This window comes from Nelumbo lutea, chromosome 1, assembly GCF_056320005.1.
Source record: "Nelumbo lutea isolate HS-2025 chromosome 1, American lotus-T2T, whole genome shotgun sequence".
Classification (NCBI taxonomy): Eukaryota; Viridiplantae; Streptophyta; class Magnoliopsida; order Proteales; family Nelumbonaceae; genus Nelumbo; species Nelumbo lutea.
In genome coordinates this window covers 115476102-115598050 of record NC_142684.1, presented here as the reverse complement: position 1 = coordinate 115598050, position 121949 = coordinate 115476102, and the positions used below count along the sequence as shown (strand labels likewise).

General features: G+C 40.5%; 4 protein-coding genes, 1 non-coding gene and 2 pseudogenes across 9 annotated transcripts; 6 read left to right on the top strand and 1 right to left on the bottom strand.

Annotated features, from left to right (window-relative positions):
• The first annotated feature begins 5314 nt into the window (after positions 1 to 5314).
• Positions 5315 to 30295, top strand: LOC148876948 (transmembrane family 220 helix protein). The gene is made up of 3 exons (XM_088965268.1): positions 5315 to 5529; positions 5609 to 5935; positions 30081 to 30295. Exons 1-3 carry the CDS (start codon positions 5406 to 5408, stop codon positions 30158 to 30160), a joined length of 531 nt encoding a protein of 176 aa, XP_088821394.1. The 5' UTR covers positions 5315 to 5405; the 3' UTR covers positions 30161 to 30295.
• Positions 30296 to 34087: 3792 nt separating this feature from the next.
• Positions 34088 to 34161, top strand: TRNAE-UUC (transfer RNA glutamic acid (anticodon UUC)). Its single transcript has one exon. It is a non-coding gene; the product is annotated as a tRNA-Glu (tRNA).
• On the top strand, positions 34115 to 36541 carry LOC148876946 (S-adenosyl-L-methionine-dependent methyltransferases superfamily protein). Of its 2 annotated transcripts, XM_088979019.1 has the most exons (7): positions 34115 to 34417; positions 34510 to 34606; positions 34690 to 34828; positions 35469 to 35551; positions 35691 to 35825; positions 36002 to 36106; positions 36269 to 36541. In XM_088979019.1, the coding sequence occupies exons 1-7, from the start codon at positions 34323 to 34325 to the stop codon at positions 36395 to 36397; spliced, it is 783 nt and encodes a 260-aa protein (XP_088835145.1). In that variant the 5' UTR covers positions 34115 to 34322; the 3' UTR covers positions 36398 to 36541. The 2 variants fall into 2 exon arrangements, with proteins under 2 accessions (XP_088835145.1, XP_088835154.1); XM_088979028.1 differs by lacking the exon at positions 34510 to 34606 and having other exon boundaries at positions 34229 to 34417; positions 34683 to 34828.
• Positions 36542 to 38456: 1915 nt separating this feature from the next.
• On the top strand, positions 38457 to 41526 carry LOC148876945 (small ribosomal subunit protein uS9c-like). Its single transcript, XM_088979006.1, has 2 exons — positions 38457 to 38895; positions 41015 to 41526. Exons 1-2 carry the CDS (start codon positions 38551 to 38553, stop codon positions 41300 to 41302), a joined length of 633 nt encoding a protein of 210 aa, XP_088835132.1. The 5' UTR covers positions 38457 to 38550; the 3' UTR covers positions 41303 to 41526.
• Positions 41527 to 60362: 18836 nt separating this feature from the next.
• Positions 60363 to 78207, top strand: LOC148876944 (putative E3 ubiquitin-protein ligase ARI1; annotated as a pseudogene). The gene is made up of 7 exons (XR_016110103.1): positions 60363 to 60783; positions 66296 to 66328; positions 66454 to 66727; positions 67677 to 68157; positions 76920 to 77468; positions 77551 to 77723; positions 77922 to 78207. The product of XR_016110103.1 is annotated as a putative E3 ubiquitin-protein ligase ARI1 (transcript).
• Positions 78208 to 78615: 408 nt separating this feature from the next.
• Positions 78616 to 117381, bottom strand: SUVR5 (histone-lysine N-methyltransferase SUVR5). 3 transcript variants are annotated; one of them, XM_088978967.1, is made up of 12 exons: positions 117002 to 117381; positions 114041 to 114596; positions 112571 to 112873; positions 112380 to 112490; positions 104347 to 104457; positions 95754 to 98594; positions 92499 to 92660; positions 91826 to 91942; positions 91655 to 91758; positions 91428 to 91565; positions 90203 to 90290; positions 78616 to 79069 (listed from the first exon to the last, which is right to left on the bottom strand). In XM_088978967.1, the coding sequence occupies exons 2-12, from the start codon at positions 114524 to 114526 to the stop codon at positions 78965 to 78967; spliced, it is 4566 nt and encodes a 1521-aa protein (XP_088835093.1). In that variant the 5' UTR covers positions 114527 to 114596; positions 117002 to 117381; the 3' UTR covers positions 78616 to 78964. The 3 variants fall into 3 exon arrangements, with proteins under 3 accessions (XP_088835093.1, XP_088835101.1, XP_088835108.1); XM_088978975.1 differs by lacking the exon at positions 117002 to 117381 and adding an exon at positions 116496 to 116702; XM_088978982.1 differs by lacking the exon at positions 112571 to 112873 and having other exon boundaries at positions 117002 to 117342.
• Positions 93143 to 93901, top strand: LOC148876943 (early nodulin-like protein 15; annotated as a pseudogene).
• Positions 117382 to 121949: the final 4568 nt, after the last annotated feature.

Genomic DNA, 121949 nt, shown 5'->3' with positions numbered 1-121949 from the left:
TCAACATGACATCGGATTGGATGAATGACTCTTTTTTTTTTGGTAAATAGACAGATGATTTTGTTGAGAAGCTAACAAATAGTAAAAATCATTATTGATAAGATCTTAATTGTTCACCACTAAGCCCCATAATTATTTGTCTTTTTTTTCTAAGGCTCCATTAGACAGATTCCAAACTTTTAAAACTTGATCGAGAAATGGAACCACCACACTGGCCACTGGTTTCCAGGTCAATGGTTTAGTTGTCCAACAGCCATGACATTTTAAAATAAAAATTGATCTAAAAATCATCCATTGGGTTGAATTGTTTAATGGTTGAACGATCCGAGTTAGCACTTCACTAACTAAGTCAATGGTTTTTGAAAATCACGCGAAGTGCAAAATACAACCATAGATGACCAATTCTCAGGTCAAATAATTCAATTACCTAGATCAACAACTGTTTTACAACAATGATTGGTTCCAATTTGGAAGAGCAAAGATTTTTTTTTTTTTTTTTTACTCCAAGATTGTACAACACAACCTAAGTAAGAAGTCCCAAGCCTGTCCTTTATAGTGCGTTTGATTTCCGACAAATGGATGGGAGGGGAAGCATCTTTGGGGAATATTTGGTTTTGTGTGTATTTGTTTCAAAGGAAAACCTAGGAAAGAAAGGGAAACACTAGGGATGTGTTCCCAAAAATCAATAAGCGGGGTGCACTAAAATGGTGAGACCCTGCTAAGAAAAGAAAAAATAGGCAAGCGGTGAGAAAATATTGTCGAGAGCCACTCTCACAGACATCGTCTCCTTCCTTCAAGTTGTCCAATGTTAACATCTCCAACGTCATCTCCAGTGTTCTCGTTGAATGTTAAGCTTAGATCCAGCACTATCTCGGCATTTTCGTTCATTTTTATACCATTCTTGACCTGTTCTATTGGATAGGTTCCCCTTGAAATCTCACTGCAGGCTCCCTTCGTCCTTGGTTATCCAGATCTAGCTCCTGGCATGTTTTGATCTAGATCTAGCTTCTATACTGACACCCATTTGAGTTTGTTCGCCCCGAGCTCCAAATCTAGCTTTTGGAATATGTTTGTTCTAAATCTGGAGTTCCTCTTATCACCAAATTTGATATTTTTGTGTCGAGCTTTTGTTTCAAACCTTTTTTTTAGTTCGGTTGATCTTAGATATGATATTTTTGTGTCCAACTTTTGATTCAAACCTTTTTTTTTTTTTTGTTCAGTTGATCTCAAGTCATCACAAACAACAAACTTGGTTTAATATGTTTCCTCTTAAATTTTCTTAGAAAACAAACACAGGAAAATAAATTTTGATCATACTATTTCTTAAGAAACAAATACTTAATACAGAAATGGGAAAAATATATATTCCTTTCTCATCCCATCCTTTATCGGAATCCAAACGAACCATTAAGGCTCAATATGAAAAGAGTACAAATATAAATATATACAATATAAATACATACAAAATAATACAAATATAAGATTTTGCATTCTACATATTTATATTTATACTCCTTTTAGTTAAATAAGAATACAAATACAAAATACAAATATATATAATACAAATAAGGTTTAAGAATACAAAATATTTAATTTCCCAAACTAAACCTAAAGAATGATATTACAATGAAGGGATATATAACTAACCAAATAAAATATAGCCATAGGCTTTATGATTATTTTATTTGAAAAATTGAAGGCGACCGACCAAATCCATAACCTAGGCTTTTATATGTCCACCGAAGGTACTGAGACTTCACTATGTATCTGTAGATATACCCAAAATGGATAAAGAACTATATTGTCAATGGTCTGGATCGACCAGACAGGCCTTTCCCATCAAACCTATCTTGTTACAACAAGGTGGACAGGTCCCAGTTTCGTTGGATCAATTCTTTGAAATTGGACTTGACTATGACTATTGACTGGGTTAGTACTGGGTCTACCCAAATCCGGACTTATAAAAGACGAATACATGCATACATAAATAGTATCTCAAATAAAAGATTGATATATAGTTATATACTACCACTCTCAATAATGTTGGTTTTGTTGGTTCAAACCCCAAGCCGGATCCAACTCATCCCCACACCCAATTAGAATCACTATATGCAAGTTTATTAAGGCTGCAAGTTGTGCTGGATTGGCCTCAACCCAATCCTAATTTAATTTGAAAAAGTCAGGTTGGGTTGGTTGGGTTGATGCTCGGGTTAGGGTTAATTTCTCAGATAATCCAATTCAATTCGAATCTGACTTTATATTATATATCATATATAAATATATTATATATATATCATATATTGATTTGTTTATATGCATGATAATTATATAGCCCCCTATCATTTATTTTTTTTAAGATAATCACTTCACTTTATTCTAATTAGAAATACTAAAACCATAATAACATATTTTACGTTTTTGAATATTTTCCTCCTCTCTGCTGTTTTACCACCCATAGGTTGCTGCCCATGAAAGTTATATTATAAGTCATAATTCATAATAAACTATAGTCATTTCAAAAACTTTTTTTTTTCTGAATTTTGCACTTAAGGAACCAATAAAAACATCAACAAACAAATACTAATAAAACATAGGATTAATATATATATATATATATAGTGAAAGTTGAGTTAAGATATGAGATTAAGAAGTTCTACAAGATTATAAGGGATGGGAAAAAGATTGGGTTGGGCCCAACCCAAAGTTAACTTCGGATTGAATTGAATTAGATTAGAATTGAAGGAATTTAATTAGAGTTAGAATTAGAGTTGGATAGATCAAGTTAAATTAGGATTAAGGTTGAGTTAGGGTTGGCCTCAACCCGACCTAACCCGACCTGAGCCCTAAAAAGTTTATGCTTCTTAAGTTCTTATGCTCCACTCAAAAGGATACATGAAGTCAATCCCGTGTTTAAGAGTTAAAAGAAGCAAATTAAGTGACCGTTTGGGAGGCTGAATCACACAGTTCCTATATGAACAGCCTTTAAGCAAATTTGATGAAAAATCCGGATAGCCCTAATTGGCTTTCAACGTTTTCGGACTGGCCACTAAAAGGCAGCTGAGCCAGCTTAGCTGAATGAATGTCCACTTAAGCCTTTTCAAACGGACACTAAGGTTGAGACTGGACAAAATAAGCAATAATTAGTATGTTTACAGTTGACGCCTGTCCCTAAATATCTTGTAGCCCACTTTATATACATTTGTGAACAGGCCACATTGTCAATAAAATTATGTTGTGCTTTTTTCTGAGTGACTGAGTGTGCCTACCGGATCCGGTTCATAAAGGTCCATTATATTGACCCCAGCTTTATGGGGTCTTAACGTCCTGTGAAGGTTGAACTGGATTCAGAAATGGCCACTCTCCTTGAAATGCATTAGAAGAAGCAGGGTAAATCAGCCTAGCTAATACCTCAAAGGTTCAAATATTGTCTTAGTTATTTGGGCTTTAAACCAAGGTTTTTAAAATCGACAAACTGGTCAGGGGTCTGGTTTCTGGGTTGAATGATCCAACTGTTTGAACCGATTTATCAGCCTGTTCTTAAAAATAATTAAAAAATTTTTAAAATAAAAATAGTCAAAACCACCCGGGTCAGCCATTCACTGACCAAATCAATATTTTTTTGGTAAAAATCCAGTTTTGGGAAAAATGGAACCAACCATCTAATTGGTTTCCAGTTTTTCCGGTCTAACCGTCCAGTCCGATTTAATTTTGAAAACCATGCTTTAAACCATAATTTTGAAAGACCCAAAAACCAATCATGAGTTCAGGCCAGGTTTTGAATCGTAAAACCGTCTGACCTAGAATTGGGCTAAATGGTCAAACAGTTTGACTCAGGATCAGTTTCCAAAATGGTTCCATTTTCGATCCAATTTCTAAAAACCATGCTTTAAATAATAGCTAAAGAGTCCAAGATATTAAGAAGACTCCATTTCTAAATTTAATTCCTCTACCGGAGCCCATTCGTGATGATAAATTTGGTTTAGGCAGACAAAGACAAAGGAGCCGTAGTAAGTTAAAAGGTATTCCCTCATCAAATTTTCAAGTATTAAGTATTAAAACTTATGAGTTTAATCCAAAGTGGGCATGATATATAATATTTCTTTGACTCGTCAACAACATGTTGGCCAAGTAATGCCCATTAACTTATTACTCAGTGGAAAAAATAAATGAAAAAAGAAAAGAAAAGAAAAGAAAAGTAATCTTCTCGCCCAACTCTTTAAGGTTCTATCTGTTTTACATATCCAGGATTCCAGGAAATGGAGAGTCCATTTTCCATATCCGACATGGGTATCCCCTGTGATATGCTTATATCATGCATGTATGTCTAGTTTCAAAACTAAATATAATTTTTCAAAGACTTACATAATTATATTTCATGAAACTAAATTGAATTTTTAATATATACATATCTTGTTTTATAGTAGAATTTGTTAAAACATACTATTTTACATATTTTAAAATTATTGACAAAAAAATTACATCTGAAAGTATCTCATCCATATGATATTATATCGGAGAAAATTATCCGTGAACCCAAATGGGTCCAAGTCGATCCATTAAAGAAAGAACGTGCATTTACAACTTTATGGTTGGTTGGGTGTATGGGGCAGTGCGATAATGGCACGAAGCAATGTATCTCATTAATAGTCCAAACTGATGAAGCAAATAAATAAATAAAAAGTCAAAACTGGCCTTCTCAACTGGAATAATAGCTATACCAACATCATGTCATTCACCCTTTTTCAATAAAATTATAGAGGTAGACGGTCTGCACTCAACACTTGTCCGTGGGTGAGATTGCAAAAGCTGCAGGTTGAAACAAAGTAGTGGGTAGAGTTGAGTTTTTCTTTGTTTATTATTTTATTCGATAAGCTTGTAATGGGTAGAGTTGAGACCGTTCTCTGCTTTCCCATCTGATGATCTGATCTGTAGCAATTCCGACAAAATCAGATATACATTCAAATGGGCCTGATTCTAAAGTAAAGGCATACACAATAGGATCCATATATGAAGCACAATTTGCTGCTATAAAGATCCGGCTCATTTAAATGAGGATCCTTTGTTATAATGTTTACAAGTATTTGCATTTTTATTATGTATACATGGTAGATACATAATTAGTTTAAAACTATGCTGGTTCATGCCTCAGGCCGTCGAGCTGGCCTTCTGGGCCTCAAGCTTTCAGATTGGATACCCTGATCCAATGGTTAAAGCCCATTGAGAATAGCCTGTTGACCTTGTGTGTGCGCCCTTGCACTGATCTCTCTCTCTCTCTCTCTCTCACACGTTGAAAAGCTTTTTAAAACTTTCGGCTGGAAAACAAACAACACCTAATATATGTATATATAAACAAAATTACTAGTAGTTGGTTGCCGAAAAGGTTGACTGTTATATGACTGGATGAGATGCCTCGCCAAGCTCCCAACTCCGGGAAGAAAATGGGTAGACCTGCAAGGCTGTTCGCTTCATGCTCCCTGTTATTGGCTTCTCTTTTCGCTTACTCGGCATCAGTTCAACTGGACGACCCAGGTAACCTTCCACTTTGCCTTTGCCTTTGCCTAGATGTTCCTAATTAGTAATTCTTTCTCATTGTTTTTGGTCTCTCTAGATTGGTATTTGTGGCTTCCTCTTTATGCCTGTGCTTCAGTTGTTAATTTGGTTAGCGCCACCTTCAAATCCAAAACAATCAGTCGTCGAATAGCCAAATTTGCTTTCTGCCTTGGAGTATCGTTGCTGTTGAAGGTTGTGATGGAAGCTTATTTACACGGATTAGCTGGATTTTGGTCCTTGGATCTGAGGAAGAGGGTTGTGAGAGAAAAAATGGGGAGCTTTTTTGTTGTAGTTTCCATGTTCCTGCAGTTGGAAGCTTTATCAATTCAGAAAAAAGATCCACTACCAGCAGACAAAGTGGTGGTTCCGACGCATGTTGACTTTGGTGAGTCCTTTTTTTTTCTTTATTTGTACTGTACACACACACATACGTTGCACTTGTGCCCATCCCCATAAATTGTTAGGCTAGTTGAAGCCTAAGCACTTGTCTCCAGTCTCCTTTGATGTTGTGAATTGAACATTAATCTGGTAATAGTAAACAAAATAGTAAAGCCAACACCAAATTTGACTCTCTAGCTCCCCTATTTTGGTAAATATAGGGGAGCAAACCCCAAGTCAATTTCATTCAACAAAAGTATGTTTGATTTATTTGCACTTTTATCCATTAAATAAAACCTTGATTTAGATAAACCAATGCATACATATATGTACCTTCTAAGATAACCCCCCCCTACTTTCAGTATTTACTTTGGCCCAGGCCTACACACATATAAAATATTAATACATACAATATTTTCTATATACGTAATACATGCATAAAAATCATTTTATACATTTGTAACATAAAATATTATATATAAGTTTTGATGAAGGAAAATTTGGCCCGACCTTTTTATTATGAGACACGTGGCAGGAACGACAGCTCAGCAAAAGGGGTCAAGCCTAGGCAGCAACAAGGGCACACTCCGCCGAACTACCATCTTGTAACAGCTCGGGGTAGACTTCGTCGAACTGCCACCTTGTAACAGCTCGGGGTAGACTTCGCCGAACTGACCGCCTTGTAACAGCTCACGATAGACTTCGCCGAACTACCTTGTAACAGCTCGGGGTAGACTTCGCCGAACTGCCACCTTGTAACAGCTCAAGGTAGACTTCGCCGAACTGCCACCATGTAACAGCTCGGGGTAGACTTCGCCGGACTGACCCACCTTGTTACAGTTCGGGATACCTCCGAGCTCAAGACCGCCTCGCTCAGCACTTCGCATCATCTTTCAGGCACCAAAGCCAAACAAGTCGTACCATGCCTGACACTAGGGAATTCCGTGCCCGAGGGCGCCACGCCTGCCTGACTTGGGATCTGACGTTTTGGCAGCAGCACTCTAAACGGCCACCTGCCACCGCCACTGATGCTGCCATTTCCAGTTAGACGGTTAGGCAGTGACGGTTCTGTCTCACCAGAAGGGACGACGGCCGAGTTGACAAGCACCAGAGTAATCATACCCGATCTGACAAGGGCCTCGGGACGAGTACGCGAAGCGACTATAAGAGCCCCCTGCCCCCCAATAAGAGAGGTATGCAAAAACTTTGCGCTATCTGGTATTACCTTGCTTTTGAAAGATTCTAACTTGAGCTTCGGAGCCTCTACACCGGGTTCCCCCCGGAGCTTTCCCATCTCTCCCGTCTCAGGATCCCTGCTACCTCGTTCGAAAGCAAGGCAGCGGACATCTAAGACCAGCCGGATCGCGCACCATCAATTGGCGTCGTCTGTGGGAACACGCTTCGAAAAACCTCCCTCCAAACTTCGATATCCCCTTTCTTCTTTAAAAATCCCAATACTCATGGCCTCCTCCAGCAACACCGGACGCGGCACGGAGACAAACGCCCCCGGGGAGCAACTTCAGGTCCCTATAGTGTGCGTTGGACAGTTCACCATCCCCCTTTCGGCAGATGGGATCCCCATCCTGAACACGCCACAAGCAGTGGCACCCGTAAACCCTCCTACCACAAACGTACCCTTTCATCTCCCCATTGAGACAACTTTCACTGAACCAACTGTCATCCCCCTAGCAGCTAGCCAAGACCGGTTGGAGGACCTGGTGAAGTGCATGCGGGCAATGCAAGCCCAAATGCAACAGTTCCAGCAACACCAGCTTCACCAGCACCAAGTGTTGCACAACATCTCCCAGTATCACTACCAACAGCAGTTCCCCCAACTGCCACTGAACCAACCACTACTTCCACCTCGCCACCCCGCCCCGAGGCCGGTCAAGGCCTCCCCGCAGGATGGGCGCCCCCGCCAGGCGAAGGCCTCCCGGCCCCAAAACCACCCAAACAGCCAGGCCTCGTCCCCAGGCCAAAGAGAGAGAAATGTCATCCCCGCCTCGCAACCCGCGAGTGGGTCGGGAACCTTGCCCGCAAGGTCGGCACCCCGGCGCTCCAAGCCCGAGCTCCCGCTCACCGAAAATCGATTCAGCGCCCTAGCGGCGGACTACCAACACTCCGGGCCCATCGAGGTCGGTAACACGGAGGCCAGCAGCGCCAGCACAAGGCCCGCTCAACGGCGAAGGCGCCGGCGAAGCCACCAGACCGCCACCCGCGCCTTGTCGGAAGTCAGACGCAAAGCCACGAGCTCGAACGAGGTAGGGGCTACCCCGGCTCTCTCCGTTCCTTCCCCCCTTGCATCGGAACTCCTAGCGGTCCCCTTACCCAGAGACTTCAAACTCCCACCTCTGGACAAGTACGACGGGTCCTTCGACCCCAACGACCACGGTGACGCCTTTCAGTCGCAAATGCACCTCGCCAGGGCTAACGAATCATGCATGTGCATGGCCTTTACCACCACCCTCAAGGGGGTAGCCCGCACTTGGTACAAGAACCTGGCCCCCGGGTCAATAAAGTGCTGGGCCCAGTTCGTGCAAGTCTTCACCACGCACTTCATCACCAGCCGACGGTGCCCCAGAACAGAGGAAAGCATCTTCGGAGTGGTCCAAAGAGAAGGAGAGTCTATTCGGGGCTACATCAAGCGGTTCAACGAGGCATGCTTGCAAATACCACGGTTGGACCCCGCAGTGCAGCCCGCAGCGGACAAAAGAGGGGTGACGCACAAAGAGTTCAAATGGCACATGGTGGCCAACCAGCCCGCGACCGTGGCCGAATTCCTCAAACTCGCGGATAAGTTCATGAGGACTGAGGAAGAGATCAACCAACGAACAGAAGGCGGGAACGAGAAAAGAAAGAGAGAAGGCGAGCTCCCCAACCTGGTGAGTAGAAAAAACCCGATCCAGGAGCCGAAGCCGAACCAGTCCTTCCGGGCCCCCTTAGCAGTTCGGACGGACTACACGCCATTGAACACGAGGCGGACAGAGATCTTAATGACGATCAAAGACGCTCCGTACGTTAGGTGGCCACCTCGCCTGAAGGGAAATCCGAACGATAGAAACAAGAATTTGTATTGTAGTTTCCATAGAGACCATGGTCATAGCACCGAACAGTGTAATAACCTCCGCGACGAGATAGAGGAACTCATCCGTCGCGGATACTTGAGAAATTTTGTACAGCACAACAATAACAATAAAGCAGGTCGGCAAGGGGAGCAAGAAAAGGATGCACCCGAGTCTAGCAACAGACCTGCCGAACCGTTGCAGAAGCAGCCTCCAGAAGAGAGGCCAATTCGGGGAACCATCCATGTAATAGTGGGAGGATCCGTAGTAGTGGGGTGTACCTCGGCAGCAGCCCGGACTTCAGTTCGCGAAGTGGCCCTCGAAGAAAGGAACCCCCCAAAGAGGCCAAAGACCGAAGAGCCAATCTTTTTCACGGAGGATGACGCGCGAGGAGTCCACTACCCCCATGATGACGTGCTTGTCATTAAGCTAAGGATTAGCGATTTCGAGGTCACACGTGTGCTCGTAGATTCGGGCAGCTCAGCGGACATCCTCTTCAAATCGGCATTTGACCAGCTACAGTTAAAGAAGAGCGAGCTGAAGCCCGCGAACACTCCCCTGGTAGGTTTCAGCGGAGAGGAAGTTAGGCCCCTCGGGAAAATAATTGTCCCTATGGAAGTCGGCACATGGCCTTGTGCGGTCAGACTCAACCATGATTTCCTAGTAGTCGCGACCCCCTCCCCATACAATGCCATAATAGGGCGGCCGATCACGCATGTCCTACGGGCGGCGGTCTCCACCTACTATTTGGCCATGAAGTTCCCTACGGACTTCGGTATAGGGGTAGCGCGGGGTGACCAACTCGAGTCCCGCAAGTGCTACGTTGCCGCCCTAAAGGGAAAAACCAAGATGGCCGACGACCTCGAGCTGGAGCGACCGGTGGAGCAAGGTGAGGAGCGAGCTTCGCCCACGGAGGAAACAGTCGCAATCCAGGCTTCAGCTACGGACCCAGCTCGCACACTAAGCATCGGAGCTTCCATCGAAGATCCCCTATGAGCCGAACTAGTAAGTTTTTTACTCCAAAATTTAGATATTTTTGCCTGGTCCGCGGCCGACATGCCCGGCATTAGCCCCGGACTGATAATTGTCCCTATGGAGGCCAAAGACCCCCCAAAGAGGCCAAAGACCGAAGAGCCAATCTTTTTCACGGAGGATGACGCGCGAGGAGTCCACTACCCCCATGATGACGTGCTTGTCATTAAGCTAAGGATTAGCGATTTCGAGGTCACACGTGTGCTCGTAGATTCGGGCAGCTCAGCGGACATCCTCTTCAAATCGGCATTTGACCAGCTACAGTTAAAGAAGAGCGAGCTGAAGCCCGCGAACACTCCCCTGGTAGGTTTCAGCGGAGAGGAAGTTAGGCCCCTCGGGAAAATAATTGTCCCTATGGAAGTCGGCACATGGCCTTGTGCGGTCAGACTCAACCATGATTTCCTAGTAGTCGCGACCCCCTCCCCATACAATGCCATAATAGGGCGGCCGATCACGCATGTCCTACGGGCGGCGGTCTCCACCTACTATTTGGCCATGAAGTTCCCTACGGACTTCGGTATAGGGGTAGCGCGGGGCGACCAACTCGAGTCCCGCAAGTGCTACGTTGCCGCCCTAAAGGGAAAAACCAAGATGGCCGACGACCTCGAGCTGGAGCGACCGGTGGAGCAAGGTGAGGAGCGAGCTTCGCCCACGGAGGAAACAGTCGCAATCCAGGCTTCAGCTACGGACCCAGCTCGCACACTAAGCATCGGAGCTTCCATCGAAGATCCCCTATGAGCCGAACTGGTAAGTTTTTTACTCCAAAATTTAGATATTTTTGCCTGGTCCGCGGCCGACATGCCCGGCATTAGCCCCGGACTGATAACTCACAAGCTTAATACTGACCCTGTAGTCAGACCCGTTAGACAGAAGAAACGCAACTTAGCCCCAGAACGCTGGAGAGCGGTCGACGAGGAGGTTGAGAAGCTCCTCGCAGCAAACTTCATAAGGGAAGTCCACTACCCGAGCTGGGTGGCCAACCCGGTGTTGGTAAAAAAGGCAAACGGCAAGTGGCGCATGTGCGTCGACTATACCGACCTGAACCGAGCTTGCCCGAAAGATTGCTTCCCCCTCCCCAGAATTGACCGCCTAGTGGACGCGACCTCGGGAAACGAGTTGATAAGCTTCCTGGACGCCTACTCGGGCTACAACCAAGTTAGGATGGACCCATCCGACGAGGAAAAAACCAGCTTCATTACCAAGTTCGGCCTGTATTGCTACAAAGTCATGCCCTTCGGACTAAAAACGCCGGGGCAACTTTCCAAAGACTTCTAAATAAGCTGTTTCGGCCCCTGATTGGAATGAAGATAGAGTGCTATGTAGACGACATGGTCGTCAAAACTCAGTTTTCACAAGAGTTAATACAAGACTTAGATTCTGTTTTCCAAATCCTACGACACTTTAGCATGAAGTTGAATCCCAACAAGTGTGTCTTCGGCGTCACCTCGGGCAAGTTCCTAGGCTACATTGTCAATCGGCGCGGTATTGAGGCCAACCCGGACAAAGTAAAAGTCGTTCTAGATATGAAACCACCTTGGAAAGTAAAAGAGGTCCAGAGGCTAAACGGCCGCATAGCCGCTCTAAGCCGCTTCTTATCTAAGTCAGCAGACCGCTGCCTACCCTTCTTCAAGACAGTCAAAGGCAAAGGGTTCGAATGGACCTAGGACTGCCAGTTCGCGTTCGACGAACTAAAAGGTTACCTCGCTAGTATACCAACCTTAGCCCGGCCCGAGGTGGGCGAGGTCTTACAACTGTACCTCTCGGCGAGCGACGAGGCGGTCAGTTCGGTACTAATAAAGGAAATAGACCGGGTCCAACGACCCATATATTATGTTAGTAAAATTTTGCAGGGAGCAGAGGCAAGGTACCCAGAGATAGAAAAACTAGCATATGCCCTAGTAATAGCAGCTCGGAAGCTCCGCCCGTACTTCCAGGCTCATACAGTCATCGTCCTAACTGACAAACCTCTCAGACAAGTTTTACTCAAACCTGAAGTCTCCGGTCGACTGACGAAATGGGCCATCGAACTCAGCGAGTACGATCTCCAGTACAAACCGAGAACCGCTATCAAGGCCCAAGCTTTGGCAGATTTTATCGCCGAGTGCACTTTCAGCCACGAAGCCCCACAGGTCGAGCCCGAGGTCCCCATTTACGGCGAACTCGAAGCTCCTGAGCCTATAGAGTTCGAACCCCGTGAAGTAGCATCCAGTGTGGCATCTCTCCTGATCAGGCGAAGAGCAAATTGGGATGAGGAGCCCTGGATCCTTCACATGGATGGTTCCTCGAACCGGCAAGGCAGCGGAGCTGGAATAGTCTTGTGCGGCCCGAGCGGCACAAAAGTAGAGTACGCGCTACGCTTTGAGTTCGCGGCATCCAACAACGAGGCAGAGTACGAAGCGCTAATCGCCGGCCTGAACCTAGCACGAAAGTTGAAGGCAAAACACTTGGTCATCTGCAGCGATTCTCAGCTCGTGGTAAACCAAGTTACCGGCGAGTACGAAGCACGCGATCTCTCCATGATCGCATATTTGGCCAAAGTAAAAGAAGCCCTGCTCAACTTCCGGTCACACATCATCAAGCAAATCCCGAGGTCCGAAAACACTGAGGCCAACGCCCAGTCCCGGTTAGCCAGCACGAGTCACAACAATATGAGAACTATGTACATAGAGGACTTACCTCGGCCTAGTATTCTCGGGGGGACAGAGGAGGTCGCTCCCATCTTAGAAGCAGAGCCGAGCTAGATCGATCCACTCGCGAGCTTCCTGATAGACGGAACCCTCCCTGTAAAACGCAATGCCGCCAAAAGAGTGCACCACCAGGCGGCCAAATATGTCATAATAGACAAACGTTTATACCGACGGTCATACACGCTCCCCTATTTGTGGTGCCTGCGACCTACCGAAGCCGAGTTTGTACTCTGCGACACTCATGAAGGCCTGTGCGGCGGACACTTGGGGGGCAGAGCACTCGCCCAAAAGGCACTTCGACAAGGATACTGCTGGCCAACGATGAAGGCAGAAGCTGTCGAGCTCGTCAGAAAATGCGACAAGTGTCAGAAGCACGCTAACATCCACCATTAACCTGCCTCCGACCTCAAATACCTCGCCAGCCCGTGGCCCTTTGCACAATGGGGCATCGACCTCCTCGGGCCATTCCCACCGGCAGCAGGCGGGCGAAAATTCTTAGTTGTTGCGGTAGATTAATTTACGAAGTGGATAGATGCCGAACTTCTGGCAACTGTTACGGCCCGAAACATACAGAACTTCTTTTGGAAGAACATAGTATGTCGCTTCGGATTACCTCGGGCTCTAATTTCCGACAACGGCAAACAGTTCGAGGACATCAAGTTTCAAGAGTGGTGCCAGGACATGGGGATTCGGCAAAATTTCACGTCAGTCGCGCACCCACAGGCAAACGGTCAAACGGAAATAATGAACAGAGCCATCCTGTGCGGACTGAAAGCACGTCTGGATCGAGCTAAGGGATTGTGGGCCGAAGAGCTACCAAGTGTCTTATGGGCTCACCGAACGACCGAAAAAGCAGCCACGGGAGAAACCCCCTTCAACCTCACCTACGGCACTAAAGTTGTGATCCCAGCGGAAATCGAAATACCAACGTTGCGATTAGAAACATACGACGATCGAACGAACGGAGACGAGTTACGCACCAACCTCGACCTACTGGACGAGGTAAGGGACCTCGCGCACATCCGAACAGCGGCATACCAGCAGCAGGTAGCCCGCTACTACAATAGCAGAGTAAAGCGACGAAGCTTCCGAGTCGGCGACCTGGTCCTCCAGAAAATTATGGTGCCCGAACCCGGCGTCGGCAAGCTTGGACCTAATTGGGAAGGTCCCTATAAAGTAAAAACAACGCTCGGGGGCGCATATGAACTCGAAACCTTGGAAGGCAAACGAGTACCCCGAACGTGGAACATCGTGAACTTGAGGTGATACTACCTATAAACCACCTAGCGAAGTGGACGAAGTCAGGCCATGCCACAAGGCAAGCCGAGGAACTTCAGCACATTATCATCTCGGCAAAAAATCAGTTCGCGGCATAAAAGACCACGGAAATCTAAAAACCCGACAAAGAAACAGCTCAGGGAAGATGAGCAAAGGGAAAAAGACACTCCATTGCAAGAAATAGTACATTGGCAAAAAAAAAAATTTACATGCCCGGAGCTACTTCGTCGCCATCGGAAGGCACTTCAACAACACCCGAAGGCCCTGCCTCTCCTTCAGAGTCCGGCTCGCCATCGGCAGCATTGGCCATCTCCTGAGTTATGCGCGAAGTGGTTATGGCACTTACATCGAGGTCGGGGTATGTATTCCGGATCATCCACCGGCTCAACTTGAACCCCCTCCTGTAAGAGTCCACCATCAGATCGTCAAAACGCGGGGAGGCAATATAGTCTTCAACTGCCTTCTTCTTCGCATCTTCAATGCCTTGGGAGAAAATCTGTGTTCTCTCCCTAATGTCCTCCTGAAGATACTCGACTTGATGCTGCAAATCCAACTTCAAGTCCGCCATGTGCTTGACAACTACCCCCATGGCCTCGGCGTCACGCTGAGACCTCGCCTATCTGGCCATCGCGACGCGAGCAGCCTTCTCAGCAGCGTAAGCAGTCGCCTCAGCAGCCCGGGTATTTGCCTCTGCAGCACGGAAGGCTTCTTCATCCGCATGAGCAGCAGCCTCAGCAGCTCGCGCCTATCGCGAGCTCCTCTCCACTTGGGCAGCCAAGGCATGAATTGAAGAATTCACCTACCAAAAGAAACAAGTGAGCATATAACAGTAGAAGCAACAGAATAAAAAAGGAAGACGGAATCTCACTTACCACCATGGCATGTGTTACGGCGCGGCAAGCGACCTGATTCAAGGGAAGATCGGTCCACGCCGCGACCTCCTCGGGGAAAGTAGCATCCCTACTCTTTTGAAGAGCGTAGTTCGGCATCAACACGCTCCTAAACTCTCCTTGAGCTCCCGAGCCTGAGGGCCCAACCCGCATATGAGCAGACCCGGAGTGAGGAGCACTTGAGTACGTAGGAGTGCCCGTATGAGTGGTTTCAGCGAAAGGTGCCCCGGCAGTCTCGTGCACCGGTGGAGTCACTTCGGGCTCCCTGGGCAGATCCTCTGTCGTATGATCCTGGGCTTGGGGCTCCTCATCCAGGGGCAGCTCGGTACGAGTTCGCTTGGCGACCCGCTTCCTCCTCTTCATACCTTGGAACAAACGCCCGCCGCGAGTTCTCTCCGCATCCATCACACCTGCAGAACGAGTTCGACATCAGAAAAAATGAAGGAACAGAGCAAGCAAGAAACCGCATAGCCAGAAACCTACCCGAACTCAGGCCGGCTACAAAAAGCTTAGCCTCCGTTAAGTAGTGGTGGCACTTTAAGCCTTGCCGTGCCCACTGCCGGAGACCCTTCACCGTCTCTTTATCAAGAGTTATGCCCAATTCGGGAGCGGCCTCACCCCACCCGGTCTGAAAGGGCCATCCTTGTGCACTTCGCACGCCGAAATAGTCCCGCTTCCACGCCGGGACCTTGTTAGGGAGATCGTGCAGAAGCTTAAAACCCTGGCGATGAGTAAGGTAATACGCCCGTCTCCCCCCAGGAAGAGGACCCGCCTGTCTTTTGAGCATCAAGATAGAGGAGAATATCTCTAAGTCCAAGGGGAAATTCTGCTCGTAAAAAAAGGATATCGTCCCCACCAGGTTCCGAATAAAGTTCGGATGAAGCTGGTCAATGGTGACACCGAAGTGGTTTATGACTTAGACGAGGAGGGGATGGAAAGGAAGTCGCAACCCTGCGGCGAGCTGCTCTCGAAAAATCACGATCTCGTCGGGACCGTGTTCCCAAGGAAAGCTACCCGAAGGAATGAAATATGCGTACCCCCCAGGAAGATTGTAGGATAGAAGTATGGATTGAAGCCCCTCATGCGTCATGGTCGAAGGACCAAACCTGTCTAGCATCCAACCTTGACGGGAGGTAGACGCCAAACTGCCCGAAGCAACTCAGCCCACTAGTTCATAGTCTTCAAGCTCCACCTCGGGGTCACTGAGGCAGTCTGGGGACACAGCTCGGTTGGTGGAACCTACGTCGGCCCTACTCGAAGAATCGTCTGAGCTATCAAAGCTAGACATTGGGGAAAAGATAGATTCAAGAAAGTACTCACCGGAAAGTTTGAAGAACAAGCTAAAGAACCGTGAAGACTGTATAACCAGCCTTGACGCGAGCTGGAAGAGAGACGCGAGTTGGAAGGTTGGACGCGAACTCGATAGACAACCGCGGAAGTGACAAACCAACCGGGGTCCCCCACTATTTATAGCTACAGTAACCAAGAATCGACCGTGCAGACTGAAGACGATCTGACGGCCCACGTTCTTACCAACCGCGCAACCCTTAAAGTCGAGACGTGATTGGCGCACGTCTTTCCAAAAAAAGCGAAACGTCAGCACGTCTTTTTGAAACCGACATCGCTTCGACACGCGTCTCTTCGAATCTGACGCGTCGCACGTCTCCCTGACAGTCGACGGCATACGTACAGCAGTGGCGTGCCTCTTTGAAATGACCCGCTGTCACGTCCCAGCGGCGCGAGTTGGTTTGAAATTTAAAACGCACGGTCACAACCACCAGCGTTTTTGAGTAAGGCACGTTTCCAGCCTTCTCGAAAACCGAAAAAACCCTAGCAAAAGCGTCTCGTACAGTGAAGGTTTGGAGGACGGGACAAATCTACAACCACCTCGTGAAAACTCCCCGCACCATGGCAAGACCCTCGGCGCAAGGAGTGGGGGGCAATTGATGAAGGAAAATTTGGCCCGACCTCTTTATTATGAGACACGTGGCAAGAACGACAGCTCGGCAAATGGGGTCAAGCCTAGGCGGCAACAAGGGCACACTCCGCCGAACTACCATCTTGTAACAGCTCGGGGTAGACTTCGCCGAACTGACCACCTTGTAACAGCTCGGGATAGACTTCGCCGAACTACCTTGTAACAGCTCGGGGTAGACTTCGCCGAACTGCCACCTTGTAACAGCTCGGGGTAGACTTCGCCGAACTGCCACCTTGTAACAGCTCGGGGTAGACTTCACCGAACTGCCACCTTGTAACAGCTCGGGGTAGACTTCACCGAACTGACCCACCTTGTTATAGTTCGGGATACCTCCGAGCTCAAGATCGCCTCGCTCAGCACTTCGCATCATCTTCCAGGCACCAAAGCCAAACAAGTCGTACCATGCCTGGCACCAGGGAATTCCGTGCCCGAGGGCGCCACGCCTGACTGACTTGGGATCTGACGTTTTGGCAGCAGCACTCTAAACGACCACCTGCCACCGCCACTGACGCCGCCATTTCCAGTTAGACGGTTAGGCAGTGACGGTTCTGTCTCAGCAGAAGGGACGACGGCCGAGTTGACAAGCGCCAGAGTAATCATACCCGATCTGACAAGGGCCTCGGAACGAGTACGTGAAGCGACTATAAGAGCCCTTGCCCCTCGATAATAGAGGTATGCAAAAACTTTGCGCTATCTGGTATTTCCTTGCTTTTGAAAGATTCTAACTTGAGCTTCGGAGCCTCTACACCGGGTTCCCCCCGGAGCTTTCCCATCTCTCCCGTCTCAGGATCCCTGCTACCTCGTTCGAAAGCAAGGCAGCGGACAGCTAAGACCAGCCGGATCACGCTCCATCAAGTTTCATTTATAATATTTTATATATATAAAATATAACACAAATAATACTTATAAATATACATAAATAATATAAATATAAATATATGTCGGTTAGGCTTAAAGTGTTGAGCTCAGGCCCAATCATTGGGTTGGGCCTGAACACACACAAAAAAAAAAAAAACTAGGCTTAAGCCTATAATTCTCAGGCGGTGCTGGGCAGGCTGAAAATGCTCACCTCTTTATACTAGACCGATAAGGTTACCTCCTTTACAACTATCCAACCCATACTGAGTTGGACATAATTAAGGAAGCCCGAAGCCCGTTCAGTGATGATTGCATTTCCCATGGGATGTGTGTATCACAAGAATCCAGATTAACTGCAGTAACTGTTTTTTAACCTCAAACTTTACTTCAGGTGGAAGGTCAATTACCTTATAAAATGTTATTAGCGGGGACCCGTGTGGTGCATGGTATTGCTTAAGCAAAAGCTAAATAATAGGAATGATCATTTATTAAAACACCCCTTATAGTTTCATGGATTTACTAAAATTTATTCTATAGTTTTTATTTTACTAGAACACCACTTATAATTTGCTATGGATTTAACCAATTTTTTATTAGATGACAGTGGAAAATGACAGTATTTACCCCAATGCTCATTTAAATAAATTTTATCAAAAGAAAATAAAAATAAAAATACCATTTTTGCCCCTAATAAGACATGGACAACCACTCTATTGGCTATATTTGGTCAATTTTGTTTTTTGTACAAAAAAGTGATAAGGGTATTTTTGGAATAAAAAATCATCCCTCTAATGGAAAAACAAACACTCCTTAATGAAAGGTTGATTAAGTAAATAAGCTATAAAATATATGAGATATTTTATTAAAATTAAAACTATAAGGTAGGTTTAAGTAAATATGTAAAACTCTAAGGTGTGTTCAACTAAATGACCCTAATAGAAACGCATAAGAGTATACAACTATTTTATATTTTCAATTTTTTAAATAAGTAAAAATTATTCAAATTTTATATACTATTTTTAATAATGTTTTTTTGTAATACAAAAATAACAATAATTAATTTCAGATAAGCTTATTCATTAAATTGATGAAATCGACCAACCCGATCAACTTGACCTAACCATATTGGATCAGTTTTGCTTTGGCCATTTGTGAATCAACCAAAATTGGATGACTTGACCATCGATATATATTAATAATTTATATTTTAAATATAATTTTTAATATAGAAAAGTGGGAAATTTCTCATATTTCTTAGTCTAAAATGTTTTATATCATAAATTTTATTTTTAAATTTATTTTTTAACAATTGCATTGTAATTTTTAAAATTTAAATTTAATTTTCAAGTTTTAAATCTTTTGAACCAACTAACCAAACCAAAAAGTCAACCCAAACTTATGCAACTTGAGTGAGTCGATTTTCACAAATGATCAGTTGGTTTCAACTGACCATATCAATTTGATTGGCAAAACAACCTACAACCGAACCGAACCAACTCAAGAACCTCATAATTTCAGATAAATAAATAGTCTCATCTTTGATAAATAACAATATTTAAATCTCCAATAATTGTTGAAATTTTATAGCAAAAATAAACAATTATTGAAAAATATATTGATAATGAACAAATACAATAATTACAAAAATACAATAAGTACTAAAAATATATTAAATTATTCAATAAATAGTATAATCTCAGATAAAAGTATAATCTCTAATAAATATTAATCAATAAGTTATATAAAAAATACAAAAAGTACAATAAACAAAATTTAAAAATTTCAATAATAGTATTTTAATCTCCAAAAATTATTGAAAGTTTTTTGATAAATAACAAAACAAAAACTAATTTGTACATAATTATTGAAAATAAATTTATCACAAAAAAGAATAAATAATTACAGAAATATAATAAATATTAATATTTGATATATAATTATATAATAAATATAAATTATGAGTTTAAAATTATTATTAATAAATAATATTTTATGAAAGTTATTTTCTCGAATTATTAATTGATATAAATAGAATTAGTTACTTACAATATTATGAAAAAAATTAAATTATTATTAAAGTTATTATTAATAAATATTTAGTTACTTAACTACTTAAATAATCTGTAAAATATTTAAATTTTAAAATATAAATTACTTATTGAATATAATAATCCATAAAATTATAATTTATACTATTATTACATAATTTTATTTTGTAAGATATTGAATTACTATTAACTTCAATATTATGCTATAATTATTTTTCTACTTTTAAGAAACTTTTTAAATTTATTACATAATTTCGTTATTTTAACTATTTAAAATCTAGTAATGTTAAATATTTAGTTATTTAAATGTTTAAATAATATGTAAAAGGTTTATAATTTTTTGTTATTTACTGAATTTAATAATCCATTAAATTATAATTTATACTATTAATACATAATTTCATTGTTAAATTTGTAAGATATTAAATTATTATTAATTTCAATATTATGTTATAATTATTTTTCTACTTTTAAGAATTTATTTAAATTTATTACATATTTTCGTTATTTTGACTATTTAAAATCTAGTTATGTAAAATATTTAAATTTTTTTGTTATTTGAATTTTATTTATTTTAATCTATTACATATTTCTAAATATTTTTTTATATAGTTATTTATATATTTATAATATTTGTTATTTATGAAATTTATTTATTGAAATATTTAAATAAGATTTTCTTTTTTAATGTTAAGTTTTTATTATTTGAATAACATTTAAATTGATAATCCGGAAAAACAGAATTTAAAGTGTTAGTACATAATTTCCTGATATATAATTTTGTTAGAGTATTTAAATAATTCTTAAATTTTTTAATCCAAAATTTCTTTAGATAGATATAGATGAAAAGTTGGGGAGAGGATAAATAGGAATTAGAGATAATTTAGGAGAGAAACTCTCTACTAAATTAGAGATAGTTTTTTAGATAAATAGGAAGTAGATATAATTTAGAAGATAAATAGGAATTAGAGATAATTTTGGAGAAAGTGGGAGATAGTGGGGAGGTAGTTTAGGAAAAATTTTAGGAGAAGAGATTATTTAGGTTATTAGGAAAGTGCATCTCATTGGTTTTTTGAAAAATGACATGGAATAAAAAAAATCAAAAAATCAAAAAAAGGAGAAAATTTCTTGACCGCTTTGGGTTAGATACTCTGAGTTTGAATGTTTGAACTATTACATTCTGTTTGAGCGTTTGAACGCTTGTCATCAAATACTCTGAGTTTGAATGTCAAGGTATCAATGACTATTACGTTCTGTTTGAGCGTTCAAGATTCTGAGGTCTGAATGTCTATTGGCAAATACTCTAGGTCTGAACATCAAGTCATCAATGACTATTGCGTTCTGTCTAAGCATCCAAGAGTTTGAGATATGAGTGTCTGTTGTCAGATACTCTGGATTTGAATGACAAGTCATCAGTGAATTACGTTCTATCCAAGCATCCAAGAGTTCGAGATCTGAATGTCTGTCGTCGAATACTCTAGGTCTAAACATTAAGTCATTAGGGACTGTTATGTTCTGTTTGAGAATCTAAGGATCTGAACGTCTGTTGTTCGATATTCTGGGACTAGACGTCAAGTTGTCGATGACTATTACAACGAAAGGCTAACATCAATTGCAATTTATTGTTTAGGTGGATTAGAATGTGATGAAGGAAGATTTGGCCCGACCTCACTGTTACGCGACACGTGGCAGAAACAATAGCTCGGCAAAAGGGCCAAGCCTAAGGCGTGAACAAGGGGACACCAGCGGAGAGAACTCCCTACGGGGGGCCCGAACTCACCCTTGGCCCAAAACCAGAGTAATCCGAACTGGCCAACCTTGTAATAGCTCAGGATATACCTCGCCAAACTGGCCAACCTTGTAAACAGCTCGGGATATACCTCGCCGAACTGGCCAACCTTGTAACAGCTCGGGATATACCTCGCCGAACTGACCAAGCTTGTAACAGCTCGGGATACACCTCGCCGAACTGACCCACCCTATACATACCTCCGAACTCAAGACTTCGCCTCGCTCACCACTCCGCATCACCTTCTGGGCACCAAAACCAAACAAGTCGTACCATGCCTGACACTGAGGAAGTCCGTGCCCAAGGGCGCCGCACCTGATTGACTTGGGATCTAACGCTTGGCGGCCGCACTCTAAACGGCCACCTGCCACCGCCACTGACACCGCCATCTCCAGTTAGAGAGACGGTTAGGCAGTGACGGTTCTGTCCTAGCAGAAATGATGACGGCCGAATTGACAAGCGCAAGGGTAATCATACCCGACCTGACAAGGGCCTCAGAGCGAGTGCGCGAAGTGATTATAAGAGCCCCCTGCCCCCAACAAAGAAGGTATGCAAACTTTGCGCTATCTGGTGTTATCTTGCTTTTGAAGGATTCTAACTTGAGCTTCAGAACCGCTACTCCGGGTTCCCCCCGGAGCCTCCTCATCTCCTCCGTTTTGGGTTCCCTGCTACCCCGTTCAGAAGCAAGGTCGTTGACAGCTAAGACCGGCCGGATCGCGGTTCATCAATTGGCGCCGTCTGTGGGAACGCTTCAAAAGGCCTCCCTCCAAACTTCCATAACCCCTTTTCTTCAAAAAACCCAACACTCATGGCCTCCTCCAGCAACGCCGGACGTGGCACGGAGACAAACACCACCGGGGAACAACTTCAAGTCCCTGTGGTGTGCATTAGACAGTTCACCATCCCCCTTTCGGTGGATGGGATCCCTAGCTTGAACGCGCCACAAGCAGTGGCGCCCGTAAACCTTCCTACCACAAGCATCCCCTTTCCTCCCCCTATTGAGACCACCTCGGAAAGTAAAAGAAGTTCAGAGGCTAAACGGCCGCATAGCCGCTCTAAGCCGCTTCATGTCCAAATCAGCGGACCGCTGCCTACCTTTCTTCAAAGCAATCAAAGGCAAAGGGTTCGAGTGGACCCAGGACTGCCAGATCGCGTTTGACGAGCTAAAAGGTTACCTCGCTAGTGTGCCGACCTTAGCCTGGCCCAAGGTGGGCGAGGTCTTAGAACTGTACCTCTTGGCAAGCGACGAGGTGGTCAGTTCGGTACTAATAAAAGAAACAGACCGGGTCCAGCGACCCATCTATTATGTTAGTAAAATTTTGCAGGGAGTAGAGACAAGGTACCCACAGATAGAAAAGCTAGCATACGCACTGGTGACAACAGCTCGGAAACTCCGCCCATACTTCCAGGCTCACACCGTCATCGTCTTGATTGACAAACCTCTAAGACAAGTTTTACTCAAACCCGAGGTTTTCGATCGACTAACGAAATGGGCCATCGAACTCAGCGAGTACGACCTCCGGTACAAGCCAAGAACTGCTATTAAGGCCCAAGCTTTGGCAGATTTTATCATCGAGTGCACTTTCAGCCACGAAGCCCTACAGGTCGAGCCCGAGGTCCCCAGTTCGGGCAAACCCGGAACTCCCGAGCCAATAGAGTTTGAACCCCGTGAAGTAGCAGCCAGTGTGGCATCTCTCCTGGTCAGGCGAAACGCGGACTGGGATGAGGAGCCCTGGATCCTTCACGTGGATGGTTCCTTGAACCGGCAAGGCAGCGGAGCTGGAATAGTCTTATGCGGCCCGGGCGGCACAAAATTAGAATACGCACTACGCTTTGAGTTTGCGGCATCCAACAACGAGGCAGAGTACGAAGCAGTGATAGCTGGGCTGGACCTAGCGCGAAAGGTAAAGGCAAAACACTTGGTCATCTGCAGCGATTCCCAGCTCGTGGTCAACCAAGTTACAGGCGAGTATGAAGCACGCGAGCTCTCCATGATCGCATATTTGGCGAAAGTAAAAGAGGCCCTGCTCAACTTCGAGTCACATTTCATCAGACAAATCTCGAGGTCAGAGAACACTGAGGCCGACGCTCTGTCTCGGTTATCCAGCACAAGTCACAACAACATGAGAACTGTGTACATAGAGGACTTACCTCGGCCTAGTATTCTCGGGGGGACAGAGGAGGTCGCTCCCGTCTTGGAAGCAGAGCCGAGCTGGATCGACCCACTCGCGAGCTTCTTGATAGACGGAACCCTCCCTGCAGAACGCAATGTGGCCAAGAGGATGCAACGGCAGGCAGCCAAATACGTCATAATAGACGAACGGTTATACCGACTGTCCTACACGCTCCCCTACTTGCGTTGCCCGCAACCTGCCGAAGCCGAGTTCGTACTCCGCGACACTCATGAAGGCCTATGCGGCGGACACTTGGGGGGCAGAGCACTAGCCCAAAAAGCACTTCGACAAGGATACTACTGGCCAACGATGAAGGCAGAAGTTGTCGAGCTCGTCAGAAAATGTGACAAGTGTCAGAAGCACGCCAATATCCACCGTCAAACTGCCTCCGACCTCAAATACCTCGCCAGCCCGTGGCCCTTTGCACAATGGGGCATCGACCTCCTGGGGCCATTCCCACCAGCAACAGGTGGAAGAAAATTCCTAGTTGTTGTAGTAGATTACTTTACGAAGTGGATAGAAGCCGAACCTCTGGCAACTGTTACGGCCCGAAACATACAAAACTTCTTTTGGAAAAACATAGTATGTCATTTCGGGTTGCCTCGGGTACTAATCTCCGACAACGGCAAGCAGTTCAAGGATATCAAGTTCCAAGAGTGGTGCCAGAACATGGGGATTCGGCAAAACTTCACATCAGTCGCGCACCCGCAGGCAAACGGTCAGACGGAAGTAATGAACAGAGCCATCCTGCGCGGACTGAAAGCACGTCTGGATCGAGCTAAGGGATTGTGGGCCGAAGAGCTACCAAGTGTCTTATGGGCTCACCAAACTACAGAAAAAACTGGCACGGGAGAAACCCCCTTCAACCTCACCTACGGCACTGAAGCAGTGATCCCGACGGAAATCGAAGTACCAACATTGCGACTAGAAACATACGACGATCGGACGAACGGAGATGAGTTACGTACCAACCTTGACCTATTGGACGAGGTAAGGGACCTCGGGCACATCCGAACAGTGGCATACCAGCAGCAGGTAGCTCGCTACTACAATACCAGAGTAAAGCAACGAAGCTTCCGAGTCGGTGACCTGGTCCTTCGTAAGATTATGGTGCCCGAACCCAGCGTGGGCAAACTTGGACCAAACTGGGAAGGGCCCCATAAAGTAAAAAGAGCGCTCGGGGGGGCATACGAACTCGAAACCTTGGAAGGCAAACAAGTACCTCGAGCATGGAACATCATGAACTTAAGGCGATACTACCTATAAACCGCCAAGCGAAGTGGACGAAATCTGGTCCTATGTGCCACAATGCAGAGCCAAGAGGAACCTCGGCGTAAACAAGCAAAGAAGTCGAGCATAATATCAGCTCGGCAAAAAATCAGTTCGCTACAAAAAGCCTTCGCGACAAAACAGGTCGTAGAAGTATAATAACCCGGACAAGAAAGTGGCATATTCAGTTCGACAAAGAATCAGTTCGGGGAAAAGGAACACTTGGGCAAAAAGATTATCTATTATGTTGCAAGAAACAGGAGTACATTGGCCATCAGAAGGGACTTACAAAAAAAAAGGTTGTTACATGCCCGAAGCTACTTCTTCGCCATCAGAAGGCACTTCAACAACACCCGAAGGCCCTGCCTCTCCTTCAGAGTCCGGCTCGCCATCGGCAGCATTGGCCATCTCCTGAGTTATACGCGAAGTGGATATGGCACTAACATCGAAGTCGGGGTACGTATTCCGGATCATCCACCTGCTCAGTTTGAACCCCCTCCTGTAAGAATCCACCATCAGATCGTCAAAACGCGGAGAGGCAATGTAGTCTTCAACGGCCTTCTTCTTGGCGTCTTCAATGCCTTGGGAAAAAATCTGTGTTCTCTCCCTGATGTCCTCCTGAAGATATTCGACTTGATGCTGCAAATCCAACTTCAAATCCGCCATATGCTTGACAACTACCCCCATGGCCTCGGCGTCACGCTGAGACCTTCGGCAGCATAAGCGGCCACCTCAGCAGCCCGGGTATTCGCCTCTGCAGCACAGAAAGCTTCTTTAGCGGCATCTAACTTACCACCATAGCATGTGTTACGGCGCGGCAGGCGACCTGATTCAAGGGAAGATCGGTCCACGCCGCGATCTCCTCAGGGAAAGTCGCCTCCCTACTCTTCTGAAGAGCGTAGTCCGGCGTCAACACGCTCCTGAACTCCCCTTGAGCTCCCGAGCCCGAGGGCCCAACCCGCGTATGAGCGGACCCAGAGTGAACAGGAGCACTTGAGTATGCAGGAACGCCCGTATGAGTGGTCTTAGCGTAAGGCGCCCCGGCAGTTTTGTGCATCAGTGGAGTCACCTCAGGCTCCCTGGGCAGATCCTCCGGCGTGTGGTCTGGAACCTGGGGCTCCTCATCCAAGGGCAGCTCGGTACGAGTTCGCTTGGCGACCCACTTCCTCCTCTTCATACCTTGGAACAGACGCCCCCCACGAGTTCTCTCTGCGTCCATCACACCTGCAAAAACGAGTTCGACATCAGAAAAAATGAAAGAACAAAGCAAGCAAGAAACCGCATAGCTAGAAACCTACCCGAACTCAGGCCGGCCGCAATAAGCTTGGCCTCCGTTAAGTAGTGATGGCACTTTAAACCTTGTCGTGCCCATTGTCGGAGGCCCTTCACCGTCTCTTTATCAAGAGTAACACCTAAATCAGGAGCGACCTCACCCCACCCGATCCGAAAGGGCCATCCTTGTGCACTTCGCACACCGAAATAGTCCCGCTTCCACGCCGGGACCTTATTAGGAAGATCGTGCAGAAGCTTAAAACCCTGGCGAGGAGAAAGGTAATACGCCCGTCTTCCCCCAGGAAGAGAACCCGTCTGTATCTTGAGCATCAAGATAGAGGAGAATATCTCTAAGTCCAAGGGGAAATTCTGCTCGCAAAAAAGGGAAACTGTCCCCACCAGGTTCCGAATAGAGTTCGGATGAAGTTGGCCAATGGTGACACCGAAGTGGTTTATGACTTCGACGAGAAGGGGGTGGAAAGGAAGTCGCAACCCCGCAGCGAGCTACTCTCAAAAAATCACGATCTCATCAGGATCGTGTTCCCAAGGAAAGCTACCCGAAGGAATAAAATATGTATACCCCCAGGAAGGTTGTAAGACATAAGTATGGATTGAAGCCCCTCAGGCGTTATGCTCGAGGGACCAAACATGTCTAGCATCCGACCTCGGCGAGAGGTAGACGCCAAACTGCCCGAAGCGGCTCGGCCTACTGGTTCATAGTCCTCGAGTTCCACCTCAGGATCACTGAGGCAGTCGGGGGACACGGCTCGGTTGGTAGAACCTACGTCGGCCCTACTTGAAGAGTTGTCTGAGCTATCAAAGCTAGACATTGAGGAAAAGGTGAATTTAGGAAGGTACTCACCGGAAGAAAGTTTTGAAGGCTCCGGAGACGGGAACAAGCCAAAGAACCTTGAAGGCTATGTAACCAGCCTTGACGCGAACTGAAAAGTTGGACGCGAGCTCAGTAGACAAACCGCAGAAGTGACAAATCGACTGGGGTCCCCCATTATTTATAGCTACAGTAACCAATAATCGACCGTGCAGATTAAAGATGATCCGACGGCCCACGTTTTTGCTGACCGCACGTCCCATAAGGTCGAGACGTGATTGGCACACGTCTTTCCGAAAAGAGCGAAACGTCAGCGCATGCCTTTTTGAAACCAACGGCGTGCCGACACGCATCTTTCTGAAACTGATGCGCCGCACGTCTCCCTGACAGCCGCCCGCGCATGTACAGCAGTGGCACGCCTTTTTGAATGACCCGCTGTCACGTCCCAGCAGCGTGAATTTTTGAAATTTAAAACACACACTATCACAACCATCAGCATTCATGAGTAGGCACATTTCCAGCCTTCTCGAAAACCGAAGAACCCTGGCAAAAGCAACTCGCGCAGTCAAGATTCGAAGGACGGGACAAATCCACCTACTACCTCGCAAAACTCCCCGCACCAAGGCAAGACCCTTGGCACGAGGAGTGGGGGGCAATTGATGAAGGAAGATTTGGCCCGACCTCACTGTTACGCAACACGTGGCAGAAACAACAGATCGGCAAAAGGGCCAAGCCTAAGGCATGAACAAGGGGACACCAGCGGACTGAACTCCCTACGGGGGGCCTGAACTCACCCTTGGCCCAAAACCAGAGTAATCCGAACTGGCCAACCATGTAATAGCTCGGGATATACCTCGCCGAACTGGCCAACCTTGTAAACAGCTCGAGATATACCTCGCCGAACTGGCCAACCTTGCAACAGCTCGGGATATACCTCGCCGAACTGACCAAGCTTGTAACAGCTCGGGATACACCTCGCCGAACTGACCCACCCTATACATACCTCCAAACTCAAGACTTCACCTCGCTCACCACTCCGCATCACCTTCTGGGCACCAAAACCAAACAAGTCGTACCATGCCTGACATTGAGGAAGTCCGTGCTCGAGGACGCCGCACCTGACTGACTTGGGACCTGACGCTTGACGGCCGCACTCTAAACGGCCACCTGCCACCGCCACTGACACCGCCATCTCTAGTTAGAGAGACGGTTAGGCAATGATGGTTTTGTCCTAGCAGAAAGGACGACGGACGAATTGACAAGCGCATGGGTAATCATACCCGACCTGACAAGGGCCTCGGAGCGAGTGCGCGAAGTGATTATAAGAGCCCCCTGCCCCCAACAAAGAAGGTATGCAAACTTTGCGCTATCTGGTGTTATCTTGCTTTTGAAGGATTCTAACTTGAGCTTCGGAGCCGCTACACCGGGTTCCCCCTGGAGCCTCCTCATCTCCTCTGTTTCAGGTTCCCTGCTACCCCGTTCAGAAGTAAGGTCGTTGACAGCTAAGACCGGCCGGATCGTGCTTCATCAGAATGATTAGAATGCTTGAAATTTGAGTTTGATTTGAGAGGTGGTGGCTTGAAAGTCAATTCTGAGCTAAAGGGTATTTCTGGGTCTTTTTCAAAATTAATATTCTCTTTCATTTGGTGTTGCTTTAATGGTGGTGTTGTTCTTGCCTTAACAACTTTCTATTGAATGAGATTTTCAACTGGGTTCAGTACGGAATTAACATAGTGGCTCCTATCTCGAGTGTTTTGGGTTGGCCTAAGTGTCTTTAGCTCTAGACCAAGTGAACCACAAGTCATTATAGGGTTGTTAACCTCGTCAAATGGTGAAGTTGGGTAGTATGATTCTGTAATTCCACTGGTCGACAAGAGAAAAATGACTCAAAAGATTCTTCTATAGGTACTCCTGAACATTGTCTTTCTCATCATAGTTATAGTCTTCGTCATCATCATTATGATCTAGATTGCTTTCATCAGATTCTATTCAATCAACTTCAACGTCATTGTCCTTGCAATTTTGGCATCTGTGATTTGAATGAAAGATTCCAAGCTAGAAGTGACTAAATCATCTTCAGAGACCAATGATCGCTTGGCTTCCCTTGTTTCTTCTTCTAAATTTGTATCTTTAGAGATGGCCAAACGTTCACAATTTTGCACCTTGTTTTGCATCGCTAGTTGCCAAACAAAAAGATTGTAAAATAAAACTAAAACCAAATCCTCCATTTCATGCACCTGAATCGGAGGTGTCATAGTTTGCAACGGGTATTATTGCATTTACGTTGCAACCAAACACATCCAAAGGCTCAATTTAGAAGGAGTACAAATGCAAATATGTACTTACAAGTACACATAAAATAATACAAAATACATGGTTTTGCTTTTACATTCTGCATAATTATATTTGTACTCCTTCCAAGCTGAGCCTAAGGCTGCGTTTGGAAACAATGCAAATATGTAGAGTGTAAAACTGTTCATATAAATTGCAAAGTTGGATTAGTTTTGCATTGACAAATTTACCTTTTTACCAAACAGACTTTTAGTTGTAATAGATACAAACACGAATTCCAATAAAGCATATTTTTTTTATCAAAAAACCCACTTGAATGCAAATTTACTTCTTTTTTATTGATGTTATTTTTACATCTTATTGTTAATATAAATATGCATTAATCTGTCATTTGTGAATGCAAAAATATAATGTTACCTAATACAGACAAATGAACCACAGTGCAAATTTACCCTGAACTGGAATTTACACTCTATTTGTATCATTTCCAAATGCAACCTAAAAAACAAACATAACAAAGGCAAACCTGAATCTAATCTAATCTTGATCAAATATCTTATTGCTTTCTTTACGTAAAAAGGAAAATCTCATTACTTTAGCCTAAGTGAAGAAATTAATGTGCTAACGTTGCTATGACTTTGTATTGTGCTGATCATGTATCTGACAATGATGATATATATATGCTTGATATTAGGGATGGCAATTTTGGTAGCTGTAAGTTACGTCCTATCCTTCGTTTTCTTTGTGTTCGTTAAAGAAGACATGGAGCTGTGAACGGAGGTATCCTTTTATGCGGTTAACTTATGCCATTTTACCCTAACTAGATTATACCTCTATATATACAGATTGCAATGCTTATTTTCTATCAATGTTGTTTATTGATGTATTAGTGTATAGACAGCTTTGACCTTTTTGTGTTTGGCATAATTGCTGTTTTCACCTGAAATATTATTGATCAATTCAAATTATTTTATTTTTTCTTTTTTGGCTCAACAAAACAAAATTTATTCCAACAATAAAATAACTTACAATATAGCTCCTCATTTTGGAAGCATGCAAAAAATATTTTTCAACCAATCCAGTGCTTAACCTATTTACGAGAATACAAATTGTTTTTTTTTTTTTTTTTGTTACTGCAAGGGCTACACAAGGAATCTGGATCTCCTACCCACAGGACATTACAGTTGTACATAGAGAACATCTCCCCATAAATGATGACATGTAAATACAAAGATGATTCCAGTGTACATCTCTCCTATGAGTAGGTGTGTGTAGGAGATCCCTCCTACACAACGGGGGTAACCCATCCCCCAAACCCATGACATCCAATGCAAGTGCAAGTGGAATTGGATCTCAAATCTCAATATAAATTGTTGTTTCTACCTAAACATCAATATGATCTCATATTTGAAGTGATAATACATTTCTCTGATCTGTGTTAATCAACCGAAAATGTGTTAACAATAATGATCTCAAGCACAACCTTATGAACCTGGTCCACTCTGTTTTTCGTTCCATCACATGGAGTTTCCATGGTGTGACGAGAAGAAAATGACCTAAACCCTGACTTCACAGTTCTCACAATACACTAATACGAGCACTGCAACATGTGTAGACGGCTTGATTTGCTTGCACTTGAGGCTGTGTGTGGTGGCAGTGCAAATTTATTTGCACTAATATAAATGTATGAGAGTGTAAATGTAAAAAATGTAAATTTTTGTTCAATTTTGCTTTGGATTTTACCTTTTTCTGCTTCACGTCTTAATTTACTTCATTTGTACTGCATTCAAACAAAATAAATTACAATTTGAAACAAAAGTAAGTCAAATTTTACACTTAAATCATTTGCACTGCCTCAATTTCATTTGTGCTGATGCAAAAGCATGTGGAGTGAAAATTCAAAATTTACGTTTGTACTGACAAAAATGAATATATTGCAAACAAGCGGAGCCGAAGGTGCAAATTTACATCTTTACTTTCTGATCATTTATATGACCCAAAAAGGTATTTTGATCCTAAAATGAGTAGAAAAATGAAAAAAAAAAATAATAATTGTAACTTATGCATTATGCGTTCACCTTATGCTAACTGATTTTGATCCTAAAATGAGTAGAAAAATGAAAAAAAAAATAATAATTGTAACTTATGCATTATGCGTTCACCTTATGCTAACTGACCATTGGCCTGGCAACATTTTACCTAGTAAAAATGTGTGATGCTAGGAAGGTATGATACTGGAAGAGATTTGGCCATTTCCAAACCCTTTCCTTGTAAATTTTGATGAACTCATTTGTTACCACTTTATGATACCAATTGAATGGTCATAAGTTTTTCTGGTATTATAGTTGCACCCTTTAATTAAATACAAATATGCCTATATGTTATGCCCTTAGTAAGTAGTTGGTAATAGAAGAAGCAAGAGAAGGAAAAAGAGACAAGACAGTGCAAAGTAATTCCAGTTAAACTTCCTTTTTTTTTTTTTTTACTTTTTTTAATTCTAAACAACTTAAAATCAGCAGAATCTGCCTAAATTTAGACCACTTGTATATTAACTGTTAACGCTCAATGGTATGTCAAAGGATTTTGTGTTTTTAGAAGATTTCACAAAGCATTTTCACTGACTTGTGAGTATATCAGTTGATAAATTATTTGTTATTGCTTTTATTTCTTTGATACCTTTACGGGGGTGTTCTCCAATGTGAACTGGTTTTTTACTGTGAATTCCTAAAATAAATTAAAACCATATTGTTTTGGCTTAAAAAAATGTGTTAGTAAATTTCTGGTTTGAAAATATGCTTTTCATCTAATTAAATGATCTCTTATCATCAATACTATATAAAGCAGATACTTAGGTTCAGTGTAGGTCATAAAAGTTGAATCCAAATGCCAATTTTGGGTAAGAAGAACTGTGAACCTAATTTTATTAAGGAAGCTAGTCTGGCAGTTTTTGAACGAGCAGCACAAACTTTAGGCTCAGTTTTGGAAAATATCTTAGGGATCATCTGTATTTTCCTTTTAGTGTTAGTTCGTCCAGCTCCTTCTTCGGGAAATCTGTGGCTCCTCAACTCAAAAAATTATCTCAAGAAGTGGGTTTCTTAGTGAATTCCAATTGCTCTATGAAAATAGATAAAGTTCTTTGGATCTTAAAAGAAAAAAAAAAAAAAAAAAAGAATTTCACTGGATTCCTCAGCCCACTCCTGCAAATCTAATGAATACTTCAATCTCAGATTTTTAAAGTGGATGAATCTTGGGATAAAAAGCCCTCCAATTTCATTTTAGTAGGGAGACCCTTGGGGGATTTGGACTGCTCTTTCATCTAGAAAATTCTCTACCAAACAGGCTTATGCGTAGGATTAGAAAAATCAGTTATCCTCAATCTCTTCCATCCAGAAGAAATGTTTTAAGTTTATTTGGAAGCTTCCCGTTCCCCATCGTTTCCAATTATTCTTATAGAGAATTATTAATAATTATATCCTGGTGAAACAATCCCTTTTTTCAGATCCCCAGGACCGAAATGTGTTCTTTGCAATCAGGAGCCTGAATTCATAAATCATTTACTCTGTGAATGCTCCTTTACAAAAGCAGTTTTGTTTGCCTCTCCTTGCATTTAAATCTGCAGACTGTGTTTAATGGTTATTGGTTACATTGTCTTTACAATTTACTTACTACTTTGCCGAATAAGAGCTTGAGTATTTCGGTTATAAGCTACTTTGCTTTAGCCTTGTATCATAAATGTTTCGAGTGAAATGAAAAAAGTTTCAAGATAAAAAATCAACAAACCAAACTTACTCGTCTAAATTCAGCTTAGAAATTAACTCTAATCATTCTTGCAGATGTTGAGATGATACCTCCCAACTCAAATTCTGTGTAGAAGCATTTTTGCGCGCCCCCCGGTTTTTTGAAACAAGGACCCAACGCAACATGGGCCTGCTGCATTTGTCCATAAAACAGATGTAAGCCAAGGCCCAAGGAACATTTTCAATTAAATCTAAATTAATACTTTGACCCGTGAGATCTTATTTCTAATGTATGGTAAGATGTGTATATGAGGTCGGTGTGAAACGTCTTGTGTGATGAGCAGATTCGGTCTCTGTCAGAAAACGGGATCTACTCCTCACATATAGATGCCTTACAGGCACATCCACCATGCATTAGAAACATCTTCAGTGAATAATAACTTATAAATAAGGGAGATGTTCCTATTGCATGGTAGGATGTGCATACGCTATGTGAGGAGCAGATCCGATCTCTTCGGTCAGGATAAGCCCATGCTCAAACTGTCTCAACAGCCTCTTACACCCTTGCATGGCGAATATTTCTCTTGAAATAAAATATAAGTATAGAAATATTCTCGATGCAAGACTGTTAAGCCGAATTCTTTACCCCTATATTCGCGAACAAATCTGCTGTATGGTTTCGTTCTTTCAAAGTGCATTTAAGCAATGCAAAGCATCCCTGATCTTCTCTGCATGCTTGTATTAAAGAATCATAATGCCAAGGCAGTTGATCCTTTCCTAAGAGGCTGTCAATTGTGAGCTTCGAGTCCCTTTCGAATTACGATCAAGTAATGTTATATTCTGTAGAAAAAAAAAAAAGGTAACGTGACATTCACTTTGAGCCGCTTCCTACCAAGTTTCTTCAGCGACCCAACGCAGATGGCTATTAGTAATACATAGTATAATTTCCACTAATTTTTATAAATCCATTGTCGTCTAGTCCGGTTAGGATACCTGGCTTTCACCCAGGCGACCCGGGTTCAAATCCCGGCAATGGAATTTTTATCAATCTTTTGGAATTTGACCTTCGTTTTCTTTTTTCTACCACCGTCCCACGCTCGGCTCCAACCATCTGTCGTTAGGGTTTTAGCGCTCTGTTGTTTAAGAATTTGGATTTTGGAGGGGGTCACCGCTCGCGACAAGCCCCAATCTTTCGAAGGATGGATGAGAAGGGGAAGCGAAGCCCGACGGATAGAACGCAGAGAAGTGAAGTTGGTCCCTTAACCGCCCTGGCTTACCTCGACCCTCAGTACTGGTTCGATTCCTTCCAATTAAATTCCTTTTTCTAATTCTCTATTTCTTATTTTTAACTTCAAAAGGATAAAACTACGTTAGAATTCTCTTCAGGGACCAGAGATTCTCCTCTGAGGAGCACTATGAATGGTTCAAGGACTATTCTCATTTCCGTCACCTCATTCAGGAGCATATGAATCCCAAGTCCTCTGTGGGTATCTGCTCTCGCATTGTGGGTGATGTGTGTACGTATTCACGACTTTGAATTTCTCAGTTCTGACAAACAGAATGCAGGTCTTGGAGATTGGCTGTGGAAATTCTCATTTATCTGAAGAGTTGTACAAAGACGGTATCACTGAAATAACCTGCATTGATCTCTCAGCAGTTGCCGTAGAGAAGATGCAGAGACGATTACTATCAAAAGGATATAAAGGTGCGTAGATAGGACTGTTGAATATGCTTGCAAAGCACCATTTGCTTATTAATGCTTTAGAGGACATCTGGGAGTCAGGTGGAATAATAGATAGTTTTTCATATTAGGTGTTCCTTTGAATTTGAAAGCATAGGCTTCGTTAGCTGGATGTTAAACAAAGTGAGAAGTAAATTTGTTTCTTCAAGTCCTGAATTTGGGTCTTTTGTTTCCTTTTACCCTTCTTCTGATTTTCAGTCAGATTTATAATGACTCTGAACCTTTAAAGGAGTTTCCTTTATTTCGTTCTTGTATTCCTTTTAGGCGGTGTAGTTTGGAAAGAAGAAGTTGGGGTTACTTTTTAGTACTGTAATCATCACAGGTATAAGCTGATTCTCTTTGAACCTACACAAGGAAATATTTAAATTTTTATGGGTAAATATTATTCAGTTTTTATCCATTTTGAGATGAAGACATCTTGTAGCTGTATGCTGGTGCCTGGTGGTGTTAATCATTTTTCAATTTCATCATTTACTACAAGTTGATGCTAAATGAGAAATTATCTCTGTTAGCTTCATAAATAGTTGATGTTATGAGAAATTGGAGGGTATACCAAATTGAGCCTTGATCATCATTATTCATTATCCATTAATGCCTGTATCAGATATCAAAGTACTTGCGGCGGATATGCTAGACCTGCCCTTTGGCAACAGCTGTTTTGACGTGGTTATTGAGAAAGGAACCATGGTAAACATAAGTTGAGAGCATCTCCTCTTGTTTACATTAGATTACAATAGACTATTCTTGTTATGGAAGCTACATTTGCTTTTATTTTCTTAGTCTTTTTCTTATTGAGGTGAGCATGTAAACCATTTTGAACTTGAAGGATGTATTGTTCGTGGACAGTGGTGACCCATGGAATCCTCGGCCTACAACAGTATCGAAAGTACTGGCAATGCTTGAAGGTGTTCACAGGGTTCTGAAACCTGATGGTGTTTTTATTTCAATTTCTTTTGGTCAGGTAACAAGAGGAAAAAAACACAGTTGTTTCTCCTACTGCTATTCTTTTTTTTTTTTTTTTTTTTTTTTTTTTGAGAAAGGAAAAGTATGTTGTATTGTATTGTATTCTATATGAAAAGAGGGGGTTCCCTGTTGCTATTCTCTTACACTTTTTCTTGTAATTTTAATCTCCTGCAGCCACATTTCAGGCGGCCATTGTTCGAATCTCCAGAATTTACCTGGTCCATTGAGTGGAAGACTTTTGGCGATGGGTTTCACTATTTCTTCTATATTTTGAGGAAGGTTTGTATAAATAACATTGTTTCAGTATTTCTTTCTATGCTTATGTTGTATCTTTATTATACATCCAATCTTTATATGGCTGGAGCTTCTCGAACTCATTTCTTGATGATGAGCAATCATTCAATGTTTTGGGACACATACTCATCTCTTGTGTTCACTCAGGGAAGGAGATTAGGAGATGCCAAAGGATCTGGACAGAGGTCTGACATACCATCTATTTGTTTGCTTCAAGAGGAGTTAGAGGGTGAAGATTACATCTTTCGAACAGATGTTGATGAGTTGGATAAGTGAAGTTGATTGTACTTTCTTTTTTGTTTTCTTTTAGTGTAATGTGTGGCTACATTGACCTTGCATGTAATGGATTCAATTTGCAATTTAGAGATCAGTAAAACAGGCAGAATATTATTTATGAAAAAAAAATTGAAGAGTGGCTGATATGAAAGCTGTGCTGAGTTCCTTTGTTTTTCAGTTAGGCAACAATTGTATTTTGTATAGGTGGAAAACAATATTTTAATCGTAACAAAGGCTGAAATATTTCAGGCTTGAGAGTAAACAACTTCTACGTCCTTTATGATAAAATAAATGGGGCTTTATGAAAAAAGGCAACTCCTTAAGGATTCCACTTAGACCTGTTGTTGAATTGCCTTAGCTCTTTCCAATTTGTTGCACTGTCTGCGAAGATTTTATTCTTGAAACTGGGATTGGCTATCTGCAGTAGGTGATAAAATGAGAGAGTCGCTTAACATAGTTTGTTCACGTGCAGAGAATACCTTCCGATTTCCATGACCTTTTGCAAGTTGAAGGTCCAAAACAAGGTTTTTAAAATCGGACTGGACAGAGATCCGTTCGGGGACGGTCTGACCATCTGGTCTGAACGGATTGCTTGTCTTGACTTAAAAAAGAAACAAATAAACAACAGGAAGCCATTGACCAAATTAAAAACGGGATCAATTTGACTGATTCCCAGTTTTTCTGGTCCAACCATCCGATCCAGCCTGTTTTGAAAATCATGATTTAAGATGGGGGTGATCATTTCTATCCCTGCAGTAGCCAATTCCATATAATTGGAAGTAGCAAATCTGCATGGAAGGGAAATGATAGAAAGACACATAAATATGGCACCATATGCCACTAGCAGAAGCCTCATATTATCAGTTTATCACTTCTACCAAAAGACAGATTGACGATCAAACGACTATATTTGGAATAAGGGTTTTTTTATTCATCAGATTTCATTTCCATTTTTCCTAAGAAGACACATACATACAATATACAAGGTTTTTCACTCTACAAATATACCCCTTAGATTCAGTCTGAGAAGAGTATAAATACAAATATGTATAGTGTAAAACTTTATATATTGTATTTTTAAATTTTATATGCACATTGTATATATTTGTATTTGTACTCTTTAGGCTCAATTCCGAAGAATATGATACTATGTCATACAATACAAATATAAGGTTTATGAATACAAAATAATGCAGAATGTAAGGTTTTGCAGTATACATATTTCAATGCAACTTGAGTTTGGATTTCCTCCTCACACCCACCTCAAATCACAAATTTTTCATTCGTTTTTTTTTTTTTTTTCATTCATATGGAGATGTTCCAAATGCATAGCTACAAGTGATGCGATTGGGTGTGAGGAATTTCAAATTCATGAAACTCTTATGTTTATATAAAACTCCCATCACCAATTGTTCGTATTTCCCTATAGGAATAGTCAGGTGACCTCTTAAAACAAGTGAAAGGGCATGAATTAGGGTTTTTCATTCCAAAAATACTTCCAATACTTCTCACATTTTAGGAAACAAAACCCTCCCGTATGCGGTCATCCCTTTTACATTTTTCCACTTTGTAAAGCAGATGCAAACTATAAGGAGTACTTTAATCAATGTTTTAAAAATTGACCCAGAATCGGAATTGTTCTGGCCGCCAGTTTTCAAATCGATAATTTGACCATCCGGTTCGAACGAATGACTCATTCTAACAAAAAAATAATTAAAATAAAAAATAACCAAAAATCATTAAATGGATCGAATGGACTGATGGTTCGACCGCCTGAGTCAATAGATCATTAACCAATTCAATAATTTTTTTATCAGGGACCAAAATTAAGGATAAAACGAAATCAATTGTCTAAACAGTTTTCAGTCCAAATGGTCCGACCGCCCGGGCCGATGACAGTTATAAAACATTGACTTTAATCATATGCAAACTAAAAGATATAGGTTTTAATAAAGGGTACATTTTCATAAATACGTAAAACTGCATGAATGACTAAGCAAATGCCCTAAGGCCCCTAATAATAATAATAATACTGTATTCTACTGTACAATACTCCCCTGAGGATTAGTTAAAATACAAGGAGTATCTGTGCTATTTGAACGACATTCATTATCCGTTGGGTGCCTTATCTTCTCACGGCTGCGAAAGGGAAAATGACAGCTATTTCAGTTTCCTCTCTCACGGCTGCCTTATCTTCTCTCTCGTTTTCTTCCCAGATTGCTCCCAAGTCTCAAAATCTATCATTCTGTCGGGAAAAATCCTTTCAAAACGCCTACCTTGTCAATCCCCCTTCCCTGGTCATTGCCGCATCGGCTGCTACGGTTACTTCTCCGGTCGATTTGGAAACCACAAACCTTGAAAAGTACATCAAATCCAGACTAACCGGTGGTTTCGCCGCACAGACAATCATTGGAACTGGTCGACGAAAATGTGCCATTGCTCGCGTCGTTCTCCAGGAAGGAACCGGGAAATTTTTCGTCAACTACCGCGACGCCAAGGTACGACCTCTTCCTCGAAATTAGGGTTTATTGACATCTTATTTGATTCAAGCCTCTCGACGTGTATCGTGATGCCAAGTTCAATGTTTGGACATCGGACTTATAATTGTAGTATTATCCGAAAATTAAGGTCGTGTGGCGGTGTTCTCTGTATCAATGTTATTTTTGTTTTTTTTTTTTTTTTTCTTTTTGTTCTTAAAGAGGCTAACGATTAGCAAGTTCTAATTGAATTTCTTGCTCCCACAAAATGAATTTCTGTGAAAATTAAAAGTCCAAGAAGAAGAGAAACTCAAAGAAGGCGATTTTTGTGTCAATCAAGCATGATTTTTGTGAAGTATTTGCAAAAAAAATCTAAGCTGCAACTACACGTCAACGTGTAGATTTTACAATTCAATGTGGTATTAGGATACAGAATGACCAGATCAGTTGGCGTCAGTAATGTACAACGTCAAAGAAGGAAAAAAAATGCATGTAACGAGTATCGGTGCAGGATTATGGTTACTGCCTTACTGGTTACTAGTGGTAGTGTGCAACTTGAACACAGGTCTTGTAATCATATGAGTGCGTATGTACTCCTGAAAACTGATTACAAAGCCTAAGGCTTATCATGGCTTGAGTTTTGTGATAGATAAATGAACTAGAGTTTTGCGGGAGGATTGTCGAAGGTTAATGTGATTTTTTTTTTTTTTCAATCAGAAGAAGGTTAATGTGATTATGGGAGAAATAGAATCAACAAGTCATAAAGTGGGGTTGACAAGGATAGAAAAAAAAATAGTGCTCTAGGACCTGTACATTAATTTGGTTAAATTATCCCATGATTGATGTTAACTGGTAAAGCATTAAAATAGGAAATTAATTGACGGATAAGATATGCATTTGTTAACTAGTGATGCTAATGTATTAGCATTTGCCATCAATATAACTATAAGTCTATTGTTGGTTGCTTGCTTTAATTTTCCATCTAGATACTTATTTAAATAAATCACTATTTCCAGAATCTTGAAATGCTGGACATCAGTACATAGATTATTTTCCCTTTCATGATTACTCAGTCCTATAGCTATCTAATTTCTAGAGGAACTAGCAATTGGTAAACCCGTTCATTGTGAATGAGTTCACAAATCATTTCAGTTAAGTTTGGCATGTATGACAATTTACTGATTTATAAGTAAGTTTAAAAGAAAAATAATTCTAGAATTTTCTCTCACATATTTGTTTTTGCACATTTATGGATAACTTGAATTCAAATGTAAACACCACTCCTCATTTGGGTTCTCTTACCATGAGGGTTAATGGAAGACTTCAATTTTAATTCAAATGCAACTCCCCATTTGGGTTCCCTTATTACGAAGGTTAAATTGAAGTCTGGAGACTTCAAAGTCTCCGAATCATGCTTAAATACAAGAAGTTGCATGTTTATTCAAGATGTCAAATAACTTCCTATTTTTCTTAGATTAAGCTTAAACAACTTTAATCATGTCCAGCATTTGCAATGGACAATCAAATGAAAATAAAATATTAGAAGCCTACTACTATTGAACTGGGTTCTGTAAAAACTGATGAATTGCGAACCACAAACCCAAATTGAAATCACAAAACCAGGTAACTATGTGCAGTCCTGATTCGGTTTTATGCACTTAATGTCACTATATGTCACATTATATGATTTATGTTGGAAATTTGGTGTTGAATGAATTGAGGCAAATCTTATATCACCCAATTGTGAATGAGGCAGGTTTTAAACGGGTATTTGATGTTTTAAGGATCAATATTTGAACATCTTTTTGAATATACTTTTAGAATCAAATGCTTTGGCTGATGTGTTAGCCAAACAAGGGACAAATAGGGAAGAATTGTTTTGGGCTCAGCTGTGATTTTATGTAATTTATTACTACCTTACTTGTGAGCTATTGGGAGAGGCTACAGCTCACGCCTCTCCATGGGATGTTGTATGAAATTACAATTCTAAATCGGCTTCTGAATTAATAAAATTTCTACTATTCATAAAAAAAATGAATTCATCTTTCATGGTCTCTGGAATCAATATGCCATTTGATTATCAAATGTATTTGATGATTTGCTCCTCATAAGTTATTCTTGGGTTTCTGATGCTGTGCAGGAATATCTTCAGGGGAATCCCTTATGGCTACAATATGTCAAAGTCCCTTTGGTAACCTTAGGATATGAAAGCAGCTATGATGTGTTTGCTAAAGCTCATGGGGGTGGTCTCTCTGGTCAGGCTCAAGCAATTTCTCTTGGTATTGCTCGTGCTTTGCTAAAAGTGAGCGAGAACCATAGGGTGTCTCTTAGGAAAGAAGGTCTTCTGACCAGAGACTCAAGAGTTGTTGAGAGGAAGAAAGTTGGTCTCAAGAAGGCTCGCAAAGCCCCACAGTATTCAAAACGTTGAGGTTAGGACCTTGAATATTCAAGGCTATTTGAAATTTCCCTCCTACTTGTGTTTATTTCTTTTTTAGAAAATGTCCTACTTGTGTTTATTTGTCTTTGAAGGCATGTATCTTTAATCATTCATAGGTTTTTATTGCTCTTGTAGTTTCAGAGTGAAACATGGCTCTCGATGTACCTTCTTTCAATGTGTTCAACCTATAAAAAAATTTTCATGTTAAGATTCTATTCTAGAATTGCAGTATTTTCCATTTAATCTCGTAACATGCCTCAAGTATGGGATTAAAAACCAATGTGGTGCATGGTAGATTGAGATATAATTATCATGTGTAATGGTTGTCAACTTTTCTCCTCCGTTGTCATTACCTTTTCGGTTAGACCTTGACACCTTGATTAAAAACCAGATAAAATTTATTATTAATTAATTTTTAAATAAAAATAATTTATTATTAATTAATGATTAAATAAAAGTATTATTTATTTTATTCATAGTTTGATATGAATATGTGGGAATTTTAAGTGGGACCCACCTGTTATTTTTTTCCTTGAAATTATTTAAGTTAAAAGAATAAAGTATTTTTGTTTTATTATTTAAAAATAATTGTTTTTGTTTTTATTCTTGGTCACATGTGAATGGTAGGAATTTTATGTGGGACCCATGTATAATTTTTTAAAGGGAAAAGTACGGGCATGCCCAATTCTGAATTCTAGCCCAGTTATAGCAAAATTTAGAAACATATATAACTCCACTTTTTGAAAAGTTAGGACAGAATCCCACACCACCTAAGAATTATTGTCTTGACTGATTTGCTGTTAGGCCAACATTGCTTCAATGTCAATCTCCCGTTTTCTTTGAAAAGACAGACTAAAATGCACTTATTACAAAACATAGTTAATAATTTTGAATTCTTTAAAATAAAACTTTTCAAAACCCCATTTCCCCTTTAAAAGATAGACTAAAATGCCTTTGTTACAAAACATGATTCATTCGAATCTCTCTCTCTCTCCCTCTTTTCTACTCTATTCCCCAATCATTGCATTCTCTCCCTCTTGTGTTTCTACAATGTGAGCTCTTAAACTTTCTCAAACTAGGGGTGCAACTTGGGTTTAGGCCAAAAAAGTCAATTTTGGGGGGGGGGTTCGGGCCGCATAGGCCTAGCCCTTAAGGTAGCTTGAATGCCGCTTGACCCTAACTCAACTATGCACATTCATATATATATATATATATAATTTGCATACACATTACATATACATGTATAATTTTAGAGTGGGTTCATTGACCCACTTGAGCCCAGCCTAGGCCAGAACCCAACCCAAGTGCATCAAATTATAATGCAGGTTGGGCATGGGTTGGGAAGATCAATCTTGACCTCAGGTTCTATACTCGTCAATGATACATGAAAGGATTTTGCTGCATCTATTCCAAGTTCGATCCAATTATAGCCCCATCAAATTCATGCCTTAAGCCCAAATTTTATGGTCGGGCCCGGGTTAACCATAAACCTGGCCCAGTCCACCCAACTTGCACCCTTATCTCAAACCAGGTATTCTTTCTATCTTAGTACGAATTTACTGATTTAGCAAAATAGAAGAGATTTACTTGATTTTTATTATGGGATGACTTTCATATTATCAATTGCATATTGATTACTTCATAACATTGGTCTTGAAGTCTTGAATGTCCAAATTGCCAACCAAGTGGGCAATTACAAATATGGATCTAAGATTTTGGCCAAGCCCATTTGGTATTAGTAATTTTTATTCTCATTTTAATTTCTTTTTGTAACATAATGGTTTGTTTTTATCATATGAAATGATGGTTATTGTCTATTCACATTAGCCTTGAATGCCTCATTTTCTAACTTCTCTTTACATTACATTTGGCAAAAAGAGACTATATTTGCCAATTTAATAAAACTTTACCAAGTTGGAACTATGTGACCAAGGTTCAAAGTATCGATACGATACGAGTTTCGGTCGTATCGTATCAGTACTTAAAAACAACCGATACATTTTTTTTTTTTAGTTTTTTTTTCAAAGTTTAGTTTTTTGGGAAGCTTATAAGATATTTTTTATTATTAAAAAAATTGGGGGTCCGAAACACTTGTATCTTTTTCAAAAGATACGATACGATACACCCCATATCAGGATTCTTGTATCGATACTTTGAACCATGTATATGACTAATTAGAAGTGCAGAGACATGTGGTAGTCACAGCAAATATTTATTTTTGTTTAATAATAAATAAAAATACATACTAGACATAATTGTGTTAGTTACACTTGATTGCTCTCCCATAATGATCATATATGAATTCAATATTATACCGGTAACAATTTACTAAGATGAATTCAAGATGTTGGCTAAATTCATTGGGAAGGATATGATCATCATCATTTGGATAGTACGTTTCATAACAATATTGATTATTGTGTGTTCACTTCTCCTCAATGGCCATTTGGCAATAAAGGGCCATATCAACCAATTTGGTAAAAATTTATGAGAATGGAATTAACATGTTATTTTTAAATCTAAAAACATACAAAAGCTATTATAGATATATAATATGGTTTGATAATGGAAAAAAGGTATTGTAGGTATAGTGGTATTATTGGCTAAGTTCATTGGGAAGAATATAACCATCCTCATTTTGATAATATGTTTCATTGCAATCAACTCAAGCAGTGGCATAATAGCGTTAGTTATTATATGCATCATCTCTTTAATGGCCATTTGGAAAATATGAACTTATGTGTCAACTTAGTAAAATTTTACAAAGATGGGATTAAGGGATTAATTTCAAATTTGAAAACATGCATAAACTATCACAAATGTATAGTATTGTTTTATCACAATTAAGTTAAGGACAATGATATAATAGTATTAGTTATTGTGTATACACTGTCTTTGATAAATATTTATTAGGATGAAATTGCATTTTCTTCAAACGTTTTTTCTTTGAATGAGTCATGTTTTATATTAAGGGCATTTTATTCTTTGTCTTTTCAAAGGAAAATGAGATTCTGACACTGAAACAATGTTGGCTTGACTCTAAATCAGTTAACACAGCAATTCCTATGTGGGGTGGAAATCTATTCTAACTTTTCAAAAAGTGGAGTTATATATGTTATGGATTTTGTTAGAATTCTGAATTGGGGCTATCCTTACTTTTCCCTTTTATAATTATTTTATTATTTGTTTAATAGAATCGTCAATGGTATATTTAAAGTTATCCGTTTTAGGTCATTTCATCATAATTTGAGGGCAAAAATGGTCTTTTTGAAACTTTAGGTTCAAAATGGCCTCCTTACAAGGTTCAAGGGTCATCATAGCCATGAATCCCTTTCCTCATTCGTTTTCTTTTTTTTTTTTGGGACAAACTTCTTATGTTCTCATGAATCATGATCCTGCATTCTCATGATTCAAGATTGTTTATATTAATTAATTAGGTGGCGTAATGTGAGTGGTTAACAGCCTTCGTAACGGAGTGGGGTAATGGAAGAGTGGGAAAGAAAAAGAGAGGGGAGAAAGAAAGAAAATAAATTGGAAAAAGGAGAAGCATGCTGCATTGGTTTATAGATATAACACAAGTAATAGATAAGACATAAGAGAACCGCACACATCAACCAAGGTAACTGATTGATTAGCTTAACATATAAAGTATATATAAGAGGACCCAATGCATCAACCAAGATAAGAGATTGATTGATTGCTTTGGAAATTGGGATTGACACCTGATGATGTGTGATTTGGTCCTCCTTGTTGGAGGGAAGTTCGGATGTTGGGCTAGCTATGTGGTTGGGTTGAACTGAAAGGTAATAAGATCAGAGTGTTTTTGGATGTTTTATCCGGTGTGGACATTTCGATGTTTAAGTTAGCGATAGAGATTTAGAGAAAGCTGATAGCTTGAAAGTTGTCATGTGCCTTATGATGCATGTACAAGATCACTAGCCCATGTAACCTGGAGTTAGCTTTGCATCCGATGATGAATTCCGAGTAAACTGATAAGGTTTATCTAGGTCCGTCTGAATCAAGCGAGGTGAAGATAAGATCCATTGATGTACGCCATGATCCTGAGAAGATTGGAGACAACTAGCTTGCTTCTAAGAAGCTACGTGGCACCTCGGCAAGTCGATGGATGTATCGAGTTGTTCGGGCCTCAGTCTAGCTGTGTGACCTAAGGTGACCAAGGTGATTAGGACCGTTGAGGTCTCCGAGGTTGCTGAAGTGTTGTCCTATCATTCCGTCGCACCACATGTCATCATATCATTGGACTGGCCAAATTATCCCTCATCACTTGCACCCCACTCCCAAGCCCGACATAATCAACTCGAGGCAAGTCTCAACGAGCTAGATGGATTTGGCACGGTCTTCGGTTCAACCATAGTCCAACTAATGGTTCATACCTTATCAACTCGACTAGCTCGACCTTAAGGGGCAAGGTCACGTCTTAGGCACGCATGGAGGTCATGCAAACATTAAGCTCTACGAATGTCAAAAACATGCTCAATAGATTTTTGCCTCGGAATACGAATAACACACCCCTATGAGTCATTGGATTCGCTCGATCTAGTCCCCCCGTGATCGGTTAAGGTGGCTATAAATAGGGCACTTAGGGACCCATTTTAAGGGATGAGAGATCCATCATATGGATAGTCGAACCCTACAGGAAGGTAGGGTGAAATTTCAATAAATTCTCTCTCTCCCATGTGGGAATCACATTCCTTATTTTAGAAAAATTGCATTTTTCAATGATCAATCTTGAACTAAGAACCGAACCAAATCTGAAACCAAAAGGTAGGAGAGGGAGATACCTGATACGGAGAAATAATAACTCCCAAAAAAGGTGTTCACACCCAAGGAGATCTCCAAAGACTGCTCCCATTGAAAATGACACAGTGTAGGGTGGAGCAGAATCAGCAGGTGGTTCTTCACAAGAACCGAATCCTTCAGCAAGAATTCGATAGAGGGTATGTGAACACGACTTCAGATCAGTTTTTCTCCAAAAACTGATATCAAGAACACTTCTTGATTGCTCTTACTGATGGAGAACGAACTGGGAATGGCGGCAATAGGAGGAGAAGACAAGCAGAAAATGGCGCAATCTTACTATTGCTTTCTTTCCCTCTTGTATCTGAGATCAGATTGAGTGAATGGAGGTTCACCTTCCTCCTCCTTTTATAGCCTTAAAAAGAGCAGCTCTTAATCTCATTAGAAGTTTCCTAATTCAAATCCTTATTTGAATCCGGACTCTCATCCTTATCTTATCTGCAAAGTAGGATCAACCCTCCTAATGTAATTAGGAGTTTCCTAATCCAAATCATTATTTGGATCTAGACTCTCTGAGTGGATAGGGATAACTCCCTATCCTATCTACTGATCTAAATCCCAGAACCACCCCTCTTTAATTAATCAAATTAAACCAGTTCGATTTGGGCTTTAGGCCCATTAAGTCCATGTACTCACTAACCTTCCAAATTGCTGCCCAGTTGGATTTTCTTGTATGGCATGGGATCCAAACATTGATCTACACATCAGCCACATGGGTTCAGCCCAGCCTCTGTTACAAGGCCCGACCAAATTCACTATAAGACATAATGAACCCCTAAGCCCATTGCCATGGGCTCTTAATGGGCCCAACACTTACACTAAGTGGTCCCTGGGTTAAGCCACCTTATAAAAACCCAAGGACTATGGGCAGATGCAAGATTAGCCCATCAGGCATTACCCTCAATGGTCTTACACTTAACCTCTCAGCCCATAATGACTAAACACTGCCCGACAGGTACAGTGTTGCACTCTCTACTCACATGGATCCCGGGAATTAAAACATTTTGCAAACATTTTGAAACCATAATATATATGTATATCTTTATATAAATATATTTTGCAAAAACAATTTTCAATGATTGAAATTGGTTGCCGGCAGCTTTGGTTTCCATCAGAGAGAGTGCATCCTCGATCATTACCTTTGTCTGACAAAGGGACTGATTCTATCACTATGATCACCCATTCAGATGAATTCTCAGACCGTCCCAACATACACAGGTTTTGACCCCCTCTAAGGATCTCACTGATTGGCATATCAAAGACAACCCAATCTGACACTTAGTGAAGTATCATAATCGAGTCTAAGGGTCAGGTGTAACATTCCAGTTTTTCCCATCAATCTCCAAGGTCCAGGGCAATACTGGAATTCTGTTCCGATTCAGGGTTTCAAGAAAACTCACACTGCATGTACCTCAGGTCTCACCCTGACAGCTAAGACAAACTACTCCAACCAACTTGGCGGCACATCAGTGTCAGCCTTGGCAGGATAAATCTCCCCAGATCTATCCAACGGTTGTGAAGATTTTAAACTAACACGAGTCTCATATGTGTCCAGTTTAAGGATATTACATAGAAACACACCATAATAACATGAATCAAATATGTACTTTATTCGTTTACAATAAATGTCATAATGTACATCATTCTGATTGGAGCTAAGGGCATACACTGTCTAACACCATTTATCTCATCCCTTTTCGAGCTCTGGTGCGTTTAGAGGTCACAGAGCATGTTATCGCTGGTGTCTTCAATCCGGTTAGCGAGGTCAGTCTTTTCTTCCTTTAGGTGAGTCGTCTTCCCTTGCTCATTTCATTTTTCGTCCATTTCATTATGTCGAGTAGCGAGCCCGATGAGGAGAGGGTTCAATCTAGTCAGGCCAAGGAGAGGGCCTCGATCCATGACCAACGAAGTTCCTACAAAGGGGCTTCGTCTTCCCACCAATCATCTAGACCTAGAGTGCTAGACCACTTCGGTCCTACTGAGCTGTCTACTAAGGAGATCCGCAGTCTCACGGCTAAGTATAGATTCCCTAACCACTACAATTACTCCCTTCCTACTAAGGATTTCCCTTGGGAGCACAACAAGGACAAGGTGACCATCTTCGAGGAGGCTCTTAAGGTAGGTCTCTAGTTTTCACTCTACCCCTTCATCCCCAATGTCCTAAACTACTACAATGTTAGTCTTAACCAGTTACACCCAAACTCCATACGTACCCTTGTCAGTACAATTTTCTCTTTTCTTTCATATCAGCCTCCCCTTGGACATCAAAACTTTTGTCAGCCTCTACTAGATCAAACAAAACCTGCAAGCACCCCGAGCAAGGTTAGTTATTGCTTGTCTTATCAGCCCAGGTACAAGCTTCTACAAGGCTTTCCTTACAAAGTCCCAACCTGGAAGAGTAAATATTTTTTCCTCGCGTTGTTCGGTGGGTGGCCCTTCTTGATGCACTGGAGAGAGGGAGTGAAGGACGTTAGGGAGGAATTGAGCGAACAGGTGCAGGCCAAGATGCGGAATCTAGTAAACTACCAACTAAATCTGAACAACTTCTTAGCTGAGGAGAAACTAATCTAGGCCGGGTTGAGTCCTTTGTGTAGGTTGTCATCTCAAGTTCGGGCATTTGTTTTCTTTACTTCGTGTTAACTTGACTAACTCTCGAGCTTCTTGTACAGGAGACATGTTGGGCATTTCAACTTTGAGGTTCCTTCAGAACATGAGGAAGAGAAAGAAAAGGAAGGTATCTCACAAGGACACACCTCGAGCATTAACTCCTGAATTTACTACGCCAGCTACTACTGAGGAAGTCCTACTAGTCGACCTGGTTGGGGAAGATCAAGCGAAGAGACCCTCAAATGAGACCGATGTGGCCCAATCATCTGAGGCATGCCCTCTACAAACCAGGGGCCCAACAGCAAAGCACACACCTAACGAGATGTAGTCCATCGTGGACTTCAGGACTACCCTTATCAAAACCAAGGAGGCCATCTTCCCCAATTAGTTTTCCAACCTCTCTAAGTTGTGATCTGGCGAGCTCGGTGCCAAATCCATGCTCTTCCTCATGATGGTAAGCTTCTAACTTTCTCACTATGCAGACGAACACCGAGGTTTTCGACCCCTTTGTACTTGGCTTATTCTTTGTTGTGCAGATGAACACCATGGTCCACTCCCTTGTCAAGCAGTCTGAGCGACATCTAACAAGGGATGATAGTGTCGAGGCAGCGGCGAGTGAGCATCAGTCTCAAGTGGAGCAAGCTGTCAGCATCATCGGCAAGTTGAAGGATGAGCTGATGAACGAGAGGAAACACAATGGAGAGCTGGAGCTTCACGTTGAAAAGCTCAAAAAGGAGCTTCAGGAGAAGGATGCTTACCTCGTTGAATGTGAGGTCCAATTTCTCGACGAGGTTCAAGCTTCCAAGGCCCGTGTCGTCGTCGAAGAGTTCAAGGTCTCGGCAAGCTATCTACAGGAAAGGGAGAAGTTTGACACCGCTTGAAGGATGAGCTGATGAACGAGAGGAACCCCAATGGAGAGCTGGAGCTTCATGTTGAGAGGCTCAAAAAGGAGCTTCAAGAGAAGGATGCTCACCTCGTGGAACGTGAGGTCCAATTTATCGACGAGGTCCAAGCTTCCAAGGCCCGTGCTGTCGAAGAGTCCAAGGTCTCGCCAAGCCATCTACAAGAAAGGGAGAAGTTCAGCACCGTGGCTTTCCGTCATGGCTTTAATCTCTACCAGTTGACGTTGAGGTCCGTTTACCCTAAAATCGACCTTATGCCCATCAAGTCCTCGGCCTGTACCAATGAAATGTCAGATCAAATCGATTTAGATCCAGATTCCGAGGATGAGGTGTTAGACAGTTTTGAATGCCCTTAGCTTCAATCAAAATTGATGTACTTTATGAGTTTATTGTAAATGAATAAAAGTGCATATTTGATTCATGTTCCCTTGATATGTTTCTGTGTAAAACCCTTAAACTGGACACTTATTGAGACTCGTGTTAGTTTAGAATGTTCACAGCTAGTGCGTCGGTCTGGGGAGACCTATCGTGACAAGGCTGACACTATGGTGCCACCAAGTCGGTTGGGGTGGCTTGTCTCAGCTACCGGGGTGAAACCCTACGCACATACAATGTGGGATTAATTGAATCTTTGAACTGGACCAGATTTCCAGTATTTCCCTGGACCTTGGAGATTGATGGGCAAAACTGGAAAGTTACACCCAACCCCTAGACTCGATTATGATACTGCACTAGGTGTCAGATCAGGCTGTCTTTGATGTACCAATCAGTGAGATCCTTAGCGGGGGTCAAAACCTGGGTATGTTGGGACAATCCGAGAATTCATCTGAGTGGGTGATCATAGTGATAGGATCAGCCCCTTTGTCGGACAAAGGTAATGATCGGGGATGCGCTCTCATTGTTGGAAACCAAAACTGTCGGCTGCCGATTTCAACCGTTGAGATTTGTTTTGCAAAGTATATTTTATATGAGATATAAAAGTATATATATTATGGTTTCTAAAATGTTTGCAAAAAGGTTTTAATTCCCGGGATCCATATAAGTGGAGAGTGCAACACTGTTCCTTGCAGCCGAGGGAGAGGTTATCTCTTGTCAGGCAGTGTAAGATCATTATGGGCTGAGAGGTTAAGTGTAAGACCATTGAGGATAATACCTGATGGGCTAATCTTGCATCTGCCCACAGTCCCTGGGTGTTAAAAGGTGGCTTGGCCCAGGGACCACTTAGAGTAAGTGTTGGGCCCATAGAGCCCATTTGATGGATTTTAGGGGGTGCACTGTCTTTAATAGTGTATTCGACCAGGCCTTGTAACAAAGGCTGGGCCAAACCCATGTGGCTAATGTGTAGATCAATGCTAGGGTCCCACGCCATACAGGGAAGCCCAACTGGGCAGCAGTTAGGAAGGTTAAGTGAGCACATAAGCTTAATGGGCCTAAAGCCCATGTCGAACTGGGCTATTTATTTAGTTAATTAAAGGGCGAATTCTGAGATAGATTAGCAGATAGAATAGGGTCTTAACCCTATCCACTCAGAGAGTCCAGGTCTGAATGTGATTCAGATCTAGAAACCTCCTAATGGGATTAGGATAAAGCTAATATAATCTGTAGATAAGATAAGGGTTTATCCTTATCATTAGAATAGAAGGTTGATCCAAATATGATTTGGATAAGCACCTCCTAATGGGATTAGGAGCTGATCTTTTCAAGTTAACAAAAGGAAGAAGGGGGCGGCAGCCTTAAGAGAGAAGAAAAAATCATCAGATCCTCTTTAGTGCTGAAATCAAGAAGAGAGAATTCTGCAGTCAGCGAATACTCTTTGCCGCCTCCCTGCTCTTGCCGCCCTGTTTGTCAGTTCGACCTCCAGCTGTGGGAGAAGTCAAGATTGGATCTTGACATCAGTTCTTTGAGAAAGGATTGAAAAGGAAGCTGTGCTCACGTCCTACTGCTTCTTGCGAAGGACAGAGTTCTTGGGGAAGAACACTGCTGATTCTGCTCCATCCTGCACTGCGTCATCTTCAGTGGGAGCAGTCTTTGGATCCTTCCTTGGGCGTGAACACCTTCGTTGGGAGATATTACTTCTCCGTATCAAGTATTATTCTCTCCCATTCCTTTTGGTTCAGATCTGGTTCAGTTTAAGGTTCAAGATTTATCCTTGAAAATATGATTTTCTAAATAGGGAATGTGATTCTCAATTGAAGGGAGAGAAAAATTTTTGAAATCCGCCCCTTATTCCGCAATCTTCGGGTGTCCATGTGATGGATCTCTCATCTCTTTCACGAGGAAGACGGGGCTGGCGAGGAAGTTGCAATTGGGGCCGACGAGGATGCTGCCGGAGAGGATGCCACTGAGGAAGAAGATGTCGACGTTGTTGGAGATGGGGACGAGGAGCCCTAGAATGTCTAAATCCTTTTGCCTCTTTTATTGGACCCCCCTTGTGAATATGTAAAGTGTCGAACCTTTGAGCTTAGTATAAAAGAACTTTCCTTTTTCTTCTTTTTTTGACGGCGATGTAATCTTTTATTTACCTTCATTGAAGTAAACTTTTTGCACACCTTGTGTCTTTCTTCTTTAGAACTTCTCTTGAACTTGAAACAAAGGTATTCTAAGTATGGGATTTACTCGAGGTGCCTAGGTGCCGAAGCAACTAGGCACAGTATGGGATTAACCCGAGATGCCTAGGTGCCGAAGTGACTAGGCATAGTATGGGATTAACCTGAATTGCCTATATGTCGAAGCGATTAGGGATATCGAACTGCTGACGTCATTGTCGAATCGTCATAGGGGCCTTTAGGCTAAAAGCGGCTTGGCATCGCCTTCGAAGTGTAATTTAGCTAGGTCGGCTTGACCAAGTTGCCGAGGCAGGTGGTCTTTTATACTTAGCAAAATTTTTAAGCAATTGTTGAAGTTGAGGATGTTGGACTCCCAAGCTCATAGGTAGAATACCTCCTTAAATTATCTACGTTCTAGGCACGGGACACCTGCCTCCCATCTACCATCTTGAGATTGTATGTTCCTTCACCAATCACCCTTAGTACTCCATAGGGACCTTCCTAATTCGGTCCTAGCTTACCTACACCAGGCTCAAATACCATAACTTTCTAAAGTACTAAGTCGCCAACTCGAAAGTGGAATCTTTTGATTCGGGCATAGCTACCAACTCGAAAGTGGTGTCTCTTAACTTGGGCATTATAGTATTGAGCTACTTGTTGCTTGTAGGTCGTAGTCCATATGTAGACAAGGTCTCAAACTTCTTCCACCAGGTTGAGGTTAGTAGTGCCTCAGACAAAGCTATGGAACAATGGCTCATCCGTCATGAAACCAAGATGTAGGCACACTGCCCACAACTCACCGAAATGAATAACAACTGATGTCTGTGAGGAAGCATGGCACTCCCCCACTCAAACCACCACAATATGCCTTCCATGTAATGGCTTATGCATCTGCCCCCGCATGAGCACAGCAACCGATGCGCCTGCCCCCGCAAGGGCACTGTTTTGGGGTCATTGGAATGGGGACACGAATGAATGGCCTCTTGCCAGGCCTGATATGAATTCTTGCTTGAACCTGAGTGGAAGTACCTAACGACCGCACCCACGATGTGCTGCTTGTCGAGATGACCGCTTCAACTGGCTCTGTGTGCTTTCGCTCTGAAACCACGGGGGTAGTTTTGCAACGGAAGAGCCTGTGCGGCATCCAAGCCAAGGCAGGTTAGGACAAGCCTAATGTGTGCTTAGGGCTAGGAGTTGCCCGATGAGATGGCTCCACCAAGGTTAGTAGCACTGGATCATGACCTCAAGTCGCATGGCCAGGGCTCTCGGCTGGCTCTTGCCAGTCCATTGGAGGCGCCTCTTACGTGCTAAAGGGGGAAGGCCATGATGTGAGGCGACTTGGCGCCGATGTGAAGAGTCTCCTATACGCCGATGATGTAGGCACATGAGTGCCGATGATGATAAGCAACCGCTTGGGTTGGAACACACCCATACGCTGTGGGCAATGGGATAGCTCATTCAGCTTAGGCAAGAGGTTGGCATGGTGAAGGGTCATGCTTGAGCCAGGCCCACATGTCAAGCCTCCCTTGAGTGTCGGTGGCACAGTGCCGGTCCATGCACTATTCCCATGAGCATGTGTGCGCCCATGATGAACCTGGTAGCCATGCTAGCCATTAACCAGGACCGCCCCGCAAGGGATGTTAGTCTAGGAGTGCCAAGGTTAGGAACCCAAGGAGGTCGACCACCCCTCCTCAAAGAATATGTTAAGCTTTTGGCAGTCTGCCACTTTTCCCAAAAATCTTATAGACAAAAATGACAATGGTGTCCCTTAATGTAAGCCCGCCAAGCGTAGGCAAGGCTAAGCCTGTGTTAAACCGTGACAAGCTCCCCCACTCAATCCATTGTTATCCTCGACAATGGCTCTTCTTGTGAATGGGCTTATGTGTCCCGTGCCATCCACTTATGTGCCAGTTCCTGGGCTCGCCTATATTGGTGTCCATTTATGGGGACGGAACCATTTCACCATGCCGGTCTACTTGGACTTCACCCCTTGTGTTGAGGTTACTCAAACCACGCAATAGCTATGCCGTTGAAATGTGTGAGAAAGGCCCTTGAAGAAATTGGATGTATGTGCTTCACAGAGGTCCTCCCCATGTATCTCTTTACCTTAAGGCTCGACCGTCTCCGTGGTAGCTTTTCGGTGGTGCTATCAAACACGATGTGATGGGTCTACTCCTGTTGTTGACATGTGTCCTGGGTGTACCTTTTCACCATGCTAGCCTGCAGACTTCACCTCATTGTATTCGGGTTACTCAAACCTAGCCATGGCTTTGCTCTTTTGGCCCTCGAAACTACACTTCACCTCGCCGGTTCGAGCTACATCTTCGCTCCGAGGGGGGCCCAATATGTGATGCCTCAAGGAGATCTAACCAAGTTGTGCGCGAGCATGGCAACTTTTTCCCATGATATCTTCTTGACTGTTATTCAAAAGGTCCAATATAATGTATGTATATTGGACCTTTTGAGGCAACTAGGTCCTGGGAGGTAATTCTGATTTATGTATTATTTATTTATTATTTATATTTTATATTTATAAATTAATATTATATTATTATATTATTATATTATATAAATTATTTATTTATTTATTAATATATATAATATATTATATTATTTTTAATAATTATAACCCAATGTGAGTTTTTCTATTTTGACTTGCTCCCCCGTCATGATCGAATGAGAATGGATAAGAGGCTCATGGGATTGACGTGAGGGGGTAGGGATGGCTATATTTCTGGGAGCGAACCCCAATTTTGGTTTAATATTAGGGGACAACCATACTTGTTCAATTTATCTCTCTCAACTTGGATACCATGAGGTGGGCCTTGGAAAGTTTTAGAATAAGCAGGAGGGAGTTGTTGTTACGAATGTTCCGCCTTGTGAATGCTGAGCATGTCCTCCGATGCTTTATCGGTGTAGGGCCGTCATGCTCCAACGGCCAGTGTACTCACATTCCTATCATTCCAATATTTTGGCTTCAACCAAGGATCCATCTGATGCAAAATTGTCACTTCAGTGATCTTCCTTGACAAGCCATCGACACCAACCAATTTCGGACTGTTGTTCCCACCTTAGTAGTGCCTCAGACAAAGGTACGGAACAATGGCTCATCCGTCATGAAACCAAGATGTAGGCGCACCGCCCACCACTCACCGAAATGAACAGCAACTGAAGTTCGTGAGGAAGCATGGCACTACCCCACTCAAACCTTCACAATATGCCTTCCATGTAATGTCTCATGTGTCTGCCCCCGCATGAGCACATCAACCAATGTGTCTACCCCTACAAGGGCATTGTTTTGGGGTCATTGGAATGGGGACACGAATGAATGGCCTCTTGCCAGGCCTGATATGAATTCTTGCTTGAACCCGAGTGGAAGTGCCTAGGGACCGCACCCCACGATGTGCTGCTTGTTGAGATGACCGCTTCAACTGGCTCTGTGTGCTTTCACTCTAATACCAACTGTAACGAGGGTAGTTCTGCAGCGGAAGAAACCCGTGCGGCGTCTAGGACAAGCCTGATGTGTGCTTAGGGCTAGGAGTTGCCCAATGAGATGGCTCCACCAAGGTCAGTAGCACTAGATCAAGACCTCAAGTAGCATGGCCGGGGCTCTCGACTGGCTCTTGCCGGTCCATGGGAGGCACCTCTTACGTGCTAAAGGGGGAAGGCCATGATGTGAGGTGACTTGGCGCTGATGTGAAGGGTCTCCTGTATGCCGATGATGTAGGCACATGAATGCTGATGATGATAGGCAACCACTTGGGTCGGAACACACCCGTGCGCTATGGACAATGGGATAGCTCATTCAGCTTAGGCAAGGGGCTGGTGTGGTGAAGGGTTATGCTTGAGACAGGCTTGCATGCCAAGCCTCCCTTGAGTGTCGGTGGCAAAGTGTCAGTCCATGCACTGTCCCCATGAGCATGTATGCGCCCATGAGGAACCCTGGTATCCATGCGAGCCATTAACCAGGGCCGCCCCGAAAGGGATGTTGGTCTAGGAGTGCCAAGGTTAGGCACCCAAGGAGGTCGACCACCCCTCATCAAAGAGTACATTAAGCTTTTGGTGATTTGCTTGAAGATAACATCACTTTTCCCAAAAATTTTACAGGCGAAAATGATGATGGTGTCCCTTAATGTAAGCCCGCCAAGCGTAGGCAAGGCTAAGCCTGTGTTAGACCGTAACACCTAGGTGTCCTCCATAGAGATCCTCGTAAATCTCATGTAGCACCTGGCTGGCTTGCCTCTGAAGGACGCAAGCAGCACAGGTAGGGGAGCGTAAAAGACCTCTTGTACAGTTGCTTGCCAGTGATGACGTAGGGAGTTGATTGACACTCTACCCTCCGAGCTGCATTGTGATTTGCTAGTAGGGTCCTGTGGCGCAAATAATACACGAGCGGATCTATCCAGCTCGATTATGCTTCTAGAACAGGAGCAACTTCTTCTACCACCTTCTTTATGCTAGGTCATGGCAAGTCTTCGACGTAGATTTCTATCTTGTGACATCGATTGCACTGACCAGCTTTGAAAGTGCGTTGGCCTTTGCATTCTCAGTCCTCGGTATTTTTTGAATATACCAGGAATGGAACTCGGGCTGGAGCTCTCTCACCTTGGCCAAATAGGTCGACATGGCGGGCTCCCGGGCCTTGTACTACCCATTCACCTGGTTTACGACCAGATGAGAGTCGTTGCATACCACAACATGCTTAGGACCGACCTCCTTTGCCAAAGTCAACCTAGCTATGAGTGCCTCATACTTCGCTTCATTGTTTGACGCTTCGAATGCAAACTGGATGGCATACTCCAACTTCACATCGCTAGGCCCATAAAGTATCAACTCAGCTATGCCTCCACACTGGTTTGACAAGCCATCGACGTGGAGAATCCAGGGCTCCTCATTCCAAGTCGGGACCTCCCTGGATGGGATGGGCGTCGCGCTAGCTGACGCTTTCGACGTGCTAATTAGCTTAGTCACCCCAAGGGTCAGCGTGCTGAACGTACACTCGATGACAATGTCTACCAAGATCTGCACCTTGATTGCTGGGCGCGACTCAAACCAGATGTCATACTTGTTTAGCTTAATTGCCCACTTCGTCAACCTTCCCGAGACCTCGGGCTTCTAAAGAACATGCCCCAAAGGTGGATCAGTTAGGATTACGACAGTATGGACTTGGAAGGAGGGGCACAACTTCCAGGATGCCAAGACTAAGGTGAAGGCCAGCTTATCTATGTCGGGGTACCTGGTCGCAGCAACTCGTGCCTCGAGGTCACGTCTACCAAGCGGTCTATTCTGGGGAGTGGGAAACTGTCCTTTGGGCAGGCTCTGTTGAAGTTGGTGTAGTCGACGTGCATGCACCACTTGCCATTTGCTTTTCTTTACGAGCATTGAGTTGGCCACCCAACTCGAATACTAGACCTTTCAAACAAAGTCTGTTGCGAAAAGCTTCCCGATCTCTTCATCTACTATCCTCCACCTCTCTAAGGGCAAGGTTCTTTTTCCTTTGTCTAACCAATCTAACTAAAGGGTCCACATTAAATCTATGAGTAATTATGGATGGGTCTATGCGGGCATTTCTGCTGCTGACCATGCAAAAAATCTAAATTTTAAGTAAAAAAATTATCAGTTGCAACCGAAGTGGTTTTGCTAGGCGAGCTCCGATCTGGACCATCTTCTCACGCTTAGTGTTTGAGACCTAGACCAAGATAGCATCATCCATTGGGCGAGCTCGCTCGTTAGTGTTCTCAGGGGGCGGCTTTAAGTCGACGTCGTCTGCTAGTTTTCCCTTGCCCTTCAATGTCACGATGTAGCACTTGTGCGACTCCACCAGGTTGGCACCACCACCCATAGTTCATGCAGGATGGTTGACCTAGTATGGCATTATAGGGGGATAGGGTCGCGACCACTAGGAAGCTGTGCTCAAAGCAAACTTAGATGGGCTCTGAGTTTGCTGTAATTGGCACCTTCATTCGACCTAGGGACCTTACCACAACTACACTGAAGTCGATGAGTGGGACGTCGGCAAGCTGCAAGTCTTTCCTCTCTAGCTACATCTTCTCAAAAGCATCTAAGAAAAGCATGTCGATCGAGCTTTCGAAGTCAACCAAAATCCACTTTACCTCAAAGTCATTGATTACCATCTTGACAATGAGAGCATTGTCGTGCGGATACTAGATCCCGCGAGCATCATCCTCAGTGAAGTATGGCTTTCTCCACTCAAGGATGCTCCAGCGGGTTCTCATCCTCGTGCTCAAGCTCCCAGACCGAGTTCCTCCTTGTTGCATTAGTACAACCTACCATGATTGAGCCTCCGGTGATAATGTTGATCACCCCGCGAATAGGCCACTTCAGTGGTGGTGGATCCCAAGGTGGTTGTTCATTCTGGCACTCCTCTTGGCTGATCCGCAGGTCGGTTTCAATTGTCGCACTTGATGAATTGCTTCAGGTAGCTACAACGGATCAATTCCTCGATCTCATCTTTTAGGTTTCTGTAATTCTTTGTATCGTGGCCTATGTCACGGTGGAAGTGACAATACTTGTTTGAGTTATAGTTGGCGAGGTTGCCTCTCATAAAGTAACAGACGTTATGCAATCAAGGGCTCTAACGACGCAGTGGGATCTCTGAAATTTTACAATTCTTGTATAAGAAAAACCCATCTCAAAGCCATGGACGGGTGAGCAAAAACCGTAAATCTAGGGGTCTTTTATTTTGTAAGAAATTGTAAATAAACTTGAACCCTCCCAAACCAATAAAAAACTGAAGAATAAAAGAAAGAAAGGTAAAAATACACGAGAAATTCGATACGGAAAATAACAAAGAAAATATGAAAAAAAAAAAAATAGAAGATTAGATCCAGAAAGTAAAACAGTGACAAATCCAAGCAAAACAAAGCATAAGGAACCATAGGTGCAATGCAAAAGATCGAAGCTTTAGAACTCCAAAGACAAATCCATACAAAACTGTGAAGAAGAAGAAGACTCTTAAAACAAAATAATAAATTCATATTACAAAAGAAAAACATATAGACAGAGAACAAGGATACGCTTATCGGGCTGTGTTTTTGCAGCCATAGGATCACACCAGGAATCCCCAATGAAGAATCCTTGATTTTTTCCCTCCAGTTCGAAAGACAGCTGAGACAGATCTACGAGACCTCACCCGAAATCCGCTCTTAGAAGTCAAAAACCGCCTCCAAAACAACCTAATCTGGAACAGAACCAAGATCTTCCTATGCGAATAGATCGGACGAGAACCCGCTTCAAATCCGGAACCAAGATCCTCCTATGCGAATAGATTGCCCTTTTAATTTGTGCATTGAATCATCTCAGATGTATAGAAGGATTGTCGAAACCCCTTGGTTCAACTGGAATCCGAAACTGGTCGCGAGTGTCATTGCTTATCTGGATGAGCACGGACAGCCTGAAGAAGCCGAAGCCCTGATGTTCGAATCCGTCCAGAAACTAAGGTTTCAGGAGTGAGATGTCGCTCTCTTCTACTGTGACCCGATTGATTCCTACTCTAAACAGAGATGAAGGATTAAAGCAAAGTACAAGGAATTACGAAAGGTGAGGGGAAGATGAAAGTATTTTTTTTTTGTTCGAATAATAATTATAAGGATAGTATGGAGATTAAAAAATATTATACGACTTTTTTGGATGAAAGGTTAACGGAAGGGGTCTTGGGGGTCTTTTTAATTTACCCTATAATTTATTATAATTGTCCTAACTCTTAAGCCGGCCTGTTTAATATGAACAATTAATCATGAAGTAGCAATACATTAATCAATATGCACTCTTTTTTATGCAATGCATTTTTCTTTTTATTTTTTCTTGAAAAAAATCATTTTAACGACAATTTACGAGAAACTACTGAAAATGAAAATCAAACAAAGCCAATTTCTTACTACTGAAACTTTTCCACCCTATTTCTCAAAAAAAAAAAAAAAAACTTTTCCACCAATAGATTACGAACTCACGATGAGGGCTTTGGGTTGGAAGAAGAAAGACTATAAAATGGTAACGTCGTCGCTAGTATTAATGGCGCGAATTCTTCACCGTTAAATGAGACGTTCTCTTTTTATTAGGGGAAAAAGGTGTTTAGTGACTTAGTGAGCGGTGAGATTAGGATTCCATAAACCTTAAGTCCCCTCCCCATTTGATAGTTTTCCTTGCACCGTAGATCGCAATTCGTAGCGTAGCCAGTAAGAGGACTACGGAGGACTACGGACTTCGTCTTCTCACTGTCACGCCTCGGCAGTCAATTTTCCCATCCCCCTTTTTTCCTCTTATATAGTTTGTCTAATTGTATATCCTATAATCACACAACAATCAATGAGTGTCTATCACTCTTGCTCTTCCCTCGTTTTTCGAAGAAGGGTAAACTACGCAGTTCGCCTTTGCTTGCCCACCAAACCTTCTATCTTCCTCGCCAAATATCCTGCCGGAATCCGACACTTTCATTGACGGAAATTTCTTTCTCAGTCATCTGTTCGTTGGGGTCGATCGACTTGCTTGTAGCCTTATATTATTCTTTAGTACACTATACACATCTATCTATCAATCTTTATGGAAGATTACATAAGCAGCTAAGATGAAGACTATTAGGGTAAGAGGTATTCTTGGATTTTTATTTCTGGAGTAGTCATCTTATCGAATTATCATGGTTCTCTCTCTCTCTTTCTCTCTCTCTCTCTCTCTCTCTCTCTCTCTCTCTCTCTCTCTCTCTCTCTCTCTCTCTCTCTCTCAAGTTCTACTGAGTAGGAGATGCGTTCTAATTGAAAAAAAAAAAAAAAAAAAAGGCCAGTACTTGCTATGAATTCGATTTTATGCGGACAATAAATTAACAATGGTGTATTTAAGAATTTCTAACTGAAGTAGTGCCAAATTTTGGTTGTTATATCATCAAACAAAATTTCCTTTAAGTGAAAGATCATAAAAAGAATGGAACGAAAGTCAACCATCATTAATTGTTTGATGGGTTCTTTCAATTGCCATAGACATTTTATCATTTCATCAATAGGCATTTTGTTTGTCCCCCAGTTGTAACTCAAAGATGAAGGGTCATACTCAGATAAACCCGCATTTCCATGAAGGTTTTCCATTGCACCAAGTAATGGCCCCGCCCGTACCTAGAAAAACTCGGGTAGGAAGTAGAAATACTTAATGATCAGAGCTGTGGTTGTTCCAGCCATAAGCTATGAAAAGCTTCACCTTTTTTTTTAGTCTGTATCCATTAACTAGGAGACGAGATGGTGGGGTCCCAATATCAAATTGTTGGATGTAATGTAGAAGTAGAACGCTTGCATTTCCAATTTCCATATGTTGTTCAGTTGTTGTGAAAAGAAATGAAGACTAGATGCTAGCAGTGTATCTCTCGGATCTTAATCCAGGGGAAAGCAGAAGCGAGGCGGTTGTTTTCAACAAGAAAAACATAGGTACTCTAGTTTCCTCCACCCACGGTAAGATCTCCCGTCGCTCGGGTAAGACTCCCCCGCTCTTTCTAGCATTGCCATTGCGATCCTGGTATACCTTCTCTAAATCCTTTTTACGTTCTTGGTTTAACCGCTGATCGTTTTCTTCAGCAACTCTGTTTCCCCAGATTTCTTCTCTCACTCCTTTCCTTTGATCCATAAACTCAAGGTTTCTCCCTTCAGTAGTCTAGCTTTGTTTTTATTTTACTTTAGTTTTTTCTGAAGTCCTGTTAGAATTAATTAGCTTTGTCGCTGCTCCTTAGATTTTCTTTATCTGTTACTGTGCTTTTTGCTATACTCTTATGTTGTTGGTGCTGAGAGCCTATACAATGGAATAACCATAGGCATGCCACTAAGAGTTGCAGTTTGGAAAATAGATGGGAAAAACTGTTCTTTCCAAAAAGAGTATGACCATTCATAACAAAAAATGGGTAAGAAACGATAAGACTGATAAGACTGGAGGGACATTAGACTCCACACCATTTGAAACTGATTTAAGTTTCAGACCCTAGAGAAATGGATCTCTAGGAAGGCAATTAAACATTTACTTGGAAAACCCAAAATTCACAAAGGAAAAAAGAATCAAGGAAAGAAAGAAAGAAGGGGAAACTCTGACAAATGATATGGACAAAGTGGATCGAACAATGAGAACAACTGATTCAAATTTCAAACAAAAAAAAAAAAAAAAAACTACCATTATGAGATGCCAATCTCTGAAAATAGGAAAAAAGCAAGTGGAGCTTAAAGGGAGCCAATTAAGAATGATAAGAAAACTCAGGTTGAACTCTCAAAAGAACCTATTGAAAATTACAAACAAGTAAAGATCCCTCGTAGCCTTGAAACTCAGAACCGGATCTGGAAGAAGATTGATTTCAAATCAGGATTTACTAGTGAAACAAAGTTACTGATCAACCTCAAGACATAAGAGCAATTGAGAAAAGCAATGTAGCCAAAAAGGAACCAATGGAGAAAGATACTGAGGATAAAGTGGAGAAGAAAATTGAGGCAAGAGAAGTGGAGAGCAGTAATGAAGCCAAAGAGCTGGAGTCTACAAGTAAAAGAAATTTAATTAAAGTAGATGTTAGCATTGCTGCAGAAGCTTGGAGGTCAAAATGAAAGGAAATAGGATATGAATACCCCAAGAGTTTTGAAACGACCAGTAGATTTGAAATGAGTAAAAGTCGTGAAACAAGTGGAAGAAACTCAACAAACTCAGAGCCAGGAAATACTAGCAATTTTAAGATTGATTCAACCAGAAAAGTGGAGGTGACTGATGACCTTTTGCCAATTGTAGAAGAAGGCAAGAACTCCTCATTGAAAGAGGAACGAAAAGATGAAAAAAGAAAAGAAAGGAAGAGGAAGATTGAAAATCGAATAAATGCATTAACAAAGGAGGAGGGAAGCAAGAGTTTGATTAAGGTAAAAAGTGATGACTGGTCTGACACTGAATGGAGGTTGGGTGACTCAGGTCACAGTACAAGTGGATGAGGAATGACCCAACAAAACCTTTGGATCAAGACCAGAAGTCAGTTGGAAGTGCGCAAAGGAGGTTAACTTAGACCTGCATTGACCAGTGAGTGAGAGCAACAAGTGGAACCTTTGCCTCCAAGCAAAGGTCCTCAATGAAATAGTACACATCGAAACAATCACCGTCAAAGCAAAAGATGCGTGGCAAATCACTGGATGACTATAACTATGATAAGTATTGGTAATGGTTATTTTCTCATTTCCTTTGCTTCAGAGGAAGATCTTAATAATGTGCTTAAGTCTGAACCCTGGTTCATTAATGGCAAATACTTAGTTTTGGCAAAACAGGCGTCGGGCTTTAATTTCTTTCTAGTTAAGGTCACTCAAACTGACTTGTGGATCAGAATCCTAGGACTCCACTTGGAATTCCGGGAAGAGGAATATCTACAAATCATACTGAGAGAAGTTGGATCAGTCATGAAATTGGATGAAAATACACAGAACTATTTTTCCTAGGATTTGTGTGCGAGTGGACCTGGAACGACCCTTCATTTTGGAAATCCCTGTCACAGTTGGAGGTGTCCAACATGTATACAACATTTTCTACGAGAATGTGCACAATCTTTGTATTGGGTGTGGACGTTTTGGACACAAGGATCCTCCGTGCTCTTTCAACAAGAAAAAAGCAAACCAATCTATTGCAGATGGGTGGACTGTTGTTAGAAAAAAAGGATCAAAAAATTAACCACTAAGCCAAGGGTTTTTAATATGAACCTGGAATGGAACAAGGCTAAAGAAGCTAGAGGTACTAGATATATTTCAAACCACTTAAGCTCCAGAACGTCTTAACAGATGGAACCTATAGTTTTTAAAGTCTTCTAACCACAATGTAAAATCTAAAGAGGTGACCCCAGGATTTATGACAGTTGATCCCTCAAGAAAAGTGGCTAAGTGGGTTCTCAAAGCTGATGTCAGCAAGGAAAACTCATCCAAAGAGCTAGAGAAGTAATGCAGGAGGACAGGTTAAGAATATCTGTTCTAGTGATTTTTATAGCAAAAAACCACCCAAACTGTTTGAGAAATTCAAGAGAAAGAAAGAAAATTGAGTGAAGAAAGAAAAAACAGCTTCCTTAAGCTTGAAGCAATTGAATATCCTCCTTTTTTTTTCTTTGAGTAGCAGCTAATAGTGTTCTTATATAGGAGTTCTGTTTTGGCCAGCAACCAATAATATCCTGAAATTACAAAATAAAAAAAAAACCCTTGTCCCAAAATAGTAAGGAAAACCCAAAAATAACCTTATCTAATATCTATATACCTTGTAAGACTCTTCCTAACAATAATAATCCATTAGAAATCATTAATTGACTAAGAAACAACCTAGGAAATCATCAAAACAAAATTAAAACAAGAAAATAGCTAAATTCAAGCATGGGAATGTTTCACTTTCTTATTCCTTCTATATTTGTCACATATTTCTTCATAATTAAGTTCTGCAGCCTCTACATGAGTCCTCTCCACTTGAAGTGGACTCACCCTCGAGTCTTGTTTGGAGAAGGGTGGATGGTACTCATAGAGATCAGCAACATTGAAAGTTCTAGATAATATTCATGGAAGTAAGAAGGTCTACAACATAGGCATTGTTATTAATCTTCTTCACGATCTTGTAGGGTCCAATCTTCTTTGGCTGCAACTTGTTGCATTGCCCTGTAGGGAACCAGTCCATCCTTAGAAATACCATTCCTTCATCCCCCTTCTTGGAAAAATTTTGGTCACCTATGCTGATTGGCTACTTATACTTGGCATTGACCTCATCTAGTAATAACTCCCAACATTAATAAACTTCAATGCATCCCTAAAATCGGATGGCTCATGTTCCTTCGGTTGCATAGCAAGAGATTACAAAGGACAGGTTCTGATTGCAAAAGTGAGGTGGATTGGCATCTCCTCCATCAGCGTAGCAGAATGCTGGGCAGCAGTTGAAGCTCATAACATTGCAATCAACAGTGGTTACAACAGCGTATGGATTAAGGTGACTCCAAGATGGCAATTTATTGTCTTCTCCAAAAGGATAAACCACCTTGGCAATGCGGGCAACTAATCCAGGACTGCAAGAAAATGGCAATTGACAGTGGTCTTCATGTAGTTACACTCACACCTGGAGGGAAGGAAATCAAGCAGCTGACTGGCTTGCTAACTAGGAAATCAAAATTAGGAAATTTTTTTCTAGCGGTGTTCCTTGGGCCCTCTCCTACATATGTGCATGGACATATGGGGAAAAGCCATGCTTCGTTAGGCTCTTTTTTTCACTTTGTATAAGAAAGAGCTTCACTTTTTTACAGTAGGTGAGATAATCGAGTGAGTGTTCTGTTATTTGCTAAATTGCATTTTATAGTGTCAGTGTCAGATTCTTATCAGTCATATCAAATATAGAACATTGTTGTTTAAACATATGGAAACTTCTGAGCAAATTGTGAAATTTTACAGAAACATTGAAATAATATTAAAGTCTTAACTCATAAAAACAATAGGTTGAGACTAGCAAAGAAATATACTTATAGAAAAGGTAGTCAGGTGGATATATTTGGGATTCCAAAGAGTAGTTGTCAAAATCTGACAATTCACAACTCAAGTCATGAATACCAAGGGATTTGATTCAAATCTTATGTCTGAATCTTTTTTTTTATATATATCTTATGTCTGATTCATGATTCATCAACCTTATGGATTCTCTACTTTGTCATACCTTTGTTGTTTTTTAATATTTTTCATGGGGCTCTTGTTTTAAAATCCTTACTAGAAAAAGGTTTGTTTAAGTTATTTAAGACCTATTTATAGACCTTATATGAATGTATTTTCTATCATATTGTAGGGTTTTTTTGGTACTATCATATTGTAGGTTAAAGAGCCATTTAATGTGGGTTAATTGACTTTTAAGTTAATCTTAATTATATCATCTTATGTTCTGGTCAACAAGCAATAAGCCCTGTTTATCATCCACCTATATGGTAGTCCGGATAAAATGGGTACATATAAAAGCTTTTAGTATTTATGTTTTTAATTTGACAAATTATCACAAAATTTGTATTAAACCCTGATTGTGAATCAAAATTAACATCTAGATCTGTTTTTCATTCATTATTTTTATGGACTTAACTTGGGAACTGTTTGGGCCTTTTGCAGGTTATCACAAAAGAATCCCTTTTGATTGCACAGGTAAATTCATCCCATCCATTGTTCCTATATTCCTGCAAATGTAATAAGTTCATCATACCATAGGTATTGTTTTTCCACTCTTGTGACTTAATTATATATCTAATGGGTGGTACGAATCCATGTAGAGAGAAGATTTGCAAAGAGTAATGGACTTGCTAACACTGGATGAGCAACATGCACGGACTCTACTTATTTATTATCACTGGGATATTGAGAAGGTGCTTGCAGTGCTAGTGGAGAAGGGGAAAGACAGGTTGTTTTCTGAAGCTGGTGTAACAGTGGTTGAGCATAAATCCTCATCGCTATCCACTTCTGCAGTAATGTGCTATATTTGTATGGATGACATTCCTGCCAATGATATCACAACAATGGACTGTGGTCATGGCTTCTGCAATAACTGTAAGCAGTCTCCCAAGCTTTTTGCACTCTTTTGAAGAAAAAAAAAAGAACAAAATTCTGCAAAAGAAGGATTATGATTCCTATCCAAAATCTCAAAAATTTTGAGCCATAATATAGGAAACTATGAAGACATGCATGAATTTACTTATGTATGTATGCATAAAGGCATTTTGTAGATATATTTAGGTGGGTAATTATGTATATCTTTCTATGTACTGAAACCTGTGCCTCAAGAGACTGGATCTGCTAGTAAGAAAATAACGCAAGGCACATCACAGTTTTGTGCCACCTGTCCTTAACACATGAGAAACATGTAATCGTGCATATCATTTTTTGAAAACCTCATGTGTTGAGGATAGATAGCACAAAATTGTGATATTTCTAGCATTGTTTGTTACTAGCAGATCCAGACTCTTACGGTCTTACCACAGTTGTTTTCTGCCATGTGCAGTTCTGACATGGTAAACCCAGACTGTTCATTTGAAACTGGACCTCTGATTCATTTTTGTTCTACTTACCTTGTCAATCAGTCATACCTTTCTTACACATGGCAGTGTTGCACTCTAGTCCTTAAACAGATGGACATTAATAATTTTGTGTTCTTAAATTTAGCAAGATGTTATAATGCCATGGCCAACAGTTATGGTTGATCAGTTGCAACACATCAAAGCCTTTGGATAGAAAGCACCAAATCATGTTTCATCTCAATTTTGAATAACTATGGTTCTGATTGCGCTAATGTGCATAGATAGATAAGCTAATTAGAAAATCTGCTTTGATTAGTTTCACCAAATCATGTTTCATCCCAAATCTTGTTAAGGATATCCATACAATATAATGAAGAATATTCTATTTTTTGTTTTACTTTGAAACAAGGGAACAAAAAATATCCATACAAATATAAAGATAGATTATTGAATCTTTTTAATGTTTTGGCTTCTGTAAATAGGTTGGACAGAGTATTTCATTGTGAAGATAAACGAGGGTCAGAGTAGGCGTATTAGATGCATGGCACACAAGTGTAATGCTATCTGTGATGAAGCTGTAATTAGAAATCTAGTCAGTGCAAAGCATCCTGATCTTGCTGAGCGATTTGAACGTTTCCTTTTAGAGTCATATATTGAGGACAATAAAATGGTAAAATGGTGCCCCAGTGTTCCCCATTGTGGTAATGCAATACGTGTTGAGGGAGATAAGTTTTGTGAGGTCGAATGTGCATGTGGGCTACAGTTCTGTTTCAGTTGCTCAGCAGAGGCACATTCACCTTGTTCTTGCCTGATGTGGGAGCTTTGGACCAAGAAGTGCCAAGACGAATCAAAAACTGTTAGTTGGATGGCAGTAAATACAATGCCTTGCCCAAAATGTGACAAACCAGTCGAGAAAAATGGTGGCTGCAATTTTGTGAGCTGTATTTGTGGACAAGCATTTTGGTGAGAGTTCTTTTTCCCTTGTTTTTCCATTTGCAACTTTATGCAAGATGGGTGGTAGATTTCCAAGTACTTATTCTTTCCTAATGTGAACTTAATTTGAAATTACTGTTTAATTTTTCCTAAGATTCCATGCTCACGCAAATTTGCATTTGCCCTAGAATGACATGATGTTTGCATCGTATTTGTATTTGGGCACCCATTTAGGGGCATGTAAGTTATTTTTCAACATTAAGCTAAATGAAATCTTTCTGGGTGTGCATAGTAACGCACAGCATTCCCCCAGATTCCAAGTTGGTATTAGAGCAAGTTGGGATCTTGGAAGATCCTTCTAGACACCTTTGAACCCAAGAAGACCTGTTGATGTCAAACCACCATCAGATGACATCAGCAGTCCGTACAGGTGCCGGTGAAAACCCTTGAATCTAGTTCAGTGCAGTGTGCCTTAGTTTTAGAAAGATTTTGGTTTATTGTGTGCCTGTCAGTTGTTGGGGTGTTCTATGGCTATTGAGTTTCTTGTACAGGCCTAATGGAATTGCTAAAGGAGGTATAGACTGTTTCCGGAATGCTCCCAGGCAATGTCGATGCTTCTAGTGGTATGATAACCACTATAAAACTTGATGGGACAAACTTTCTAGAGTGGTCTTGATCAACCAATCTTACCATTAGAGGGAATGGTAAGCTAGGATTCAATACAAGAAAGGAGGTGAAGCCAAAATCTAATGACCCCAAGTTTTCCAAGTTGGAACAAGAAAATTCTTTGGTTATGTCATGGCTAGTCTATTTGATGCAACCACATACAGCCCACAATTACATGTTTCTCTCTACTGCCAAAGATATTTGGGATTATGTTACTTCCACGTACACCCAAGTTAAAGGAATACACCTCAAGTCTACCAACTCCGAAGGGTAGGGTTGTTCATTCGGTCGGTTTGGTTTGGTTTTAAATTGGTTAATTTGGCTAGTTAAAATATAAATGTATGTTACATTTATATTAATAATTATTATATATTATTATTAATATAATTAGTAATATTAATATATATTATTGTTAATATTAAAATTAATATTTATAATTAAAATATAAATATATGTATTTATTTTGGTTAATCCGGTTGTTGATTCGATTCGGTTAAATTTTTTCTCAAACCAAATTGAACCAAAAACCAAAGTAACCAAACCAAAATGGCTTACTCAGTTTGGTTTGGTTTAGTTTTTGGTTTGATAACCAAATTTGAACACCCCTACTGAAGAGAAGCTTGTAACATGCATCAGGGGGAGTTGGGCTTTTCCTAAATAATAACTTCACTTGGTCCAACCTTCAATCAAGGCCAATTTTCTCTAAGTTGGACAGATTTTTGTTCTCAACAGATTGGGAGGAACATTGGGGCAATATTACTTCGAGGGCTCTCCCTACACTTACTTCAGACCACTGGCCTATAGTGTTGGTCAAGGAGGAAATAAGAGGAGTTGGGCCTACCCCTTTCAAGTTTGAAAACATGTGGTTGATTCATCCGGGTTTCATTGAGAAGATCAGAGAGTGGTGGGAGCAAGCTAATCCGATAGTTGATTGGGAGGGAATGAGGTTCCACAAGAAACTCCAATACTTAAAATCACAATTAAATGAGTGGAATAGGCTGGAGTTTGGAAGATTAGAAGAGAGAAAACAAGTTTTGGTGGAGCAAATCGGGGATTTGGACCTGAAGGAAGAAAGCCTCCTTTGGAGAGGAAGAAAGGAAGTTGAGATGGGTTTTAAGGAGGCAGATGGAGGACATCTTGGTTAAGGAGGAAATCAGTTGGAGGCAAAAATCCAGGTGTAAGTGGCTAAAGGAGGGAGACAGAAACACAAGGTTTTTCCATTCAGTGGCAAATGGGAGGAGAAAGAAGAATTCCATCTCTACTTTGGAAGTTGATGGAGCAGTGTTGTCCCACCCGGCAGAAATTGCAGAGGCTCTAGTAAACCACTTCAAATCTATTTTTAGAAGGCCTATGAATGGGAGAGTGTGGTTGGAGGGTTTGGATAGGCCGACTCTAAGTGCAGAGAAGAGAGAGTGGTTAGGAAAAAGGTTTGATATGGAGGAGGTAAAGGAAGCAGTATTCTCTATGGATAGGACAAAGGCTCCGGGTCCAGATGGGTTCACAATGGCCTTTTACCAGGATTATTGGTATATTTTGGAGAATGATCTTAGATCAGTTTTTGAGAAGTTCCACAAGAGATGTGTAATAAACCCAGGCTCGAACTCAACTTTCATTGCCTTAGTCTGGTGACTAGCTTGTACAAAATCATTGCAAAGGTGTTGTCTCTTAGGATAAAGAAGGTGCTCCCCTCTATTATCGCACCCAACCAAGGTGCTTTTGTGGAGGGAAGACAGATCACCGATCAGATTCTCATTACAAATGAGAGCTTTGAGAGCTTTAGGAAGTCAAAGAAGAAGGGAGTGGTTTGCAAATTGAATTTGGAGAAGGCTTATGACTTGGTTGATTGGTCTTTCTTGATGGAGGTGTTGAGGAGTTTTGGTTTTGGAGATAGGTGGTGTAAGTGGATCTGGGACTGTGTTAGGATTTGCCATTATTCTATCCTGGTGAACGGGACTGTGATTAACTTCTTCCCTGCGTTGAGAGGTCTAAGACAAGGAGATCCTCTTCCCCTTTTCTTTTCACCATGATTGTTGATGTGCTTGGGAGATTGATCCATAGAGCAGACTCGAGGAATTTGATAAGAAGATGGAGAGTAGAAAGGGAGGAGGTTCCCTTAACACTTCTACAGTTTGCAGATGATACTATACTTTTCTTTGAAGGAGGGAACTTCATTTGGATCTGGAATTTAAAGTTGACATTACAACTCTTCGAGCAGATATCTAACCTCAAGGTAAATTTCGACAAGAGTTGTGTGGCGGGAGTGAATGTGAACGAAAGGGACCTAAGGAAATTTGCAGGTGAGCTAGGTTGTGCAATTACAGACTAGCCCCTGACATATTTGGGCCTCCCTTTAGGAGATAATCCTAAGAGTGTTATCTTTTGGGCTCCGGTAGTGGAGAGGTTTGAGAAGAGGCTAGCGGCCTGAAAGAGAAATTATCTTTCTTTAGGTGGGAGAGTCTCTCTCATTAGGTCTACCCTACCTAACCTACCTGTTTACTATCTGTTAGTGTTTAAGATCCCCTCAAAGGTTTTAAATCTTTTGGAAAAATTAATAAGGAACTTTCTCTGGGAGCCTAGAGAGGAGAAGAGAGATCATAGGGTGAGTTGGGAGGTGGTCACTAGGTGTAAAAAACTAGGAGATCTTGGGATTGGTAATTTCAAGAAAAGGAATATGGCTCTACTAGGGAAGTGGTTGTGGAGGTTTTCATTGGAAAGGGATAAATTGTGGACTAAGATTGTGGCTAGCATTCACGGGCTAGAAGACAATGATTGGGATCCTGGAATCTTGGCAAGGGCTTCAACTGCTTCTCCTTGGAAATCCATTCACAATCTGCTTTCAGTTTTCTCCCTTTGGATCAGGTATGGTCTAAACTATAACCGAATAAAATTATGGGAACAACTTTGGGTCGGGGATTCTCCTCTGAAAGACCAGTTTCCTTCCTTGTATGCTCTATCAGACTTGAAAAATGAACCCATATCTATTTATCAAAAAAAAAAATGAACCCATATCTTCTTTCTTGGTCCCTTCAGCCTCCACTTCTGGCTTTGTATGGAACCTTGGCCTGCATAGGGCAGATAGGGATACAGACTTGGATAGCTTGGAAGCTCTGCTAGCCTCCCTTGAGGGTGTCTTCCTAAACCCTGCTAAGGAAGACACCAAATTTTGGACCCTTTCTAGCTCTGGTACCTTTTCTTGTACTTCATTCTTTGAAACTTTAACTCAGCCTCCTATCCCCTTGGGGTTGTCCTTTCTAGTTAAGGAAATTTGGAGCAGGCCTATTCCTCCTCGGGTTGTTTTTTTTTTTTTTTTTGTTGGAAAATTTTCCTGGAAAGAATCAACACTTTAGACTTACTTCAGAGAAAGAGACCCAACTATTGTCTACTTCCTAATAGATGTGCTCTTTGTAAAGCTGATGGGGAATCTGGCTACCACCTCATGGTCTCTTGTAAGGTTGTTAAACTGTTTGGAAGTGGGTTTTCTCCCATTTTGGGTGTTCTTGGTATCCTCCGGAGACTGTCCAAGGTTTGTTTTCTCCTTCTTTTTTTAGTTGGCCTAAGAAGCGAGGGAAGACTATGTAGAGGTGTATTAGGGCAGCGGTATGCTGGTCTTTGTGGGAAGAAAGAAACTCACGCATTTTTTCTGATAAGGAAAGAACATTAGGAGAATTGTTAGATCGAATCCTTTTAAGGCTGTCCACTGGCTAAAATCTTTGGAATTGTTTTCAGATTTTCCTGTGGATGACTTGCTAAGAAACTGGAAAGAGATTGCTTCCATTGCTAGATGCAAGAGGACTCTTTGTCCGTTTTGGTCCCCTCCCCCCTTGGGCTTTATAAAGCTGAATTTTGATGGAAGCAGTGTAAGGAATCCAGGGCCCTCTGGGATTGGAGGAGTCTTCAGGAATGAGGAAGGGATTGTTACTGCCTTATTCTCTGGCCCTGTTGGAGAAGGTGACTCTCTTAAGGCTGAGATCCTTGCAGCGCTTGAAGGAATTAAATATAATCGATTGATTCTGGAAGGTGATTCGAATGTGGTGGTTAGTTGGTTGAAGACAGAGGATAGTGGTTTGTGGAACTTTAACAATTGAAAAAAGAAACAGTTCTTATGGTTGGGTTGGGACATTGTGATTCAGTACAACTGGGTGAAGAGGAGTGCCAACTCATTTGCGGATGGGTTGGCCAAGCAAGGAGTCAATAGGGAGTCTGTTTTTTGGGCTAGTTTTTAATTTTTTTCTTTGCATTCCCTTTTTTTCTGTTTTTGGGGAGCTAAGTTATTTTATCTCCCCCTTTGTATCCTTATTCCTCTCTTCTTTTAATTTAATGAAGATGGTGTCATTGATCAAAAAAAAAAAAGCATGCAGTAGGGGGAGGAGAGTAGGAGGGCTGCCATGATGTAGACTTCAGTAGTTAAACATTCGGCCTATATGTCCTCTAAACCCAAGTAAATTGTAAACAGATAGGGTGTTAATGGGAAGACTGGTGAGGTGGTGTGTGAGTACTGCAAGAAGCCCAAATACACTAAGGGCCAATTTTGGAAGATGAATCCACATTTGCAGCCTAAGAAGTTCAAAACAACGAAGAAGGGAAATGCTCATCTTGCTACAAGGGAATTGATTGTCCATCTCCTAGTGTTCAGGTTCCTTCACATGATTCCTCTTATGCGATGGAGAAACATAGGAGACTATTGACTCTACTTGAGAAGTTGGGGACCTATACCTCAGTTGGCACTAGTAATCCTTTCGATGCCTTTACTAAATCAGGTATTGCACTTGCTTGTGAATCTTCCTCTCCTAGCTCCTAGATTGTGGACTTTGGAGCTAGTGCTTACATGATTGGTATGCCTTCCCACTTCACCTCTTATAAATTGGCTCTAGGGAAAGGTAAGATCACTGTAGCTGATGGATCTCAAACTCTAATCTCAAGCCTGGGTGAAATCAAGTTCACTCATAATCTTTCCCTGAGCTTTGTCCTTTATGTTCCTTAGTTGCACAAAAATTCTTTATTTGTTATCTCCCTTACCAGATACCATAATTGTTCAGTGACATATTTTCCTTTACATTGTGTTTTCCAGGACCTAAGCACAAAGAGGGCGATTGGAATTGGATATGAAGCTAATAGAGTTTACCTTTTTTATCAAGCCCCTAAGCAAGGATTATCGTGCCAAACCGAATCATGTCAAGGTGAAAATTTGTGTCTTTTGAAGGTATGGCATTATCGCATTGGTCATATGTAATCTATTAAGTTTTTGTTTCCAAACTTATGTCAGTTTATGTCCAAGTTGAGTCTGCAATGTGAAGTCCGACATCTCTCAAAGCAATGTAGAACTACATATTTTTCGAGTAATAGGAAAAGTGATGTTGCTTTCAATTTGATACATATCGATGTTGAGGGTGGCTATAAATACTTTATCATATTAATTGATGATTACACTCAATACACCTGGCTTTATCTGATGAAGAGTAAAGATGAACTTCCATCCATTGTTAAAAAATTCTTTAGAACGGTAGAAACTCAATTTGAGAATATTAAGATAGCAAGGTCTGACAATACTAAGGAGTACTTTGAAAAGCATCTATGCCTCTTTCTTAAAGAAAAAGAAGCAATCATCAAAGCTTATGTACCCATACTCTACAACAAAATGGTGCAATAGAGAGACAAAATAAACATGTGGTTGAAGTTGCCAAACGGCTACTCTTCCAAATGCATGTGCCCACTCGTTTCTAGGGAAATGTAATTGAAGCAACAGTGTATCTCATTAACAGACTTCATTCACAAACTCTTCACCTTCAATCTCCTCTCCTCATCAACTTGTTTTCCCTAATGATCCCATTTTTTGTCTTTTTCTCAAAGTCTTTGGTTGTAGCTACTTTGTTCATGACTTTGTTTTTGTTCCTGCCCTTGTGGATGCTCCTCCCCTTATTCCTCAGCAGCTGTCCTAGCGGTAGTGGTTCATAAGGCACAAAAGGAAGGTTACTTGTGAGGCTAAATGTCCACAATAAGCTAACCACCTCACTCTAGGTACTTCTAAAAGAAACCTTGAACCTGAGACTCCTGTTGACGCTGAGCTTCCTATTCCTACTTTTGTTGAGCCTTATATCTCACAACCTGACCTTGACCTTCCTAGTGCAGTTCAAAAAGGAGAAAGGAAACGCACTGCCTATGCCATCACCATGTTTCTTATGATGCCCTTTCACCTTCCTACTATGCCCATATCTCTATCATTTCCTCTATTTCTCTTCTTCATAATGTTAGAAATGTAGTGCAATCTCCTTAGTGGAAGGATGCTATGAACCAAGAGGTCCCTCATAAAGAACCAAACTTAGGGGATTGATCCACTTCCTAATGGTAAAGTTCTAGTGGGTTGCAAGTGGGCGTAACACCGGGGCTGATGGCTCAATTGAAAAATACAAAGCTAGGTTGGTGGCAAAAAGGCACACCCAAATACATGGGATTGACTATCACGAAACCTTTGCATCTATGGGCAAAAAGACTTTATCCGAGTGACTTTCTCTTATTGCATACCATTCATGGCCTTTATACCAGATGGATGTGAAGAATGTCTTCCTCAATGGATCTTCAAGAGGAGGTCTACATGGATCTTCCCCTAGGCATAAGCTTCCCTAACAATGAGGGGAAGGTTTGTCGCCTAAAAAAATCCCTTTATGGGTTCAAGTAGTCTCCTAGAGCTTAGTTTGACTTGACAAGTTCAGAAAGGTTCTTCTTAAATTTGGGTTCACTCAATTACAAGCAAATCGTACTCTATTCATAAGAAGGGTTAGTGGCCTAGTGACTCTACTGATAGTGTATATTAATAAACATTGTTGTCACTAGAGATGATAGCTTTGAAATAGTCCAACTAAGGTCATTTCTTGCTTCCAAATTTGATATCAAAGTTCTTAGGAAGATCAAATACCTTTTTTGAAGATAAATAAAAAAGAAAAATTATTAAGGGAACAGATTAATTGGGAAGCTCAAATACTTTCTTCAAATTGAAGTTACAAGGTGATGTAGGACCAGCTCAATTCTAGTCCTTAGATAAAGAGAAATACCATGCCAATCAAAATATTCTTTTAGGTTGCTTTTAGATGGGAAGTTCAGAGTAGGAATAGGAAGCTCCTTTGAAGCTCAGAGTGGGAATAGGAAGTTCCTTTGTTTGTCAGGCATATCATGCCAATCCATTAAAGCTGAATTATTAGCTTTTCTACAAGGTCTCAGGATAGCTAAGCAGCTGGGCCTCAAACAAGTGGAGGTGGAAGGGTATTTCAAAGTTATCATCTCTTGGGCAAGAAATAACAGACATATTCCCTGTATTCTCAAGAATGCTTTCAAGTAGAAAGGGCTGCAAGAGAGATGAATGCTGAATTTAAGTGGGTTAGAAGAAGCACAAATGAGCTAACTGACTCCCTTAACAAGGAGTAGATAAGTAGCAATTGTTTTGGGCATCTTTGTAACATAGTGTCAGTTGTTGGGCTGATGTTATGGTCATTAAATTAAACTTGTAATGTTTTTATCACTGATTTTAATTTAATACAATATAAGTTTCATCAATCAAAAAAAAAAAAAAACTATTCTTCTAAGGGGGAAAGCCATTCCACCAGGAACGAGAATCGAATTCCAATTCCACCTAACCAAATTGTTGGAACCAGAATGGATCATTCCGTTTCCAATTCCAGACCCATATTCCTGCAAACCAAATGGACCCCAACACTTTTACCGGCCTTACAATAAAGTGCCAAAAGTTGGGTCCATATCTGGTTCACCCCTTACAAAGATCCTCTATGACAATGACCAACTTTAAGCGAGGACCCTTATAATTGTTTATAAAGGTGATGGTTTTGATATTTTACATAAGAAATCATTGTTATAATGTTATACGTAATAGCAATCTAGGGCTCCCAGCCCCATCTGTGGCTCATCTAGCTCAGAACCAAGGTTCTTTCTCAGGAGGGATTGTGTTTATGCTTTTTTTTTCCCTATTAGGTTGGCATATGACAATCTAGTGCCTCTTGTGTTCATTTTTTCTGCATCTAATCGCAAACTTCTACCATCAGCTACTATCTCTCTTGCTTTTAGGATTTTGTTTGACTGGAATCAAAATTGATACTCATTGTTTCTTGATATTGGTGCAGTTGGCTATGTGGTGGAGCTACAGGCCCGGACCATACATGGTCAAGTATCAATGGTCATAGCTGTGGTCGATACAAGGATGATGATGCAAAGAGAGTTGAGCATGCAAAGCATGACCTACATCGGTACATGCATTACCATAACCGATACAAAGCCCATACAGATTCCTTTAAACTAGAAACCATGCTCAAGGAAATCATACAGGATAAGATTTCTATTTCAGAAAGCAAGCAACCAACACTGAAAGATTTCAGTTGGGTTACAAATGGACTTAATAGGCTCTTCAGGTGTAGGCGAGTTCTCTCATACTCGTACCCGTTTGCATATTATATGTTTGGGGATATCCTTTTCAAGGATGAGATGTCCAAGGAGGAAAGAGAAATAAAACAGCATCTATTCGAGAACCAGCAGCAGCAGCTTGAGGCAAATGTAGAGAAGCTCTCTGAGTTCATTGAAGAACCGTTTGATGAGTATCCTGATGGAAAAATCATGGAGATAAGGATGCAAGTCATCGATCTCTCCGTGATCACTGATAGCCTGTGCAAGAAAATGTGAGCTTCAACTGTTTTAGCCCTGAGTTCGCTTTGGATTCATGCATCATGTCAGTTAACTTTTTACCGACAACACGTGCAGGTACGAATGCATTGAGAATGATTTATTGGGTTCTCCCCAGTTTGCTATCCATAACATAGCTCCGTACAGATCAAAGGGTGTTGAGAGAGCGACAGAGCTTTCTGGTTGCTGGAACACAAAAGCCAATTATGCTGATAACCATACACCATCAGATTCCGGCATAAATAGAACTGGTAAAAAATAAAAATAAAAATTCTCAGCTGGGTCTAATTGGTATCCAATTCTCTTGACCTAATAGTTAACTGATTTGTCCATAATTTCAATTAAAATTTTCCATAATTACTTTTCTCTCGGTTCTAGTGTAACTGGAAGCGAATTTGAAGATTAAATAAGACAGTCCTTCAAAAGCTACTGACACGTGTAATATACAGGAGGAAGAATGGAACTTGGTCGGCCTTTTCCTGGGACCCCGAATTTAGATGAGATTGGATGTTCTAGAAAACGTGCCAGGAAACAAGCTTTGGGTCCTTTTTGATCTCATTTTGCCTGCTGAGGTAATTGACAAGAGCTGAATTTCTCAAGGTTCCAGCTTTCATTCCACAAACCTTTCTAGTGTACAGATACAACTTAAAGCAGGATACAAGTAACTGTCATTTGGGAGATGAAACCACCAACAGCATCCACTTTTGTTTTTCACTTCGGAAATGAATGATCCTAATCCTAGAACGCTTTTTTTTTTCTTTTTTTTAATTTGGAACCATTATTTTTTTACATGGTTTGTTGAAATATATGTACATATTAATTGATGTATATTTTCCAATGAAGTATGAGTTTAGATCTAGAATCTAGATGATTGATTTCGTAACTTTTTTAATATGCTTACCAAACACAAAAGATGTTGCATGTTGAAACAATCCAACTAAACGATGTAATAATTCTTGAGCTTTCTTTAGTGCATAGAAGTGTAATTTATTTGATCATGTGTGTTTTTGAGGCACCTATAAATTTCTCCCTATACTTTCAGGAATCAGCGGGAAGAGATCAATAGCTATTTCATATTAATCACCTAATAGCATGAAGTGATACTCTCCCAAAATCCAATACCAAATGAACCATCTGTCAAAATAAGAAAACAAATCAACACCTCGTGGAATCCTTCTATATTGAAAAAATTTTTAATGTACACAAGGTAATATCCAAGATTTAGCAAGCTTCTAGGCCATCTCTGTGGGGAAAGAATAATAATTTTATTACTGTCTTAAACATGAATTAAAAGCTTGTTTGACATGATTCTAATGATACAATCGTGGTAGTGGATCTACTGCAAATCAAGTTTTTCCTATGTCCGGCTTAGGGGAAGAGGTGATTATTCTTCTCTCCCAGGATTTTCAAATCGGGTTGGTGTTCTATGCTCCACCAAGAATTCCAGACACCTGTTCTGGATTGGGGGGTATCATGAAGTTCCATTATAAAATTAACATAGGCGGCCCCGGCAGTTGGGAGTGCCACAATGGCAAGGTTGTCCTTGTCCAGGAAACTTGTAGCGGTAGTCAAACCCCAGTTCTTCACCCACGTCAATCTGGAAACGAAGACAAGTTAGCACGTTGGAATCTAATCATCCAAAAGGAGACTCATAAATAAGTCAATATTCATCAAATTCATATCCATATTCCTTTCGATCCAGCATTCACAGACATGAACGGCAAAGGTATTCTGATTCCCCCAGGTTGTATGCCCCTTTGCAAGTCATGTTGGTAGAAGCTTAAAAGTGATTCAAGTTGCATCAATGATTTTTCAACCTTATAACATTAAGACTGCATTTGCAAGTCATGTTGGTAGAAGCTTAAAAGTGATTCATCAAGTTGCATCAATGATTTTTCAACCTTATAACATTAAGACTAGGGCTGTAATTGGGCCGGATCCATCCAAATCCGCATCTGATCTGATTATTGAAACCTCAAATCTGCATCTGATCCAAAATCTGAAATATCTGACTAGGAATCTTGGATTAGCCCATTTTGTTGTCATTGAAATCAGGAAAACTTAAAAAGCTGTAAAAATAATTATCTTTACCTTGTATAATAAATTTATAAATGTAAAAATTTGAAGTTATTAACTATAAACTCTATATAAATACATTATTATATTCTACATAAATAGATATAACAAATTTTAATCGGGTTTGGATGGGGTCAAATCCAGATCCAATCCGATTACTAATACAATTGGATATGGCATTATACAGAACAGACTGGCAAAACAGGATTCATGTAGCCAACCCCATATAGATGGGATAAGGCTTGGATGATGATGAGGAGGAGGAGGATATCTGAAATAATCAGATTGGATGTCAGATCGGTTTTGGGCTTTCAGAGTCCATTTAACAGCCCCAATTTAAGACATCCAGGCAGTGTTTTCAAAGCACAACACACAAGAAAAAACAAGGGCTTATGGCACCCAAGATGCATGGTGAGGCACGTCTTCTTGAAGCAACACACAATTTTGAAAATTAAAAAGCAAGAATACATAAAAAATGCAAACATGAATACTTAAAGAAATTAAATGTCTTAAAAAGCCTATTAAATCAAATTGAGTCACAAAGGCCCCTTGAGCCAAGCTTAAAAACAGCATATGTGAATTACACCAAAGTGCTTCAAGCACTAAACAATTCAAGCATGTTTAACTTTCGATTGGTTTATTTTTCTCCTACTTGCGTTACTTCAAATGGCTAGTATGTTTTTAAACATCTTGAGTTCCTAAATCCTAGCCCTAGGAGATTGACCCTCCACCTTCATAAAACATATTACATTTCTGATTCAACGAGCCGCCTTTGTGCCACGCCCCTCGAGGCAAGTCCATGTTAAGTGTTAAATTCTTAGTTCTCACACAAAAAATAATAAATTTATAACTTACATTGCCTTTTAAGAAGATATTTTATTGCAATGAATGAATGAACAATATTAGCAAATAGGGGCTGCAGCCTGTGTAGGAGAGGATGGGGCAAGCAAGAGGAGCAGAGAGGGTCAAGAGAGAGATAGGAAGGGAAGAGGAAGCAAATAGTAATAACAGAAATCTGGTAGACATTGGAAATATGGCATCATATGAAGTGGAGAATAATCCTAAGAAAGAAGGGTTTGGAGTGGTTCAGGTAGAAGGAAACTGGGAGGAAGAAGGTAGAGGTGGGAACACATAGGGCAAGAGGAAAGGAATAGAAAAATAGACAGAAGAGAGCTGGCAAGTGAGGACTCTGTGGCAGTATTTGTACAGAAGCTGGGGTGTAAACTGAAAGATCCGAATGATCTGAAAGGGTTTTTACAAAAAAAAGAGAGAAGAGGTTAAGACTAAAAGGAGGACATTGAGTGAAGCTGAAAGACTGGTGAAGGATGCAGAAGGAGATAAACATATTGGTATCAGAGGGGAAAGGAGAAAAGGAAACAAGTGAGGGCAATAGATGCAAGGGGTGGATAATAAAGAACCATGAAGATTATTAGCTGGAATGTTACGGGTTTGGGTTGTGCAAGGAAGAAAACAGTAATAAGAGGCCATCAAAAAAATAAATCCAATTTATAGCCTTAATTCCAAAAAAGAATATGCTTCCCACTCGAAGGATTTTAGGCCAATTAGCTTGGTTAATAGCTTGTATAAGATCATTGCAAAAGTGTTGTCTTTGAGGCTGAAGAAGGTTTTTCCAGATATCATTGCACACTACCAAGGAGCTTTTGTGAATGGAAGACGAATCACTTATCAGATTTTAATTGCTAATGAGAGTGTGGAGAATTTTAAGAGAGATAAGAAGAAGGGAGTGGTTTGTAAGTTGGACTTGGAAAAGGCTTATGACTTGGTGGACTGGGAATTTTTTAGGAAAGTTTTGACTAAATTTGGATTCGGGGCTAGATGGTGTAAGTGAATCATGGGTTGTGTCCGGAGTTGTCATTACTCAGTGCTAGTGAATGGGACAGTGGTAGACTTCTTTCCAGCCAGTAGGGGTATAAGACAAGGAGACCCCCTTTCTCCTTTCTTGTTCATTCTAATTGCGGAGGTTTTGGGGAAATTGATCCACAGAGCAGATTCTAGGGGGCTCATTAGAGGCTGGAGAGTTGGGAGGGCGGAAACCCCTCTTACTCACTTGCAGTTTGCTGACAACACGATTCTTTTTTGTAAAGGCAGTAATGTGAGCTTTATTAGGAATTTGAAGTCGGTGATACAACTGTTTGAGCAAATATCTAACTTGAAAGTTAACCTTGAGAAAAGTTGTGTTGTGGGGGTGAATTTGGAGGAGGGAGAGATCAGGGAGAGTGCTGAAGTATTGGGGTGTGAAGTCTCAGGCTGGCCTTTGAACTACTTAGGGTAGCCTTTAGGGGATAATCCCATGAGAGAGAGCTTTTGGAACCCGGTGGTGGAAAGGTTTGAAAAAAGACTAGTGCCATGGAAAAAAAACTACCTCTCTTGGTGGGAGTGTTAGACACTTATGTATGCCCTTAGCTTCAATCAAGATAATGTACTTTATGAGTTTATTGTAAATGAATAAAAGTGCATATTTACAATGTTCCCTTGGTATGTTTCTGTGTAATACCCTTAAACTAGACACTTAATGAGACTCGTGTTAGTTTAGAATGTTCACAACCAGTGGGTCGGTCTGGGGAGACCTATCCTGACAAGGCTGACACTGTGGTGCCACCAAGTCGGTTGGGGTGGCCTGTCTCAGCTGCCAGGGTGAGACCCTAGGCACATACAGTGTAGGATTAATTGAATCTATGAACTGGACCAGATTTCCAGTATTGCCTTGGACCTTGGAGATTGATGGGAAAAACTGGAAAGTTACACCCGACCCCTAGACTCGATTATGATACTGCACTAGGTGTCGGATTGAACTGTCTTTGATATACCAATCAATGAGATCCTTAGTGGGGGTCAAAACCTGGGTATGTCGGGACAGTCTGAGAATTCATCTGAGTGGGTGATCATAATGACAGGATCAGCCCCTTTGTCGGAAAAAGGTAATGATCGGGGATGCACTCTCACTAATGGAAACCAAGACTGCCAACAGCCGATTCCAATCATTGAGATTTGTTTTGCAAAATATATTTTATATGAGATATAAAAGTATATATTTAATGGTTTCTAAAAGGTTTGCAAAAGGTTTTAATTCCCATGATCCATATAAGCAGAGAGTGCAACATTGTTCCTTGCAACCGAAGGAGAGGTCCTCTCTTGTCGGGCAGTGTATGATCATTATGGGCTGAGAGGTTAAGTGTAAGACCATTGAGGATTATACCTGATGGGCTAATCTTGCATCTACCCACAGTCCCTGGGTGTTACAAGGTGGCTTGGCCCAGGGACCACTTAGGGTAAGTGTTGGGCCCATAGAGACCATGAGATGGTTTTCAGGGGGTGCGCTATCCATAACAGTGTATTCGGCCAGACCTTGTAACAAAGGTTGGGCCGAACCCATGTGGCTAATGTGTATATCAATGTTTGGGTCCCACGCCATACGAGGAAGCCCAACTGGGCAGTAGTTTGGAAGGCTAAGTAAATACATAACCTTAAATGGGCCTTAAGTCCATTTCGAACTGGGCTGATTTGATTAGTCACTTAAAGGGGCAAATTCTGAGATGGATCAACTGATAAGATTGGGCCCAGACCCTATCCACTTAGAGAGTCCAAGATCTAAATGAGATTTAGATCTGGAAGCCTCCTAATTAAACTAGGAGATGGCTGATCTAATCTGCACATAAGATAGGGGTTATCCCTTATCACTTAAAGGGACTTCTAATCCAAATTTGATTTGGATCAGCAACTCCTAATGGGATTAGGAGTTGATCCCTTTAAGTCTATAAAAGGAGGAGGGGGTGGCAGCCTTTAGACAAGCAATGCACAACTCTTGTTTTCAAAGCTGAAATCACAAGAAGAGAGAATTTTGCACCCTGTGAATACTCTCTTTCCGCCTCCTTCCTGCAGCCGCCGCCTCCACCAGTTCGATCTCCAGTTCTTGGGAGAAATCAATGTTCGATCTTGATACCAATCTTTTGGAGAAAAGATTGGTTGGAGCTGTATTCACAAGTCATCCAGTTGATTCTTGCGAAGGGTCAAGTTCTTTTGAAAGAACACTGTTGATTCTGCTCCACCCTGCACTGCGTCATCTTCAGTGGGAGCAAATTTTGGATCTTTCCTTGGGTGTGAACACCTCCATTGGGAGATACTACTTCTCTGTATCAGGTATAATCTCTCCCTACTCCTTTTGGTTCAGATCTGGTTCAGTTTATAGTTCAAGAATGATCCTTGAAAATATGATTTTCTAAATGGGGAATTCGATTCCTAGTCGAAGGGAGAGAAAAATTTTTGAAATTCACCCCCTTATTCCGCGATCTTTGGGCGTCCATGTGATAGATATCCTATCCCTTCAGGGAGAATTACTCCTATTAAGGCCACGCTTGCTAATTTACCTATTTTTTTCCTGTCGGTGTTTAAAATCCCAGTGAAGGTTGCTAATAGATTGGAGAAGTTAATGAGAGATTTCCTGTGAGAACCGGGAGAGGAAAAGAGGGGTCATAGAGTGAGCTGGGAGATAGTTTGTAGGAGTAAGACTTGTGGTGGCTTGGGGCTTGGGAATATTAGGAGAAGGAATATGAATGTTGGGAAAGTGGTTGTGGAGATTCCCATTGGAGAAGGAGAAGCTTTGGGCTAGAATAGTGGCAAGTATTCATGGGCTGGAGCATAATGGATGGGACGCTGGAATCAGAGCTAGGACCACAAGCAAGTCTCCTTGGAGCGCCATTCATGACCTACTACCAGTTTTCTCCCCTAATATCAAGTATGATTTGAATTCCGGTAACTCCATAAAATTTTGGGAACAAACCTGGGTGGGGAGTGCCCCTCTAAAGGATCAGTTTCATTCTTTGTTTGCTCTTTCTGATTTGAAAAATGAGCCAATCTCGTCTTTGACCACCCCGTCCTCTTCCATTTATGGGATTGGGTGGAACTTGGGTCTAAGAAGGGATTTGAGGGACTCAGACTTTGACATTATTTTGAGCCTTATTGCAATTCTTGATAACGTTGTCTTAGACCCCACTAGGGCGGACTCTAGAACTTGGACACCTTCTCCCAATGGCATTTTGACTTGTGCTTCTTTCTTCAAAGTCTTAAGTCAGTCCACCAGTCCTACCTCCCCTCCTTTTCCTGTTGATGAGGTTTGGTGCAGAGCAATACCTGAAGCCTATCTGGAAAGAATCAACACTGGTGATTTACTCCAAAAGAAGAGACCCAATACTTGTTTGTCACCTCAGTGGTGTGTTCTTTGTAAAGCGGATGGGGAGACTGGTTTTCACCTACTGGTGTCTTGCCATTTTGCGAGGTCAATTTGGGAATGGGCTTTGTCCCTATTTGGTTGTTGTTGGAACCCCCCATCAGACTTACAAGGCCTTTTTCCCCTTCTTTTTTCAGGTGGCGGATAAAAAGGGGTAGGACAATGTGGAGAGGACTAAGGGTTGTGGTATGTTGGACACTTTGGGAAGAAAGAAATTCTAGGATATTCTCAGAAGCTCAGAGAGGAGCAGCAGATCTGAGGGCTATCATTCATATTAGGGCGGTACAGTGGCTGAAATCTTTGGAGCTTTTCATAGATTACACTGTGGATGACATGTTGAGGAAGTTGGGTGAAATTAGTTGCACACAAACTAAGTCAGTAATGAGTGTGGCTCGGACCCCTCCACCTAGTGAATTTGTGAAATTAAACTTTGATGGGTGTAGCAGGGGAAATCCGGGACAATCGGGGATTGGGGGTGTTTATAGGGATGAAAATGGGGTCATTTCTGCCATGCTCTCAAGCCCTATTGGAGTGGGTGACTCCCTTAGAGCTGAGATCTTTGCAGTTATGGAAGGAGTCCAAAAAGCTAAGGAGTTGAACATCAGGAAACTCTTAATTGAAGGGGATTCAGAGGTGGTGATAGGGTGGCTGCTTAAAGATCACAATGGCTTATGGAAGTACAATAATGAGAGGAGGAAATTCAAGTGGCTGGTGCAGGAGATGGAGGTTAAGATACGTTGGGTTAAAAGATCGGCTAATTCCCTAGCTGACGGTTTAGCTAAACAAGGGGCAGAAAGGGATTCACCTTTTTGGGCCAAGTTGTAACTTTTAGTGTGTTTTCTTTCTTTTCTCTTTCTTTTTTCCTTTTCTTGGGATTCTTTGTTGCTCTTGGAAGATAAGCATGTTTGTCTTCCTTTCGTAAATCTTTTATTGATGAATTAATGAAAGTGTTATTGATCAAAAATAAATAAATAAATTCCAGATGTGGTAATGCTACAGAAAACCAAAAGAGCAGAATTTGATATCAAATGGGCAAGGAGTGTGTGGAGAGGTAGGGGAATTAGTTGGGTGGTGGTGTTACCTTCACGGAGAATTGCAGGGGGTGTTGTAACAATGTGGAAGAATGAGGTAGTTGTAGGGTTGGAGGAATTGATAGGCCAATTTTCAGTGTCCTTGAAATTTAGACAAGTGGATGATGGATTTGAATGGGTATTAACCAATATGGTCCAAATGATTACAAGAGAGGTGGAAATTATGGGAAGAACTGGCTGACAAAGGGGTTTGTGGGATGGACCATGGTGTTTAGGGGGTGACTTCAGTTTGATCAGATTCTGGGAAGAAACTAACAGTCCTAGGCAGAGATCTACCACAAGTATGAAGAGATTTAATCAATTTATTGATGGTTTTGATCTTAAGGAGATCCCATTGTCACAAAGATGTTACACTTGATCCAATCTTCAAGCAAATCCAATTTGCTCTAAGTTGGACAGATTCTTATTTTCAAATGATTGGGAAGAACACTGGGGGAATCTGAACTCTAGAGCACTACCGAGGGTGACTTCTGACCATTGGCCTATTGTACTCTGTAAGGAGGATGTGAGAAATGCGGGTCCCACTCCATTTAGATTTGAAAACATGTGGCTAGAACATCTAAGCTTCATTAAGAAAATTAAAGAGTGATGGTCAAAGAGAAATCCAGCAGTAGAGTGGAGTGGGATGCGGTTTCACAAAAAAAACTCTATTAAGGAATGGAATATATTAGAGTTTGGAAGACTGGAGGAAAGAAAGCAAAGTGTGATTACACAAATTGAAGATCTGGACAACAAAGAAAGGAGGGGTGGCATAACAGTAGAGGAGAGGGAGCAAAGATGGAAGTTGTGTAAACAGTTAGAGGATTATGTTCTCCAGGAGGAAATAAGTTGGAGGCAGAAGTCAAGATGTAAGTGGCTGAAAGAGGGGGGGCAAGAATACTAGGTGTTTTCATGCTTTAGCAAGTGACGGAAGGAGAAGAAACACTATTTCAAGGTTAGAGATTGAAGGGGTGACAGTCACCAGTCAAAGTGAAATTGCAGGAGCATTTGCAAATCATTTTAGGTCTATCTTCAGAAGGCCACTAAATAATAGGGTGTGGATTGAAGGTTTAGAATGGCCAACACTAAAGAGGTAAAAGAGGCGGTTTTCTCAATGGATAGATCAAAGGCACTAGGCCCTAATTGGCCCTTCCTATTGGAGGTGATAATTAGTTTTAGGTTTGGAGACACTTGGTGCAAATGGGTGATGGGTTGCATTAGGGAGTGTCATTATTCCATTTTGGTGAATGGGACAGTGGTGGACTATTTTCCAACTTTGAGAGTGATTAGACAAGGAGACCCACTATCTGCTTTTTCTGTTTACATTGGTTGAAAAAGTGTTGGGGAGACTAATTTCCCAAGCAGATTCTAGGGAGCTAATAAGAAAGTGGAGAGTTGGAAGAGAAAACATACCACTTGCACACTTGCAATTTGCAAATGACACAATATTGTTTTGTGAAGGGGATATCAATAGGATTAGAAATCTGAAACTAGCTATACAACTTTTTGAGCAAATATCAAATCTTAGTGTGAACTTTGAGAAAAGTTGTATAATTGGAGTGAATATGGGGGATGGAGAGGTTAGTGAGTGTGCAGACATTTTGGGGTGTGTAGTAGCCAATTGGCCATTAAACCACCTTGGTCTGCCATTGGGAGATAATCCTCAGAAAGGTGATTTTTGGACTCCTGTGGTGGAGAGGTTTGAAAAAGAGACTTGCCAACCGAAAGAAAAATTAATTCTCTTGGAGGGAGAATCACTTTGATTAGGCCTACTCTTGCTAACCTTCCTGTCCATTTTCTGTCAGTCTTTAAGATTCCGGCTACGGTGGCTAGCAAGTTGAAAAAATTAATGAGAGGCTTCCTTTAGGAGCCAGGGGAGGAAAAGAAGGATCATAGGGTTAGGTGGGAAGTAGTATGTAGGAGCAAGGAGGAGGGAGGCTTGGGAATTGGGAACATAAGGTTTAGGAATTTAGCATTACTAAGGAAATGGTTGTGGATATTTACTTTGGAGAAAGAAAGATTATGGGTAAAGATAGTGGGAAGTATTCATGGGTTGGCAGACAATGGACGGGACTCTGGGATCTCAGCATGGGCCACAAGAACATCTCCATGGAAAGCTATTCAAACTATATTGCCTTTGTTCTCCCCATGGATCAGGTATAATTTGCACTCAGGTAATCTTATTAATTTTTTGGAACATGTTTGGGTTGGGGATTCCTCCTTGAAAGACCAATTTCTAGGCATCTTTGCTATTTCTACCCTTAAAAATGAATCAGTTTCCTCTTTCCTTGTACCTTCTAACTCACCTTCCGGCTTCAGCTGGAATCTAGGTTTGAGAAGGGATGTCAGGGATATAGAGTTGGATAGTATCTCAGGATTATCCTCCCTTTAAGGGGTTTTCTTGGAGCCATCAAATACAGACAATAGAATTTGGACACTCACTCCATCAGGTGCTTACACTTGTGCCTCTTTTTTTAAGGCCCATTTACCTTCTTCTCCTGTTGGACTGTTATTCCCTGTTAAAGAAGTGTGGTGTCAACCTATACCTCCAAAGGTTGGGAGCTTTTGTTGGAAAGCCTTTCTGAGAAAAACTAATACAAGAGATCTACTTCAAAGAAAAAGACCCAATAGTTGTTTGTCCCCTCACTGGTGTATTCTTTGCAAATCCGATGGTGAGTCTAGATACTATTTACTAGTTTCTTGTCAGATTGTTAAAGTTATTTAGGAACGGTTTACTTCTTTGTTTCGGTGCAAGTGGACTCCCCCTCTAAATGTGCAAAGCTTATTCACTTCCATGCCCAATGGGCAAACCAAAAGGGCCAAGATCATGTGGAGATGTGTAAGGGCTGCAGTATGTTGGACTGTTTGGGAGGAGAGAAATTCAAGGACATTCTCAGATAAGGAGAGAAGCTTGGAAGTAATCCTGGAGACTACAAATAAGGGTGATACATTGGCTGAGATCTTAGGAGCTCTTGAAGGGATACAAAGGGTCAAGGAAATGCATATTAAAAAATTCATAATAGAAGGTGATTCTGAAATAGTGGTGTATTGCCTAAAAGAGGACAGTTCTATGCTCTAGAAATACAACGATGAAAAAAGGAAGTTCAAGTGGCTCACTAAGGACATGGAAAATCAGTGTACATGGATAAAAAGAAGTTCAAATGCATTGGCAGATGAGCTAGCTAGGCAAGGGGTGAATAGAAATGCTATCTTTTGGGCTGTTTTGTAATTATTTCATGGTCTAGGTGTACTTTAGATAGTAGGGAGTTAAGAATTTTTACCTCCCTCCCTTGTAATTCTGAATTTCTCAGTCATGAATAAAATTCATTGTTGTTGATAAAAAAATAATAATAATTATCTGTTTCTCAGGAGGTTGTTCTAATCTCAAAGTGGACCCTGACATTGAGCAGTATCTAAACAAAATAACCTTTTATATAGTCTTTTTTATTGCTTAATAGAGCTACACAACAGGGGTAGCCCACCCATAACCCTCCCCCCCAAACCCTGGTGACAGTAGGATTTGATCCTAAGTCTCTGCTATGACGAGCCAGAGACCTTACCAACTGAGCCAGTTGGCATTGTCATTATATTAAAATATTAAAATTTCTGGCATGATTAGAGTAGAACACTAAAACCAAGTGAAGCATCAAATTGGACTGGAGGATTGAACAGGTAGCCAGTACAGAGGGTCCCCCACCCAGTGAATGGTTTAGACCTGCCAAAACAACACATACCACACACCTTAGGCTAATAATAACAGGTACTTTTGTGAGTCATCCAATATGACCAGACAATTGAACCATTCAGACATCTAATCAGTAACCAAACAATTTGCATTAACCACCAAACCATCATTTACTTTGAACCCATTGTTTAGGTCAAAAATAGTAATCTTATGTCTCAACCATTTCATGCCATCAGAACTCGTATATACCCATAACATATAAAATAACAATGCTTTTTTTTTTTTGAAAAGCGGTAAAAAATTACACCCCCAAACATACACAAAATAATATTACTTTTGTGAGTAATTCAAAAAAGAGTTGTATGGTAGTTTTAGATGAGGTATTATGTTCAAATATTTTCATATTATTTCTCTCTACCCCCACCCTTCTTTTTTCTAGTTCTTTTGATGGTCTTTCTTATTCTTTCTAACATTAATATTTAATACCACCAGAATGTTTATATCCGTTGATGTGAGAGATCAAACTATTCATGCACATATGTGTTAAAGTTTTTCATGAACTATTTGCATCCAATCCTGTATCTTCACATAGGTAACATTAGCTGTGAAAGGAAGTCCATTAGTATTCCATCAGGTTAAGAGAAGAATTCATACATTTCTACTGGCATAGAGACCAATGTGTGCAAGCTGGCAATCCATGCTCTCCACCAGAACCAGGTAACTGACAAGGTTGGGCGAGCAACTACATAACCAATAAGCATATATCACCAATACATTAATATTCACCATCCTAGGCATAGCATATACAGCATAATAATGATGAAGGGGATTAAAAATCCCCGGAGAGACTACCTTGACAAATAAAAGCATCACTTGTCAATGCTTTAGTGCATAGTTGGTCATTTGGCCTCAATATGCCATGAGTTTGAAGCTTCAATTTGGAAGCCAGACGAGCACTCCAAATATGAAACTAAAGTTCAGTTACTTTATTTAATCATTCAGGTACAGAACTGTGAAAATGGACATAAGTGGTATGCTCATAGTTGTCAAGGCAATTCCTAGGTGACAAGGCGCCCTTGGTGGTTCACCTTGCCTAATCGCCAAGCAGTTTTGTATGTTGTGTTATAAAATACTTTTATATTAATTTTTTGAATAATTATAAAATAGACCTTCTTAAACTAAAATATTCATTTTGTGTCTTTATATACTAATTTCTTTTTATTATTTTCTTATTTGTTAGGGATTAATCAACAGTTCAATACAGGTGTTGCTAACTGCTGTTTTTTTTTTATCAATAACTGCTGTATTGAATCCTCAAAGACTTAAAAACCTGAACCAATAAGGAAGAACTTAAAATTTCGTCTAATCAACATATTTTCTTCTTCAATTTTTTATTTTATTCTTTTCCTATAACAAAAATAGGGGTTCAGCCCTTATATTTTTTTATTTTTCTTTACTTTCTTCTTTTTCTTCTCATGAACATGTTAATTTTCTATACTTTAACATGAAGCTTATACTTTTCTTTTGAAAATTATGGATAATTATTAAAGAAATATTGTTATGGAACCTAGGGAACTACCCTAGGAGAGATTTTTTTACATATAAAAATCCACCGCCTACATGACTAGGCAACACAGTGCCCCCTTGTCACCTAGCCTCGCCTTGGCACCTTGAAAACTATGGGTACATTATTTGAAGATAAGCCAAGATGTCAAATGTAAATTGTGTTAATTTCTCCAGTAGTTTGACTTCTAAATGGTAGGTGACCCACCACTTGAATCTTCCAAATTAATTCTAAAATGACCATGTTATGAACTATAGGTAGATCTTTGGCTTCCTCAATCAATCCATTAAGAGAATTAATAGATATAATCCTTGCCTGTGGTTGATGAACCGTGAAACATTCCCGAGTGTTGTAGCGTCAATAACACATGGAACAGCTCCTTCAGTCAATTCATTGATATCATTGATATGGGGGTCGATGCTATACAAATAGCTACAGCCTTCAAAACCATACCTGAAATTTTGAAATAGCATATACAAATGCAGATACATTAGAACCTACTAATGGAAACCAAAAAAGGTCGATGGCAAAGAATTCAAGACCTCTCGCTCCTCCTCTTTGCCTCCTGATCGGTTAAAACCTCCCCAATGTATTCACACACAAATGTCCCGCGTGAGATTGCTTCACCAGCTCTGACTGCCCAACCCTGCAAATTACCAAACAGTAAATAAATATAGATTTCATGACAACCATGAAAGAGTTGAAAACATTACCTTATTCTCTGTTTTGAAGACTTCTAGTTTGACTCGCACGCCATTCTGCAAAACCCTATTCCCGCAAGTTTTGTCACAGCTGCACATTGAATTGCACTCATAGACCAAATAGCCCTCCTACAAAGTATAGCAAGAAAAATCCCAAGCTTAATGCCCTGGCTTTACTATAAAATGAACTGAGTCCACTCAATATAGACAAGACTGTTGCAACAGAGCAGGACTTGAGAAATAGTGCACCCTGCTTGTGAGCATGTCAAGCGTGCAGGGAAGCTAGAAGCCAATTTTTTATGATCCTTGACTGATTTTTTTTGGTTGCATCTCAACTGAGATCTCATAGGCCAAAATTGATCCACAGGGATTACTGGCCAATTAAACTTTCTCTGTCAAAGGTTAGAAGTTAGGAACTTGACGGGCAGAGCAAAGGAGTTTCCAGATAACAGTGATTATGATCATCTTATCAGATGAAATTTTTGACATAGAAGATCTCTAGTGCCAAAGCACCTTACTGATGCAGCCATTACTTCCACAAGTACAGAGGAGCAAAAGGCCATATTTTCATCTATATAAATTACAAATATATATATATATAGGAGTAAAAGAGGCAAACTACTATTTACTAAATGATTGCATCTTGCTTATAAAAGAGGTTAATGGTGAAAGAGAATCAAATTACCTCCAAGATGATCCGGCCATGTTTATCATATGGAAACCTTCCATACATTGGCTTGCCATAGATGTCCTTTGCATTTTCATAATCATTATCGAAGAGATATACATGGTCACATTTTTCAGGATAACACATCGAACCTGGGCAAACACAGCCCAATTGCTTACTCTGCAGAGAGAACACATAAAACACATAATTATTCCTTATACCGAAAGAGAGACAAGGACCCAAATATGTGTCTGCATATTTTTTTTACACACATATACAAATATATTAATATATATAAACATGACCTAAAATTCTTAATAATGATAGTACCAAGAGATTTTGCATCCCATATTCCATGTGTACTATATATGAGGTACAAGCAAGCATTGGAAATCAACATGCTGATTCAAGTCAAGTCAAGTCAACTCCCAAGCATGGGAGTCAATCCAGGTTGTTGATTCAAATTGTACAAGACTCCAGTGATCAAGGCACCAAATCCAATTGCTCTCGCAATTTTCCGGGGATCGCATGATTCAGATTTCAGATGAGTAATATGTCTCTTAATAAGCACACTGAATTCACTCTCACCCATCCAATCTCTGAGACGACTAAGCAGTTGGAAGCTATTAGCTGTTGTGTTGCCCAGATAGAGATAGCCAATAATGGCTTTCTCTAGAGCTCTTACTTCATCTGTTGTGCTGGTGTTTCTCCTCTTCAGCTTCTCAGAAGCTAGAGAAATCATGGTTGGTGGAAAAACCATGCATGGAAGATCCCATCCTCTGAGTCCGACTCTCTGAACCAATGGGCCGAAGCAGCTCGTTTCCAAATTGGAAACACACTGGTTTGGAAGTATGACGCCAACAAAGATTCTGTATTGTGAGTGATGAAGGCGGCTTTACACCAGCTGCAACCAAGGTTCAAAATATCGATACAGGACAATACGCCGGTAGGGCGTATCGGCCTGTATCGGTACTGTTTTTTATGTTCTTTTTAACTGGTTCAGAGGGGCCAGTTTAAGGCCGGTCTACCCCCTGAACCACTCTCCGACCCAAAACACCCCCTGTAGGGGTGTATTGGAAGGCTCCGATACGATACGTATCGGCCATAACGAAATTTTGATCCTTGGCTGCAACATATCAAGCCCCATTGCTGATGCTGAGTACAAGGATGGCAACAGAAAGATTGTGCTCGACCGATCGGGGCCATTCTATTTCTCAGTGGAGCCAATGGACACTCTGAGTAAGGGGCAGGAGCTGATTGCAGTTGTGCTTTTTCCAAGAAGTGGGTTCATTAGCTTTTCTCTAGCGCCATCTCCAGCAGAAATTGAGGGACCCTCTGTGGCTCCGACAAGCAGTGCTACAAGCATGAAGGGTGGGTTGATGGTTGTACTTGGGAGCTTGGTGGGGATGGTTTTGTTCTGAGAGGAGGAACAGATCAACTGGGTTTGGTGGGGAACTTCAGGTTTCCATCTTCAGGGGATTATTTCATTCATTTATTGATTATTTTTGTTGGGAATTTTTGGGCATGAGTTTGTTACAGTTACCAGGATTATAATGAGATTTCTATAGATTAAATCAATATATATATAAGAAAAAAGAATGTTTTGAAGGCTTGCATGATATCATTCTCTATATTTGGGAACCAGTGGTGAAGCTCTAAAGAGAACCTAAGAAATAAGACCCATTTAAATCAATTGACAAGGATGAGTGCAACACCAGAGATTCAACTATTATAGAGTGCAACACTGAAAATGAGTAACATATGTGATTTTTCTTATCTTTTCCTTTCTTTCTAATCTCCAGACAATTCTTTTTATTTCAAGATTCAACCTTTAGGAATCAAGATCAATAATTCAGGCATCTGAAATTCTTGAAGACTGGTTAATTCAAGCTTTTTACTAACAAAATTATTAGGTTTCTTCTTGAAAAACCTCGTTCATTTTAGTCTCGAAGTCGCAAGACTTTTTTGTCTTCTCAAGGAACATGGAACTCTCTTGTAGAAAGATATTTTTTTCTTTTGTTATTTTCTTACACAAATTATTTGTATTATGATCTAGACACTCCTTTTGTTCGGAAAAACTGTGAACATTTCATCATCTTTTTGTACTCTAGTTTCTTTACATGCTTTTCTTTTGGTAACATGCTGCATGTTACCAAAAAATATCTAAGCCTTAGGTCATCGATTTGAGTCGTTCCATCTTTTTACATGTTTTATGTTTTTACTCATTCGGAGTTCCTTTGAAATGCCCCTCCAAATTTAATTTAACAGGGACGCCTAGCCTCCCAATAACAAAAGTGTACCATTGAATCCTCCTTTTTTACGTTTTTCAAAATGCTTCTTAGTTATCCTTGGAGGGTGTTTTTAACTGCTAATGAAAATGTTTAATATAAAGACATATTGTGGGAAAAGGTAATGGTATGGGAAATGAAAGAAAATCGATATTGTAATTGTGCAGGCCAAAAGGCTCTCAGACAATTCTCTAATTCAGAATGAAAAGGAAAAAAAAAAGAATCAAACCTAATTTGAAATACTTCTATTGTGGACTGAAACATTTTATAAGATGAAATGGCAAATAGGTAGCACCAAAGTCAATAATACAAGAACTCAAAAAAGTAGGACTTGAACTCACAATTATACAAGAACTCAAAAAAGTAGGACTTGAACTCACAATTTTCTGATTAGAAGTCTTGACATTTTTTAGGTTTTATAAAAGAAATGCTAAAATGCATTAAGATATAAGTAAGTTATATCATGTCAACATCATCATCCATACCTTATCCCAACATGGGGCAAGCTACATGATATAAGTTATATCATGTACTAATTATAATTTATAATTTTTTTAATATTTCATACTTTTTATGAGTAATCAAAAAGTTGATAAGTTGTCTCACAAGAAAAGGATTGATCATTAAAAAATTAAACATTTCATATTTGTTATAAATTAAATCAAATAAATGTATGACAGATGGAGTCAACTCTATGACTTCCTAGTTGACTCCACTACTGGTACTGGACTTGCCAGCAGTAAAATGCTCAATCAGCAAGCCATGCAAGCAAGAACATCCACACCAATCAGCACATTCAATGTGGGAAAACTCATGAACAAGGATCAACTTAATGTAGAAGGTTTATGACTATTGACCTTGGTACCTCCACACTCCAAAGTGAGACCACAAGAATGTGAAACAGACATTCGTGTATCAAATGCCAACATACCTGTCAGGAACTCAAGGTTGGTTGGTAAAGATCAAACATGAGGAGAAGAATTACCTCTGTATCAAGCCCAAGGGATGGATGAATCAACCGCTCTGTCACATAGACAAAGCCCTCCCAAGGCATGGAGTATTCCTCAATTCGGCCACTAGACTTTTGTTCTTCAGTATTGGGAAGGGAACCCATGAGATTTTCATCAACCACACATGCCACTGGAACTGACTCCCGCCCAAAGCTTACATCTTCACATAAAACTATTTCTTTCCTCATGGGGATTGATTTGATATGACTGCAATCGATTACATAGTGACATTCATCCATTTCCCACCCCTCACTGCTCATTGTAACTTGTGAAGATATGGATTCCACCGAGCCACTTGGAAGAGGCATCAAGTGGGGATGATTAGAGGCCATGAATGGTTTACATCCTTTAGGACAGATAAAACCTTCTTGGTGCCATTTAATTTCAATATTGAGCTCACTGCATAGTTTAGCTGCTTTCAGGTAAAAACGCTCAGGCAATACTCCATACTTATCTGCCAGTGTAGTCTCCAGAGTTTTCCTGCAGCAACTGGAGCGAGCAATAGAAAGAATCTCAAGGTTATTTGGTCGGAGTTTTGTTTTCTGAGATTCAGAAAACAAGATTTTTGCAAGATTTGAGCATTGATGTTCTTCCAAACTACCAAACCCTGTGGTCTCCTTTACCTGAGTTTGCACTTTTATTTGCCCAGTGCTCACTGAACTTGAGGACTGGATGTGTTTCTTCATACTTAAATTACTCCTATTCTTGATCCTAAACGATGCAGCTCCAAGGCTTTTATTAAAACTAGGACGGCTTAGTCTACCTGATTTTAGCCTATAAGCATTGATGTGAATCCCTCTCTTAGGGGGGCGTTGGTTTATTGCATTGGGATCCATATGAGCTGCTTGATGATGGCGACCAAGATCAGGCAGGAGATCAAACTTCAATCCACAAAACCGACAGATGAACTTCCGTAACTCACCTTGGCTGGTGGACTTATCCTCCACTGCATCTTTATTTTCCACCCCAAGTTTTGGAGGAGAAGCCTGGCTTGTTGAGAGCACATGCTGTTGAGGACTGCTTGAAAGCTTGAAATCCATGGAATGAACTGAGAGGACATGCAACCATAACTGTTCAGGATTAACAAAATGGCTAGCACAAGGCATACATTGAAAAAGGATACATTGTTCAAGGAATTGGACTCCATGTCTCTCTGTCACATGGGTCTCAAGGACTTTCTTGTTAGTGAATGAATTCATGCAGATTGCACATGCATACCCTCTGAACAGCCATTGTGCTTCTTTTTTGTGAACATCCATCCAATGGTTACCAAGCCCTTCATCATCAAAAAATTGCTCTGTGCAAATCTTGCATTTAACAGTCTTGTGAACATCTTGACTGCTCTCCTGGCCCACAGACATTAGCACAGCCTGCTCTGTACCAGTAGAGAAAACTGGTTTATTTTTATCATCATCTAAGCCCCAAAGCCTCTTCAATTTCTCTTTTTCATAGGAAACTAATTTCATAAGGTATTCCCCAACACATAAATCTTTAGAAGCTTCAGATAAGATCCACTGAAGTTGAGTCCCCCTAGGAACCGGGTTTCGGAGGGATAGGACACTTTTAACAAAGTTGTAAAGTAGCTCACACGCTCGATGTAAATGCAACTTTTGCGTCCGAGAGCTGCAACCTCGTAGAAGTTCAATAAACACTTCTTTTGATATTATCCGACTCTTACCATTCCTTGCACGTTTGAGCCAGCTTGGAAGATGTTTTTCACAGTACAGTGTATGCAGCCTTGCATTGTCTGGACAAGAATCACTGTTGTTCTGGTGGCTAGATCCAATGCAAAGTTGCAAATCTCCACTATCATTGTCTTTAATGGAATGATCACATTTCCCAATTGAATTCTTATTTGCATCCAAGGTTCTTTGCTCCACAAGTAAGACTGTTTGCTCTCCAATCGAATTTTGCATTTCTGCTGCTAATGTTATTTCTTTGCAATATGTAGTTTCTGAACTAGAAATCTTCTCTATGTCCATTCTCTTAAGAATATTCACTGATAGACTTGATGAATTTTCAGCATCCATCAGAGACTGACTGTTGTTAAGTCTGTGTTTCTTGCAAAATGGGGAACCATATTGGGACCGATGCTTACATCTTGTGCCATGAGTGGTGATGCCTTCACACATAGGTGTGTTAACAGGGGTGCCTTGTTCTGCTTGCTCAACTTTACCCAGTGAACGGACAGCCAAATGCACACAACAGTAAACATCACCATCATTTGCCCACCTCCCACATTGCCTCTGCTTGGCTTCAATAAAAGCCATGCATTGGCGGTACTTATTCCCAGGATCCAGTGGTTTTTTACCAACTCCATCCACATGCATCTCTTCTGTTTCTGTGGTTTGCATGAGCTTAGGATTATCAGGTTCAACTACAATTTCTTCCCATCTGCTGGCCACACCATTGGAATATTCTGATGGGGCATGTGTCTCAGCAAATGTTTTACAAGGCTCAGATACCAATGCAGTGGCATTTCCAACACCCTGTCTATTGAAAAATTCTGTCTCAATCTCAACAGTGTTATCCTGAGGGGGAACCCCATGAGGTTCCTGGGATTGCACTTGGGGGACATACATGTCTGCACGACGAACTTCTAGCTTAGGCCTTTTCCTGCTAATATGGACATCTGCTACAATAGAATCATCACTGCTTTGCTGCCCTGTCTCTCTGCCACTTGCTAATGGGTGTGACATTGAAAACCACTTCATGACCTCCTGCTTCCAAGTCTTCCACTCAGAGTTCAACTGAGGCTGCACAGGTGCATTCCAGAGTGCTCCGACCTCATTCCACAAGATAGAATTAATTAGTTCCTGTATTAGAAAAAGAAATCAATATTAAAAGGTTATTGAACATATACATGATTCAAATTCCAAAACCACAAATAAATTCCACATATCAGAACATTTTGAAGAAAGAGATTGCAATATATCATCAACGTAAATTATGACTAGCCAGACTATTTAAACCATCCAAATACATGACCTCTTTGGCTACATTATATTCCATTGGCCAAAAGAAAATGGAAGGATGCCAGTGAAGTTTGAAAATGATTCACATGACTTAGACATAGGATAAAAGGTCAGACCCAATGTTGATCCCAATTATATGGGATCTTGGGAGGGGGGTAAACTGGATACAGACCTAACATTTGGCCTTTTTGCATAAAGTGGCTATTCTCAGACTTGATACCTGCATTCTCATGCTTGCCGGCCTGAGATTTTACCATTGCACCAAGCAATAGTCCCTACGTACTTGATGTTTCAGCAGTAAATAATCCAAGAAAATAAGAAAGAAATATGCAGAAATCAAGAGCAAAGGTTCAGCAAGGTAAAGGAATAAGGAAAGAGAAGAATGAGAGAAAACATTCCCAATGTGAGATCCCACTTCCTTTTATAATAAACTTCTCTAACTACAACTACAATAACTGTTCTGCCCTTAATAAGTCAGGCGAGACAAAAGCCAATAAATAAAAAGAGATAAGGACAAAGTTCACTAACAATCAAATAATATGGCCCAATAACTAACAAATATAAATAGCTCATAAAGAAAGATAAAACAAGCCTAATAAACAATAAAAAGAATAGTTCGATCTCTCAGCACTCCCTCTCAATCTGGGCATAAAGATTAATCATGCATTGCTTGCTAATACTGTTAGGTACTGCCTAACTCAGGGTTCGTTAGAGTGAACCGAACTCCTAAGGGGAGAGAGAAAACTGGAGAAGAGAGAGAGAGAGAGAGAGAGAGAGAGCTGGATGTTTGAATGGAATTCTTCCCTGATCATTTCTTCCTCTGGTCTTTATAGCCCAGTAAGCTGTTTATAGTTTGTTACAAGACTGTTACATTGTTTTAACTGTCAGCCCACTTGGATTAACTTCTTGCTGATGTGGCTTCCTTTTCTTGTAAACTTAATATGTGGGCTGGCTGTTCCCATATATGGGCCTTGGTTTGCTGCAGCTCTTGGTCTTAACTAATCCCCCCCCCCGGTTGAGCTGGACCTTGCCCTCAAGACTGCATGGGCTGGCTGTTCCCATATATAGGACCTTACATTGGTAGGAGACGCATCCGGCAATAGTGGAATTCCGTGGTCATGACTCCTGATTGGGGGTAGATTCGCTGGCTCTTTGAAGACTGCAGCATATTGCTGGAGAAGATTACTGAGTTGTTGCTTGTAATCAGTTTGAGTCAATGTATCCTGGGCCTTGGATAATGTTGGGCATGTATGATTTAATCCCTTGATAATGGGCTGATTTGGGTCCTGTGCTTCTTTCAACAAGGATGACAAGCTTACTGAGCTGGCTCAGCTAGCTGAGTGGCCTTGTAAATGTAATCTTGTTCCTCCTATCATGAAATCCATAGACAAATGGGCCCAGTTGCATAGAACTGGCCCAAGTTGCTGCAATCATTGAATCCCCAATACAATATCGGCTCCACTTAACTCCAGTGGGTAAAGATCAACCACAAATTGTTGATCTTGAATGCATAACCCAATATCTATGCAAATTCCATCACATTGAAGTGAGGTCCCATTAGCTACATGGACCTTAAATGAGGTTGTGGGCTGAACTAGTAACCCCAACCGTTTGACTAGCACTGTGGTTACAAAGTTTAGGATGATACCACTATTGATGAGGATAGACACTTGGCGACCCCGAACTAGTCCTGTCACCCTCACGGTTTGGGATGATGAAAACCCAACTAGGGCCTGTAATGAAATTAAAGGTTGTATGGCATCAGGCCAATTTTGTTCGCCAGTCGTTGATCTTTCCTTCTGGTTGTCGATCATCTTCTTCATCCTCAATCTATAATAAGAAGGCTTGTTGAGACTTGCATCTATGGCCTGGGTTGAACCTCTCTTCGCAATTGTAGCAAAGACCTTTGTCTCGGCGATTCTGCATCTCTACTCAAGTTAGCTTCTTGAATGGAATAACGGGACTTGGGCCTAAGTTACCTGGTGGTTTTCCTAAGATGTTGCCTTCTTTAATGGGTCTTGTCCCTCCCGGTCTTGGTGCTTTAAAGATTTGTTCGTCTGCTACCATGGGTTGTCCAGACGTCAAGCTTGAGCTATCTTTTCTTCTTAGGTGTGGGCTAGGGCTGTTGCGGCCATCACAATGGATGGATGCATCACCTTGACCTCTCCAACCATATTTCTTCTTTGAGTCCTCCCACAAAAGCTCCGACCAATGCCTTCTCCAGCCACCCCTAGACTCTCAACGATAGACATTCAAACTCCAAATGGTAGTCACAGATGCTTCCTACTTGTTTTATCTTTGCGAGACTCTCATCAAAATCTTCATAAACCGAAATCCCCAAATCGGACACACAGGGCATCAATGAAGTCGAGCCACGAAATACAGGGGTGCCTCAACAATACCACCGATACCAAAGGATTGTGTCTCCATCCAAATGCATTGCCACGAGTGCCACTCTATCTGGTCTGGACGCCTCGTTGTACTCGAAGAATCTTTCCACCCTTTATATCCAAGGAATGGGGTCTCCTGAGAAGACCGGAAAGCTTAGTTTCATGTTCCTTTCCAAGGTGGAACTACTTCTTCGGTTACTCCCCTAGGTCACCCTATTTTGGTTGATTTCTCTGTCTTCAACCAGCGGGTTCTATTCTAGCCTTTGCAAGATTTCTGCCAGTGTATCCTTGATTCCTCACACATCGCCAGAGACATGGACAAGCTCGACCTCCACCTGATCAACTCGTGCCTCCATGGACATAGCTCAAGTATTGGTCATCAGCTCTGATACCAAACTGTTAGGTACTGCCTAACTCAGGGTTCATTAGAGTGAACTGAACTCCTAAGGGGAGAGAGAAAACTGAAGGAGAAGAGAGAGAGATGGATATTCAAATGGAATTATTCCCTAATCCTTTCTTCCTCTGGTCTTTATAGCCCAGGTAAGCTGTTTATAGTTTGTTACAAGACCGTTACATTATTTTAACAGTCTGTCCACTGGGATTAACTTTTTGATGATGTGGCTTCCTTTTCTTGTAAACTTGACATGTCGATTGGTTGTTCCCATATATGGGCCTTCATTTGCCACTGCTCTTGGTCTTAACAAATACACTATTGGAACTTTCTTGTGCACTTCTTTGGTGAAGGCAAGGTTCAAAGTATCAATACAATACGCCCGAGACAAGGCATATCGTATCACATCTTTAAGCCCCAATACACCTATTTATAGGTCTTTTTACAATCTCCTTTTTTACACTAAATAATGTATATAATTATACTTAACACTAAAATTAAAAAAAAAAAGAAAAAAACTAAAAAATAATAAAAGGCGAATCGGTTAAAGTACTGATTTGAACCATGGATGAAGGCTGTCGGTATCAAAGGAAGACAAGCCTTTCCAAAGTCATATGCTCTCTGATAAAATGTTTGTTAACTTTTTTTTTTTTTGCTAATTAAACACAACAGCAACAAAGCAAATACAAGCAGTCAAGCTAAGCCTGTCAGTATCAAAGGATTGAAAGTCACATGCCCATTCAAGCAGTCATTTCAAACATAATGTTTGTCAACTTCAATGTGTTTTGTTCTGTCATGTTGTACTAGATTATGGGCTATATTGACAGCAGCCCAATTATCATAATACAACATCATATGCCTATCATTATCAATCCCAAGGTCCTCTAACACTTGTGTTTCAGGGATCTGCAGTACTTTCCAGCAGGGTTCCAAACTCCATCAACTGCTTTTGATCACCTCCAGTAGACTCCATTACTTCAAATTACAATAAATAACTCAAAAACATATCAAGAAACAATATCGTGTATGAATCCTGACTTATAGTCAACAAGCAAGACTATCTCTCAGTGTTGCCCAACCCTAGCACCCATGGGACAAAAGAGAAACCGGAACTGCTCGCTCCAGACTCTCCAAAACTCAGATTGATGGCTGTCGATCTCAACTATGGTGAAAGGAGAACTAAACAAACCCCAATTACCAGCCCCAATCATAGATAATAACCCTTATCATATGATCAAAAACTCAACTTATTCTGGATTCTCGGGCAGCAGAACTAGGAAGTGCTTCTAGGCTACAAAAATAACCTTGCTCTTTTCCACAAACCTCTACTAGTCAGGCGACAAGAATAAGAGTGGTCAGAAACTTCAATCACCCATGTGCACTGCTGATCCTAGTGATACATGGGTCTAATATGCAAGAGAGAACCTCAGCTCTGATACCAACTTGATGTTTCAGCAGTAAATAATCAAAGAAAATAAGAGAAAATGTACAGAAACCAAGAATAAAGGTTCAGAAAGCTGTAGGAAGAAGAAGAGAGAAGAATGGAGGAAAAGGATGAGAGAAAACACATGGTGTTTGCTTCCATTGCCATTTATCAGAAAATTAATGCCAGCTCAGCGCCAAATAGGTGTTTCCCCCAAATGGATTCTGAAATTTTGTTTGGTTAAGTTGTTTATCAATAAAACATTGTTCTCTGGTTGTGAGAGCCGTCATTGGAGGAAACGTCATTTTGACGTTTTCCCCAACAGAAGTGTTTTTTTACTCTTTGGCTTATGTCATGCCTAATGGCACCTAGTTGTCATAAAATAACAAAAAACATTGCCCTGATTTTCAAGGGAAAATTTGTACAAAACATTTTTCTGATAAACAGTCCCTAAATTATCAGAATTGAGGTAGCTCATGCAATGTGCTATTGAAAGCTTCATTTCTTATTTTAGGTGAGATAATCAGGTGAATGTTCTCTCATTCACTAAATTGCATCTTAAAGTGTCAGCATGAGGTCTTTCATAAGTTTCAACTTAAGCATTATCCTAAATGATGTATCATATTTTATCCTTCTTAGGTGTAGGCAAGTAGCCCTAATATGTTATAAAATGAGGGAAAGTGGATTAACTGGTTTGGTCATGCAGGAAAGACCATCTACAGCACCAGTGAGAAGTGATCTGTTACAGGTTGAATGGTTTATAAGAACTAGGGGAAGGCCAAAAAGGACACAGGTTCAAGTAGTGAAAAATAATTTGGGGGCACACACTGTAACAATGGATATGGTACTGAACAGAGTGGAGTGGCCGAACAGGATTCATATAACCAACCAACCCCATATAGTTGGGACAAGGCTTAATTGAACAGTGTTATAAGGTCTTATGGTGGTATCAATTTTTCGGCTTGAAAAAAGTACCAAGGTGGTACACAATGGCAATAGGATGGGTGTACAACCTTCTCTGAAGGCCCATATAGCCTAGAGCGAACAGTTTGTTCAATTGGTTTCCTAGATTGGCAAAGTCTATTATGAGCTACAACACCTAGATACCTGTATGGTAACATCTCATATTAGACACTATAACACCCATATCATCCTAATTCTGAAGGACTAGGAGGGGGAACTACATATGCCACAATAAATTACAGAACACAGTACCAGAATGCAAAAATTAAAAATTAAAAATAAAGCCTGCCTGGAGACATCCTTCAAACAAATTTACAGCCACCAAGAAATTAAAAAAAATAAAAAAAAGATTGCATGTTTGATCCATTAACACAAAATATACCAAGAATATTTTACATAAATGTAATGAAAAATCAGGGCAATCACCTCTTTCAGCAATTCAACTGATTCAGCACTTTGCGCATTCTGACATTGCTGTGCCCAAGAGTCAAAAGAATGTTGTAGCCAATCAGGGCTTATGAAACGCTGCAATATCATCTGTAATTTAAAGAAGCAATGATACTTTAATTTCGATGTATTTATAATACTTAATAAATGTGATGATTCTATAAAAATAGTAATAGAGAAAGTACAATTACAGCAGGCAAATTAAAAAAAAAAATCAAGGTCTTAAGTCATAGAGAAAGCTTGCAATAAAAGAACACTCCAAAGGGAAATTTGTAGGACTCATTTTTCCATGTTATTCATCAAGACATTTTTAAGCTAAAAATTAACAAAATCAGATTGTCAGAGCAATTTCTCCCATCCATCTATCAGAAAGATTGTGCTAAATGGTCAGAGACAAAACTAAATGATTACAATGACCACATCAAGTTGGTTCTAGATCCAAAGAAGTTGTTGGATTGAACCTACCAAATGGTGAACTACTTCATCTGTTCATGACATGGTAAGATGTTCAAGGAGTGTAGTAACAAACTCTGCTTTTGATATCACAGGGCATTGAAAAAAGAAGCCAATGACAGGTTTTTCCACTGTTTCAGACAAGGTAAAGGAAGCCGGTGAGAGTGCTCCAGAAGATATTATCAGTTAAAGAGGCGGTGGATCAACATCTTATGCTAAGCGATAATGGGGATTTGGAGGAACGGATGGAGACAGCTAAGACGGGAGAAAAGTCTGATGTGGAAGGTGATACAAGAAATGGCTTTTACTTCACTGATTCGAAGAGCAAGGTCCTTTCCAGTGAGACTGGCAGTAGGGAGTTGGGCCAGGAGATGGAGGGAGTTACAAGTGTCATGGATCCTGAACAGGTGTGTGAGGAGGAAGATTTGAGGAACTCAGTCCTAATAGGAACATTGGGGGTGGATTTAGGTAGGAGAAGTGAAGGCATTTTGGAGAATCCTAATACTGACTATTTCACTGTAGGGGAGTTGAGAAAATCAAGAGGGTTGGGCAATGGGCAGCTTGTTCATGTGACCAAAGTTTTCCATTGTCTCAAGGAAGGGCTTGTTGGGGACGGTCCTTGTTGCAGATTCAAGAGAATTTACAAGAGGAAGGGGTCGAAAATCAAGGTTAGAGGTCAGAATTCTTTAAAGGATAGAGGTGGAGCTAATTCTTTGGAAGTAGGCTCAGTCAATAAGGCACCACATTTAGTTTCAATTAATCAAAAAATTGAAGTCTCACCAGGGAATAAGGGAGAAAGAAATAGTATAAAGTTTACTGAAGAGAATGAAGGTGAAGAGAACAAAGTTGGGAAGGAGGACGTGGAGGAGGTGACTGTTGATAGAATGGGGAAAGGTGAAAGGACGGGAGATTTGAAAAAAAAAATTGTGGATGCGAATGTTCAGGTTGAGGACGAAAAGGAAGACTTATCAACCTTGAGGTCAAAATCTGATTCTAGAACAGAGACAGCCTTTCTGCTGAATAAATCCAAGCCCAAGAAGAACTTATCCTGAGTTCAGTGTTATGAATGTAAGGGATATGGACATGTTATCTCACACTGTCAGAAGAAAATTTTTTGTACCTACTACAAGCAACATGGGCACATTATTCCTGAATGTCCTACCCAACCAGCAAAGGGGAATGGTTCAGGCTCTAAGAAGAGTCAACATAAGGCTTTCCAGACAACAATTGAAGGTGCTGATACGGGGAGTACAACTTCAGCAGGAATGGATGAAAATTCCGGAGCCCTTACAGAAGAAAGAATGCGGCAACTAGTATCCTCAGCTATTTCCTCTGCATTTTCAGCCATAGGTCTCTCTGGTGAGTCATCCTATTATTGTTCCTCTCCTAGTCACTTATGGATCATTGGTTCCAGGGCCTCTAACCATATGACAAGGGCATACACTGATCAATCTGTGTTCTAAAAGCGCAAGGCACAAAAAAGGCACAGAGGTCAATTTGCACCCAAGTTGTGCACCTTTTTGAAGCAAGGCACAAAAATAAAAAAAAATGCTAAAAAATCAAAAAAAAGTCAGAAAATTCAAAAGAAATGCCAAAAATTCAAAAACAAATTCAAAAAATATTAAACATAATATTAATAAAAAATATAAACTTAAATTTTAAAATAAATGTTTTAAAAAACCTATTATGTAAAACTAAAATACATAAACATAAGATGTAAAGCATATTCAAATGAGATTTTAAAAATAAAATCAAGCATATGAAACATTTTCAAGCATATAAAACCTCTAATCTCTTTTTTCACTCAACTACATTACTTCAAGTAGCTAATGTAATGTAAAACATATTACATTCCTTATTCTACAAGCCGCCTTTGTGCCATGCCCCTCGAGGCAAGCCCAAACAAGTCCATGTTAGGTGTTAAATTCTAAGTTCTCATACAAAAAAAGTAATGAAGTTATAATTTTAATTGCTTTTTAAGAAAATATTTTATTATGATGAATGAATGAACAACATTTGCAAATAGGGGGTTCTTGGAGCCCTCAGCCCAACCGCTATATTCAAAAAAAAGTAAAAAAGCATCAATTTTTCAAAAGGTGCACGCCTGGGCTGAGGCACAAGGCGCACCAAGCATGCGCCTTTTGAAAGGGCTGCACCTAGGACCTAGGCGAAGTGCATACCCTAAAATGCACCTTGCCTATGCGCCTAGGCACGCCTTATACATCACTAGTTAAACCCAAATCTTTGAATGAACATATCATTACTGCTAACGGAGAGAAATTAGATATTGTTGGATGCAATGATTTGTCTTTGTCTACATCTGTTAATTCCTGCTTTCATCTACCTAAAACTTTCTTTGTTCCTAAACTTACAACAAATTTGATCTCAGTTGGTTAGCTAGTTGAGGATGGTAACATTATTTCATTTTCCCATGATGGTTGTTTGATACAAGACCAATGCACTGGGACAGTAAAAGGGAAGGGGCGTAGAATGGGTCGGCTATTTGCCTTGGAATTTGAAAAGACACAGAGGCCTTTTTCCACATCCTGTTTGCTTACCACTACACCTAGTTTTGAAGTTGTTTGCAGAAATAATGTGGCATTTGTGGCATAGGCGACTTGGTCATCCCTATGCAAATAAACTTGAGTTTTTGTTTCATGTTGGTTTTTTGTCTTCTAAAGCTACTTCTTTTAATAATGTTGATAAAAATTGCATTTCTTGTTGCTTGAGTAAAAGCCATGTTTTAACTTTTCCCTCTGTTATTGAGCATGCTTATGTTCCTATTAAACTAGTACATAGTGATGGTTGGTCATCTCCAGTTGTTTCCAAGTTGGGATATAAATATTTTGTTACATTTGTTGATGACTGTATTCGCTTTACCTGGTTATATTTCTGAGAAACAAATTTGAAGTTTTTTCTACCTTTAGATCTTTCTTAGAAAAGATCAAAAACCAATTTGATGCAAACATTGGGGTTTTCCATTCAGACTTGGGGGGTGAATACCTTGATGGAGACTTCGAAAATTTTTTTAGAGACAATGGAATTCAATCCCAAAAATCTTGTCCCGGCACTCCACAACAAAATGGAGTGGTAGAGCGCAAAAACAGACATATCTTGAGCATAGTTCGAACCCTTCATCATGATTCCCATGCTCCTACTTCATTCTGGGTGGAGGCGGTCAGCACTGCTTTGTATCTTATTAGCATTCTTCCCTCATTTGTCTTGCGTAATACCTCTCCTTTTCAAAGCTTGTTTCATCCTTCACTTGATTTTTCTATTCTTCATGTATTTGATTGTGCTATTTTGTTCACCTTCCACCACATGAGCGCACAAACCTTACTCCCCAATCAGCAATGTGTGCTTTTGTGGGGTATAGCCCTGATCATAAGGGCTTCCTTTGCTATGATCCTCAGTCACGTTGAGTTCGTGTATCCTACATTGTTAAGTTGCCTGCTACTTCCATTTCAATGTTGTACTCTTTTGATTCTGCAGGTTCTTCTAATTCACCTCCTCTTCCAAAATTGCTCCATGTCTATTCTAGGAAGAGGCTAGCTATTTTGGCTCCTATTGCTCTGCCCCCTTCATCACCAAAAGCTGATCCATCAAACCTAGCCACAAGTTCCTCTTCTTCTCTTGATCTTATAAGTACATTTACACCTATCGTTGATCCCCAACCATCCTCTGATCCCCCTTTACGCCGTTCATCTCGTGTTTCTCGCTCTCCTAATTGCCATAGATTTCCTTCAAACCATAGCTCATTCTCGGTTGTTTTGTCTATCACATATATTCCCACATCTCATTGGAAGGCTATGGTTGTCTCGCATTGGAAAGAAGCCATGGATACTAAGCTCCAAGCCCTTAATAATGATACTTGGGACATGGTACCTACCCCTCCAGATGCCTCTCTAATTGGAAGCAAGTGGGTATATTCAGTAAAACTCAATTCTGACAGAAGCCTTGATAGATACACGACACATTTGGTGGCACAAGGGTATAAGCAGGAGTATGGGATAGATTATGATGAGACATTTGCCCTTGTAGCTAAGATGACCATTATTCGTCCATTGTTGGCTATATCTGCATGTAAACACTTGGAGATTCATTAGATGGATGTCAAAAATTCTTTCTTACACGGAGACCTCAAGGAAACTGTTTATATGAAGCCTCCACTAGGACACTACAATGGTTCTCCTTTGGTATGTCGACTTAAAACGTCCTTGTATGGTCTTAAACAAGCCCCTAGGGCATGGTTTGAGAAATTTCGTTCAATGATCATAGATGCAAGATTCATCCAGAGCCCCTCAGATTATTCACTGTTCATATTGAGACATCCCCAAGGAATCACAATATTACTTCTGTACGTGGACGACATTCTTATCACCGGTGATGACAGTCAAGGTATTTCTTCTCTGAAACAACTTCTTAGTTAGGAAGGACCTTGGTCATCTCACTTATTTCTTAGGGCTAGAAGCTACTCACTCTTCTCGCAGGTATTTTGTTAATCAACACAAGTATGCAATGGATCTTGTCAATTCTGCAAACCTGAGTGATGACAAATAGGTTGACACACCTCTTGAGATGAATCTGAAACTTTTGAAGGATGATGGGGACCCTCTAGCAGATGCTACTCTTTATCGACAGCTTGTTGGTAGTCTGATTTACCTTACCATGACACATCCCGATATCTCTTATGCTATCCAAGTGATCAATCAGTTCATCTCTTCTCCTCGACAACCACAAATGACAGCGGTTCTTCGCATTATCAGATACATCTGTGGAACTCTTTCACATGGCATTTTCTTTCTTGCGTCTTCTCTTGGCTTATCCACCTATGCAGATGCTGATTGGGTAGGATGCCTAGATACTAGACGTTCCACTACTGGTTGGTGTGTTTTTCTTGGTTACTCTCTCATATCCTGGAAGTGTAAAAAGCAACCGATTATTTCCAAGTCCTCTGTCCGCAATGAGATTATATGGCTAAGAGCCCTCCTTGATGACCTTGGGATCTCCTTGTCATCTTCAGTTCCTGTTTATGTTGATAATGTGAGTGCTATCAAGATTACATCCAACCCTGTCTTCCATGAGCGAGCCAAGCATATAGAGGTTGACTGCCACTTCATTAGAAATCAGTTTTCTGCTGGAAACATATCTTTGCCACACGTGTCTTTTGCCCTACAGCTTGCTGACTTATTCACAAAGGCTATGACTCGTGCTTGCCACCAGTTTCTAGTTGACAAACTAATGCTCATACCTCGGCATCAGTTTGAGGGGGGTGTAAAGACTGATTTATGTCTCTTACATCTTTCCTTTTTTGGCTCTTGGGACCACTCTTTTATGTTGTAACTTGTGTACACTATTCTTTTGTTTTATTAATTTTTGTAAGAGAAGGACAAATCCGTCCTTTCCATAACTTTGTACACTTTCATATATAAGTTAATCTTTTCTGGGCGTGTGACTCACCAGAACACATCCTTTCATTTTCTAGTGCTTCCTCTCTGCTTCGAACCAAGTTGATAGCCTACAATCATCTAACTTTTCTTTCATAAAGAACATAACACTTGGAATTTGAGAAATTGTTTCAGCAATAGGAAGAAGAATAGTATAGATTGATTTAGGCAAAAGATTAAGCAATCAACCCTCCCAATCAAATTTATATTAATATGAACAAATTTACAAAATACCTGAGCACATTATCACTCACACAATACCACCCCTCAAACAAGGCCCCATGCTGTGTATAGAAAATATTAATCATGCCCACCTTGTTGTGACTATCTGCAAACTTGGACTTAACTACACCTTTAGTTAATACATCAGTTAGCTGATTTTCAAACCCTACGAAAGGTAGACACACTTAGCTGTAACTTTCTTCTAGATAAAATGATGATCCACTTCAATACTATTGGTCCTATCATGTTGTATAGAATTATCTGCACCATTGTTTGTCACCTTGTTGTCACAATAAAGTTTCATAGGACGAACTAAAACAACACCCAACTCTCCCACTAGGATTTTCAACCACAACCCAGATGCCACACCATAACCCTGTTATCAGCTTCAGTACTTGAGTTTTTTTTTTTTTTTTACCAATAACACTTTCATTAGATCATCAGTAGAAAATTTACAAGTGGAAGACAAACACACTTATCTTCCAAGAGCCACAAAGAGCTTCAAGAAAGGAAAAAAGAAAAAAAAGACACTAATGTTACAGCTTAGCCCAAAATAGTGAATCCCTTTCTGCCCCTTGTTTAGCTAAACCGTCAGCTAGGGAATTAGCCGATCTTTTAATCCAACATGTCTTAACTTCCATCTCCCGCACCAGCCACTTGAATTTCCTCCTCTCATTATTGTACTTCCATAAACCATTTTGATCTTTAGTCAGCCACCCTATCACCACCTCTGAATCCCCTTCAATTATGAGTTTGTTGATGTTCAATTCCTTAGCTTTCCGGACTCCTTCCATAACTGCAAAGACCTCAGCTCTAAGGGAGTCACCCACTCCATATGGGCCTGAAAACATGGCAGAGATGAGCCCATTTTCATCCCTAAAAACACCCCCAATCCATGATTGTCCCGGATTTCCCCTAAAGCACATTAACCCATCCAAGAAACCACATATTAGGTTTTTACCTGAAGTAAAATGCTTGTCAATTGTCATCAGTTGAGCCAGCCCAATTTGCATTTGAGTAGGCTTTAACCTATAGATGACTGTGGTAAGAATAAAGAGTTCCTTTCCCTAATGAGCCACTTTTTTTACATGATTGAGGACTTCTCGTCTTCCTTTATAGTTTGTAATCAATACAATCATTTTTACCACTTATCAAAAAAATGAGCCACTCAATGAACAAAGTAGTGGTTCAGACATAAAATCCAACTTTTTTTATCAGTAACCAACAGACATAAACTCTAATTTCTGAAGCAACTCTAAACTTCCACTACTAATCTTCCAAAATAGAATAGAAACTAGAAGACCCAAATCCTATCACCAACTGATACCATATAAGCAAAATGGTCATGACTCTCTTAAAACACATTAAATTCACTAGATCTTGGTCAAGTCAGATAGTAAGGGTACAAATGAAGTATATCTAATGACACCAAAATCAAGTCAAATGAACAGATTTTCAACCCCTCCCCCTTCTGCATTATAGTACCAACAGTTTTTTTATTGTTATTATAGTACCAGCAGTTTTTTTGTCTAATAAAGAGTAGAAGTCTCTAGGTGTTTTTCTTAATTCACTCCACCAATAAAGAGAAAGTATATTTGCATGAGAAAAAAGATGCAAACATGCTGCATAACCGTAGATATGTAGTAGGCATTGTAGAATGCATAGGAAAAAAAACTCTCCAACAGATTCCACATGGATATTTCATTGCAAGCCATTCATTAGGGAGTTTGTCATCTAGAAGAGTTAAAATGCTCTAAGTATTTCAAAAGCTTTAACTCTTCAAATGGAAATAGGAGCAATTAAAAGCACACTAATGGAAAGACAAACAGACCATTACTATTTTCAAAAGACTAATTATTGATCAAAGCAAATTCAAAGAAGGGAATTTACACTCTGAAGCTTCAAAAGCATCCTTCCAAGATCAGAATAACCTTTGCAACGAGAGGCCTCAATGGCAAATTCTTTCCAGGCTGTCACTTTGCGAGCACTCTCTACCACAGCCTGATCAAGATCATCAGAGAGAAAAAAACATAAGAAAGAAATGTAATAAAAGAAAAGGAACCTTGACCACCGATTCTTACCTCACTATGTAGCTGTTCGCTTATATTCAGCATGGAGACAGCAAGCTTTTGCATGATGAAACGGCGTGGAATGGTCAAGTCTTTGACCATTTTCACACCAGCATAATGTGTTCTATGAGCAATGGGCTCGGGGAACTCATGGATTGAACGGACAAGTTGCATGTCTGCCCAGGAATGGTTCCTAGTGCGGGGGAAAAATACCACAAAATATTTCTTTCTATCATGAGTAGGCTTTGCTTTCAATGTTGATAATGGACAATCAGCTCTTGCACATTGGAAACCTGCTTGCCACTTCCCTCTCCACTGTATTTGAAAGAAAAAGAACCGTCAAAGTGGCAAGCTCCCTTTTTTATTAGAAACTGAGATTCTTCTAATTATGGACAGTAATTATGAATGTCTAAATGCTTCTATGCAGCCCCATAGATAGTCCAGTACCTTCAACTTATCCCCTTACATAAATTTACACTTTACAATTGGGTCCAAAAGATTTGATCCCTATTCACCTCTCATTTGGCTAAGGCATTAGCCAAACTATTTGCCAATCTTTTGTAGCCACCAAGTTGTGACCTCTAGATTCCTAGTCAGCCATCTAATTTCTTTTAGTTATTGTCTATAACACCACACAGCCCAATCACTCTGTGTTAGCACTCTGCCCTTTTTTTATCAGCAAAGAAGAATTTTATTTGAAATTAGAGTTAAAAAGTGTTACAACTTTGTGTATGGGGTTAGAGCTCCCACACTATTACATATTTCTGTCCCTCCTTACATTGCAGCCCAAAACAGTTGGTGCCTCAAAGCCCCCTGTTTAGCAAGATAATCAGCTAGCCCATTTGCACTCCTTCTAACCCATTTAAATTCAGCCTCTACCTCCCTTGCGATCTTTTCCACTTCCCTTATCACTTGTTTGAAAGTCCACGGGATAGTTCTATTGTTTTTAGCCCATTTGCACTCTGCCCAATTTTGCCCAATGAGTTGAAAATTAAGTAAAAAAATAAAGAAATAAAGATACACAAGGCATCCCCCCAATGCAGAATCTTCACCAACAACACAAAAGTAATTTATACAGTTACACCTGGGCTTTGAACTGAAACTTCTCTGGATCATTTTCCAAACTTTGTAACCAATGAAAAGAAAGGCACACACTGCATTGTCACTATCATCTGATAAGATCAACTTAGCAAACAAGATCTCCTTGTGGGTGATGTGTGGAAGAGGTCCAGCCCCTTGGGAGTGTGCTGCATGTAAAGGTAGAGTTTTCTCATGTTTTAAATGATTTATTCTTTTTGATTCCAATGCAAGAAAGCTTCATGGATGCATCACTAATCATAAAATATAGGTACAAATGCCAGAATACATGGTTGAAATATCTAGCTTCCATTTCACCGTTTAGGATACTAAAGTGGATAATAACATATCAAGGTCAAACATGGAAAAAATCTGGAAATACAACAACAAAACAAAAGTAGATACCTTCACCCATAAAGGCACAGTTTCATCTTCTTCTGGACACCCAGCTTTTGGAAGATGAGATTCTCCCTCCTGGGTGCTGCTAGGTGGGGCACCTTCAATCTTATTCATAACGACATGTGGCTTTTCAGAAGCTAGGCAAGATTCTGTGCTTTCCTTTTGTTCATTCAATTCCCGTTGAAAACCATGGAAGTTACTAAGTTCTTGCCCGTCTTCCTTATGTTCATAATCTAAAATTCCATTACAAGCACCCTCTGAAGCAGGTGGTCCATCTCCTCTCCCTTGATCTCCATTTGATCTATCTTTTTGAGACCCCTCTGCACTGGGTACAAGGTCACCCGTGTTATGCATACAGACAAATACTTGAGCTTGTTTTCCCTGTTCAAGGCAGTTCAATTCTCCACCATATATAAAAGTTGTTACTGCACTCCTTTTAGGGCAATTAGATTCTCCAACATACTGGACATCTGAGCATGAAAGCACTTCCATAACTCCACGCTAATATCTCAAATGCCATCAAATGTCCAACTTGTATGAGATTAGGCTCCACTAAGCTCCACTGCTCACACAAAACTCAACCCAATAGAAATGTCAGGTCAAGGATGTAGGACCAAACACTATAGGTATTTAAGCTATGGTTTCAAGAACAATTTCCTTTCACTTGACTTAATGGCACAATGCAATACAATGCCAACATTAGCAAACAAAAATATAAACAGAAGGAAATATCATATAGCTTCAGATAACATCATAAATCTTCTGCATAGAATTTGAGTGGACTAGTAATATATCCCCCTATAAATACAAAGATAATAGCAAGATCCAGAAACTCATGATTCGGTAACCCACATAGAAGCAAATAGCCAGTTTGATGCAGTATAAGTACATTTAGGTTGGTTTAATAATAACCCTTAAAGGGCCTTTCTGTTATATGATTCATGCAAATAAAGTCAATTTGATTGGGACCTAGGTCTCTACTTTGTCATTCCTTTGGTTTTTCAAGGGACTTTCTGTTTAAAAAACGTACTAAAATACGATTTAGTCTCAGTATTTAAGACCTATTTAGAAAACTGAGTTTATTTTCTATCATGTGTATGTTAAAGAACCATTAATATGTGGATTAATTGACTTCAAGTCAAACTGAGTATATTATCTTATGTACATAGTTGGAACAAGGCTTAGATAATGATGATGATGACTAATAGTAATATAAATATCAATACCAATGCCAGATATTAGAGAAAACTTCTACAAGACTAGCAGATACTCTCTTTAATTTATACTATTATTCTCTTAATTCCAAACAATATATTTATTTATTTTGTCAGAAAAAGAAATATTTATAAATGGCATATCTTAACAAATCTTACCATAGGAACACTGTATCATCAAAACTTCTATTGGACAATACAAGTATGAAAAAAGATACATCAATATAACTAAAATCAGAAAAAAAAAAAATCAGTATAATGCTCATATCCATATGTGTTTGGATTTTTAGAAATGAATAACCAAATTTCAGTTTACCATACGAATGCTCTTATTCATGTTTATGTTGGGAATCTCAGGTGTCACTTTCACAATACAGGTAGGATAAAAAAGCTCCTTTCAATCCCCACATATTAATTTGAATAAGATTCATATCCCTCTTTCACACATCGTTTAATTGCACACTGTGTTTCACATGGCAGGTACCAATACCTCAATATGGAAACCATGGTGCATATCCATGCCTAGAACTTCTGAAGCAACTAGAAGGGATTGCATACATAAATAGCATGTCAAAATGGCTATTCTAATTAACAACTCAAATTCCGCAACTAGCAACAAAGAAAAATCGCCAGCTGTCAAAATGAACTTCATCACTCTCCAAACACCGTTTAAATTAAAGCTATTAGAGATAACAGAGATCTTGTAGTTTGGATATCAATAATTCGATGACCTCAAACAGTGTGCAATATGAATAGTAACACTCATTTATCAGAAAAAAAAAAAAATAGTAACACTCTGAACATATTAATTAGAACAAGTGAACATACAAATAACAAGAAGTGTTTATCAATATCTTGTCTTCTTAACAAAGTTGTTTTCGACAAATCAAAAAGCACCAAGTTAGAGCTTTAACGAGTGTTTGCATACAAAGATAACCAACCAACCACTGTGCCTATCAAATTCTCCGCATATTCTAACAAATAAGCCCATTAAATGAAGCATTCCAGCTTACTGCATTAATTCCTAACTGGAATCGTGAACTACACCATTCATGTCGGTCTTATACCATAATCATCCAAATAGCAACCTAAATATGAAAGTTACCGATATGGCATAAAGATGAACCTCGTTCTTTTACATGCATCGTCTTTCTCAAAATCTGGTAAACTAAATAACAAAACTCTGCATTATTGTTAAATTTTCTAACGAATAAGCATAACAAAGCAGGTATGCAACAGTCCCCCACCATTTCCAAATAACCCCTATGTCGCAGTTAGCACGATCCAAAACCCCTAAACTCCTATACCCCGATGATAAAAACCATTAAAAATCTTCAGAAATAAACGCTGAACGAGAGTTACTAGGGACCCATCTATAGATCATCAACATTGTAAAGCACGCTTCAGACTAGATTCAGATGTTACATCGCAAAAAAATATGTGGGTCCAAACCCAGAAATCCTTAATCAAAGAAACCCATTTCCAAAAACACGATGAAAATCCGAAAATACTCCTAATTGCGTTAATTAGACCATCCAATCAAGGATGGGTTGTTCTATTACACCCCCCCCCCACCCCCAAAAATAAATAAATAAATCCCCCCTAGCTTTCTGTTAGTTTTTTTCTCATTGGCTCGTTTTTGAGAGGGGAGACGGGAGGGAGGCACAGACAATCACTGTACAAGGTTACATGCACGACATGTCTAAGCACGCACACACAGTAGTAGTAGATGCGAGGAATGAGGGTAATGTACCTTTAAAGAGGGGAAATAGAAAGAACTTTGGGACGAAGATCTCCTTTGTCCATGAACGTTGGTCAGTGAAATTGGTGGTTTTATGATATCCTCCTGTCACTAGCGCTAGCTAATAAGAGATTAGAGATGTCACAACTCACAAGCTACCAGTTTTTTTTTTCTTTTTTGTTTCAGGTGCTGTTGGATGTATAGGTTGCGATGTGGGGGGTTGTTTGATGGGGGTACACAACCACGAGAGGTGCCCACTCCTACTAGAGAAAATTTGTGGTTTTCTTGAGCTTGTTTTTGTTGTTGAATTGCCTATTGCTAGGGAGGGATCCAAAGACCTGTATCGGCCCCCCGTTCTAAAGCTGGCTCTCCCCTTTATAAAGCTAAAGCCTAAAGGTTTTATCCTCCTATCCTATGTTTCACCAATTTTTCTAAAACGACGGATCTGCATCTCAAATTTGCAGTTTTTTTTTCCTCTAGGTTATCAATAAATTTTCCTTTTTCTTTTCCACGGTCTTTTGGGGAGACGTAAAATAAAATAACAATTTTGAGCATGGAAAAAAGCAATGCTGTAGTCTATGCATCTAGATTGGGTCAAATGACTCGAATCTAGGGCATATGGTTGCATAGTGATTACTGGGCTCCAAACGATATACCAGATTCACCGTCTTCGGTTGCACACGGTAGGATTTGATCCACCCCGTACGATTTGTAACGCAGGTAGGATGAGAAGGCCAGAAGCGCGGACAAACTAGAAAAGCATTTCATAGTTCATACCATTCATGTATTTTCTTTCTCACGTGCACGCATAAGCCACGTGCAAAGAAAAAGAAATAGAAGAACATATTTAAGATGGAAGACTTGAAGTATCGTATCAGGGTTGGTTCGGATCATTCGGATTGGTCCAAGTTTCGTGTTGGGCCGGCATAGGCTAATTCAGGTCATGGTTGACCCACGAGCCAGATGGGTCGATGTTCAATGATTTTTCACCCAAAATATATATGGGTTTAACTGTCCGGTTCATGCTGTTTAATCATCTGGGTCAATGCCAATTTGAAAACGTTGGCATTAAAATTTGAAAATGGGTGATCCAACCCAACCTTACCCAAATTCTTCCCGAGTTGGATCGGGTCATGTCACCTTCTAGTTTGGGTCACTATATAAGGGACCTAACCCACTTTTCGGGTTTGATCGATTGCTAGGTATACATATAAAGGGAAGCAAAGCTCAGTTTGGAAGGAATACAAATAGAAATACGTAAAGTGCAAAACCTTGTACTTTGTATGTATTTGTATTTGTACTCTTTCCAAACTGAGATTAAGGCTGTGTTTAGTTGCAATGCAAATAAAATTGCATTGATGCAAAATCATGTCATTGCAAATTATTTGAATGTAAATTTTGACTTATTTTTGTTTCAAATTTTAGCTTAGTTTATTTGACTGCAGTACAAATTAAGTAAATTTAGATATCAAGCAGAATAAAGTAAAATCCAACATAAAATTAAACAATGATTTGCATTTTTTGTGTTTGTACTCCCATGCATTTGTACTAGTGCAAATAGCAACCAAACACAGCCTAAGATGCAAATAATACAAGAGGTTTTAAAATCAAAATTAGTGAGTGTGGTATTTTTGGGGGTATATTATTTAATACTAGTCCCCACTTATGTGGTGCACAGGTTTTGTTAAGTGAAAGGTAAATAATAGAAATAAGTGTATAATTGTTTTTATATTTTAACATTTTTAATAATTAATAATTATTTATATTTTGTATACTACTTTTAATATTTTTTTACAATGACCCAGTTTGGAAGGAGTACAAATACAAATATGCACAGTACAAATTCAAACAAAATATAAGGTTTTTCGCTCTACATATTTGTATTTGTACTTCCTTCCAAATGGAGCCAATACAAAAATAACAATAATTAATTTCAGTGAGGGTTGTTCATCAAAATGACAAACCAACCAACCGGACACCTCGACTTGAGTTCATCATTTTTTTAACATTTTCGATCGGCTTTGGTTTAGCAATTTTCCAACCCAACCAAATTGGATCAATTTCAGTTTGGCCATTTATAAGTCAACCCAACCATATATATATATATCATTATGAGTTTTTTAATTTAAATTTAAATTTTTAAGTTTAAATCTTTTGACCAACCAATCAAACCAAAAATCGACCCAATCTAATACAACCAAAGTTTGTTGGTTTTCACTAATGGTCACTTAGTTTCGGGTGACCACACCTTGTTTTATGTATAGAGAATATATATCATTTTGTTTCACTAAACTACTTAAATATATTCTTTAGTTTTCTAAACTATACCCTATTAGGTGGTCCAATTTGACACAAATAGGCACTCCTCTCACTAAAGAATTTAGGGCCCTTTATATGTGAGATCAAATGCATCTTCACAAAAAATAACAAATAGCCCCTACCATTGTGGTCCAATAGAACGGATTTCTCCCAACCATTTCATTGAATAGTGGGGTTATTTTGGGTAGAAATTTAGAGTTCCTTTAAAGAGCAGCCAATGAAAGGCCAAAAAAAAAACACAAGCCAATGATACAAGACAAAACAACATAGGGAACACCACAATAAAAACAAGCTTCATCCTTACACACTTCAAACCCATAATATATCAAATAATTATTTTTCATGTTTCATTATAAAAACTAAATAATTATGTATTTTTATTATTTTGCATGTTTTATTATAAAAATTAAACTAGCATTAAAAAAGTAAATATGTAACAAAAAATTCAAATGTGTTTGTGGACATAATAGATCACCCATATACTTACTATAAATATTTACTATTAGAATTTAGATCATAGTAAAAAATTAGAGAAATACATTGATATTTATAATCTAAAAATAAAAAGTAAATTAAAATTTTCACATGATATTTGAATATATTGATGTATGGAATTATGGACCATGTTAGATTTGTCTTGGCCCTACAACATACTCAACCTATAGGGTTAGTGACGGGTTTGTCGAAGCCCTCAAAATTATTACTAGTCCCACAATAAAATATTTGCAGTAAAAGTGGTTCTAGGTCGAATTCCACAGGGAGCAAATCAGTAATCTCTTAACCGAATGGGTAAAGTAATTGTGTAGGAAAATTAAATAACTAAAATTAAAAGAATAACAAACTAAACAAACAAGAGAAAATCAGTCTTACCGAATTCTGGTTCAAGGGTTCAGGTTGAATTGATTGGCCATCGATCCTAGGTACAATTCAGCATTATTGCAATTCAAGCATTTAACTTTAGATTTATTAGGATAGCCATAATAAACCTTGTGTTTTCCTAATTCAGTTGACCAAACCCAGCATTCGATCAACACTTATCACCACTCAACTGGCTACGATAGCGTTCCATGTTAAACAATGATAGCATTAAGATTTGTGAAAATAGTTAAACCAAAATAACAATAATTGAAATAGCTGCAATTACTGAATTTTGTTCCATCAATTCTTTTAGGTTGAACCATGTTAAAACATTGGTCAAAGGCTATCACGAACAATTGACCCAAAAAGATATCAACCTAATTGCTACTTGTACCATTATTCGTGACAATTACGGATCACCGAAATCATGGATAGCAGTAGGAAAATCAACATTAATTCAGTTTGTCAGACTAATTAACATTAATATCCAATAAAAAATGTGCACAAAAACCAATGAATACTTGAATTAAAAAGAAAGAAAATAAAGTAACTACAGAACCTCACAATGACACAATCAAACCTCCCCCCTTGAACCAGAAAAATAAGCTTAGCTGCTCATGATCTGTGCAATCTCCATGCTTTGCTTCTCCATGGCCGAACTGATCTTCTTGAGTTGCTTGGTGCTTGATTGCTGGATGATTGAGTGATTGCTAGAGCTGGTTCGCCCCCCTCTTTATATAGCCAAAGGAGATGGCTGTTATCCAACTCCTTCTAGGAGATCATCTTATCCTTAGGGAGTTTTGATCTTATCTTGAACTAATCATATCCTATCTCTTATCTAATGCTCTAATCTCAATCTTTTTATCTCTCTAGGATTACATTCAAGACTTTAGATCTGATAAAACTCTCTCCTTGGAGATTACATTCGAAATTCGGACTCTTAACTCTTGAATTCGAGTTGGGCTGCTTCAAGGTACTTCTGCGAGTTGGGCTTAAGTTGTGAAATGGGCTTGGCTGTGAACTTGTTCCGACTTTGGGCTCGTTTTTGTACTCGATGCGGGCCGAATCTGTCAAAACCCAAAACATAAAAGTTGTGGGCCTTCCTTTCATCTTTCTAATGCTTCTTGAATTGTCCAATTCGGTGTCCGGAATTGAGAGTTAGGCCCAGATTACTGACTATTGCCGAAACTGTGCAAAATCACCCGATTTGTCCAGTTTTCTTCCAATTGCCTTCTTTGTTACCCTAAATCGAAATACAAGAGTAATGAGTCCATTTAAGTGATAAATAAATGTAAAATAATGAATATCAGGGGATAAAATTAGGGTTCGTTTTGGTCTCATCAGTTAGATCACACACACATATGTATGTATGTATGTATGTATGTTATATATATATATTTATTTATTTATGAAAAAAATCAATTATTTAGAAGAAATTTCAATTGATCTATGGAGTCCATGCTAGATCATCCATAGATTTACAACATAATAAATTTGTAGAGGTAGACCACAAGAAAAACCTAAAATGTTTACTTTTTTTCAATTTGCTTACTATTTTGGAATTTATTCAAATGTTCATCTACGCACGACCAAAACTCATTGATACGACATCAATATGCCTTTAGCATGACAAAAAGGAATAGTACCATTGATTTGGGACCGTTCCCCATGCCAAAAACCCCAATATACGATATGTATCGACTGGTACGGGCTGATACTTGACGAAATATTGAACATTGATTTCATGTTTGTATCTTAATGCTTTTTTTTGAAAAAAATTATT

Coding starts and splice junctions, on each gene's coding strand:
- LOC148876948 (XM_088965268.1), top strand. CDS start 5,406: ATGCCTCGCCAAGCTCCCAACTCCGGGAAGAAAATGGGTAGACCTGCA. Junction 5,530..5,608: donor AGTTCAACTGGACGACCCAG/GTAACCTTCCAC, acceptor TGGTCTCTCTAG/ATTGGTATTTGTGGCTTCCT. Junction 5,936..30,080: donor TCCGACGCATGTTGACTTTG/GTGAGTCCTTTT, acceptor GCTTGATATTAG/GGATGGCAATTTTGGTAGCT.
- LOC148876946 (XM_088979019.1), top strand. CDS start 34,323: ATGGATGAGAAGGGGAAGCGAAGCCCGACGGATAGAACGCAGAGAAGT. Junction 34,607..34,689: donor ATATGAATCCCAAGTCCTCT/GTGGGTATCTGC, acceptor AACAGAATGCAG/GTCTTGGAGATTGGCTGTGG. Junction 36,107..36,268: donor TCTTCTATATTTTGAGGAAG/GTTTGTATAAAT, acceptor GTGTTCACTCAG/GGAAGGAGATTAGGAGATGC.
- LOC148876945 (XM_088979006.1), top strand. CDS start 38,551: ATGACAGCTATTTCAGTTTCCTCTCTCACGGCTGCCTTATCTTCTCTC. Junction 38,896..41,014: donor TCAACTACCGCGACGCCAAG/GTACGACCTCTT, acceptor GATGCTGTGCAG/GAATATCTTCAGGGGAATCC.
- SUVR5 (XM_088978967.1), bottom strand. CDS start 114,526: ATGGAAGTGCTTTCATGCTCAGATGTCCAGTATGTTGGAGAATCTAAT. Junction 112,874..114,040: donor CTGTGCCTTTATGGGTGAAG/GTATCTACTTTT, acceptor TTTCAAATACAG/TGGAGAGGGAAGTGGCAAGC. Junction 91,759..91,825: donor TCTTCAAAACAGAGAATAAG/GTAATGTTTTCA, acceptor GGTAATTTGCAG/GGTTGGGCAGTCAGAGCTGG.